General features: G+C 55.0%; 1 protein-coding gene across 5 annotated transcripts; it reads left to right on the forward strand.

Moving 5' to 3' along the window:
• The first annotated feature begins 24,114 nt into the window (after positions 1–24,114).
• On the forward strand, positions 24,115–95,299 carry SPSB1 (splA/ryanodine receptor domain and SOCS box containing 1). 5 transcript variants are annotated; one of them, XM_059912284.1, is made up of 4 exons: positions 24,115–24,268; positions 83,016–83,153; positions 84,246–85,090; positions 93,274–93,484. In XM_059912284.1, the coding sequence occupies exons 3-4, from the start codon at positions 84,397–84,399 to the stop codon at positions 93,399–93,401; spliced, it is 822 nt and encodes a 273-aa protein (XP_059768267.1). In that variant the 5' UTR covers positions 24,115–24,268; positions 83,016–83,153; positions 84,246–84,396; the 3' UTR covers positions 93,402–93,484. The 5 variants fall into 5 exon arrangements, with proteins under 5 accessions (XP_059768267.1, XP_059768257.1, XP_059768281.1 ...); XM_059912274.1 differs by lacking the exon at positions 83,016–83,153; XM_059912298.1 differs by lacking the exons at positions 24,115–24,268; positions 83,016–83,153 and adding an exon at positions 42,196–42,216.
• Positions 95,300–140,912: the final 45,613 nt, after the last annotated feature.

The following is a 140,912-nucleotide window of genomic DNA, read 5'->3' on the forward strand; positions in this document are numbered from 1 at the left end:
TTGTGGGAGCGATGACGATGTGCCCTTTACAGAAGGGTGATACGTACCAGGCTCACTACTAAACGCTTTGCACTGTGTGGCCTTGTTTAATCTTTACAACAATCCTGTGAGGAGGTGGAGGGATCCTGATTTACCAATGATTTTGAAACTGAAACTGGAGTTGTCTAATGACAACAGGCCAGTTGTTCTAAGCCAGACGTGGACCCCAGGCCTTCAGGGTTCTAGACGTGTGCTCCCAGCCACGCTGTGCTGCCACCACCTCCCCAGGGAGCTCGGTGCAGCCGTGGTTCCCAGAACCCAGGCTCTCGGAGCAGACCCCACGTCAGAGGCCCTGTGGGCCTGTGAAAGGCAGCAGGGCCCCTCCTCCCGGAAGCCGCGTCAAATCCCCGTCTCTAGAGCAGGCATTACTACCATTAGCTGTAGGGAAAGAATTTGGGACTTTCCAGGTTGCTGTAAGTTAGATTCTGATTTTGCTCCGGGAGCAAAGTTTTCTGTTAACCACAAGTTTGAAGAGTCCTGTTGACCTGCCTGGCTTCTCACTTCTCTGCAGGCAGTGCTTTCTTCCCAGTCCGGGGCCTCCCGCGGAGCAGCACAACCCAAGCTCTCTGCCAGCGGCCGCTGTTTCAGAATACTCCCTGGAGGGCTGCTGTTCCAGAGCACAGGGCTTGGTCTCCCTGGTCTGGGAGCCTCCTCCTCCCCACTTGTACAGAGAGCTGGGGACGGTGTGACTGAGAAAGGGAGGGAGACGCTTCTGCAGAACTTCAAGGGGCAGTTTCCTACAAGTTAGTTTTCAGAAACGAGTTTTTTTTTTCCCTCGACAAAAATGCATGCAACCTCGCAAGAGCAGCTTCTGCATCAGCTTTACCAGCTCTATTTTTATCCTTAGGAGACGGGCCCTGCGGACCTCAGTCCATTGGTAGAGAAGCTGCCTGGCAGCGTGTCCGTGTCAGAGAATGAGCAAGTCACAGGAAAGGCCAGTGGTGACATGAGGGGGAGTTGGCCGTGGTGGCAGGCCCACGTGATCAGCGCCTGCCTGCCCCACAAACAGACTCCGGGGAGCAGGGAGGCCTTGGGAGGCTGCCCGCGTGGCCCACCAGGGGCTGTGCCCTCCCCCTCTGCCCCACCTGCTGAGCTGAAGAGCAGCCCCCTGCCCTCAGCCCTTGCACAGCGCTGCTCTGGGCGCCGCAGACCTCGGGGCTGCAGCTGAGCACGTGGCACTCGAGGTGCTCGCTTTGTTCAGGGAGATTTCCATGAGGAGGAGGGTGGTTCCTCCACCCTCATCCGCATTTGGCAGCTGGTCAGAGCCTGGGACGAAGAGCTCTCGGAGGCCCCGAGCATTTTGGTCGCAGTCATGGATTCGATCCTCTGATAACCCACCCCTCTGCTCCCGATGACCGACCAGTGTCGGCCCAGGTGTCAGCCTGCCGTCCGAGGTCCATCTTCCATTGGTCACTTGAAGTTTGGGGTTGGGCGCCAGTGTGTGCTTTGTGGTCCTTTGCTGTGTAGTGTCCACGTGAGATGAAAATCCCGCTTCCCACCCTTCCTGCTCTAGAGCAGGCTGCCGCCTCCTGTGTAGATCAGCCTTCGCCAGAGGAAGCCAGCCACACACGCCAGCCTGTGTTCCTGGAGGACATGCATCTTCCAGGACATCCCGGGACCCTCCTCTAGAGCAGCTCGAGGTGGGGCCGGAGTGAGAAACTCCCAGGATTCCGAGGCTCATTGCGAAGCAAGGCGCAGACTTAACTAAAGCTGTCAGCACCAGAGAGGAGTAACCGGAGATTTGAGGAGGCACTTCTGATAGCACAGCAAGCCAGGGAAAATGATCCCTTTGATGAAACTTCCTCTCCAGCCAACTTTCGGGAGCCCATCTGTTTGCAGAGCAGGTCCCCAGGGCTGTGTCTGTGTGTGTGTGACCCATAGAAGGGGAAGGGCGGAGATCTAGATGAAGTATGCTGCTTTTATTCTTGATTCCCAGGCTGGTCTTTGTTTAAAACTCTTACCTTCCTCTCAGGTGTTTTAAAGGAAGTCTCTGCATCTTTTGTGTCCCTCCAGCGTGGGAAGGGATAAACACGTTTTCATTCACTGAAAGCTGCGTGGAGTCAGTTTGAATGGCTAGTAGCTTTGAAAGTGGAAGTGTAAACAGAACTACATACATTTGTCAGTTTGGGTCTTTAGCTGTACCCCACAAAAGTCTGGAAGGGTTGGTTATAAACGGTATGAGGTACTTGAGTATAAGAGGAAAGGACCCTGGAGTAGCTGGTAATCACGGGCCCAGCTGCATCCACTTCTCTGAGACGTGGCCTGTACAGTCTTCTCCTCCTGGTCCTTCATTTGGGAGAACGGGGTGAGAACAGACACCATGGGCCCTCTGCTGGGTCCAAGAGCCGTGGCTGCCTGTGGCTGAGTGAAGGGCCTCGTTTCCAGCACGTTGGCGCCGTGCTTAGCAGCGGGTGCCAGAATGAGACCTAGATTAGGGCGGGGGGGTGGGGTGGGCGTGTGGGCACTGAAATCAGGGCATGTTGCAATCTGGGTCGTGTCCGCGCGTTCTGTCCCGAGCTGGGAAAGCCAGCACAGCACGGACTTCTGTCGGGAGAGAAGAGAGACAGGAAGACTTTTCTCAGAGGACCCGTCTGTTCCCTCGTGTGCTGGGAGACCGCGGATGTGAACACCTCCACCCCCGCCCGCCGCCAATGGCAAGAACGTGCCATGCCTTTCTGCAGAGACAGAAACCGCCCCTGGTTTTTATGGAAATACTGCACACTTTTAACCATGCCTCTGACAGTGAGACATATTCAGAACAGAGTTTTTAAAATGCCTTTTTGTATGTCAAATGTACCGTTTATTTTTTTAAACAATGAAATAGTTTTGCCAAAATTCATGCTTTCATTTTCTCTGGGAGATGGAGTGTGACGGCTGTGTGTGTGCTTGGAGCAGGGGGTGGGGAGGGAGACCCAGTTACCCCCGTGCCTGTCACAGGTGGGACGTCTGAGCAACCAGCTGGTGTCCACTTGCTGGGCTCCTGGGGGAGACAGTGGGGGGCAAGACGACTGGGTCTCATAGGTTCCCAAGCAGTCTGAGGAAAGCTGTCCCCCCACCCCTGTCAACCTAGCTGGCAGCCCACCGATGGACAGGGCCTCACCCAGAGGGTGCTTACTGTGGTGTCTGAGGGAGAGGTCGGGACGGAGCACGTTTGGAAGCAGCAGCGCCTGATGCCATCATTTGTCTTCTCTTGCGTTCTCTGCCTCCACTCCAGCCTGTGTCATGATCCCAGGAACGCAGGGTTCTGGGGGAGTCGAATAAAACTGCAGGACCCCTGGGGGTGCACGAGCCAGGGATCTGTTGGTGGTTGTCCACGGTGTGTGGGACCCAAGCAGACCTGGAGGCCTCACGAGGCGGGGACAGGAGCAGCGTGCACTTCCAGAGGGGGTGGGATCCCGAGGGACCGAGAGGCAGAGGTGACAGACACACCCAGAGCCCCCCCCACCCCCGCCCCCCGGGAAGAAGGGAAGGCCCGTGGGCAGTAATGAAGGCTGGAAACTGAAGGCTGCAGTCACATCCTTGATGGAGCCTTGGCCTGGGAACACACAGAGCACGCACGCCCTCGGGGGTGCTTGTTGGCGCCCAGAGCTGGGGAGCATTCCCGGTTCTCTGCTGATGGCCTCTGGCTGTGCCTTCCTCACTGCCTCTTGAGACAAGACTGGGTCGCAGCTGGTGTCCGTGAAGGCAGAACTGGAGGGTCACTGGTACCTGTTCCTCCTCTGGGGAGCCTCTCTGTACTTGTGTTCTGGGGGGGGGGGGTCCTGGTGGGTCAGGACATCTGATGCTCACAGCTGTCGTGATTGGCTCAAGGCGAGCCCGTGGCCCAAGTTGGTCAAATCTGAGTGAATCCAAGGACATGACTGAAGCTACCCCATTTCTCTGGTTGCCTTGGAGCTGCTGGCAGCTGACATCTCAGCCCCACTGGGAGCCTGTGACCTAGTGATGAAGCAGAGCAGACCCAAAGATACCACATTCTGGACCATCCCCAGGCCCAGACCGCAGTCACGCCGGGCGTGTGCCGGCCAACTGTTCATTTATAGGTGCCGAAACCAGTTAAAAAGGGGCTGTAACTTGTGATAGAAAACCTCGCGGGTATTGGAGCTGGGAGCTTGGTGAGGTATTTCAGGAAGCCCAGCAGAAACCCTCCACCACCTGAAAGAAGGTGATTCTGGCCAATCAGGAGGATAGATCTCTGTCTGGGGGCTGGATTTCATCAGTCCAGTGTGGACCAGCTCTGGTTGGCCCAGTGCTATAGAGCTTTGGCTGTTTCCTTATTGCTTGATTTGGACCATTTTCCTGATAGACCAAAGTTTTGGAAAAGCAGGGTCAGAGAGAAGGGCCAAAGGAGAGAGGATGTGAAAGTAACAAAAGGAGACGTTGGTGGGCAAGCCTGGGAACTGCTGGCCTCAGTGGTCTTCTCCAGAGCCTCCCGGCAGCTCTGTGGACCCACAGCCCGAGCCCTAGAGGGTGTCAGCCCACCTGCCGCAGCTCCCAACACAAGGGGACGGCGTGGCTCCAGCTCCCCTCTACTCCACGCCATCCACCCCTCACCTGTCCGACTGAGGACCAAGCCTGCAGACTCCAGTGTCTCTTGCATTTCGGGTACTTAGTGCCCTGCGGTAAATGTGTGAGTGAATGAAGGGCAATCATGAAAGCAGGAGAGGAAGCATCAGCTGCAGCTGGTAGAGCTCTTGGATGGCCCAGGTGTCGTGGTCCAGGCCGCCTGGACACTTGCTGTGCCCCCTTCTCCTGAAGGACATGCTGAGCAGGACCGTCTGCCTGGAAACGCAGAGAGGTGGCCCCAGCAGCCAGGGCTCGGGACCTGGGGTGAGTCACCAAGAGAGGCTCAGGAGGGTCCACCGGCAGGACCCAAGATGGGCGTGCAGGCCCCAGGCCCGGTGTCCATGGCTAAGGAGAGGAGAATGGGAGCCGGCACCTTGGAGCAGGAGCTTCTCAGAGCCGGAGCGGCCAGCGGAGAGGCGGGACAGGGAGGGCGGAGGACAAGGCAGGGGTGGCAGCCAGAGGGGAGCCCGGCCTTGGGTGGTCATCTCTAGGGGAGACTGGATATCCTGCCTTCACAGGGGGCTGGGGCAGAGGGGGCAATGAAAGGTGGTCCATCCATGTTGGGGGCCAGCGCTTGTCGGCACTAGAGGGATGGGGTGGGAGGCATGACAAAAGCAAGGCAAGGTCTGAGCCCCACGCGTGGCGATTTTCCCACTTGCTGCAGGTGGAGAGCAGGGCTGGGAGGTCGGGGCCAGCTGCCGGGCACTGGAGGTGAGGGCCTCGAAGCCCCGGCCCTGCTCGTCTGTCCGCCCCCCTGCCTCACCCTCTGCTCTGCCGTCATCTTTTCTGTCCCAACCCCCTGGCTTGTGGGAACCCATCATCACATCTTTTGCTTGAACAAGCATTCTTGGAAATAAAAACCATAAAACTAAGCTCATGCTATCAGTGCCCCCCCGCCCACACACACCTGTTCCATAAACCTTTATTTTTCAATTACGAAAAAAAAAAAAAAAAAGGAAAACTACAGAAAAGTGCAAAGACAAGACTACGAACCCATGCAGATTACTTCCACTCAGCATTAACCACTGTAAGATCTTTGCCTGCTGTCTTTTTGTAAGGAAAAACGTCACAAATATTTTGGTAAAATAAGGCTTACTTATTATAAGTGAATTCATAGAGTGCCAAGACGTACACAAATGAATGTTCAAAAAAAAAAAAAATCACTGCAGTCCAGTCCCCTCCACTGCAGAAATTAGCAATATTAGCAAAAGGTGAACCAAAACTCATGTCCTCCTGGAGCCTCATCTGCCCTTTATTTTGGGTGGTCCGTCCGTCCATCCCTCTTCGAGTTCCTCTTTCTCCTCCGTGCCCTCTTCACTAGCAGATTTCTCAGTGGCCTCCACAGCGGGGGCCAACGCAGCCCAGGCGAGAGACCCCGTTTCGCTGATGGTCGTCAAGAGGTGACCATCGTCAAGACCTGCCGGCTGACACTGAATCTGGGGGACCAGGGTAGTGTCCGCCGACCCTGAAAGTGAAGCCCTGGTCGGGGGCGGGGGACTCCTGCTTTCACTGCTGTCTTGTCCTCTTCCTTGATTCTCTTTGTGAATTTCATTACGTGGCCCCCAAAGCTGAGGTCTGTCCCCCTTCTCACTTCCAATCAAGAGGGGAGGCAGTTTGGAAAAGGTGAATTTTCTCCAGTCTGGATTTCTATTTACATATAAAAAAGATACCACTAAAAACATGAAATAGAGGAAAGTTGTCCACAGCGCCTGCCACCCTGCCTAGTAATCGTTGTCGTGTCCGGCCACCTCCCTCGCCCACGAGACTCTCATCTCAGCGGTCTCTGTCGTCACAGTTCTGTGTCCTGCTTTATTTCATGCTTATCTCATCGTGAGCATTCTCCACGCGTCCTCATGGTCTTTGTTTCCACGCAAGCATGAGATCCATCAACTGATAGCATCCTGTTAACAAGTCCTGTCCTCTGTGGTTGAACACTTAGGTTATGTCTGGCTTTTATCTGTTGGAAGACAATGCTGCAACAAAGCGTACTTAGAAGGCAAAAACCCTTTTTATTCTTTTAAAATTACAGAAATGTGAGGTTTAAAAGGACCCGGTACACGTGAACTACTTTGTAATCGATACGACAATAATTATAACCACAAGAATAATCAATGGCCTAGGAAGGAAAGGAGGGGAGAATCTGAAGACACAGGAGGAGGCTGGAAACCTCTAGGTCAGAAGAGAGACGAGGGAACCATGGGGCTGGCACGGTCACAGGCTGTGTGGGGAGCCCGACCCCTGAAAGAGAAGTGAGAAGAGGCTGCAGGCCAGGGTGCCAGGCCCAAAAATCCTCCTTCAAGAGTTCTTGAGCCCCTGGTGCTACACTTTGGGTTTCCAAGCCCCTGGATTCCCAGGCCACGTGATACTTTGTTGCTGAACGGTGGCCATCACTTGCTATTTTAACCCAGACTCCTTTGGTCGCAAATGACAGAAACCCATCTCAAACTAGATCTGAAAGAAGAAGGAAGTGGCCGGCTCCTCTCCTTGGAAAGCCCAGGGTGGGAGCAGCTTCAGCCGGGCTGGACTCAGGGAAGTCAGCCCGTGTCGCCAGGAAGCTGTTAGGCTCTCCTTTCATTAGGGCTGCCAGATTTAGCAAATAAATCTACAAGACGCCCAGTTAAGTTTGAGTTTCAGGTAAAGAACAAATACGATCTTAGTAGCGGTATGTCCGAGGCAATATTTGGGACAGACTTAGACTAAAACATTATTTGTTGTTCATTCGAAATGCAAATTTACCTGGGTGGCCTGTGTTTAATCTGGCGATCCTACTGTGCATGTTGGCTTCAGTCCTGCCTCGTGTACCTGGCCTTTCCTGGGAGGGACGTGGTTGCTGGCAGCTCACAGCATCTCGATGGCCCCGGGATGCCCAAGGGAGAGAGGGCCTCGGGCTCACGGCTCTGCCTGGGACACCCTGGGGAGGACTTGGTTGGGTCCAGCAAGGGTCACTGTGGTGGCGGCACCAGGAGGTGCCTGGAGAGCCCTCTCACTTCCCTCCCCACCCCAACAGAGCACCCCGAAAATTCTTGGATAGGAACAGTTGAGGTTTTCTCAATGTTTGTCAAGTTCTGGGCAATCAGTGCAGCCCGAAGGCAAGTACTGGGCTTCCCTTTTTCATCAGATTCCTGCCCCAAAGCCCCTCCTCATGGGAATTCGGGTGGCACCCGTCTCTGAATTGATCACTGGATGGGGATGGGGGGCAGTTGTCCATCCCTGGGGTGTTGCGATCATCAGGTGGGTCGCTCCCTGAGGAGAAGCAGATGCGCCCAGACCCACGTGGACCCACCACTCGGGCCGAACGCACGCTGGAGAGCTTCAAACTTTTCACTTGGTGCCTTCCGGTCCTTAGAAATCGGGGTCGTCTAGTGAATAGAAATAACCATTTTAGCAGTTGTTATTCCGTGTTCCGGAGAACGGAACATCCACCCAAAAGTTTTTCTAATCAAAAAGCTGTTTCAGAAGCAAGTCATCCCCCAAGAAACCCAAGCTGAGGATAGTGTTTACAACGAGTTTTCAGGCCATCTGCTCGGACGCCCACCCGTGTTAGGGAGCAAAGTTAGAAGGTGAGGCGGGAGGGAGTGTCCACGGGCGCCCCCGTGCTCTTGGAGTTCAGCACAACAATGGTACTTTCCTTGCCTTCTCCTCAGCAAATGCTAAAATTCTCCCAGTGCCTCAGAAAGTCCAGGACCACAGCGACCTCTCCCATTGCAACCGTGGTTTGATTCTTTGCAAATATTATGACTTCTTCTGTTTCTGTGGAGGGTTGTCACAAAATCCTAAAAGGCGGGGTAGACGGCCAGGGACGGCAGAGGTGCAGTTACCCGTGTCTTGAATTTGAGCGACGTTCCAAGCTGGTTGAACCCAACAGACGGGCTGCGAGTGGCTGCAGGTGCCGTGCGCTGGTCACCTGAAGCGGGAAGGTCCCTGGGCTGGACCTCAGGTGATCCGGAAGCAGTTTGGGGCCGGGGTCCCGCTGCAGCCGCCCCTGTGAGGGTTGTGTCCATGTGTCCCCATCCTGGGATGGCCACCCTGGCGACTCCATCACAAACAGGCTCGGTTTTTCCTAGAAAGGGACTCTCGTGGCCCGTTCTCTCCCCCTCGCTCTCCAGGCCTCCCTGCCCCCACACCCCAGCGCCCCAGAATCCACCCAGCAGCTCCGCTCCGGGACGCCTGCTGTACCCGCTCAGCCTGGCCCGGCAGGGAGGCCGCTCCTCTGGGCCTCTTCCCAGGCCTGATCTTGAGGACCCCCGGCCTGCCTGCCATGCCCTGGAGAAGCCATTTGTGTGGTGTGAGCGTGGCAGGGAAGGAGCCCAAAGCCCGTCCTCCCGCTGTCCCTGCAGCCTGAGCTCCAGGCTGGAACCTGGGGCCTCGCGCGCTGCCCAGGAGGCGGCTGAACACATCTGTGCCAGCAGCCCCTGAGCACCAGGCTTTGGGACAGCCGCTTTCATCCGTTTTGACATTTATTGCTTGGTGTTGAGCCCCGGAGAGAGGACGAGGCCCATCACAGGCCCTGACCCCTGCGGCCCGGTGTGCTGAGTGGGTGTCAAGACCGTGGGGTTCACCTTCCCACACGCTTTCCTCCCTCCGGGCCCCCCCCCCCCACCCCGAGGAGGGCAGATGCCCGAGGCTGGACTGGCCAGGCTCCCTCCCCGGCCGCAGAGAGGTCCACGGAGAGAGGGGGATGCGCAGGTGTCCTCCGTGTGCCCCACTCCGCATCCTGCCGCCCCCCTCGCCCCCGTCTGGGTCCCAGCAGGTTGGTCTGCATGGCCCCCGGTTCCAGTCACATCCATCGATGGGACAAGAGTGAGGAGGGTAATTTATTACCCCAGCTGTGAAGGGTCCCCTGGGCTGGCCGTGTCCTTGAAGGAAGGTCACAGCGCTTGTGCAGCCAGACGCCCTGTGTGTCTCTCCCTTGGGGTTCCAGTGCTTGTTCCCTCGCACGGGCCCTTCAGACCTGGGGGTGGGAATAGCCCTCCCACCCCATCCCGAGGGCTGTGCTGTGCCCCCTGGTTTCCCTAATGGGCCCAGGCCTCTGTAGAGAGCCCCCTTTGCAGCTCTCCTCAAATTAGCCTAATTTGTGTGAGCCAGCAGGCTGGGGTCCGGACTGATACAGCTTCCCTGGAATTTTCTACCTGGAACTGGTGGAAAAGAGTGTTTTTTCTGTGACTCAGACCTGTTTGTGTGTTTGCCTGGGGAGCAGGCAGCCAGGCCTCCTGTCCCAGAGAAAGAAGCCACTTAGACAAGAGGCACAGAGGGTTCCAACCATCCCCGTCACTCCCAGGTTTGCCCTGCCCATGCCTTCCCAGTTTTGTGAATCAATCCATCCCACCTCTTTTTCCAACTTAAAATAATTTGGATTGGATTTTTGTCATCCGCTGGATTGTACAGTGGACACATGTGGAGCATTATTCTAACACTACATTGGAAATGTGATAAACAAGGGGGTGACGGAGGACACGGCAGAGCACTGAGCTCCATCTGGGGGCCAGGAGGTCTTCCTGGAGGAGAAGGTGCTGAGTCAAGTCCTGAAGGGTGAGTAGACATCAGCCAGAAGAGGAGGGTGGGGGCCTGAAGCAGCCTGTATTGGTTGGGGGGGGGCCCACACACAGTCCTGTGCTGCTGGGGGCGGGGGACAGTCCAAGTGGCCGTTGTGGGCAGCAGAGGCGACAGAGGCCAGACCTCAGGGCCTTGAAGGCCAGCCAAGGAGTGTGGACGTTAACCCGGGTCAGTCCCAGCTTCTCAAACTTCTCAAAAACTTCACTACACAGAGCTGGGGGGACTTGAAGCCACAGGACAAACAAAGCACCACATCCTAGGACAAAATCTGTGCTCCAAGAGTTGAAGGCAAACATTTTTATGCTAAAACAAAGCTGGAGCAGAAAGTAAAATTCTATCCCTTTCCAATATAAAACACAAGATACCAGAGATATTCCCACTTGTGTTGGGTTAGGATGGTTGGTAGGGAAAGCTGGAACATCACTTCCTGGGATGGTGGGGCTGTCAAGGGGGCTGCTCACTGGGGAGGGGTCCAGCCAGGTCTGGCTGCGGTGTGAGGGCTCAGCAAGATGGAGATCAGCCAAACTGCCCGTCCCTGCAGTCATCCATCCATCCATCCATCCATCCATCCATCCATCCATTCCACAAATAACTCAGCACTGTGGCAAGTGCTGGGGACACAGCCATGAACAAGGCAGGCAGGGTCCCCCCTTCCATAGCAACCTGTGATTTGTCTGGCGACATACCCTCCCCACTAGCCCGGCCGACTGCTTGTCTCCGGGGCCCTGCTGTCTGGTACACAGTCGGCCCCCAGTTAGTGCTCGTTGACAGAGTCAGCGACAGCTTCAGGACTGGCTTGTCAGGTTGTGCGGCCGTGTGTTTTGGATCCGCAGAGAGGCCGCGTTTGCTGCCTCCACGACGTCCCCGCTCCGGCTCTGTCCACGCAGTGGCTCCCGCTCCAGAAGGGCTCCTGCCAAGAGCCATTTCCTTTGGGGCCTGAGGGCTGTCCAAAGAGCGAGGGTGCTCGACTAGCCTGTGGCACAGTTTCCGCCCCTCGGTAGGATGTTGGGAGCAAAGACGCGGATCCTGCCACTCTGGGCCTCTCCAGGATCCCTGGGAGAAGACAGCGCTTTGTGGGGTTAAGAGTTAGGCCCTGGAGTCAGTCATATCTGGCTTTAAATCCCGGCCCTGCTGCTTAGTTGCAGAGTGATGGCCCAGTTTCACCACTGTGAACTTTGGTCTCCTCCTCTGCTAACCGGGAAGATGAACCCGGCTTTGTGGGAAGGAGGCACAGAGCCAGGGGTTCAGCATGGCCCTCATCAGGAGAGGCCCACGGCCCGGAGGCACAGGTCCCAGCGAGAGCAGGTCGTGTATTCCCCGCCATGCCCGCTCTTCCGACAGTTGGGGTCTCTTAGGTGCCAGGGCCTCTGTCTTACACAGAGCAGGCTCTCAGGTGCTGAACTCGGCCTGGAGCAGCAAGGCTCTGGGAAAGATGGCAGTTCTGGGGTTCCGGGAGCAGGCCAGGGAGTCAGGAAACAGCTCCACAAGTTGGGGTCACAAATTACGTCTTCAGGAAATGCCGACAACTGGTGTCACAGTCACCCACCCACATTTGTTGAGCACCTACTGTGTGCCAGGCACTGTGCGTGGCGTTGGATAAACGGGGCACAGGGCGAGGCGGACCCTCCCCAGGACTCCCTGTCTGGTGGAGGGAGAGAGACAAGGCCCAGGCGACAGCAGCCTGGCTGGGAACTGTGGGAGCGCATGGCGGGGCGCTTACCCACCCCAGGGGGGTCTCACAGGCACTGGGACTCAGGAGAGGAAAGGCTGCTGTGGGACGCAGGCTCAGCCCCTTGCCGTCTCTGGGCCTCGGTCTCATGATCCACAAGCCAAGGGTGTTGGAGCTGCCAGAACCCCAGAGAATGGTTCTCTCTCGGGCCCTGGCAGCCCTGATGGGATATAACTCCCAGGCCTCCCCAGGGTCCCGGAGGACCTACTCCTACTTATGACTGAAAGCCCTTGGAAAGCACAGGGCCTTCACAGGGTGTGGCTATGGAGGCCGATTTACCAGCAAATCTGTCCATCCAGCAGCCCAGCCCAGGCGGGGGCCGCCCAGCCCAGGCGGGGGCCACCCAGCCCCCCCTCAGCACTTGCCTTGCCCATGTGCCCAGGCCTTCACCTCCCCGGGGGCACCCAGAGGCCGGAAGCCCCTAAGGGGAGACGGATCTTCTCTCTTGGGCCTTGGCTGTAGTCCCTGTGTCCTTCCCAGCCACCCCGGGGGACAGAGGAGACCTCCACACGTGCACAAGCTACAGAGTCATTGGAGAAGCTTCTTGCAACTGGCCCTGCTGGGCGCAGAGAAACGCAGGTTGACAATCCCGCAGACGGCCCTGGCTTCAGGCGTCCGCAGCAGAGTGTCTCCCAGATGTGGCTTCCACACAGCTCAGCTCACTCTTGGTACGTGCCAGCCGCCTGGGTGGTCTGGTATCAGAATGAAATCCAGAGGCCAGAAGGAGCCTGGGTTCAAATTGCCACTAATTTCCTGAAAGTTCCTTCTGGAGCTCCAGACAAACCCACTGGCTGAGTGGGGAAAAAAAGAGACCCTTCACTTAAAACCAGATGTCAGCATGTGTCCTGAACCAGCCCAGGAAGCCGGACACCACCCTGCCTTCCTCTCCCCGTCCCAACTCCGCAGGCTGGGTCAGCCACCTCCCCGCCACACAGCAGACGAAGACCCTGTTCAGAGGAAGCAGCTTCTTAGCCGGCACCTAAAAATATTGACTTGGGTTTTTTTCTTTAAATAGAGAGGAAACTCAGCTCACTCCACCCCAGTCCTCCTCCTTCTGGGTAGTGAGTGGGCACCCTGGGGACCTCACCCAGACTCAGCTTCCCCAACACTGAGCGGTCAGGGGGATGGAACAAGGACAGGGTGGGGGACAGCGAGGGGCCCGCCCACTCCTGAGGGCAGATTCCTGGGGCAGGGCGGACCCAATGTCCCAGAGTGCCATCCGTCCTGAGAGGCACTGGGCATCTCTGTGGCACCTACAAGTCAGAGGACAAAGGCAACCAGGCGACCCATAAAATGCGAAGGGGGCTCTGATGCCCCGGGCCGCCTGGCTCACTGACCTCACCTCCCCTAGATCCTCCATGGGCCTGGAGGCCGGGCAGGAGCTCTCCTTCTGTGTCAGACACCGGGGCTCTGAGCTCTGCCTGGACCTGACAGCCCTGCTCCCATGTCTGGGTGGCTGGCTTCATGTGGATCCTCAGGCACTTGGGGAAGAGCTCTCCTGGGGCCCCCTCCAGCCGGGACACCTGTCTTGATTCCGAGCCACAGTGGAACACGATGGAGAGATGCTAGTGCCTGGACTGGACCATCTCCGAGAGAGAAGCAAAGGGAGAGAGCCGTGTGTGGTATGCAGCCCCCAGGTGAGAGCACAGACAGGTCTGGATGACACACAGGAAGCTGGCCAGAGGGTTGCCTTGGGGGAGGAGACTGGGGATCCCTTTTGTACTGTTTGAAGCTCCTTTTTTGGGCTTGATTTGTATTTTAATCAAAATAATGCATGCAAATAGTTTTTAAAATATCAGAGTAAAGTAAAACAAGTAAAACAAAAAAACCCCAGCAATTTCCTGTCCCGCCCCTCCCCAGGCGCAGTTGCTACACCCAAGAGGTGGCTACTTGCAATTATTTTTAGTTGTTTCTTCTGAAATTTAGAACTGTATTTCTCAACAGCTTGCTAATACTATTGTTTCATTTCTTTTTTCACTTATAACATCATCCAAATGTCTAAAATCTAAGAAACTACATAGAATAATGGTTAAGGTGCTGACTTTTGAGCCAGATTACCTGGGTTCAAATCCAGGCTCTGCACTTACTAGTAGAACAACCATGAACAAGTTATTTATCTCATCATGCCTCAGTTTCCTTATCTATAATGTGGGATACTAGTACCTACCCCATGGGGCTCATGTGAGGAGGAAATGGACCAACACATGTACTTTGGACCTGGCACGTAAAAGTCTCTCAATAAGTGTTGGCCATCAACATCATCATGATTTTTACTGTTATTATTATCTTCCATCTATGAGAGATGAGAATCCACATTCTTTTCCTTCCAACTTCATAATTTAGTTATATCACCATTTTGATTAAATAAACATTTATTGTATCTATGGTAATGAGTATCCAAATATCATTTACAGCTGAGCCACATTGTATACTATAATTAAATTTCCTTTCTGGTATGGATTTTGTTGTGTTTTTCCTGTAGTTAATTATTGCCTTGTCTTTTAATTTCCTGTCACTAATTCTTCCCTTCAAATCCGTGAGAAAACTGTGATTCTCCTCTCAATACGGTCATCCACCAGCTCCACTTCTGGAGCCTTCCAGCCTCCTGCTTCAAGCCAGCACGGTTGCTCCCTGAGCAGGGGTCCAGCATGGGTAAGGGCCCGGGAGAATGAACACCCAGATCCTGGGTTCTAAATATCCCTCTCCTGCAAAAGGAATCAGGGCTCCTTGGAGAAATGGCTGATTGCAGGGTAAGCATAAAATGAGCCTGGAACATCTCGCTGCGTAGGAAAGGAAATGTTCAGAGAATGGTGGAGATTTGTCAAAAGGACATTACAGAAGACAGCTTGATGGGGGTCCCACTGGCCAAATAGGCACAATTTGAGCATTAAAATAAATCATGATAGTAATGGATTGTAATCCTCTGAAGTAGGAATCCATGAGTTCATACCAATATAAACAGAGAAATAAAATGAAAGTTTGACCAGAAATGGAATCTTTACATTGTCTCAAAGCACCTACCCACAAAATATGTGTTAATTCCAAAGGGGAAAAGAGTAACTTTACAATAGAAAAGTCTGGCAGACACTACCTTAATTACATGGTCAAAGTTAATGTCACCAGTAATAGGACAAATAAAAACCAAGTGCCACCTGACGGGAGGCCACGAGAGGAAGCCAGCATCATTTCTGTGATCTTCCTGGCAAAGAGGCCCAACTTGAATTTAGCCGTGAGGAGACTGACAAACCCAGATGGAGGGACATCCGCAAAATAACTGGCCTGTCGTCTTCCAAAGGGGCCAGGTCATGAGACTCAAGGAGAGATAGAAGGGAGCCAAAGAGATGCAACCACTAAAGGTGACACGTAATTGTGAACTGGGATTTCTGCTCTGAAGGCCATCATTGAGACAACTGGCAGAACTCGTAGGGTCTGAGGATGAGATGGGCTCACATCCCAAAGTGAGGTTCCTGATTCGGATGGATGTCTTGTGGTTAGGCAGGGGAGAAGCCTTGTTTTGGGAGTGATGAGGCATCATGCCAGAACTCTCAAGTGGTTCAAGAAAAAAAATTCTTTACACTGTCCCTGCAACTTTTCTGTAAGTTTCAGGTCATTGAAAAACAACAACCAAGGCGCAGTGGTTGAGAATCTGCCTGCCAATGCAGGGGACACGGGTTCGAGCCCTGGTCTGGGAAGATCCCACATGCCGCAGAGCAACTGGGCCCGTGAGCCACAACTACTGAGCCTGCGCGTCTGGAGCCTGTGCTCCGCAACAAGAGAGGCCGCGATAGTGAGAGGCCCGCGCACCGCGATGAAGAGTGGCCCCCGCTTGCCGCAACTAGAGAGAGCCCTCACACAGAAACGAAGACCCAACGCAGCCATAAATAAATAAATAAATAAATAAATCCTCCTCTGGGTTAAAAAAAAAAAAGAAAAACAACAACCAAAATTATTGATAAGGGTAGAGAGTCATTACGGAAGTGATTGTGCCTTCTCTTTGCTACAGCAGCCCACAGATGATGGAGGCCCCACTGGTCTGGGTCCCTTAGTGAGGGCAACATGGAGCAGAGCTTCCCTACAGTGAGATGAACAGGGAGTGTGGACGAGAAATCAATGCTCTGAGCTGTGGGGTGCTGGGTACCATCATAACCTCGCCTCTCCTGACCGACTCAGAGACTCTGCTCAGATGTCTGTCATCCTTGGCTCCCCTTCCTGTTTGAAAGTGAGGCTTAGAAAGCTAATGGAAACTCAGAGTATGTGTGGGGTGGGGGGATGGGACGGTGGAGGTGGTGCTCATCGACTGTGGAGTGCCCTTGTTTGTCGAGGACCCTCAAATGTGAGGATCTGCAGGTCTTTGCTCTTGGACAGGTTAGCTTCCCCAAAAAAGCTCCCTCTAGTCTCTTGTCTGTGGGGAAAAACCTTGGTCACCAGTGCCCTGGGAGCTGGTGAAGGGGGCAGGGGTCCCACTGTTACCAAACCAAACCTGGCTTCGCTCGCCTGCCTGCTCGCAGTAAAGCCCGTCTACTGACACCAGGTTGTGGTGAAGGAAAGCACAATGTTTATTGCAGGTGTCAAGCAAGGAGTCCAGGCAGCTGGCGCTTAAAAGGCCTGAACTCCCCAAAAGCTTTCAGGGAAAGGTTTTTAAAGACAAGGTGAGGGAGCGGGGTTGTGGGGTGTGTGATCAGCTTGTGGACATTGTTCTGATTGGTTGGTGGTGAGGTAATCAGGAGTCAGAATCATCAACCTTCTGGTTCCAACTGGTCTGGGGTCTACATGCCTGTGGGCAGCATGCACTTAATTTCTTCCACTTGGTGGGGGCTTCAGTACCTGCAAAACAGCTCAAAGAACATGGCTTAGAATATTATGTAGAGTCCTTGAGGAGCAACTAAAGGTCCTTGACTTTGTTTAATGGCTAAACTATTATTATTTTGTCTTGCTTGACTGTTTTCCTCCCATCTGATTCCCACTCAGCAGTGGAAGTGATATTTGCAAAATGTGTATCAGAATTCTTAATGTGCCCACAAAGCTCTAGGCAGTCTGCCTTCTGCCTGTCTCTTCAGCCTGCATGGACCACCCCCCTCCCCCCCACCACACCTCTCCTGGCTCCTTCCTTCTACAGCTCCTCCAAGTGCCATGCTCCCTCCTGCCATGAAGTGTTGCCCCAAGGCCTCTCTGACTGGATTTCCCTTCCTTGCCTTCTTCTCATAGTCATCCCCTGCTTCTCCTCCAGCTCCCAGCTCCCATCCTATCCAGCCTGATCCTATTTTCCCATTGCACACTATCCCATGTACCCCTTCCTCTGTACATTTGTCACAGGAGTTAGTTTCACTCTTACTTATCTCAGAACTTGGTACACCATAGGCTCTTGTATCAGTCAGCTGTTGCTGCATAATAAACCACCCCAAAACACAGTGGCTTCAAGCCACAACCATTTCTTCTCACTCACATGTCTGCAGGGTGGCTGGGGGCCAGCTGGTCCCACCAGGCTTGACTGGGTGACTCTGCTTTGGGCTCTAGGGCTCCCTGATGTGGCTCACAGCTGTGTTCTATGCACTCATCCCAGGGAAGAAGGGGAAGCGGAAACCCCTGGGAAGCTCTTCTCCTGGTTGTCACAGAGGTGCCAAGAAGGAAAGCCCAATGGTGCAAGCTCATTTCAGTGTCTGTTTGAGTTGCACATCTGCTCACTTCCCATTGGCCACACCAAGTCTGAGCTCCAGGTCACAGGGTGGGGAAGGACTGTCTCCAGTGGCTGGGGTGGAGGACAATAAGTATTTCTCTCCTGCAGTTTTCAAGCAATATTTGCTTGAGCAAGAGTAGTCACGGGGAAATAAAGGGATGCAGAATTCCAGGAGGGCCCTGAATGCTTTGCAAGTTTGATATACCCAGTGCTGGCCCTCAGGAGAGTGTTTCTGGGAGACCTTGCAAAGGTCAGAGTTAAGATCCCGTGGAAGAGCGTAGAGATGCCGGTCCAACTTCATCACCGTGTGGCCACAGAGGGAGACCCTGGGGGTGGACTCGCCCTTCTCTTTCCTCACTGCTCCGGTGGTCTCTCCCCTCATTACACTGGCCCTGCTGATGTCTCACAGCTCACAGCTGGCCGGCGGTCAGCCCTGCCCCGCCGGCCACACCCAGCAGTGCCCTGCTCTCCCCTGCCTCCTTGTGATGACAGACGGCATGTTCCCGTGTCTGGGAGTTAACCTCGCAGACCCCGTCCCCAGAGGCAGGCAGGAGGCCTACTGATGCTTCCCTGCTCAGCCTGGAACTTCGGCTGGGCAGACTTCCACTCTCAGAATCCTCGTCTGTGATCATGCTATAGGTTTGGATGCCTTAATTCTTTCTTCTTCCAACCTGATCCCTCCTGGAGAGGAAAACGCAGAGCATCCCCAATGAGGAAATAGGCCACCCAGAACGAGCATCACCAATTCCCAGCCAGAAAGTGCCGGGCTTTGTGCAGAAGGGTGGTAGGCCTGATGCTCTAAGCTCTTGGAGGTATTTTCCAGGAGTGAGGCAGAATGGGAGCTGATTCATCTCATTCTCCAAACTGGTCCCTGTGGGATCAATGCTAACCTTAGAAGCTCCCAGCACAGAATGGGAGCTCACTCCCACTAAACGTTTGCTTAATGAATGTGGCAGCTGACCCCCTGGCTGGAAGATGGGGCATCCTGTGACGAGGATGGAGTAGAGAGGCCAGACCTGTGAGTTTGGACTCATTTTCAAGGTGTCTACCAAACACGGTAAACTGCTGTGGGGGACAGGAAGGAGATATGAGTCCCTGACTATCGGAGGTCTCTGATCTGTCATTTGGGACAGAAGGGTTACCTTTCTAGAATCTTTACATAGAGTCTTTTTTTAAAAAAAAAAATAATTAATTAATTAATTTTTGGCTGCGCTGGGTCTTCATTGCTGCGCATGGGCTTTCTCTAGTTGCGGTGAGTGGGGGCTACTCTTCGCTGCGGTGCACGGGCTTCTCATTGCGGTGCCTTCTCTTGCTGCGGAGCACGGGCTCTAGGTGTGCAGGCTTCAATAGTCATGGCACGCGGGCTCAGTAGTTGTGGCTCACGGGCTCTAGAGCGCAGGCTCAGTAGTTGGGGCACACGGGCTTAGTTGCTCCATGGCATGTGGGATCTTCCTGGACCAGGGCTCGAACCCATGTCCCCTGCATTGGCAGGCGGATTCTTAATCACTGCACCACCAGGGAAGCCCATAAAATGATTCTTTATTATCACTTGTTACTCTCTGAAATGATCTCATTTACTGTTTATTGTCTGTCTCCCTCACTTAACATGGAAATGGCCAGGAGTCTGGTCCATTTTGTTTACTACTTTCTCTTCAGCCTGCAGAAGAGTGCTGTTCGATATTTATTCATTCAGTTCCTCAATATTTAGTAAAAAATAAAATAAAACAAATACTTGGAGGGGTGCTTCACTTGTACTGTAGTTTTACTATAATATTGAAGATGTTCCCATGGGAAAAATAATACACTGAAGGACTATTGAAAACATCCAGGGAAGAGTCAAGACAGGCATTGAGGTCTCAGCTGGCTCACTTTTAAGTCACTGAAAGTGTTTTTGAATAACTTTACAATAATTATTGTCACAAGTCCAAGGTCATCTCTTTATTAATTTCTTCTCAAGGCCATAGGAAGTTTTTCTCAAGCTTGGTTGCCACCCAGTGTCTCATTTAAAGCGTCTGGAACTTTGCTCAGCATCATCCCTTTGTTCTGATGACCGGCAATGTCTGATAGAGCTACGCTGCAATATCACACTCTGCCAGCAGGTGTCCCTGTCTACTAATTGTGTGATCAAGAGTGAAACCCACAGACCTTTAAGGCCGAAGAGTCTAAGAATCCGTGTACTAATTCATGAAGATCAGAGTTCTTTAAGATCAGAGTTCTGAAAGACAAGGTCTACTCTACTTCAGTTTCACTTCATGAGCTAAGTATATGTCGCGTTAGGGATGCAAAATGGGCTTAAATTTTTAAAAATATGCCTCAGCGTTCTTTCTGTTTTGGTGGATCTTGCCACACTTTTGTGTTACGGATCCCATGCTTTTTTAGGAAACCTCTTTTTCTTGTTGTCAACAATAATATCTAAAATGTGTCTATTATCCTGACATTCCTCCAAACCCTCTGGATTTCATTTTAGCACGATACCTTGCACATGTTGTACTCAATGAATATTTGTGCAATGACTGCTACTCTTCCTTCCCCCGCCACCAAATCCTGGAAAACTTGTAGAGCCATTCTACAGGTGAGAAAACTGAGTCCCAGAAAGATTAAGTAACTTGCCCAAGCTCACACAGCTGGTGAATGGCAGCACCGGGGTTTGCCCTAGGCTTGTCTAATCCCAAATCCCTTGCCCATTCACTCCAATCAACAAAAGGGGCTCAAAGACAATGGGAGCCCCCAGGAGGCAGGAGCTTGTGAGGGCAGCAGGATTCTGCTCTCAAGGCTCGAAGTGTGTCTGAGACATCATCTCTGGACAGACTTTTCATCATCAGAAAAAGCAGCTGATAGCCAATTTGCTGTCTAATAATTTCTCCCCATCATTTTCCCGAAACAGATTAGAGAGGTGAGCAAACAGTGCTGATGTAAGTGATGAAATGTTGAGTGGAGGTGGAGGTGGAGTTGTGGGGGGAGAAGACACCACCAGGAGCCAGAGCCGCCCCTCTCCCTACTCACCCCTGTGGAACACAGATACTTGGTTTAAGACTTGAGTCAGTCTTCAAACTCCTGGATGGTGTTTATCAGCTGAGGTCACAATATGACAAGTTTATGTATCTTTTTAACAACAGTATCAGTGCTGATAGCATGAGTATACACCCCTTTCACACAATCTGGTCTCCACAATTGCTCAACGCTGTTCCAGGTCACTGCTGGATGACCAGCTTCCCAGCATCGATAGGCTTACCTGCCCATGCCCTGGTGGAGAGGAAGGCTCACTCCCCAGGGATTGCTCTGAGAAATTTAGGTCAGCAGGAGCTAATTAGCCAACTGGATCAGAGCTGAGAGGTCCAGATTAATGCTGAAGGAGGGTGGGGTGGGAGCGCTGCGGACTTCTGATTGGGAACGGTCTGTTTCAGGGCCCTCACATCAGAAGTGGGGCTCTGGTCCCAGATGGACGGACTCTGCCACTTGAATTACACTTGGTCTGCCCTGGAAGGTCAATAATAACATCTAAATATCGTCCAGGCTAAGGGCGAGGCCTGGAGGAGCTGCCCTCAGGAAGGCTGACAGCCTCACGGTCCCAGGCTGTGTGGCTGAAGCACCAGCCTCCCCCCACCCCCTGTCCCGGCCAGGAAAGCTCCTAGCGAGAGGTGCCCACTTCCCACATAACACACTGACTATGGTCATTCTTTAGAGGGAGAGGAATGAAGCACAGAGGCCATAGAGGCAGCTGTACTTTCCACGGATTAGGCTACTCTGCGGTACACCAGGAACTCGGAAAGACTTCCTGCCACCCTGGATGTTTTTGAAACAGGGGGGAAGGGGGCAGGGCACAACCTTTAAAAGAATGACATAGCCATAGGACACAGTATAAATTGGTTAGAACCAACTAGGTCCAAGATGGTGGACGAGTCCACTTTCACTTGACCTTGAGCCTATACACTCACTGTAACACATACACTCACTGTACATACACTCACTGTAACACATCATACACTCACTGTAACACATCAGCAAGCTAAATGACACACCCACAGACGCCATGACAGTTCCAAGGCTGACCATAAAGGTCAAAAAGTGGGCAGTGGCCCAATTTCTGGAAATCCCCACTCCTTCCCCCAAATAGCTGGAACACTCCTCCCACTCATTAGCCTATGAAATTACCCACCCCTATAAAAACTGACAACCCCATACCCTGGGGCGGCTCTCGCCTTCTGAGATGGCCCACACTCTGTCCGTGAAGTGTGCTTCTCTCTAAATAAATCCACTTCTTACCCATCATTTTGTCTCTCACTGAATTCTTTCTGTGATGAGACATCAAGAACCTGAGCGTCATTCATTAAGTCCTGAGACCAGGTGTGATCTCAGTTAAAAGACTGTGGGTTCAAGTCCCAACCTGAATTACAAGGTTTCATTTTCATGGTTCTCCCAAGTCCCATTTCATCTTCGGACAACTAACAGTTCTCAAATTGCAAGCGGCTAAAGGGAGTCCGGTGCTCTTTTTAAATGCAAAGCACCCCTGGGGTGCTGGCAGTGGCTCCCTGCCTGCCAGGCCTGGGTTCAAGATACTAGACAACTCAGACCCAGAGTGTTAACCGAGGCCAGAACACAGGCCCCCCCCCCCCCGCCGCCCGTGACTGCTACTTGAGCCTCAGTATTTTTTAAATTCAAAACAAAACAAAACTGACTTTCAGCACCAGTGAGGTGAGAAGACAACAAACTCTGGGATCTCACAGAGTCCAGCTGGGCCCCAAGCGCTGCTACAGCAGGGCCTTTCACCAGTTACTGCTGATGCCGAAAGCTCGGCCTCTGTACACTGGTGCCGAATTGAATCTCCGAGACAGAGTTTTGGGTGAAGTAGAAAAGAATAGCTTTATTGCTTTGCCAGGCAAAGGAGGCCACAGCAGGCTCCTGCCCTCGAAAAATATGTGTCCCGACCCGGGAGGATTTGGTGAGGAGTTTTATAGCAATAGTTCAAAGGGTGGGGTTGCTGATAAGATTAGGGTGTGTGCAGGACCTGCACTCCTTTAATCTGGTCTCAGGTAATCTTTTATTTATTTTTAAATTTTTCGGCCGCATCAGCAAGGCATGTGGGATCTCAGTTGCCTGACCAGGGATCGAATCCACACCCCCTGCGGTGGAAGAGCGAGTCTTAACCACTGGACCGCCAGGGAAGCCCCTCAGGTAACCTTCTTGATGAGCTTCTCTGGTTCCTTTAGTCTGGCCTCAGGTGGTCTTCTCTGCTATGGAGAATGCTGGCATCTTCCATTTGTTGGGTTTTAATTCCATAAAAAGGGTTTAAAGATATTATTCTGTGTGTCCCTTGAGGTGGAACCAGGACCCTGCCCCAAGGCTGTACGACTATTTCTTGGCTGTTCCTCCCTTGACTCTGCATGCCTTCTCTTCCCGGATTAGCAACTGTTCAAATCTGCCCTTTGGAACTCAGAGAAGGTCATGGAGGCTGCACAGAAAGGCTCCCTACGCCCCGGAGCCCCTACAGGGTCCTGCTCGGTTTCACTGCTTCATCTCTGCAATCGGTGTAACAGTCCCGCCCTTATAGTTACGGTAGCGATGAAATAACTGTGGAGTCATGTTCTTCCCAACAGCTTCTCCAATTATGTTAATTCTCCATTCCCTTCCAGGGACACTACACACAACGAGGGGTGGAGGAATGTAGAGAGATTCTGGTCTTTGAAACCTTCTTTCCTTACAATCTTCCCAGTTCTAGGGTACAACTGACTGCTCTGTTGAGGGCAAGGGAGGAATTTCTTTGGTGACCTAGAGAAGTCTTGGCGGAGTTGGGGGTGGTGGGTACCTTCCTTCCTTCATTCATTCAACAAACACTCATGCGAAGCCGCCTGCTGTATGCCCAGAGCCATCAAGGAGCTGGGGATGCCAAGGTGCCGGGCCCCCAAGGTCTGGGAGTCCCAAGACCCCTGTCCTTGTGGGTACCGAGACGGAAATGCGTCCGGGGACTCCGGCACGGCGGGGAGTCCCTGGGTTATCGGCCGGCCCAGGAACTCCTCTCCTATGCCCTAGAATTACGGAACTTTAAGCTGCTGGGAATTTGAAATGAGGCAAGCAAGGCCTTGCTCCCGAGGTTATTGAAACAACACTGATCCTCCCAAGAGATTACAAAAATTATTATTAGTAAGCCCCCCGCCCCCACTCCGGGCCCAGCGCCGCCGCGGCCCTCCGGGTGTTGCAACTCCGGCCTCTTGCCCAGCGGAGGCTGCCCGGCGTTTCCCAAAGACGCCTCCGGAGGGACCACAGCTTCGGCGCCGCCCCGCGCGGCAGCTCGGCCGCAGCCCCGCGCGCCCCGAGGGCCTCCGGGTGGGGCGGCGGCTGGGGCGGCCGAGCGAGCGCCGGGCACGTGACACACCGCCCGTCCCGCGCCCCCGCCGCCGCCCCCGCTGCCGCGCTCAGCGCCCCGCGAGCCGTAGCCCGAGCCGGAGCCGGAGCCGGAGCCGGGGGGCGGGGCGGGGCGGGGGCGGGGCGGCCCCGCCGGCCCCGCCCCCCGGCGCTTTCCTTTTTTTTCACTTTAAAGGCTACGGGCGCTTTTCCTTATTCGCACAGAAGTCGCGCTCGGCAGCCCGCGCGCTTGCAGGAACCAGGCTCCAGGCGCTGGCGCCGGGGCCGCGGGGAGGAGGCGGCTTCTCTCCCGGCGGCGGGAGCCTCCTCGGCCCCGGAGAGCGGGCGGCGGCGGCGGCCTCCCCGGAACGGTAGGCAGGGCCAGGCACGGGGACTGGGTGGGTGGATGGGGGGCCGGGCCGGGTGCGCGCGGGGATCGCACTGGGGGACCGAGTGGGCACCCGGGCGCGGGGCCGGGCAGTGGGGACCGGGTGGGGTCCCGGCTGGGGACCCGGTAGGGGTGCGCGGGCAGCCCTTCTCTCGCCGCGGGTCCCAGGAGAGGGGGCCGGGGCGCCGCCCAGCGCCGCTGCCGCCGCTGTCGCCGCAGGCGCGGGCAGGTCGCGCGGCCCCGGGTCCCACCTGGGGGGACGAGACGGGGCGGGAGTCCCGGCGGCCCCGGCGACCGTCGCACCCGGGATTGAGCCTCGGCGGCTGGAGGCCCAGGAAGGGGCTCGGGACGCGCGGCGGCCCCCGCCGACTTGTAGGTGCCGGCACTCGCGGGGGCCTCCGTTCCCGGGACCATCCCTGCGGCCGAGGCGGGGGGCAGCGCGACCCCGCTCCGCGAAGTTACTTTCGCTTTTCCCGCCATCCGGGGTCGCAGCGCAGCCCGACCAGCCCCCTCGGGGCTCCCCAGCTCTGCCCGCAGCGCCTACCCCGGGGAGCCCACCGGGCAACACCCCGGGCGGTGCCGCCCTCCCCGCCGCCCCGGAGCCGCCGCGGCTTCTCCCGGCCACCAAGGGAGAGCCGAAGAGTTCGGTCAGGAAATCGATTAAAACGGAAAAACCGGAGCAGCCTGGGGCCGTCGGCGGTAATTGTCCTGTTCAAGTTCAAGGCAAAGGCTCCTCGGAATGCTCACGGCCCTGGCGGCGCGGTGGCTTGGTCTGCGGGGAGAGACTGCGAGTTGTATGTGTGAGTGTGTGGTGTGTGCTGAGTGTACGTGTGTGTGTGAGAGGGCTGTGTGAGAGTGTGTCTGTGTGAGCCCGTCTCTGTGTGTGTGTGCGCGTGAATACGTGTATGAATGCATATGTGCTAGAGTGTGCCTGTGTGTCTGAGTGCATGTGTGAGTGTGTCCCTGTGTGAGTTGGTGTGCCCCTCTGAGTGCCTCTGTGTGTGTGTCTGTGTGTGGTGAGTGTGTCTCTGAGTGTGTGTGTGCGTGTGTGCCATCCATGGTAATCTGGCAGGAGGGCTGCTGGCTCCTGAGATCTGCTTACCTTGACTTTCCCTGCTTGGTTCTCAAAAGAGCGCTGCGCTGGACCCGGGTACAGGGGCCTCGGGCAGTTCTGCTGGTACCAGCTGAGGAGGGCTCAGGCTCCTCCCTCCCTCTCTCTTTTTCTCTGAAAATGAACTGTACGGTTTGGAGGTGAGTTGGCAGGGGCTGCTTCCTGGGTGAGTAATATTTAATTAAATACTCCAGCCAGTATCAGAAACTGGTCATGAGTTGAGTTTTGACAGGTGTTGATGGTAAAAATGCCATCTCTGCTGACTAAAGGTTGGTATCCTTGGAAGAATTCTCTCCTGGGCAGAACATTCTGGGGGGAGGCAGACCTGTAACCTTGGTCTGGGTGTGTGGATAGCGAGCAAGGGAGGGGGCGGGGCTGCCCCTACCTTCTCTGCTGCGCCCCCTCCCGACACTTCCCCCACTCCCGCCGCCGTGGGAAGCGTGCTGGATTAAGTGTCAGCGGTATAGGCAGACTTCTCCCCCACTGAGGGGTCATGGGGCTAGGGAAGCCCTATGTTACTTATAGGGCATCCATCCGGGCCAACCCTTCCTTTCCCTGCAGAGGCGCAGAGAGGGTGGCTGGCTTACCCATACTGTACAGCCAGGGGCTGTGGACCAAAGTCTCCAGAGCCCTAAGCTGTTGCCTTTGGTTACTGTCACCAGTGCTGAGGTCATGGGCCAGGCACTTCTTATCTCCCCAGCTGTAAAGTGATGGGCTGGATTAGATCATTTTAAACACTTCTCTTGTTCCCTTACTGCTTTGTTTTCTAGTAGACGGAGAGAGAGAGAAAGTTCTCTCCAGTAGATGGAGAGAGAGAGAAAGAAAGAGAGATAGATGGGGAGGTGTGGAGTGGCCTAATGCAATAACTTTACAAACTTCCTTTTCTTTCCCGGTCTGGCTACCACCAGGGAAGCAGAGAGAATAAAAGCAGTGGCACGTTGACCACAGTGGCTCTGACAGCCGAGAGCAGGGGCAGGCCTGGCTTCAGGGAGGTCGGGGCTCTAGGAAGAATCAGTGGGTTCCGGAGGTTCCAGGCCTCTTAGGGAGAAGTGGTCCTGCCCGGGGTCCCGGGTGATGTCACTTTGGAGCTGGGCGAGGCTGCGTTCCTTGGGCTGCTCCAGTAAGGCTGAAACCACCCGTCAGTGGGCTCCCTTGGGTTGCCTGGTAAAACTCTGACACCCCCTGGGGAATCATCTTCCTATGGGTCGGGGGAGCGTGGTGGGTGTCCAGCTGGTGGAGGCCCGCGCTGCCCACTGCTCGCTGAGGATGAAGGATGCCGCGCTCCCCCGTGCTGCGCCTGTCCTTTCTCGCACCTTCCTCCTCCTCCTGGGTGAGCAGAGACTTGCCTGCTCATGCGTTTTCACACTTAGCAAAACCTGTGATTCTTACGGTGTTCAAGAGCTTAGTCTGGGAATTTTGCAACAGTTCTTCCCAAGAACTAGGTGGTGGCTGTTTTTCATGACCGATCTATCTTTTAGTTCCTGAAAAGTTTGAGAATGAGCATCTTTATCAGACAGAAGCGCAGAGCAGGTATAGGTGCGCCTCGGTCCACCTAGAGGTGGACCTCATCCTTCCCCCACGAGCCTGACCGATGAAATCCAGGCTTACAAGGACCTTTATTTTGGACTTTCAGCCGAGTGCTCTCCCATTTCCCTGTTATCTGATAGCATCCCTCTCAATCTAAGAGTGAAAATTCTGCTTTAGTAAGTGCCAGGCACTGTGCTGTAAGTGCTTTGTGGGTACCACCTTGTTTGGTGATGATGATGATGGTGATAACAATAATGATAATAACGACAGAGGGAAACAGTGTTACAGCCCTGCGCCAGTAGCAGACTCTGAGCTGAGTCCTTAACCCTTGTCCTCTTCCTAAGAACCCAGGGCAGTGAGTGGGTTTCCCCATCGTCCACCTTCTACTGAGGCTGGAACAGCCACGTGACTTGGCCAAGGTTAGAGTTTTGCTAAACCTGATTTTGGCACCCAGACCCTTAACCAGTAGTCTCCCACCTCCATCACCTTAGCCTTTTCTTCAGGAAGCATTTGTTAATTTTTTAATGAAAAATTGTTATTATTACGGAAAATTTCAAACATATACCAAAGTTGCGAGAAATATAAGGTTCCCTCGCCAGCTTCAAGCGTCAGCACACATACGCACATACGTATGTGCATGCACACATGCCCACGCCCGCACATGCACACACATGCACACACGCATCCTGGGTCATTTGGAAGCAAATCTCAGACGTGATGTCAGTCACCTGTAAGTACTTTCTAAAAAGCATTTAGGGGAAGCATTAAGTCTCCAAGAGGTAGACTTTGGAGGGCAAGTCGGGGTAAGGGTACTCTTCCGGACTTGGAGCTCAGGGTCCTTCCTGGCAGTGCCGAGGGGAGGATGGCTCACGACAGGGGATCTGTCTTGTTGCCACCAAAGCTCCCACCCGCCAAAGCCTTTGGGAAGCTTCCTGCTGTTTTGTGTTTTAAAAATTCTCTTCGTTGCCCAACATAACAAATAAATGAGTCTGCTGGTCAGAAGACAGAGCACGCAGGCTCCCTGGGCCTCCCTTGGAGAAGCCACCAAGGCTGTGTGTCGTCCGTGTCCCCCCACTGAGGCTGGGCCCTTGCAAGGCAGGCATGGGCTTCAAGGCAGGCTGGGCGTCAGGGATGCGGGAATCGTCGGTCCACAAGCGCTGCCCCCAGCGTAAACCCAAGCTGAACCGTCTTGAACTCCCCCTGTGGATGATGGTGGGTGGGGGGCATGTGGGAGCATTGGCCGCCCTCGGGGTGCCTCTGGGGAAATGAAAGAGGCGGTGGGCGTTATGCGCCCAAGGCCGAGGGCGTAGCGCCACGCTGAGTAGGAATCTAGGGTCGACCTGGTGACACGGTCTCAACAGCTGCTCCAGCTGTGAACAGCCCTCGCCAGACAGGCTGCTTGTGGCCACACACAGCTGCCGGCTCTGATCTCCGGGCCTCTGACTGTTAAAAATGTTTCCTTGGGTTACGCTGTGTCTGTTTTCCTGCCAGGCGGGGTGGAGGTGGCGTTTTCAGGGTGGAGTTGGAAGGTTTGGTAACTAGTTGGACGTGGGGTGTTAAAGAAGGGGGAAGAATTGTGGATGTCTGTTGGGGGGTCAGAGTGGACGGTGACCCTATAGCGGGGGCTGGGGGCTAAGGACACAGATGTGCCTTGAACCTGTCCCAGGTGGAAATGGTCTATGCCGATGTGTCCAGAGGGCAGCTAGGCCTGGGGCTCGAGAGAGAGGCCTGAGCTGGAGATAGAAACTTTGGAACCTTCTTTTAAAGGAGGTTAATGCCATCAGCAAGAGAGCATTTGGCATGAGATGAGGCACGCAGAGGGCATGGAACCCTCATTCCTGGCATTTCCACCTAGAACCAGGGAAGAGACCCTGGCACTAGAGCCCTCGGCCTAGTGCTCCTGTCTGGGCCTGCATGTCCTGGGAGGGTCCACCTCTGACAAAGAGGGTGTGTGCTGGGGTCTCCACAGTGGGCGTCAGGGTGCCCAAAGGCCATCTGGGGAGCTTTCTCTTGGCTTAGGGGTTTGATGCTTCTCTCTCTCTTTTCTTAATCATGGTAAAATACACATGACATCAAAATTACATCTTAACCATTTTTAAGTGTGTAGTTCAGTGGGATTAAGTACATTCACTTTGTTCTGCAGCGATCACCACCTCCACCTCCAGAACTCTTTTCATCTTGCAAAACTAAAACTCTGTCCCCATTAAACACTAACACCCCATCTCCCCCCTCTCTCTCCAGCCCCTGGCAATAACCCTTCTACCTTCTGTCTCTGTGAAGTTGACTACTTCAGGTCCATCATATAACTGGAATCGTACAGGATTGTCCTTCTGTGACTGGCTTATTTCACTTAGCATGATGTCTTCAAGGTTCATCCGTGCTGTAGCCCGTGTCAGAATCTCCTGCCTTTTTAAGGCTGAATAACATTCCACTGTATGCATGGACCACATGTTGCTTATCCATTCATCTGCCGTGGACACTTGGTCTCTGGTGTTTCATTGCTCTCCCTGAGAGTTACAGGCTCCAGGGAGGGGCCTCATCGTGGGCCTTTGGGGTCCCTGTGGGGATGAGGAAGGAGGGGGCTCTGATGGTGGGCTTTGGGGCTCTTGAGCCGCCATGATGTGACTGGCCCAGCCTCACAGCCTGCTGCCCCCTCCAGCTGGTCAGAGGTAAAGTGAGGCCCCTTGTGGGGACTTGCAGGGACCGGCGAGCCAGGGTTGCAGCAGGGAGGGGCCCCAGGGCTCAGGCTTCACTTGGCCGCGAGCCCCCAGAGGTGCTATCAGGGTGGGAGATGCGGCCCCTCCAGCCGCCATCCAGCCTCTCGTTCCCAGGGCAACACACACCTGGCTTCCACTTCCTCACTTCCCTGACACGTCTAGGTCTTCCCAGCAGCCCCTGGAGGTCACCATCCTAACTGCCCTGGCTCGCGAGGACATTTCAGTTCACGTCCACTCGCCATCCCTGCTGCTTTGGTTGCCCCTCTTTCCTGCGTAGGGAGAGAGCTCTTCCCCCCGCCCCGGCCACTGCTGCGCCTCTCCTGCTTCTGCTGCTGCCTCCTGGCCCTTCCTGCCATGCCTCCCCCAAAGACCCCTCCCACCCGTGCGCATGCCCCCTCCTCACATCTCCTCACTCAGGTCCCGCTCGCCCCTCCCAGCTTCAGTCACCTGCATCTGTATCCTGTTGACCCCTCCTGGACTCTCGTCACGGGGCCTGACTGCCAAGTTTTCAATTCACAGACCAGAATTTGCCCCATGGCTCTGTGGAAGGTCAGGAACTCCAAAACAGGTCTCTTCTCGTGAGCTGTTGTTGGACCGCTGGTGTTCATTCTTTCATTCAGACATTTTCTGAGCACCTACAGTATGCAGCCAGTCTGCTGGGGCTGAGGATACAAAGGATGGAGGGGGGGAATCTCACTCTCAGAGACCTGTCTGTCTAGTGGGAGATGTAGGCCTGTCTCCCGTGATGACCTAACACCAGGACGTAGGGAGACACTGACAGGGAGAAGGTGGCTGGGAGGCAGGTGGGTATTTCAGGTGGAAGGATGGCAGGTGTGGAAGGTGAGCATGGACCAGTGTGTGGCTGGAGTGGGGCTGAATGCGGGCAGAGAGGCTGGAGAACACCAGGAGATGGGCCTCTGGGGAGAGGGGCCAGCACATTGGGGGATGCTCCCATGGGGAGGGGGAGGACATGGGGGATGCTCTTATGGGGAGGGCGAGGACATTGGGGGATGCTCCCATGGGGAGGGCGAGGACATGGGGCGATGCTCCCATTGGGAGGGGGAGGACATGGGGGGATGCTCCCATGGGGAGGGCGAGGACATGGGGCGATGCTCCCATGGGGAGGGCGAGGACATGGGGGGATGCTCCCATGGGGAGGGGGAGGACATGGGGGGATGCTCCCATGGGGAGGGCGAGGACATGGGGCGATGCTCCCATTGGGAGGGGGAGGACATGGGGGGATGCTCCCATGGGGAGGGGGAGGACATGGGGGGATGCTCCCATGGGGAGGGGGAGGACATTGGGGGATGCTCCCATGGGGAGGGGGAGGACATTGGGGGATGCTCCCATGGGGAGGGGGAGGACATGGGGGGATGCTCCCATGGGGAGGGGGAGGACATTGGGGGATGCTCCCATGGGGAGGGCGAGGACATGGGGCGATGCTCCCATGGGGAGGGCGAGGACATGGGGGGATGCTCCCATGGGGAGGGCGAGGACATGGGGGGATGCTCCCATGGGGAGGGGGAGGACATGGGGGGATGCTCCCATGGGGAGGGGGAGGACATGGGGGGATGCTCCCATGGGGAGGGCGAGGACATGGGGGGATGCTCCCATGGGGAGGGGGAGGACATGGGGGGATGCTCCCATGGGGAGGGGGAGGACATGGGGGGATGCTCCCATGGGGAGGGCGAGGACATGGGGGGATGCTCCCATGGGGAGGGGGAGGACATGGGGGGATGCTCCCATGGGGAGGGCGAGGACATTGGGGGGATGCTCCCATGGGGAGGGGGAGGACATGGGGGGATGCTCCCATGGGGAGGGGGAGGACATGGGGGGATGCTCCCATGGGGAGGGGGAGGACATGGGGGGATGCTCCCATGGGGAGGGGGAGGACATTGGGGGATGCTCCCATGGGGAGGGGGAGGACATGGGGGGATGCTCCCATGGGGAGGGGGAGGACATGGGGGGATGCTCCCATGGGGAGGGGGAGGACATTGGGGGATGCTCCCATGGGGAGGGGGAGGACATGGGGGGATGCTCCCATGGGGAGGGGGAGGACATGGGGCGATGCGCCCATGGGGAGGGGGAGGACATGGGGGGATGCTCCCATGGGGAGGGGGAGGACATGGGGGGATGCTCCCATGGGGAGGGGGAGGACATGGGGGGATGCGCCCATGGGGAGGGGGAGGACATGGGGGGATGCTCCCATGGGGAGGGGGAGGACATGGGGCGATGCTCCCATGGGGAGGGGGAGGACATGGGGGGATGCTCCCATGGGGAGGGCGAGGACATGGGGGGATGCTCCCATGGGGAGGGGGAGGACATGGGGCGATGCTCCCATGGGGAGGGGGAGGACATGGGGGGATGCGCCCATGGGGAGGGCGAGGACATGGGGGGATGCTCCCATGGGGAGGGGGAGGACATGGGGCGATGCTCCCATGGGGAGGGGGAGGACATGGGGGGATGCGCCCATGGGGAGGGCGAGGACATGGGGGGATGCTCCCATGGGGAGGGGGAGGACATGGGGGGATGCTCCCATGGGGAGGGGGAGGACATGGGGGGATGCGCCCATGGGGAGGGCGAGGACATGGGGGGATGCTCCCATGGGGAGGGGGAGGACATGGGGGGATGCTCCCATGGGGAGGGCGAGGACATGGGGGGATGCGCCCATGGGGAGGGCGAGGACATGGGGGGATGCGCCCATGGGGAGGGCGAGGACATGGGGGGATGCTCCCATGGGGAGGGGGAGGACATGGGGTGATGCTCCCATGGGGAGGGCGAGGACATGGGGGGATGCTCCCATGGGGAGGGGGAGGACATGGGGGGATGCTCCCATGGGGAGGGGGAGGACATGGGGGGATGCTCCCATGGGGAGGGGGAGGACATGGGGGGATGCTCCCATGGGGAGGGGGAGGACATGGGGGGATGCTCCCATCGAGGGGCTGGGACCCAGGGGAGGCACCTGGAGGGTGTGCTCTGACTTGAATCCCTCAGGGCACTGGCTGAGCACCTCAGGGCAATGCCTGGTTCCTGTTGGCTGTCTTCACCTTCTTGGCCTTGGGTCCCTGCAGCGGGATGGCTGACTCTCATGGCAGATGCTACTTCCTGCTGCAGGTTGCTCATTAGGTCTTCACTATAAGTAGGCAAACTTTGACCGTGGAGAGGACTCTGGGCACAGCAGAACTGGTGTGTGTGTCGGAAGAGAACCCGTTTTCCTGCAGGATGCCTCCTATCCTGTAGCCCAGATGCGGGAGGGAGTGTGGGAGATGTGAGGGTAGGTGGATGGGCAGGATGGGCTTAGGGGCACTTGAACACCAAGCTGGACACTTTGGACGGGTTGGAGTCACCAATGTAGGAAGAAGAGCCACACACAAGAGATCAGGTAGAGAAGGGGCAGCGTGAATGCAGGCATAGGCTGGGCTCGGAGCACGGTCACAACAGCCACCTAACGGAGGCTGGCTTGTGCGGGCGCACTCCCAGGGGCCGTGTGTGCGTGAAGTCACTCAGTCTTCATAATGTCAGTGAGGCCTGTAGGGCAGGTAGATGCTGCCGCATTTTACAGATGAGGAAACTGAGATGAGTTCAGGGCTGCCCAGTAGCTGGGAGCTGAACCCTGCAGCTTGGCTCTCCTGGGTCTACACCCTTCATCACCAAGCTCTGCCACAAAGAAGGAAAGCAGCAGAAACGAGTGAGCTGAGAGACAGGCCAGAGGGTCAGATGTCTCCTGTGGCCTGATACATAGGGTGTAGGGGGCTGATGTGACTCAGAAGTGGCTCCAGGTTTGAGGGGAAATGGTGACACCCCCCCCAGCAGAAAAGGGATTGGTGGCTCCAGACTTCAGGAGGTCTCCATATGCTGATGTGCTCTGTGATATTGGCTGACTGTGGGGTTTGTTTTGTTTTGTTTTGTTTTTGTTTTTTTAATTAATTAATTTATTTTCGGCTGCGTTGGGTCTTTGTTGCTGTGCGTGGGCTTTAGTTGCAGCGAGCGGGGGCTACTCTTCGTTGCGGTGCGCGGGCTTCTCATTTCGGTGGTTTCTCTTGTTGCGGAGCACGGGCTCTAGGCACGCAGGCTTCGGTAGTTGTGGCTCACGGGCTTCGGTAGTTGTGGCTCGCGGGCTCTAGAGCGCAGGCTCAGCAGTTGTGGTGCATGGGCTTAGTTGCTGCACGGCATGTGGGATCTTCCCGGACCAGGGCTCAAACCCATGTCCCCTGCATCGGCAGGCGGATTCTTAACCACTGCGCCCACAGAGAAGCCCCTATGGGTTTTTTTTTTTAATTGAGGTGAAGTCCACATAACATAAAATTAGCCGTTTTAAAGCAAGCAATTCAGTGGCGTTTAGTACATTCACCATGCTGTGCACCCACCTCCATCTGGTTCCAGAACGTTTTTCTCACTCCAACCGGAAACCTTGTACCCATTAAGCAGTCACTTCCCGTGCCCCTCCCCCAGTCCCTGGCAAGCCCCAGTCTGCGTTCTGTCTCTGTGGATTTGCCGATTCCGTACATTTCCTATAAATGGAATCATCCACTCTGGGACCTTTTGTGTCTGGCTTCTGGCTAATTATGCTGGGCACAGCACATTGAAGTGTTCCCTAGAAGGAAGCTGGATTTCCCCTCCTGGCTCACTTGGGGGCTACTCGAAAGTGGAAGTAAGAGCTTGTCTTAAAACATTCACCGGGAAAAAGCAGGAAACTGCAGATACCTGCCTTTCCCCCTGTATCCATAGCCACCAAAGACCCAGCCACTGCCCTCTTGCAGGCAGCGAACTTTTTCATTGTTCCTCATTTTTTCCATTTTTTTAAAACCAGGTATTTATTTATTTATTTATTTTAATTTATTTATTTGGCTGCATTGGGTCTTCGTTGCTGCGTGCGGCCTTTCTGTAGTTGTGGCGAGCGGGCTTCTCATTGTGGTGGCTTCTCTTGTTGCAGAGCACGGGCTCTAGGCGCGCGGGCTTCAGTAGTTGCAGCACATGGGTCAGTAGTTGCGGCACACAGGCTCAGTAGTTGTGGCACATGGGCTTAGTTGCTCTGCGGCACGTGGGATCTTCCTGGACCAGGGATCGAACCCGTGTCCCTTGCATTGGCAGGTGGATTCTTAACCACTGCACCACCAGGGAAGTCCCTCCACTGATCTTTTAAAAGTGAGCACCTGACAATGTCAACTTCCTTCTTAAAGCCCATCAACAGCATCCGTTGCTCTTAGGGTGAATTCCCAAGCCCGTGACATGGCCTGCAGGGAGTGACCTGGTCTCAAGCTCACTTTGTGCACCTCCCCCTCCCCACCCCCGCCCCATCTCAGGCAGCGATGCCACATGTGTCTTTGTGGACCAGCTCAGAGGCTGGGGGTCGTGGCGCGCCTTCTCCCCCAGCTGCCCCAGGTGGAAGCTGTTTCCAGGATTGGTCTCCGACAGCGTTGCAATTTGGTGCCACTTTCAAATCCTGTTGGCCTGTCTGGGAGCAGAGCTTCAGCTTTAGCCAGGCACTTTCTCTTCCCCTTTCCTCCCAGTTTTCTGAGACCTGACTGTCTCTGTCTCATCTGCGGTGTGACCGAGAGCTTCCTGCCCTGCTTTGGGGCAGTGATGCCCTGACCGGTGTCCACGAACAGTGGGGCCATTTGCTCTATGTCCATCCTTGACTAGGTCCTCGGCCATGGTGCCATGACTGTGGGTGAGGAGACACTTTGTAGACAGGCACAGAGGCCAGGCCGGGGGCGGGGGGAGGGAAACTTGCGCTGTCACTGCCCGAGAGCGCACTGGCCCTGTAGTTGTAGGAGCCCTCTGACAACATTTTCCTGCCTTTTCCTCCCATTCTTGTGCCAACACCTAGTTGAGGGTATCTTGACTCCCGTCTGTTCTGTGTGTGACTCTACCAGAAATGGTCTCAGTTTATATCGAATGCCTCCCATGTGCCAGGCACTGTACTTTCTGCCATAGATGGATTTCTCATCCTTCAAACAACCCGTGAGCAGGTATGACCTCCCCATTCACAGATGAGAAAAGTGAGCGTCAGAGACATTTTCTGTGCCGCCGGAGGTGACACGGCTCTGTGGATGATAGAAGGTTGGCCTGATCCACAGCTGTGTTCTTTCTACTGTGACTGCTGAACACATCGCGTCGTTTATTGGGCGCTTAATCTTTGCCAGACATCACACTGGAGGTGTGGGACGCAGCCCCGGGCTCTCAAGAGTCTGGGGTCGAGCAGGTAGAGGTGACAAGTGTGTGCAGGAAGCACTGGCTTGTCGCCGGGTGTGCTGAGTGGGCGCAGAGGGCCTCCTGTGGCTGTCCACAAGGGTTTGCTCTAGGCTGGGGGGTTTTCACAGAGTGACCCCCAGGAGGACGTACTGGCTGGCACGAGGAGGATCATGGGAACGCTGCTGTGTGGGAGGGAGCCCTGAATGCCAGGTCCAGGGGTTGTCAGTGGGTACGGGGTGACCTTGCAGCCCCGCCCCCATTTGCCCCAAACATTGCTCCTGTGAAGTGTGCATGAACAAGACACTTTGTCTCAATTTGCTGTGGGGTCAGCGCTCTGACCAGTGCCTCTTAAGAGCGTCAGTTCAGTGCCCCAGTCCTTTTGCCCGGATGTGCTGGGCGCCCACCGGGCAGATCATCAACCGTCTGCTTGGCGATTTGGCTGCAGGTCTGACTGAGGTTGGGGCTTCTGGCTGGGGTGCTGCTCCTCTGTGGCCCTGCACCTTCCCTCGGGAGTGGGGGCTGATGGGGAGACCCCGTGAGCTCCCACACCCATGTGGGAAGGCCACACGGGAAACGGGCCTTGATGGTGGATCTGCCTGTTGGGTTGATGGCAGGGAGCCTCATGCAACCCCGAGATTAAACCGAGGATTCAGAGGAAGGCAGATTTTCAGAGGGGAGGGGCCCTGCCAAGTGCTGGGGGCACCTCTGTGGATTTCTGGAGGAGGGAGGGGTTTTGCTTGTCTGAGGGTCTCAGTTTGGAGCTTTTAAGAAACTGTAATGAGACCGGTCACCCTGCCTTTGTGAAGCTTGGCAGGATCATCCTTAGGGGCGACACCAATGTGAAATCTGTTCTAATTACGTATAAATTATATATAAATGTCAGGGTCCCCTTAAAAAATCTTCCTCATCTTTGGAGAAGTGTGAGGTTCAAAAGATAGGGCTTTCCCCCACCCCCCGCCCCCCGCCCGTTCCTTGCAGTTCCAGCGTATTCGGCCAATTTTGAGCCGTTTTGTATATTTTATATCTTTGTCTCTTTGCCCCGCACCCCCTGCCTTGTGCCCTCCAAGGCCCGAGAAAGCCCATCTTCCTCACCATTGTGTCACTCTCAGGGGTGTCTAGACAGCTCGGGATAAAGGGTTTTTAAATCCCTTCCTCATTCACCAGTCTTCCCTGAATGCCCCCTCTGTCTCGGCTGCCACGGTGCCTGCCCTGGAAGGGGTCCAGACAGCGCCGACCCGGAAGCCGTGTCTGAGCCGCGTCCCGAGCCGTGACCGGGGTGTCTCCCCCTCCTCACCCCCAGGGCGTCTCACTCTGCTGAGGTTCTGCTTTGCAGTCAGTGTTTACATGTATTTTTTAATGGAAAAAAATTTTTTTTAATAAATTTATTTATTTATTTATTTTTGGCTGCGTTGGGTCTTCGTTGCTGCGCGCGGGCTTTCTCTAGTTGCAGCGAGCGGGGGCTACTCTTGGTTGTGGTGCGCGGGCTTCTCATTGCGGTGGCTTCTCTTGCTGCGGAGCACGGGCTCTAGGCGCGCGGGCTTCAGTAGTTGTGGCACGCGGGCTCAGTAGTTGTGGCGCACGGGCTTAGTTGCTCCGCGGCATGTGGGATCTTCCCAGACCAGGGCTCGAACCCGTGTCCCCTGCCTTGGCAGGCGGATTCTTAACCACTGCGCCGCCAGGGAAGTCCTAATGGAAAAAGGTGAACACAGGCAAGGGCAGAGGCCAGTGTCTGGAGCCCCGCTTCCGCATCACACTGGCAGTGGGCACCACCCAATCATTCGGCTCAGCTGCGCGCAGGAAGACATCCTCCTTTCTGGACAGATTGGGCTGAGGGATGACAACGAAGCCCCAGGAGGGTCAGATGGGGCTCTTGTGCTTTGGGGGGTTAAAACTGTGCTCTTGTTTCCTCGGCGGCTCTGACAAGGGGCACTGGGCGTCCCGGGACCCCCTGCTCGGGAGGTTGTGCAGGGCTCCGTCCCACGCCTGTGTGGACACCGCCTCCCCAGCCCCTGATTTCCCGCAGAGCCTCAGGAACGCCACACAGAGCAGGAAGGCCGTTTGAACAGAGCACTTCAACTTTTCTCTTTTCTTTTTTTCTTGAGCGGGGTAGTTTTGTACAAGGCTTAATTTGGGGGGAAAGTCATTGGAGCTGCTGAAAATAATTTTGGGAGCCACTCTCCTAGAGGCAGATTAGGGGTGGTCTTCTCCCACCCACTCCTGCCTCTGCCCTCCCTGCAACATGCGTCAGTAGACCTGTAGGAATAGATAAAGGTCGGGACCAGGGTGAGCTGCAGCACCCAAGATGGTTCTGCCCGAGTTACCGCGTGTTGGGCACAAGATGTGGTTTTATCCACCATGTTATGGGTTTGAGGATGGGATCTCTGTTTTCTTCCCAGGAAGGTAGGTTTGGAGCCTCCATGGGGACTTCTCTCCTTGGATTGAACCACACTTCAATCCTAGCCAGATAAAATAGCTGTGTTCAGACAAAGTCGAAAAGTGGGGCTGGCTTTCCCTTCTTCAGTCACGGGAAACCCTTGAGGACCACATGTTGTGTTGGTGTAACTGCTTCCCCTGAATTCTTTATAAGACAAAGCAGGTAGTACCCAGCCTTTCTGGATATTGTAGCAGTGGGAGGCTGTCTCTTCGAGGCTCAGAGTGTAAACCGTAGGAGCTAATGCAGGATTCATTTCTCTGCAGGTAGGAACCGAGGTAGGGGGATTGCAGTTTTCCTGATTCTGTAAGTGCTGGTAGCGATGTAGGCAGGTACGATCATGGAGGTTTCTTGGGCAAGCAGCTCATGAGCTGAGTTTTTTTTTAATTTATTTATTTTATTTATTTAGTTTTGGCTGCGTTGGGTCTTCGTTGCTGCGCGTGGGCTTTCTTTTGTTGCGGTGCGCGGGCTTCTCACTGCGGTGGCTTCTCTTGTTGTGGCTCACAGGCTCTAGGCGCATGGGCTTTAGTAGTTGTGGTGCACGGGCTTAGTTGCTCCGTAGCATGTGGGATCTTCCCGGATCAGGGCTCGAACCCGCGTCCCCTGCATTGGCAGGCAGATTTTTAACCACTGTGCCCCCAGGGAAGCCCATGAGCTGAGTTTTGAGGACTGGACGACCTCACGTCTCGTCATCTCACGGAAGCAGTGCGGTTTTGGAAAGAACCTATTGAAGGCTGCTCAGGTGGAGTTTTGGGCTGTGTGGAGGATGCCAAGGTGAGGTGACCAGGGACAGTGAGTGCCAGTTGCTCAAACTGGGCTCGAGGCTGTGCGTATCCCCAGCAGACGTGCGCACATGGACCACTCTTTCCTCCTGTGTTTAGACCAGTTTGCTTAATGTTTACTGAGCATCTGCTATGTTCCAGGCATCGTTCTCGGCACTTTCCGAGCATTAACTTATACTGCTCCCAAGAACCCCGTTGAGTGGGGGTTATTATGCCCGTTTTACAGATGGGAAAACTGAAGCACACACAAGAAATCAAATCATTTGCCTGGGATCACACAGAGCCAAGAAGTCAAGCTGGACGCAGACCCAGTCTGTGCTCTGCTCTGAATCACTGCCCCACATGGCCTCAGGGCGTAAGGAGGCTCATGATCTGGCGGGGATGGGGAGTGGGTCAGGAGGCAGCAGTCACTGGGAGACCGCACAGTGGAAGTTCTGTAATACGGGTGTGCCTGGGGTGCTCCAGGGGGATGGTGGGGGAGAAACCTTTCTGGAGGAGAGAAGCCTTAGCCAAGCAAAGGAGAGGGCCCATGAAGGGTGCCCCAGGTGGAGGAGGCACGAGGGCCAAGGCAAGGAGGGGAGAACGGGTTCACGTGATGCTGCAGTGCGGGGTCGAGGCAGGTCCAGCCTCGCCCTGCTGTGTCGCCATGGCTGGCCCTTTGCAGTGGACGCTGAATTTGCCAAGTGTCATTGGTGAGGCAGGGAAACGGGAGATCCCGAGTCTTGACTTCTCCCTTCAGGAGGGACCCAGACAACTTGAAAATATCCTCAAACGTCCACTAGACAGTTTCAGCATCTCTGCTGAGCTGTGAGTAGGCTCAGCCGTGTCTGCTGAATCCTCTCTCTCCTGCCCCCTTAAATAAACGAAATAGCCACCCAGCTCGGAAAGCTGGGGGCTCCCCGTCCTGTGAGCAGCTGTGCTGGAACCCTCCTAAAGGGTCCTTGTCAGCGTCTTGACCCACTGCCCACCTTCTGCACATCCAGAGGGGCGAGATCCGACGAGTGAGCCCTCTTTGGCTTCAGAAGCCAAAGGAGAGGGAGGGAAGTTCAGGCAGTGAAGGACAGGACCCTGGACACATGCTTCTGCTCTTTTTCTAGTAAATCCCGTAAAGAATTTCAGCAAACTACTGCCCCCTGCCTGGGTTTCCCCTGGCCACAGTGGGGCATAAGTCTTCTTACATTGTCATGTCTTGCTCTGAGAAAAATCAGTCTTAAGCATCAGACTTTAATTACCTTCCCCAGGGACACTTCCTGTGGATATTTCCAGTGACAAGTGGCTGAGGTTGTGCTCCTAAATAAAATTAGGGTTTTAAACCGGGTCACAAACTCAGATGGCCCCAGGGACCAGGAAGGAGGTGCAAATGAAGCAGCCAGTGGAAGGCTATAGGGCGGAATGAGGACTGTGGCACAGAGCATGCGTGTGTCCTGTAGAGGCGGGGGCCTCTCCCACCCAGAGATGTGGAGTCCAGGGCACTATAGCGTCCACTTCTTTCTCCCCTAAGAGAAGCCAGGAATCCAGAATTTTTTTTTTTTTAAAGTAGGCAAATAACTTAAATAACTTAGTGGGTTTTTTGTTTGTTTGTTCTTAAAGAAACAACACAGAATAGAATGTTTGTGCCCCTTCTGTACAGATGAGAGAGGCAGGGCCAAGGAACCCAGTGGAATCACACAGCTTGGGGCTTATTTATTTACTTATTTTTGGCTGTGTTGGGTCTTCGTTGCTGAGCGCGGGCTTTCTCTAGTTGCAGCGAGCGGGGGCTACTCTTCGTTGCGGTACGTGGGCTTCTCATTGCGGTGGCTTCTCTTGCTGCAGAGCACAGGCTCTAGGCGCGCGGGCTTCAGTAGTTGCAGCACGTGGGCTCAGTAGTTGTGGCTCGTGGGCTCTAGAGTGCAGGCTCAGTAGTTGTGGCTCACAGGCTCTAGAGCGCAGGCTCAGTAGTTGTGGCTCACGGGCTTAGTTGCTCCATGGCATGTGGGATCTTCCCGGACCAGGACTCGAACCCGTGTCCCCTGCATTGGCAGGCGGATTCTTAACCACTGCGCCACCAGGGAAGTCCCCAGCTTGGGGCTTAGGGCGCTGGGACTAGACCTGTACCTCCTGGCATCTGGCCTGTCCCAGTTCCCACTTGACTGTGCCACAGCCTGGATAAAGCAACAGGGCTGGGAACCAGCTCAGCAAATTCCACTGCACCAAGAGGGACAGAGCTCCAAGGAACAGAACCCTAAGACAGTCATGTCGGTGCCCTCCTTAACTCCCCAACGAAAGGCACCTTCTCAAGAGTCAGCATTTATGGCTGCCTCTCTAGCACCAGGCACAAAGAACTTCCCCTAGATTGTCTCTGGTGATCTGACAACGCACCTGGCACATTCTGTAATCCTCATTTTACAGATGAGGAAACTGAGACCTGGAGGTTCAACTCACTGCAGGGGGTGGGATTTGGAAGTGAGCCTGACCCTGAGCCTGGGCTTATCACCATTGCCCGTGTACAGTAGTGAGAAGTGCATTTCACCCTCCACCCGGTGCCAGTGGACTCACCCTCGGATGGCGAGGCATTCTCATGCTGACCCACCCCCAGGGCATCACCTGGACTTTGGAAAACCTGGCATGGAGGTCAGTGCTGCCCTGCTCCCCTTCTGGACAGGAACCTGGAGAGCACAGGCAGTTCCACCCACAGAGGGACCGCTCCTCTGCTCACAAGGTTGCTGACTAATTCTCTTTGCAAACGGTTCAGTTTCACATGCTTCAGTTTCCAGTAACTACGTGGGTGGATTTGTTTCATTTAAGGGGAAAACAAAACAAAACAAAACATGGAGGGGGTTTTCTTTCCCAAGAAGAGGACTCGCCAATTATGGGTTTACTGCGTGTGGCTCCGGGCATCCTGGTGCCGATCCGCGGCCAGCGGGGCCTCTTGCCAGGCGGGCTCCGAGGTGGAAATCGCTTAGTCATTTACCAGTGGGGACCAGGTGCGGGAGGTCAGGGAGGTGCAGCGGCCACCGGGTCCTGCAGGCTCTTCCCCGTTCAGCCCTGTCCCGCAGGGTTGGGGAGGGGGACCTGGGGAAGGTGCCAGGTGAGACAGCCGTCCTCGCCTGCCCTGGGGCTGGCTGCATCTCCCAAGGGACTGGGCCTGGGAAAGAGACACTGCCCAGATGGCCAGGCCACCTGCTTCAGGTGAGTTGGAGGTGGTGGTGTGCCCAGTCACGGTAGATTCTGCTGGGGAAGGGGTGAGAGGCAGCCCCCAGGGGCAAGGTGTGTGTGTGTGTGTGTGTGTGTGTGTGTGTCTCTGCCCACACAGGCTCCACCGTGTGATGTCTGCATGCCGGTTTGGCGTGGGCACTGGCCAAGCAGAGCAGACTTGGCATTGAGGTTGAGTCCTGGGGCTCCTGCCATGCCAGATGGTGAGGGGGCACGGGCTGTGGCAAAGGGGCTGATCAATGGAGGGGGCATCCAGGGCCTCAGAGAAGTCGCTGCTTCCCAACAGGTCTGGGAGTGTTTGGGGATCACAGAGCCCCCACGTGTCCCTGTGCCTCAGAGCACAAACGCAGGTGCTCTGCTGGCTGGTGTCTCTGGCCCACGGTTTCTTCTCTGGAGGATGCCGCCCCAGAAGCCGCGTCTAGTCTGGATGCAGGGGCTGGAGCAGTTATGAACCTGGCTTCGGAGTCAGATGGAGGTGGCGGGAGTCCTCCTGTGGTACTTCCTGCCTCTCTGACCTGGGCCTCAGTTTCCCATCTGTGAAAGGGGGGTGTCAGAGGACCCCATGGATGGAATGGGTTGACGTGGGTGAACTGCCAGGTGCTGTCCTTTCTATAACTGGGCTCCAAGGCCTGAGGTGGGGTGGGGGCCTTACCACCCATGCGCTTTCCTGCTCCGAGGAGGGAACATGCCTTGGAATTTACAATCCTTAATCCTGGCCTTTGAGAGCTTGCTTCGTGTGCTTTCTGGAAGGGAAAAAGGGCAAATATACTGATAACTCTCAAACAATATCATGTTAGGCAGCGGGTAATAAAGGCAATGAGAGGTGAGTGGAGTTCTGGAGGATTTTGATGAGGTCAGAAGGTGAATCCAGGAAGGCTTCCTGGAGGAGGTGACACTGAAGCTGGCCGTTCAGATGTGTAAGAACTGGAGAGAGAGGAGGAAGGGAAGAAGGGAAGTGATCTTTCACTGGTGGCAGGGGATGTGCATATGCTTAGGAGCTTAGATGGTCCCCAGTGTGCAGTAAGCGCTTAATAAATACCATCATCAAAATCAACAGGACTCCAGGGTTTTCACTTTAGGTGTCTGGTATTTGGTGTCTGGTATTAGGTGTCTGGTATTTCAGTTTAGGTATTTTTATAGATGTGGGAACTGAGGCTCAAAGAAGCTGAGTAATTTGTCCAGGATCCAGGGTGGAAGGCAGAATACAAACTCATTGCCTTCGCAAGTCAAGAGGTGAAGGGGTGAAGTGTGTGTGTGTGTGTGTGTGTGTGTGTGCGCACGTGCGCGCGTGCACGTGCGCAGGTGTGGGGTAGAGATTTTCAGGCCACCGTGTGGGAAAAGACGGTTTAGAAGCCGCACGCAGCTGATTTCCTGTGGCCAAAGGGGACCGATGTTTTTTTGAGCCCTCACGGATCCGTGGGCTTCTTGGGTGGATGCTTTTTATTCTCCATTGACCTTCCGGCCTCTGTCCGTGTGCCGGGCTCCGTCCTGCCCTGGTCGCACAGACAGGAAGCGGGGGACACAGGCGAAGGCCTGAGGGGAGTCCCAACCGTTGTTGGGTTTTTGCGCCCAGGCTCTTCTGGGGCCTCCCCGTGCCCCGGGCCTGCCCTGGAGCGTCCGGGGCGGGCGGGAGGGTCTGACCAAGCGTCCCCCGGGAGCCAGCGGGGAGCCAGGGGATGCCGTGGACGGTCGCACCCCTGACAGCCAGGTGGGGACCACAGGAAGCCTCTGCTCTCCCGCTTCCTTTCCGGGAAGATGCTGCGTGTGTGTATGGTGGGCAGGGGGGAGCCGGCGCTTCCTGTGGCCTGGTGAGGGCGGGGCCAGGGGGTCTGGGTTGATGCGGTGAGGGGCGAAGATGGACGTGGGAACCCAGAGGCCCTTGATGGCCCTGGGTCCTTGGCCGGGGAGGTGGCCGCGCGTGCCTCCCCCAGTCTGGCCCCCTGGGTCTGCGCTGCCCGTGCGGTCCATCCCCTCTGGCCCCTGCCTCCTCTCTGTGCGCCCTCCCCAGCTGTGTAGGCCCTGCCTGAGGCAAGGCATCGCCCTCCCCAGCTGTGTAGGCCCTGCCTGAGGCAAGGCATCTCCAGGCAGCGGTGGGACAGGAGGTAGGAGGCGAGGCCCTCCGGCCATGTTCCTCTTTGTCCCCAAGGCCGCCCCCGCCTCTACTGTCAGGCTTCCAGCAGCCTGGGAAGACCATGAGTTTTGATTCTGGCTTTCATCCTGGATCCTGGGTAGGTGACTTAGCCTCTTTGAGCCTCAGTTTCCACGTGTGTAAGAATGGGCGTGAGGATCACCGAGAGGACAAAAGGAAGGACTTAATTACCTGCGGCTGGTGCCTCGGAGGCCGTTGTTTCCTTCATTCAGAGAATTGATCTTTGGTCGTCTGGCAATTCGGGCGGCTCGCCCAGGTCAGTGTCTCTGCCGGGCTCTGACACAGCAGGGACCCCTGAGGATTTTCCATCCGTGGTGGGGACAGTCATGTGAGCTGTAATCATAACACAGCATGACTGGTGCAGGGCCAGCTCCAAGGAGGGACCAGCTGTTGTTGGGTTTTTGCGCCCAGGCTCTTCTGGGGCCTCCCGGTGCCCCGGGCCTGCCCTGGAGCGTCTGGGTGGGTGGGAGGGTCCGGCCGCCCCCGGCAGGGTGGGCTGCAGCGCGTCCCGGAGGGTAGGTGGGGACTGGGAGGTGGGAGCCGAGCGGACAGTGCAGAGAAGACACCAAGCAGCAGCGGCACGTGGGCTGCAGGCAGAGGGTGGACCCGGCAGGCTGGCGAGAGAGACGGACGGGGCCACCACGGCCAGGTGCCGTTCACCCTGCCCGTGGGACACGCCGCACCTCCCTCAGGGCAGGGCTTCACCCCCAGTGGCTACTCCTCATCTGGGGCCTTGGACTGCAGGAGAGGAGGCCGTCTGGGAGGACGAGGACAGTGCACCCCCCTCCCCCCTCGGGACCCCGGGCTGACGCTGTCCCCCTCTGAAGCTGGGGAGGAGGTGGGGGCCGCCCGGGGTTAGGAGCTTGGTGAAGTCCTGGCCTGCGAGGCTGATTGTGAGTGGGGAGAAGGGCTCAGGTGTCCACCCGGCTCAGAGAGAGGGGCTCGCAGGGGCTGGGAAGGGGCAGAGCACAGCTGGATTTCAGCGGCAGCGGGTGATGGATTTTCTGGGGCTTTGAAGTGCAGGCTCCCCCCAGGCCCAGGCGTGTCTGGTGTGGTTAGGGTCAGGGGTGATGTTGGTAGGGCCACTTCTCGAAGGGCGGGGCTTCAAAGCACTGTCCAGCCTGGTGGGCGGAGACAGGACAGCCCAGTTGGAGCGAGCTCCTGAGTCCACACCCGCTAGTGTGGCCACCCGAGCTGCTGCCTCCCCGCCTTTCCTGTCCCCGAGCATCCACCCCCAGACCTGCTGGGAGGACCCTGGCTGGGCCTGGCCCCGGGCTGGCCACCTGCCTGCTTGGTGCTGGAGTCGGAGGTAGGACTCTCAGAAGGGTGGAGAGGAGTCCGTACTTCATGCCCGTTGGGTCAGGTGACTTCTTTTGCACAGCCAGACTTACCTGCTCAGGACAGGGCCAGAGGTCTCTGCCAAGGCCTCCAGACGTCCAGGTGGGTGTCTGATTCTCACTGTTTCTGGGCACCCCCCCACCCATCTTTGGTTTCTGTTTGCCTCCCTCTTAAATTTACATGGCAGAAACCTCCTTCTATAAATATTTACTGAGCACCCACTATGTCCTGGCCATTGTTCTAGGCAGGGAGGTTATAGCAGCAATAAGATAGATTGGAGGGTGATAATTAACCATTATTGTTTCTCCGCCAGGACTGCCCTCTGTATGTTGGGTGCATCTCTATCTTCAGGGTCGACCCGTAACACCTCCTCCCTCCCTCCCTCCCTCCCTCCCCCAGCCAGGTGGATTCACCCCACGTCACCCTGGGAACTGGTGATACAGGGGTTTGCCTTGGGGTTTGTAAGGAATCCAGGAGGGGCCGTGGGAGTCTTGGGGGATGTGGTGGGAGCCCCTGAAACACCCTCCAGGGCGAGATCTCGGTTATCATGGTCAGGTCCTCGTGCCTGCCTAGCGCACTGGCTGGGACCTGGTGGGGCCTCAGTGGGAACTTGTTGGAGGAATGAATGAATGAATGAGCTAGCCAGCCTCTTCACTGACCATGGGAAAGTTAGCATCTTTGATCTAATCAGCTCATATTGGCTCAGATTCTGTGGACTGTCTGTCTCCACGAGGGCGGGGGCTCCATCTACCTAGTTAGGCAGCCCGGCACCTAAGACAGTGCCTGGAACACGATGGGGCTGAATCAGCTGATTCGTTTTCAGCCATCACTTTATCCCGGCCGCAGGGTCTGACTGCACCCCTGTGTGTCTGCCCCCCACTCCCACTGATCACGTCCTTCCTTTTGACGTTGCCCTGGATGGTGGGCTCCGTGTCTCTTGTTTCCTTGTGGGGACTTTTCGTTTATATCACTGGTGTTTTTGAAGCCACACCTTCCACCGTGGCCGGTTTTCGTGGAACGGAATTACAGGAAGCTCTGCTCATGAAAGGCTGGCATGACCGGGAGGGCTCAGGCTCCAGTGGAAGACCGTCCTCACCTTTAAAAATAGTCATCTTGCTTCTCCTCTGCTCTGTTCACGTCTCAGTTCCTGAGTCCCGGACCCCCTCCCCAGGCCGAGGCAGTGGGACAGGTAGCAGTGTAATTGCAGGTACTGGAAATAGTCCTATTTTCTTTTGAACCTTCTTCTACACACACACACACACACACACACACACACACACACACACACACACAGAGCTGAAAAAGGCTCTTAAACCTCCTCAGTTTAGTCTGCAGAGACATCACAGGCGGTGGGCCTTAAACATTTGCATTCCTTGGGCTTAGCCGATTCTTCAGAGTGTCGAGTTTCTGGGTTAGTGGTACATGAAGGGTGAAGCCAGAAGTCTTGACAAAGAAAGCACGTGTGTGTGTGGTGGAATTCCAAATATCCTGGATGGCACAGAATGGCCTCCAAGTACCTGGGGCCTTTCTCGGGGGGGCGGCAACAGGCCCTGCACTTGATCTAAACTCCCCCTGACCTGTCAGGCATCACCTTGGTACCCGAGAGGGAGGTGTTTCAGCAGTTCGGTTCTCAGACCTTTAGTGAACACTGACTATTCAGCCAAAAATGGGTAAGAGAGCTGTTCCAGAAGCTCACGAACCAGTGCGGGAGACAGACACGGGCCGCTCGTTGATGCTGTATTTCATCACATCTATGACCCATTGAGAGGAAGGTTCACCATTCCGTAGCGAGCTTCTGATTGTCGCTGTAACGAGCCATGGACTTCCACACCAGCCTGATTTCAGCGATGTTACGACGTGAATCATGCTGAGTCGTGAGAGACGGGATGGGGGCATTGGCCTGGCCAGGGGCATTGCCGAGTTCACGGGAGAGGTTTGTTCAGCTGCAGCGGGTACCTTGGGGGACAGTCCCTGGGCAGAGTGGGGCTGGGGATGTGGCAGCAGCAAGATAAGTGCCAGTGGGCACTGCTGACCAAGTGCTCGCTGTGTGGCCCTGTTCTGGGCCCTCACTCTTCATTTGTTCACTGCAGCAGCCACGATGAGTCTTGTCTCACAGGTGGGCAAAGGCCATCCCCGGTAACTCACACCTAGGAACGGCATCAGGCAGGGGGTTTCAGTGCCTGCTCTTCCTGAGCTCCCATCCCGTGAGGGTCCTGAGTGGCTCTTTACTAACGACCCAGACCCCTGGGGCTTAGTCCCTGGTGCCTGGGCTCCTTCTTCTTTGTCTTGGCCCCATCTCTGTAGCTTGTCGTTAGCGAGCGCTCGGCGTGTACCAGGCACTGGGATGCATGTGGTCCCGGCATCGTCCAAACCCTCAGACCCTCCCTGTGAGACAGGTGGTTACGTCCTTGCTTTGCAGCTGGGGAAGCTGAGGCCCAGAACATCTCAGGTCATAGCTGGGGACGGGTCAGAGCTGGGATTTGCACTCCGGGCTGTCAACTCCAAAGCCCACGCCCGTCTCTCACTTTCACAAGTTGTCGACAGATTCTCGTTTGTTATTCTTCCCCAGTTTGTATCGTGATGTGACCTCTTGGCAAAGTGGGATTTCAAAGTCCTGACTTGATGGTTGATTGAGAAGGGGTTTCTGTGAATAAGACCCAGGGTGACGCGTGTTTCTCAAAGCCTTGTGAGAGGTGGCATAATTGCTGGGGGGAGATGTACTTATGAGGTCCTGGGCTGAATTCTGGAGAGGTCTGGACCACCTCTGGTTCCACGGAGTATAAAAAGTGGCAGAATAATCCAGAGGGTCAGGAGAGCTAATGCAGGCGGGGGTGTACATCCGGTCCGGCCGCTCCGATGGTCAGCAGGAGGCCGAGCTGCAGCGGTGGGGGGGGGGGGGCCCGTGATGGAGGGGCGTGCCGCGTTGGACCATCAGACACCTCCAGCCCTCCCCGCCAGCCCCCTGTCCTTTGTTGTCTGGCTGCGTCAGACGTCTGGGTTTGCAGGGAGGTTCCTGAATGGGCCTTGGAAATAGGTCACTCCCTTCCCGTGCTGCCGGCACTGACCCCCGTGTGACCTTCCCCACGGTGACAGTGCCTGGCCGTCATTCTTTGATGCTGTCTGCGGAGGGGCAGCGCATGTGCGGGGGCAGGCGGGCGGCCCCTCCCCTCGCTGGCCTTCGAGGACTCTGTCGCCCCTGCAGCAGCGCCTGCCGGATGCGCCTGCCGGTGGCCCTCCTTCCCCTGGCCGCATCAGAGAGAGGAAATCCACACTCCCGACCCTCGGTCTGAGCATCCGACCTTTTCCGCTCCCTGAAGTGTCCTAGCTGGGCTGGCAGCTTTGACTGTCTAGATGGAACAGACTGATTCCTGCTGGGCTGAAGCCGAGGGCATGCTCCTTCCGCAGAATCGCTGGGGTTTTTCTGTTTCTCCCACTGGCTGGCCTGGGGGGCCATCCCTCAGGGCCTGCTGGCAGAGATCATGGTGGGTCTTGGAAGAGGCTTGCTGTGTGGCCCGGGCGCAAGGCTGACCCGGAAGGTCCATGCTTCGACCTCGCCTGGTGCCCAGAGTCAGTGCTGGGCGGCATTGCCCCTCCCCCGGGCCTGGAACCCTGTCTGCCACAGAGGGCTTAACTTGGGCTTAATTTTCAGGCTTCATGGAACCCAGATGCGCACAGAGCAGAGAAGGGAGAACGCCAGGCCCATCTCCCTCCAAGGAGGTGGTTTCTTTCTCGCACCTGGCCGCCCCTGGGTCTTTGGGCACCAGGAGCCCAAGCTGGGCAGATTCTGGGGAAGTGGCCTTTGCAGATCCTTAAAGCACCCTGGGCCTCAGCAAGACAATTGATGATGTCCACACCATCGACATCCCGCTGCTGGGCCCCCTGGTGATGAGCAGTACCTTTCCGCTGCAGGGCTCGCAGACGGCAGGGGCCGAGCGCCGGACCTCGGAACCGGGGGACTGTGGACCTCTTGCCTCCCTCCTCTCGGATCCTTCCTCCCTGTGGCCAGTGGGAAGTTCGGGGGGAGACTTTTCCTGCAAGAAGGAGAACCAGGATACAGACCCCAGAGAGGGGTTCGCGTGCAGGCTTGACGTGTACCAGCTCCCCTCGGCCGCCTGAGTTCTTCCCCGGGGCATCCTGGTTGCTCCATTCGGTCACAATTCCTAGGGTTTTTTCCATTTCTTTTTTCCTAGGTTTTTTAGGCCATATCTTTTTTGTGTACCGAAGTAGGGGGCTGAAGCCCTGCTGGGTAATCACACGTTCATGCTTTTCTTAACTAGCTGGTGTGTCGGAGGCAGTTGAAAGGGGCTCCAGGTGGACGGCGCTTTGCAGGTACAGCACCAGCACATAGTGGGGCTCTCAGCAATTCCCAGCATCAGTGAATTGGCCTAATTAGCTTTGTCACATCTGCCACCCTCCTCTGTAGCAGGTTCCACTGCGATTCCGTTGCTCAGTGCGTAGTAGGTCCTCGGTGAGGTTTTGGTGGGGGAACATCCCTTGTGCTGTCTTCGGTGGTGTGTGTTGGTGCCCAGCCTCGGAAGGGTCAGCTTGGAAGGGCTTGAGTCCTGGACGCCGTGTACCCAGCAAGGAGGCCAGCCCCGGTGGGGATGGGCAAAGTCAAGACAAAGGCCCGGTTGTGCCCTCGGAGAAAACCCAAACCTGAGTTTCCCTGAGGCCGAAACTGCCAGTGCCTGGGCCCGCCTTGTTCCCATAAAGGGAACTTTGTGTGTGGTTCCCGGCGGTGGAGAGGCAGCCGGCATCGTGCCCGGCGCCCAGACGCTCCCTGGGAACGGGCGTGACCGCCTCGGAGCCACAACTCTCTGGGACGATAACTCCTGTGACCCCTGACCTCTTAGAGCCGACATGGGGCCAGACAACGTCCAGACAGTCGCGTTTGGGACAAGTCTGTTCTCCGTGTCTCGGGGCCGGCATTGTCGGGGCCAGACCAGACACATTCTTTCTTGGAAAACCGAGTGGGTGAGGGCGGCAGGGATGGGGCTGTGATGGGAGGCATCTCGTGAGCCGGTCTGTGCCAGCGGGCAGTGGGGGGCCGCGGGAGCCCCGTCTGGGAGCCAGCGCCCCGCCTCGCCGGCTGCTGCCCCCTGAATGGAGGGCTTATGTGGACACTGGGAGCTGGGGCGCCGGGGCTCGGGATGTATAGCTGGCGGAGCTGCTTCTGCCCCGGGTTTCCAGCAGAGAGGACCCGGTGCGGGAGGAGGGAAGGGACCGAGGCTGCCCCTGTCTCTGGGTACCAGCCGGCCGGGCACACTGAGGATGGTTTGGGCTGTGAAGGAATGAGCTCTTGCCGTGTTTGGGGACTGAGTTCTCAAGGAATAAGGGGTCTGCAGGTCAGTTGGGGGAAGGTTCCAGAGCAGGTCAGGGGCAGATATATGGGTGCCTGACCACCCCATTTAGGAAAGTGGTGTAGGAGGGGACCCTAGACCCTGCTTCTGCGGAGCATGGTGGTGAGGGCAAGTGGCTTCTCAGAACGGAAAGAGCCACTCTCATTCAACAGGTATTCCCTGAGCACCTACTATGTGCCAGGCGCTGCTCCAGGCCCTGGGACACAGCAGTGAACAAGACACCTGTCCTCATGAGGCAGGTGTTCTTATAGGGGGACAGGTCCTAAGCAGACAACCAAGTGGATGTCATTGGAAAGTGTGGAGGCAGGAGTTCTGGGGGCAAAGAACGGTGGCCATTTAAAGTAGCGTGGCTGGAAAAGGTCTCTGTGATGAGGCATCCTGAGCAGAGGCCTGATGGAAGTGAGGGAATAGCCATCTGGGTACCCAGGCTCAGTGTACCAGGCAGAGGGCTTGGGAAGTGCAAAGGCCCTGAGGTAGGAGCTTGGCGTGTGGCAGGAACAGCCAGAAGGCCAGTGAGGCAGGACACAGCGTGGGAGGGTCAGGGGGGAGGAACAAGGAGGTGCAGGAGGCGGGGCTGTGAGGCACCTCCTCCCCCCTGCCCTCCCCCCAGCAAAACCACAGGGCAGTCAGGGCAGAGGAAGCTGGTGCTGGGGCCAGGGAGGGAGCAGCGAGGTGGTGAGGGTGGCCGGGTTCTGGATAGATGGATGGTCCGAGGTTTGCTCCTGGATGGGCTTGGATTTCTGCCCCTTCATCGCACACGATGCGGCCGTGGATAAGGTACACTACCGAGAGGCAGGGTTGCTCCCTCCTTCTGCAGACATTATCCTGCTGTGTGCCCGGTGAGAGCAGCCTGGTCCCTGCCTGCAAGGAGGGCGGGACAGGTGAGAAAATCAGTAGTCACAGCATCTCACCACCTGGACCGAGCTGACTGAGGGCCAGGGCTTGGCTGTCCAGCACATATTTGAGGAACGCGTGAACAGACGGAAAGAGCACATGGGTACAAGAGCGTAAGACACAGCATAGGGGCATCGAAATGACACCGGGGAGAGGTTGGGAAGGCTTTCCAGAGGGAATCTGAGTCCAATCTCAAAGTCCACACGGGAAAAAGCCTGATAAGAAAGCCTGGACGTTGCAAGTGGAAGAAACAGCATGAGCAAAAAAGTGGAGTCTTTAAAAAGCTTGGCTTTTTGGGTCGGTTAGAACTTTCCAGTTGCAAGAGATAAAAAAACTCAATCCACACAGCCTAAGCAAAAGGCAAGTGGTTTGCTGAACTGTAAGCGGCTAAAAAGTCAAGGGATTTCAGGCACAGCTGGATCCAGAAGCTCAAACCCTGGCATCAGTAATTACCTCTCTCTGTTTAAGCATCTGTTTTCTTTCTTCCTGGCCTCATTCTCAGAAGGTCATTTGAGCAAAAAAAGTTTCAGGACTGGCTCTGACTGGCCTGCATACTCACTGTCACAAGGGTGGGTGATGTCCCCATGCGGCAGACCGAGGCTGTGTACCCACCCCTAGAGCCCGGGGCCAGGAGTGGGGTCAGGGAGTCCAAGACAGAATCGAGCTGCATCACCAGAACAAGAGAAGCCCGGTGCTGGGCAGACGGCTCAGCTGCCCACCCCAACTTGTTAGGGACAGCGTGCATATTTTCTTCTGGTGGGTGTTTGGGAAGGGCAGGGGCAGGGAAGGGGGCCGGGATGAGGCCAGGAAGGCAGTCAGAACCGGGTCATAAAACGCCTTCATATGTGAGAGTTTGACCATCATCCTTGAGGTGGCCCCGTGCCTGGTGCATAGCAGGCACTTGGTAAACTTGCCTAGGTGACCTGTGTGTCTCGTGGATGCCCTCCAGATGGTTTTAATCAGGGAAGCAGTGCAATCAGATGAGCGTTTGGGAAGACCCCTAGCGAAGCCTGGGCCGGGCTGGGCTGGAGGCCGGCTGGGAAGGGGCCTGGGGCCAGGACCTCAGGTGGGCCCAGCGCAGAGCCTGGCCCCGGGCCCCGGGCGTGGGGTGGGGGGAGCCCCTTCCCCCTCCCACTTCGTCCTGTGACAGCCTGGCACGCTCAGCCCCGCGGCCCTCTCCATATGAGGCTGTCTGGACACATTTGGGTGGCGGAGTTGGATCCTATCATTAGCTTTGCCCCCAGCATCCTCTCAGCCCTCGTCTTATCCGGAGAGCTGTTTCGTTCACTTCCCTCTTTTAGCTGCCGACTAATGTTTGTGGCGGACGAGCAGGGTGTGTTTCTAAAAGCAGCTGGCTGCCCGGTGAGGCCGCCTTTTCACTTGGGTGGCCCTGCTTCCTGGGCTGGCACAAAACTCCCTGCGGTTGAATTTTTTTTCTCCATAAAAACTCGAGGGAAGAGGTATCCGGATCCCCTCGTCTGCCCTGGCTCCTCCCAGGAGCAGAGAAGATGCTACAAGGAGTCTGAGGTCTGTGAAGTCATAGTAACCCGCCCGCCACCCCCCGCACCTCCTGTGTCCCGTCTGTCGCCAGGAGCGCGGCTGGGCTGGCGGCTGGCATTGGAGCGGTCCAGCAGAATATTCTCTGTGGGGCTGAATTTGCTCTGCCTGCCTTTGGTTGCTTGTGGGGGACCTTTGGTGCTCATGAGATTTCTTGGGTAAGGAAGCATCACCCCTCGGAGCCGCCCGATGTGCCGGCAGAAAGTCAGTGGGTGGGGTCTGAATGGTGGCCCCAATGGCCCCCTGAGCAGTGGCTAAGAAGGTGAGATGGGACCTCCCTCCTCTAGGGTCACTGCCTGCCTCTGGCCCAGTGTTTTCCTGGTGGACGGGCTGGCCTGGAATGATGGGAGTGAGGGGTGGGGGCCCCAGCCCAGGAACTGGGGGGGCGAGTCTGAGGACCCTCAAAGCTGCCGTGCCCACTGGCTCTCTTGCAGCTGCGGTGCCCACCTTCCAGAAAGGAGCCGCTGGGCAAGGTCACCCTTGCTCCCCTGCCCCCGGCTCCCCAGCCCCGCCGGCAGCCGTCTCCCCTCCCACTCGCCTGGCGGTGGTAACCCCCCGCCGACGGTTTGGAAGGGGCTTTCCTCATTACTGCAGTTTAGTCTGCGTTGGTTTAATTTGAAAGACTTATTGCCTCTGAGTCAAAACATAAAAATCCCCCTGGATGCGCCGTGGTGTTCACTGCCTTGGGAGCTGCTGGCGCCTTCTCTGGGGGGGGTCCTTAATCCTTCCCTTCCTGCTGCAGCCAGGTGGGCGAGGCTCCTGGGTGCTGAGATCCCAGGCCTCCCCCACCCGGGTCTTCTGGGGCAGACGCTCAGGGCTGGGTGTCAGGATGAGTCCTTATCCTTATCTGCTGCCGCTGGTTGGGGAAGAGCGTAGCCCCCTTGTCTGAGTGCTGAGTGCCTGGGGGCGCCGAGTGACACCGTGAGCCAGCCGCCTCCAGAGTGGCCGCTTCTAAGATGGTCTGCCAGGGTGTGGGTAGAAATTTGTAGCTTTATTTTTACTTTTATTTCCTCCTGTTTAATTTCTGTCTTTTTGGGTGTGTGTTTCATAATGCATGTCATCTATCGATACAGAAGCATGTGAGTATAATGCATGCACAATATATGTCTTTCAGAGGATACGTGCTTAAAAGTTGGCAAATGGGGTGCATAACCAAGAAAAGGCTGATATATTGTGCTGTAAATGAGCTCTGGTTTGTGAAGGGAGGGGCATCACTGGGGTCCAGGGGAGGTTGTGGCGGAGGACATGCGGGTGCAGGGGACGGATGGCGTGGGCGTGGGGTGGGCAGACGACAGGATCCTGGCTCTTCTTTCCCGTGCTTTGATCACTGTGTGTCATCCAGGTACACGTGGACACGAGGGCCTGGGGATGGTAGAACAGGCTCTTGGAGGAGTTTGGGGGAGAGGTTTGGCCCCTGTAGACACCATGGTAGACACCATTTCTTAAGGTCTAGATCAAGGGTTCGCAAACTCTAAGGGCCAGATAGTAAATATTTAGGCCTGTTGCAACTACTTGACTCTGCTGGTATAGCGGGCGAGAAGGAATGCCAGAGGCAACCTGTAAACCAAAGGGAGTGGCTGTGTGCCAATAAAACTTTATTTACAAAAACAGGCCGTGGGCCAGATTGGCCCATGGCATCATCGTTTGCCAAACCCTGGGCTAGATTAAGAGGACAGGCCCAGCGAGGCTCAGAGCCAGCCAAGATGACCCGCCAGAAAAGCAAGCCCCTTACCTTGGTCCACTACCCTCGGGGGTCTTGGGGGCAGGGGCGGCCCCACAGAGAGTTGGCAGAGCAGGAAGCAGCCCCTTGTATCACCCTGTAGAACATGCAGCTCGGCAGCACGCTTCCACGCCTCCTTTAGAGCCAGAGAAACATGGCTATGGGAGGAGGCGGGGCCCTGCTCATTGTAGAATCGAGAAGCAGCAGAGCCAAGAGAGATTCAGAGGCCCTCCAAACTGCTGTCCCTCAGGATGTGGCAGGGAAATGTGTGGGAAGAACGTCCCCTTCTCTAACAGGGTGGGAACGACTAGAGTTGAAATCTGCCAAGCTCCTCGCCTGCAAGACTTCTCAGAGCCTTTAAGACGCGGGTGGGCCCTGGGAATCTCTAGGAGGGGGTATAATATTTCCCCAAACTCAGAAACAGTTTTTCAGGTGCTTAAGGATCTGTCCAGACCACTTTGGGGAAGAGCTGATCTCCTTCGACTCTTTGTTTTATAGACGTGGAAACCTCATGCCCGAATGCGAGAGGCCGAATGTCTTGCCCAGGATGACAGGGGAGGCTGGTGACAGTGTGGGATGTGTACTGAGTTCCTACTCAGCCGCCTCCCTCCAGGTGTGGCCTTGCCCTGACACAGAGTCACAGACACGGTGTCCGGGGTTGTGCTTCTGGCCACACGAAGGCGGTTTTGTCCCAGAGATGCACTGCATTCTTTCATCCGAAGCCCACTCTGTCTCTGGCTTTCTCAACCTTGCACTGTTGACCTTACGGGCAGGATAATTTTTTTTGCAGCATCCCAGGCCTCCACCCACTGGATGTCACCCCGGTTGTGACCACCAAAAATGTCCCCAGACCTGGCCAAATATCCCCTGGGGGTAAAATCACCCCTGTTAAGAACCACTGTTCTATCTTAAGCCAGCACGTGTGGAGCCTGCATTTCCTGGAGTTGTCGGTAAATGGTAGAAAGATTTGCCCAAGCACTGATGGAGTGCAGGAGAGTTCTCGGGGCGGTGGAGGAGGCGTCCCAGGCAGGTTGCTGGAAGAGTTCCGAGGGTGTGAAGCAGGACAGGGGGAACCAGACGTGGTTCAGTTCTGCATTAGGGTCGGGTGGCCCCAGCTGAGGGGTTCCCAGGGCGAGGGGGGCGTGCAGGTGGAGAGGAAGGCAAAGGTGAGATCCCGAGTGGATGGAGGGTGTGTGCCCCGCGGTCAGAGGACTTCATGCCAGACCAGGAGGGGAACGACCCTGTGGGTGGGGAGTGTTCTGGAAAGGCGATGGGGGTGGTGGAGGGGACAGGTGAGAGGGTGCAGAAGGCAGTGGGGTGGAGATTGTCTTGGGAGGTGAGCCTGACAGCCAACCAGAAGTCAGGGCGGAGTCCAGGAGACCTCCGAGATCTCGGCCTTGGAGGATGGTGGGCTTGAGTGCGGACGTGTGCAGTGGGAGGGGTGTGGAGAACATTCTGCAGCTGGTGTCATCTACAGACATTTTCTTCTCGAAACGTTGATGCTCTGGAGGTTTTAGGGTGTTTTCTGGGCCTGCTGCCTTAGAGTCCAGGGAGGAGAATTGCCCTGGATGATGGACAGCTGGTTCAGAGTAGCCCAGGAGCAGGCGGCCACACATCTGTGCAGAGAAAAAGAGAAACCTGATGGGCTGCGTGGGTCTCGGGCCACCGTTTGGGGGTACACGGGGTGCCCTTTCTCACCAAAGTTTTTAATCGGTCGCTAGGTGTCTGCATTAGGGCGCCAGGCACATGGGGAGGGTTTGTTTCAAAGTCTAACACGAGCTCACGGAAAGGTGAGGGACTGCGCCCTGTGGTTGCTTAGTTAGGTGTTTAAGGTGATGGAGAACGTGCAGAGGGCTCCGGAGGGTCTGCCTGGTTCTGTAGTGATGGTCTTCCAAGCGGGTGGATGGCGTGGAGTAGCACGGACATGTGTGTGAGCCAAACTGGGGGGCAGGAGCAGCTGCAGGAGCACGTGAACCGTTTGAGAAAGCCGCTCTGTGACAAAGCGGGCTGAGGTCAGTGTGGGAACAGTCTTTGGTGCTTGTCTCAGAAGTTTGTCTTCGTGATCTTGGGCTGAGAAAACAGAATACTCTAGACAAGGCTGCTTCAACAGCAGACATTTCTTACAGTTCTGGAGGCTGGGAAGTCCAAGATCAGGGAGCTGGTAGAGCTGGTGTCCGATGAGAGCCTTCTTCCTGGTTTGCAGACAGCTGTCTTATTGTGTAGTCACATGGCAGCAAAAGAGAGATCATCCCTCTCGTGTTTCTTCTATAACGGCACTTATTATATTCGTGAGGGCTCCACCCTCATGATCTAATTACCTCTCAAAGACCCACCTCCTAAAACCATCACTTTGGGGGTTAGCATTTCAATATATGAGTTTTGGGGGGACACATTCAGTCCATCTTTTTTTTTCTTTTTTCTTTAAATTGAATTATAGTTGATTTACATTGTTCTGTTTCAGGTGTACAGCAAAGTGATTCAGATATATATATATATTTTTATATATATATATATATATATAATGTATATATATATTCTTTCTTAGATTCTTTTCCATTATAGGTTATTGCAAGATGTTGAATATAGTTCCGTATGCTATACAGTAGGTCCTTGTTGCTTATCTATTTTATATATAGTAGTGTGTATATGTTAATCCCAAACTCCTAATTTATCCCTCCTCCCCACCTTTCCCCTTTAGTAACCATGTTTGTTTTCTATGTCTGTGAATCTGTTTCTGTTTTGTAAATAAGTTCATTTGTATCGTTTTTTAAGATTCCACATATAAGTGATATCATATGATATTTGTCTGACTTACTTCACTTAGTATGATAATCTCTAGATCCATCCATGTTGCTGCAAATGGCATTATTTCATTCTTTTTTATGGCTGAGTAATATTCCATTGTGTGTGTGTGTGTGTGTGTGTGTGTGTGTGTGTGTGTGTGTGTGTATCTCACATCTTCTTTATCCATTCATCTGTCAATGGACATTTAGGTTGCTTCCATGTCCTGGCTATTGTGCATAGTGCTGCTGTGAACATTGGGGTGCATGTATCTTTTCGAGTTAGAACGTAACAACATCTTAACCATTTTTAAGTGTACACTAGTGTTAAGTACATTCATGATGTTGTGCAATTATCACCACCATCCAGCTCCCTCTTTTCCTCTTGCAAAATTGGAACTCTGTCCCCATTAAACAGCAACTCCATTTCCCCCTCCCCCAGCCTTTGGCATCCACCATTCTACTTCCTGTTTCTATGAATTTGAGGTACTCTTGGTACCTCATATAAGTGGAATCACACAGTATTTGTCTTCTTGTGACTGACTTATTTCACTTAGCATAATGTTCTCAAGGTTCATCCATGTTGTAGCCTATGACAGGATTTCCTTCCTTTTTAAGGTCAATTAATATTTAAGGTCAAATGGATTTACACATTTTGCTTATCCGGTCATCGGTTGGTGGACATTTGTGTTGCTTCCACCTTTTGCCTATTGTGAATAATGCTGCTGTGAACACAGGTGTACAAATATCTGTTCGAGACCCTGCTTTCAATTCTTTTGGGTCTTTACCCAGAAATGAAATATGGTCATTCTATTTTTAGATTTTTGAGGAACTGCCGTACTGTTTTCCACAGTGGCTGCACCGTTTTACATTCCCACCAACAGTGCACAAGGGTTCCAGTTTCTCCACATCCTCGCCAACATCTGTTCTTTTCTAGGTCTTTTTTTTTTTAATTTATTTATTTATTTATTTATTTATGGCTGTGTTGGGTCTTCATTTCTGTGCGAGGGCTTTCTCTAGTTGTGGCAAGCGGGGGCCACTCTTCATCGCGGTGCGCAGACCTCTCACTATTGTGGCCTCTCTTGTTGCGGAGCACAGGCTCCAGACGCGCAGGCTCAGTAACTGTGGCTCACAGGCCCAGTTGCTCCGCGGCATGTGGGATCTTCCCAGACCAGGGCTCGAACCCGTGTCCCCTGCATTGACAGGCAGATTCTCAACCACTGCGCCACCAGGGAAGCCCTTCTAGGTCTTTTTAAACTCAACCTTTTATTGAGGGGTAAGACATCCCGAGTAGCTCCATACCTTCCTGCCTGCCCAGGCATATATGTGTAGGTATCTCTGGGGACACCGCTATTTGATTAAAATGGGCTTGCCTTTCATATTCTACCCTGCTCTTCTCACTGAATGCGTGTGGAAATACCCCCAGGCTCCAGTGTGGTTCTACCTTGTTTTTTCATTGCTGTGTGATGAATGGTTCATGGTACAGATGCACCAGAGTTGTCCACCTGATGAGTCAGATATGATGGAAACACTTAATTTGGACTGGCAGAAAATGGCAGTGCCTCTGTAATAAACACATGTACAGATATCCTCAGTACAAGTGCTTTTATTCTTTTTTTTTTAAATTTATTTATTTTTGGCTGCATTGGGCCTTCGTTGCTGCGCATGGGCTTTCTCTAATTGCAGTGAGCGGGGGCTACTCTTCGTTGCGGTGCGCGGGCTCTAGGTGCGTGGGCTTCAGTAGTTGCAGCATGTGGGCTCAGTAGTTGTGGCTCGCGAGTACAGGCTCAGTAGTTGTGGTGCACGGGCTCGGTAGTTGCGGTACATGGGCTCAGTAGTTGTGGTGCACGGGCTTAGTTGCTCCGTGGCATGTGGGATCTTCCCAGACCAGGGCTCGAACCCGCGTCCCCTTCATTGGCAGGTGGATTCTTAACCACTGCGCCACCAGGGAAGTCCCCGGGTGCTTTTATTCTTGTGACCCAAGCCCCAGGAGTGGAATTGCTGGGTCAATCCCCAGTTTGTTTCCCCAAAGCTGCAAGATTTCAGATCCCACCAGCCACGTGGGTGCACACTTCCTCCCCTGCCCGCCAGCAGTAGGCGCCATCTGTCTACTGACTGTGTAGTAATCTGGGGGGCGCAAGGCGATAGATAGCTCGTTAGTACTTAATTTTTTTGTTTCCCTGTTTGCTAGACAGATTGGGCATCTTTTGGTACAAGTTTATCTGCCATTTGCATTTACTTTTTTCCTCTGAGTTGCCTCTTCAAGTCCTCTGACCATTTGACTAATGTGCAATAAAAGGACCAGAAGCAAATGCGACAAACTGTTGACAGCGGTTCATTTTAGGTGCTGAAAATGTGTGTCTCTTTTGTACATGTTTGAATTACAAATTTTCAAAATGAAAAAAAGACCAATACCTAAATGAGAGTGTTTTAGGAAGATCGGTCGGGGTCAGAGAGGTGCTGTGGGCAGGGAGACCAATTTGGAGACTCTTGCAATAACTTTGCGGGTGGTGATGACTTGAACTGTGAGAGTGGGGACAGATTTGGGCAATTATAGGGGAATTTATACCAACTGGTGATGATGTAGGGAGCCAAGAAGAGAAGAAATCCAGGAAGATGAGGGGTTTGAATCTGGGTGACCGACCAGGAGAACGAGGACAGAACTTGGCAGAGATGCAGAGGCTGGGAGGGGGCTGTGTTTGAGTATGGAGAAGAACTGAGTGGGAGCGAGGGGCAGGGTTGCCATAAGAGTGATGCCGTTCAATGATGCAGTTGCCATAAGGGTGATGTGTCAAGTTCAAGGAGAGATGCTCCCTGGAGCCACGAGAGCAGAGGAGCCCGTGGAAAGAGGGCCCCTCAAGAACATCTGTGTTTAAGGGGAGGAGGAAAAACTGGCGAAGGAGCTGGATGGGAGCCTTGCAGAACAGGGAGTACACCATCACGGAAACCAGTGTTTCAAGGTCAAGGTCACAGTCAGGGTTTTCAAATGTATTTGTGAGGCAGAGAAGATGCTTTTTTTAGGCCGTTCAATTTATCGATTAGCAGGTCGTAACTTGGAAGAGCACGTTTCCTAAAGTGGCTGGGGCCTGAAGTCAGCCTACTGGGTTCTGCAGCCTGAGTGCAGGGAGGGTGACCGAGGCCACAGGAAGTGAGGCTGGCTGCAGGAGAGTGCCCTGTCACTGGGCTCTGTGGCATTCTGGCTTGGTTTCAATGCTCTTCACCCGTGACTGTGGATTGAGCTGCCCTTGGGGGCCATGCTAGGCACCTGCCACTACAGGTGTCCAAGACGGGCTTGACAGGCTCAGGGTCTGTGGGGGAATCCACCAGAAGCCGCCTTCCTCTTGAGAACCTCAAGAACCTTGATCTACGCTGTTCAGTGTCTGTTCCCAGAGCAGCCCCGAGGGAACAGGGGAGACATGAGTCATTTCCTGGACAGCAACCTGTCCCAGCTTCTTAGCCATTTTGGGCTTGGCCTTTCATAAATTTATCTTCCTTTTGAAGTCCACCTCCATTTCCTGCCAGTTCTGTCTCCTGGTCGGGTCTGTGAAGCACCTGCAGTGAGAAACAGCATGTGAGCACGCCTGCGAGTATTCACGTCCTTCTTTTTCTTATTCCAAATGAAAAGAAGAGAGATTGGCCAGGAGGTCTAAGGAACGCATTAGCCAAGTAAATGGTGACATTCTATCTCTGCCAATTTTCCTCTCCAGCATGACTCCTGGGAAAACAGCTCCTTGTCTGGACCGTCTTGGCCATTGGCTTAAAGATGCAGATGGGGTGGGACCAGGGATGGCTGCCAAATGCCTTAGCTTTGTTCAGCGTTTGTTCCCGTAGCGTCAGGATAGAGGGACCCCCCTTTCATCACTTTCTGTGCCTCAGGGTTTTTTTCCTTATTTTCATATAAAATGAAGCATTTTTTATTGTGGTAGAATATACATAAAATTTACCACTTAAACCATTTTTGAGAGTAGAGTCCAGTGGCATTAAGTATATTGTTGTGCAACTGTCACCACCATCCATTTCCAGAACTTCTTCATCCTCCCAAAGTGAAACTCTGTCCCCATTAAATACTAACTCCCCATTCCCTTTCCCCATGGCACCCAGCCTTCTACTTTCTGTCTATGAATTTGACTACTCTCAGTGCCTCGTAGGAGTGGAATCACACAGTATTTGTCTTTTTGTGATTGGCTTATTTCACTTAGCCTCAGGGTGCATCCATGTTGCAGCGTGTGTCGCAATTACCTTCCTTTTTAAGGCTGAATGACAGTCCAGTGTGTGTGTCCACACTGCTTATCCGTTCATCTGTTGGTGGACACTTGGGCTCCTTCCTCCTTTTGGCTATTGTGAATAACGCTGCTGTGAACACAGGTATACAAATATCTGTTCGGGACCCTGCTCCCAAATCTTTTGGTTCTATACCCAGAAGTGGAATTGCTGGATCATATGGGAATGGTAATTCTATGTTTAACTTTTTGAGGATTTGCCTTACTACCTGCCACAGCAGCTGCACCATTTTATAAAATGAAGCATTTTTATTGGGTGATCTTTAAGATATCTTTGTGCTTTAAAAGCAGGTTGTGGTTGTACGGTTCCGTGGTCAGTGGTTGGAAGATGACCTTTGGAGTTAAGATTTGCTCCCCGGAATGTCATGTGGCGGTAATAATTACAGCCACCACGTAACCCATTAATACATATGAAAGGCAAGGTGCCAAAAATGCCTCACATGTCGTGAGGGCCATGTAAGCATCCAGTATTGTCTGAGGACCTACTGTGTGCTGGGAACTTTTTGGCCTCTTTGAGTATATTCATTATCTTTGCAGAATAGGTATTTATTATCTTTCTCATTCGTTTTTTTTTTTTTGGCCATGCCTCACGGCACGCGGGATCTTAGTTCCCCAGCCAGGGATCGAACCCCTGCCCCTGGCAGTGGAAGCCTGGAGTCTTAACTACTGGACCGCCAGGAAAGTCCCTCTCTCTCATTCTCGCAGGTGAAAAATCAGTGATGCTTTCTCATGATGTTGGTTTGAAGTGGTATTTCTTGGGCTGTTAACACACTTCAAATTTTCTGTTTACCTAAAAGAAATGTTCTAATTCTTTCTTGCTGGTTCTTAGCCTGCCTCCCCCAAAGTATTTATGGAACTGCTCCCCTCACAGCACTTTTTGTTAAGCCGTGCAAGGGTAGCTGCTCTGTGGAAGGAGGGGACGTCATCTCTCCGTTTCGGGTGCTTTCTGCTTCCATCCGGCAACCCGGCGGCGGAGCGGGGCGGGGTGTGGGATGAACTTTAGGAGCAGGCTTTCTGATCTGTCGCCTCCCCACCTGGCCCCAGTGCCTGAGTCCTGAATCCCCGTCATGACGTTCAAGGCCCTTGCCGTCCACACCATGTTCCTCTCTCTCCCTCTCTCCAGTTACTGCTCAAATCTTCCAAATGGCATTCTCATCACTTGATTACCCTTCGGGTCCCAAAGACAGCTGCCCACCTCTGATGGGGGGCAGGGTTCTCTCACCAGGGGGTGGAGGGGTCTGCGTGCTTCTTCCCTCAGCTCATCTCTGTTACTGAAACCCCAGCCTTGGTCAGGACCCCTCAAAGGGGACTTCCCTGAGGGTCCCACCCTTCCTCCACCCTTCCTCCACCGCCACCCGTCTCAGCAGCCCCCCAGGTGGTGCATCCTGCTTCTACTGTAGCTCTCTGAAGACATCATCTCTCCTGTGAGGCTGTGGGCATCAGGCGGCTTGCTGGCCTCAGTCTCTGCACGTGCCCCCCCCCCCCCACCCCAGGCTCTGCCTCGCGGGACAGGCCGTCGAATTTCCCCAACGGATCATTAGTGGTTAGAGAAGAGCAAGGCTATGTCGAGACTCTTTTTACTTTTTCCTGATGGTTTAAATTTTTCTTCACTGTGTGAGAAGAAAGACTACAAGGAGAAAGTCGGTCTGTGGGGGCTTCCCCAGTGGTCCAGTGGTTAAGACTTTGCATGTCCACTGCAGGGGGCACGGGTTCGATCCCTGGTCCGGGAACTAAGATCCCGCGTGCCGCGAGGCATGGCCAAAAAAAAAAGAGAGAGAGAAAGCCAGTTTATGGATGTTCAAACATAAAATAACACTAAGGGGCTTCTTCCCTAGCTGGGCTCCTGGTGGGTAAAGCAGCAACGGTTGCCTTAGCCCACGTCCCCAAAGGGAGGCAGAGGTGTGGAGGGGGGCACACCAAGGAGGGTCTGGCGTCTCAGTCCAGTGATTCTGGGCTCCTGTCTTCCCCCTCCAAGATCAAAGTCAACACCTGAAGGTCTGGAAGAAACTTCTCCATCAACTCAAGTGAGAGGTGGAGGGGGCCTTTCTGGTAGCTTCTGTCCAGTTGTCCTAGAAATGCCCCACTTCAGTTCCCAGCGCACCAGAGCCAGGTCTGAGACTCTAACCCCGGTATGACTCCCGCTGCTTGGCGCCCCCTAAAGAATAGCTCTATGCGTCTGGGGCGGGGGCGGCCGGGGCTGGCCCCCAGGTGCCTCTGAGACGGGCAGGGACTCGGCTGGGTGGGCCGGGGGACCTGATACTCAGGTGAGCCAGGCCTTCACCGCCCAAGGTACTGGTTTGATTTTTTTTATGAAGGGGGCCCCTCAAGGTGACTGGCCCACCCAGGGGAGCTGCCACTGCCGCTGTGGCCACTGTTGGTTCCCCTCCCCGTTCCAGAGCACAGCCCAGGCAGGTCCTCGCACCCACAGGGGCCCAGGTTCTCACCCCGGAGCCGCTGGCCTGCCTGGCCAGGGAGGTCGTTGACTTGTTTTAATTTCAAGACCTTCCTGGTTTGGGGACAGGACACCCTCTCTGGGGGGACGGGGGAGCAGGGCGAGGCTGGAGGGGGGGCAGAGGTGCACCCCAGCCCCCCCCATCCCTGCCCACAGCCCTGGCACCGCGGGAGGCAGCTCCCACTCAGAGCCTCAGCCCCGCCCTCCTGATGGCGACGCTGGGCCAGCGGCGGCACGGAGCCCAGGTCTGTTGAGGCTGCAGGGTCTCCACCCTCCTGCTTCCCACTCCCTTGCTTCCTTTCCACTTCTTTCTCTGTGTCTCTCTGTCTCTGTCTCTCTGTCTCTGCTTCTCTCTGCCTTTCTGTCTCTGTGTGTGGGTCTCTCTGTCTCTGTCTCTCTGTCTTTGTGTGTCATTGTCTTGTATCTCTGTATCTCTTTCTCTCTGTCTCTTTGTGTGTGTCTGTCTCTCTATATCCATGTCCCTCTGTATCTCTACCTCTGTCTCTGTCTCTCTCTGCTTCTGTGTCTCTGTCTCTCTGTGTCTCTGTCTCTCTGTGTCTCTGTCTTTCTCTGTCTCTGTCTCTCTTTCTGTCTCAGTCTCTCTCTCTGTCTCTGTCTCTCTGTCTTTCTGTGTCTTTATCTTTCTCTGTATCTCTGTATCTCTTTCTCTCTGTCTCTTTGTGTGTGTCTCTGTCTCTCTATATCCATGTCCCTCTGTATCTCTACCTCTGTCTCTCTCTGCTTCTCTGTCTCTGTCTCTCTATCTCTGTGTCTCTGTCTCTGTCTTTGTCTGTGTCTCTCTTTCTGTCTCAGTCTCTCTCTCTCTTTCTCTCTGTCTCTGTCTGTCTGTCTCCCTCTGTCTCTGCCTGTCTGTCTCTGTCTGTCCCCTGGGAGGCCAGTGAAGCCAGGGTGGACCCTTCTCACCGAGACCGGTGTGACTTCAGCAGGATGGGAAAACTGAGCAGTGTGCCCTGTGGGGTGGGGTGAGGGAATTCAAGAGGGTGAGACGGGTCCTGTTTGTCCGGGGTTTGGAACTGCTGCCACATTCCCCATCCAAGGTCAGCAGTCTGGCCCCCCAGAAGGTGCCCCACCTTCCCAGTGAGGGAGCGGGGAAGAGAGGGAGGCTTGAAACTGGTGCCTGGAGGACCTTGAGCCTCAGGGGGTGGGGGGAAGGAAACCTCTTCCTGCCTGTGCCCCCACCTGGGGGAGACCTGGGGATGGGGCTGGGGTGTCACTCAGCTCTCCCCCTCCCCCATTTCCACTGGGGCCTCCCCACGGTGTCTGCTCCTGGGTCTGGACACAGCCAAGGCCCTGGGCGCAGGGGGCGTCCTCTGTTCCCAGCAGGAGGTGTGAGACCGGCTGGGGGGTCTCAGGTCTGCTGACCGGCGTCAGTTGGGGATCAGAGCCCAGGCTGTACCTGAAGCCCCCTCCCTGGGGACAGCCGGTGGCCACGGCCCGGGGGCAGTCCTGGCAGATGGCCCACCAGCCCCGGGCTGCAGCCTGCTAGGCAGGCGCTTGATTCTTCGCTGGTGAGTTTCTGTTCGTTTCATGACAAGTTGCTTGGGAACAAGACAGCTGGTCGTTGCTGGGAGGGGATGTGGGAAGGGGGAAGTGGTGAGTGCTGTCGTGAATCTGCCCCTGCATGCCGGCTGGGGTCCACACCTGCCAGGCTGGGCCCACCTGTTGTTCTGGAACGTGCCTTGGGCACTGAAAGGGCGCACTGCCTGCCCGTGACTGTTTGCTTCGGTGCCTCTGTGACTCCAGCCTTGCTTTGCTGGGCGTCCCTGAGTGGGGTGGAGGGAGAGTCCCTGGGTCTCGGGGAGGATGCAGCAGCAGCAGGAAGGGAACGGGTTACAAACCAGCCTCCCATTGGGCCTGCAGCCTCCCTTCTGGAGGGCTTTTAAAAACTGGCCGGTTACCTTGTAATTGTTCCCAGCAGTGAGGAGCGAGTCCAGTGTTTGTTTTGCCTTCTGTGTTCTCCTGGCCAGCGGTAACCAAGGGCCGCTTCCCCTTGGTGACGGCGGAGCTCGCTCAGGCCAGGGCTGATCCAGCCCGGGCGAGGGAGGCCTGGGGACCCGCAGGGCCCGGCCACTGGCAGGGAGACACCCTGCTCCCGGGGCACCAGTGAGCCGCCTGCACTCCGCTTCCTTCTCCCTGGCCTGAGGACCAAGGGCTTCCCTCCTGCGGTTCCCCACCGACGCTGCCTGGGCACTGGCCCGAAACATTCCAGAACTCCGATCCTCCGGTAGGTGTCTGGGAGACCGTGAGGCCACTTGCTGGCAGGCCATGTGGGGCTGGGTCGAGGGCAGGGTCGTGGACCTCAGCCGGGATGCTGCTTGGGCCCGGGGGTGACCTTCATTCTAGATTCTGGCAGAACCCAGGATCCTGAGCTAGTTTTGGGGGAGACTTTGCAGGGAAATGGAGACCTGCTGTGAAACAGCCCAGGTCGTGGAGGCCGGCCAGGGAGGGCTCCGTGGCCAAGAGGGACCGATCCTGGATGGCCGGGATTCTGGTCGGGTGGGGTTGTTTGAAGTGAAAGGAACGGCGTTGTAACAGGTGTGGCAAGGAAGCGTGAGGCTCCTGGATGCTGCTGGACTGGCTTGGCTGGTCGGGAATCGGGGATATTTGGAGGAGCGGAGAGAGCTGAGGAGGGCTCAGAAGGAGCTTGGGGAGGGGGGAGGGGGCCCCGGAAGTGGTGTTGCCCCCACCTTGGTCTTCCCAGACCCCGAGTGACCGGGGGCTTCCAGAACGTCTGGGCCAGGGAACCACAGTCTGTTTTGTGCGCCCGACGGGGCCCTGACAGGCTCTGCCCGTGACTTCTGTTAAACTCGTCGGCTTCTAGATTTGGTTTGTTGGGAGTCAGAGACGTTTCAGGACTGGCTTCCTGAAGAGGGATGGACGGGCCTCCATTTCTCTTTCTTGCTGATGTGTTTCCTCCTGGCCTCTGCCTTGGGGAGGGCCCACAGCACGTCCCCCATCCACCTGGGCACACAGAGCACCTGTGTTAGGGCCGTCCGGAGGCAGTCTGCATTTCCAGCGGGCTCCCAGGTGATGCCCCTGCTGCGGGCCCACGGGCTCCCCAGGGCGTGACCGGATGCAGGGCACGTGGGGTGACGGGGTGACTGGCTCCCTGGCTCCCAAAGGGATCACTTCCCCAGGAGGGACTCGTACTGCTCCGCGCGCAGGATCTCAGGCGCGTCTGCTTTTCCGTTTGGGGGCCTGGAGGGAGGGTGCTGTCAATCAAGAGCGGGGCTATCTGGGCGGGGGAGGGGCTGGGACACGGCGCAGGGGGAGGGGCCTGAGCGCCTCTGTCCGACTTTCACACGGATTCCTTCCACCAGTCCAGCTGTCGATACTGTTTAACCTCAGTGATTCATTGAAGTGTGTTTCAAGGGAAGGCGTTGTGTTACAGAAACGCGGGTCCCAGCGGCTTGTTTTGTTGGCAGGTCTTGCCGCCTCAGCAGAAAAGAGGCGCTTTTGATATGGGAACGGAAACTTGGGACAGCGTTAGAAGCACTCAGTGTGCTGGGCGGGAGGGGACCGTGGTCTTCCTGCAGTTCTGGGACCGCACTGCCAGGCTGCCCACCTGGGGGTGGGGAGGGCTCCCCACACCTGGGTCTGGGGCCTGTGCCCCCCGCGGCTGTGACGAGGCTGGCCTTCCTTGACACTGAGGGGTGGGGGACACGTCCTCTGCTCCCCATGTCGCCTGTGAAGGTGATGCGCTGCTGTCGTGATTTTATGGAAAGTCCAGCTTGCAGAGGAAATACCTTTCTGAGCGCGGTCTGTATGGCGTCGCAGAGCAGCCCTGCCGAGGCGCGTGCACGACTCCTACTGGGTACCGGGGCCCTGGTCCAGCTCGAATGGCCCATCCTGGGCTTGCTTGGTTCCAAAGTGGGGCTGACAGGTTTGCCAGACAGGCAAGTGCCTCCGTCTGGCTTCTTCCTCCCTCTGCCCTGATTGTCACCCCGGACTAGCCCATTAAATGGATATTGGACCAATTTCCCTTTTTCCACTTCCCCTTTCTTCCTTTTATGTTCTCAAATGTGATAAGTGGACCAGGCTCACCCCAGATCCAAGTTGCTTTCCCAAGAAACTTCTCCAGATGTGTCTGTCCCGGCTGCCTGGCCCCAGAGAGCACAGAGGCATGGCACCTCACCTCCACGGCTGCCACCCCCATCACCCCCTTCCCGGAGCAGGCACAGCGGGGAATGAGGAGGAGGCATCGGGAGAGCTCTGCAGAGGCAGACAAAACCACTGCCAGCCTCCGGCTTCCTGTGGAGACCTCTGTGTCGCCATTAGTGAGCCTGAGACGGCGAGAGGCAGACACAGAGCTGGGTCACGGACACCCCGAGGTGGCCGTTCTCTGGGAGATTGCTGAGTTTGCAGTGGGGAATGGGTGTCAGGATTTGCATGGCTACTTTCTACCGTTGGGGAGCTACCGGAGACGCCTTCTCAAGAAGCCCTCCCTCCCTTCCTTCCTTCCTTCTCCTCAGACCACTAAACTACAAATACATGGCCAGTGCTGGCTCTTTTATTAAGTGCTAAGCTTTTCATGGGATCCTCACTTAATCCTTAAAGCAAACCAGTAGGGTTGAACAGTCATCGTCCCCATTTCAATGGATGAGGAACCTGAGGCTCAGAGAGGTTGGTGTACTTGCCCAAGGTCGCCCAGCTTGTGGAGCTGAAGGTTAAGCCCAGGCAGCCCAACCCCAGACTGCAGTCTTCTCCATCTTCTCCTTGATCCACCGTGTTTCAGTTCCAAGAAGTCTTGGATCGGGGCCTCAGGGCTACTCAGATGAGGATCCCAAAGGGATGGACTGGGCCCTTGGGGTCATGATGGCACATCTCCATTTTGCAGGTTCAAGAACTGGACTTCTTCCCCCAGTGTATCCAATATTGATACAGTTTAGAGATATCTACCAAACTCACAAGAGACTGATGTATAAACCTGAGGTGGGACACTCGGTGTACTGAAGATTTGCGTTTGCCTCTGAAAGGGGCAAATGGGAGGCACTGAACCGGAGCTCAGGGGAACGGGCAAGAGGCCCTCAGGATTTACGCCTCAAGCTTTGTGGCCCGATATCCCTGTTGTCACAGGAGTAGATGGAACAAGAGCTGGAGTCCTTGGTCCATGGATCAGGCCGCCATCTTCCCGGGTTCTGTGTCTGTGTCCTCACTCACCGCCACCTTTTAAGCTTAAGCAGTCCTTTGCTTAGGCAAGGTATGATCTCACCTATGGGATTATAGCTAGTTCGGGTTACATGCTGGATCCTACCACTTCCCAGGATCCCACCCCCTGGTCCAAGCTGCATCCTTGCATTGACTCCCTAGCTGGTCTCCAGCTGTCAACAGCCTCTTCTCAGCACAGCAGCTAAGAGGGATTCTGTTAGAAGGGAAGCATTGCGCCCTCTGCCTGCACAAAGCCCTCTGCCGGTTTCTTGTCACACTGAAGACAAAATCCAAAGTCCTTCTTTGTGGCCCTCAAGGCCTGGTGTGCCTGCCCTCTGCACACCTTGCACTGTCTCCTCAGTCTCTTCCTCCCTCTGCTCTGGCCATACCGCATCTCTGTTTTTCCCCTGCCATGCCACGCATGCTCAGACCTCAGGGCCTTTGCACGTCCTGTTCCCTCTGCCCAGAACACACTTCCCTTTGAATAGTCACATGCTTTTCTCCTCCCCTTCCCCCAGGTCTCTGTCCATGTATCACTGTATCAGAGAAACCTCCCCTCACCACCTTCTGCCATCCCTTGCTCTGTCCTCACTACTCTGCTTCATTTTTCTTTAACACTTATTACCTGGCCCTATGTTAGATATTCATTCAGTCAACGCTTGTTTCTTGAGCACCTGCTTTGTTCCAGGCAACATTCTAGGCGTGGGGGCTCCCACCGTGAACACACAGATAAGAATCTCTGCCCTGAAGCTTGCATTGATTGTTCAAGTGATTGTTAGGATGGCTGTTATGTCTCCCCCACTAGACTGTAAGCTCCATGGGGGGCAATGATTTCTACCTATAGAGTATGTATGTGCATAAGGTATATAGTAGGTGCCTAATAAATATTTTTGGAATGAATTCCAGCCCTAAATCACCTTATTTGGACTTGGCTGTTTTCCAAACACTCATCAGCTGAACATTTACAGACCACCTCTCAGATTGGATCACTTCTGCAGGTGTCTATCTTGTAGGTTTTGTCAGTTTTTGCTGGTTTCCACCTGGGGAAGATGCTTTCTGGGAGCGTAGGTAGAACATTCTCCTACTTTCCCAGACACCGACCATCTGTGGCCCACAGTTTTGAATCATCCACTTTATTGAGGTTCTCGGGGACTAAGGAACAAAGAAAGGATCTCAGGAAGCCCATGCTCCCCGACTGGGGTTTAGCAGGTGCTTGTGGGACGGGTAAGTAAACAACTCAGGTATTTATGAGCACCTACTGTATACACATAGGCCTTGAGCATGGCCCTTTGAGGCCCACTTTCTGTGTTTTCCACGAGCAAGTCTGGCCAGAAGGGGTCTGTGGGAGATGGTAGTACCTGGCATGAGAAGCTGGGGTCTCTCCAGGTCTTGAGCGACGATCCTCACGAGAACACAGAAACTCCACCCGTTAGAACAGGTTTGCATATGGCAGCAGGTCCGGTCACACTGTGCGTTAGCCTGGGGCCCAGCTGGCCTGAGCCAGAGCCCTGTGGTGTGGCGTCTTAGCTGGCAGACAGGCACCGACAGAGGGAGTGAGCAGGGGCTGAGTGGCTGGGATGGTTTCCTGATAACACACAGAGTGCGCCGCCTTTGCCAGTTTGGCCTCGGGGTGTTGACCTGCTCTGTGAAAAAGCTGGGACCTGGGAATCCTAGCGCTGCCTTGTACCCAGAGTCAGGTGTGTGTGGACGAGGGGTCCCCAGCGGCAGCTGTGCATGTGTTGGTCAGTCTCTGCCTGCACCACGTTTCGGGTGCAGACACGAGGATGCAGGCCCGCATTCCGGATTCCTCCAGAGAAACTCGATCTACAGGTGCTGTCTCAAGGCAGCGGGGTTGCCAAACCACAGCTCTGCGCTTTTTCTTTCGGAAGAAAGACAAGGGGGGCGGGGGGGGAGCAGAGAACTCAGCTCTAGAAGGCTCCACGCTCCCCACATATGAATATCGTTAGCTGTGTACCCGTGCGTAACCCTGGCTGACGGGCCTGGCTCTGCCCGCCAGGTCTCTGCAAGCTCTGAGCTCCTCTCTGCTCTGCACCCCTTTCCACACTTGCCTCCTGCCGTGTGGATTTTGGAGAAGTGCATGATTTTCATCCATTTATGTTTTTTTTATTTGTTGCGAAATTCACATAACAGTGACCGTTTTAAAGAGGACGGTTCTGTGGCATATAGTACATTCACGATGTCATGCGGCCACCACCTCCATCCAGTTCTAAAATGTTTTCATCCCCTGCAAGAGACACCCTGACCCATTAGCCGTCACTCCCCATTCCCCCTTCCCTGGCAACCACCAATCTGCTTTCTGTCTCTATGGGTTTACGTATTCTGGCTATTTCATAGAAGCGGGAGCGTCACTATGTGACCTTTTGTATCTGCCTTCTTTCACCAGCATAAAGGGCTGGAGGTTCATCCATGTTATGGCAGGTGTCAGTCCCTTATTCTTGTTTATGGCTGAATGATATTCCATTGAATATATATTCCACAATTGGTTCATCCAATCGTGCATTGATCGACATTTGGATTCGTCCATTTATGGTTTTGTAACAACAATAAGACAACAGTAAGGAAATGTGAAAGAAAGGGAATCCCATAAGTTCATCACTCTAAACAGAGAAACATCATGTTTCCACCTTCCTTTTCATCTCTTTTCCTGCATGTGCCTGTATAATTTTTTCTAGATTTTACTCTTAGGCCAGATACAGCTGTGTCCTTCCTTTTACTTAAGATAGCAAACCTTTTTCCGTGCCTCTCAAAGAGTGATCCTTTCAGCTAGCATCTTGGATGACTGTGTCCATCTCCATAGATGTAGCTGGGGAGCCCCCTTCCTGCCTCCTCGCATCACCCCCACGTGACCAGCCGGTGCCGTGGGAATCTAGCACCCGGACCCTTCCACTTGCCTGGAGGTTCAGGGTGAATTTATCCGCCACCTGTGGGCTTGCTGAGCCCCCTCCTCCCCGCCTTGTTGAGTTATCAGCCCCGGTGTTCAGGACTTCCCAGGTTGACGGGATTGGAGGAGGAAGACCAGCAACCTAAAAGAGGAAGTTCCTGCAGGCTACTGTGGCTTTAAAGGATATATAAGTCCTTTTTTCACCAACCGGCCTGTGAGGCCCAGGGATTTACCTCTCCCTTGGCATCCTGTTGAGTTCCGTGAAATCCCACCCAGGATATGGTGATTAGGTTGCACTAGGAGACACGCTGCCCCATTCCTTTTAGAATCCTGTCCAAGTTCATTGGCTGTGGTCCATTCAAGGTCCAGTTGACAAACCTTCAGCCCAACTAGTTGCGCAGAAACTCCTGAGCGCCTTCAGACCCCACGGTCAGTTCCAAGATCGGGAAGCCTTTTGGTAGGTTACTTTCACATTTGATTTTCTTCTTCGAAAAATGGACAGTGGGATGGGGGGTTCTGAGAGCCCAAGATTTTGAGGGTGTTGAGAGGAGAGGTGGCTGTGAAAATGAAAAGAAACACAGGACTTCCCTGGTGGTCCAGTGGTTGGGACCATGCTTCCCTTGCAGGGGACATGCGTTCAATCCTTGGTCGGGGAACTAAGATCCCGCAAGCCACACGGCGTGGCCAAAAATAAGAAAAAGAAAAGAAAAGAAACGGCTCTAAGGCCAGCCTGTTAGGGAGAAATTCTTAACCTCCCACACACGACCATCATTATAGTCAAACAACCCAGATGTCCTTCTATAAGGGAAAGTTACCAAAATTGTGATAATGGAATATTATGCAGCTACTAACGCATAAAATTGATGTAGGAGCTAATATATTATGGCTTGGAAAAAGTGTGTGTGGTGTGATCCTTTGCTATAAGTGGACGGTCCCTGTATCTGCACTTGATTGGGAGGGGGACACTTTTAATTTATACTGTATACATTTCTTTGAGATTTCTTATGAGCACGTATAACATTTGAAATATTTCAAATCAAGATAGAACAAGAAATTTTTTTAAATTGTGGTCATCAATCCAAGCCTGTCAGTTCTCACTTAATGTGGATTTGAGATTCCAAAATGGTGAGCTATAATTCCTTTAAACCAGCAGTGTCCTAATGCCCTGGAGGGCTCATTAGTATGCAGAGGGCTGGACCCCACCCTCAGCGTCCCTGATTCAGGAGGTGAGGGCTGGGGCCCAAGCCTTTGCGTCTCTAACGGGTGATGCTGATCTGCTGATCCGGGGACCCCACTTTGAGAACCACTCCTGTGAACCTGTTTGCAAGAGAGCATCCCTACGGCCTCTCCCCACTGTAGACGTTTTACGGGACTTCTGCCCCTGCTCTTGACCTAAAGGGTTTACGTTATTTAATGGGGTTTGAGAGGTTGTACAACCACAGGTGGCTGTGCTGGAGCGGTGGTCTTACACGAGGGGACTGGGCTCCTTGGGCCACCCTGTGAGGCCTTAACTCGCACCTGTCTTGGTGTTCCCTGGCTGAGTGCTCTCTTGCACTTGGCATTCAAGATTCCATCCTTTTTTTTTTTATTTTATTAATTAATTAATTAATTAATTAATTAATTAATTTATGGCTGTGTTGGGTCTTCGTTTCTGTGCAAGGGCTTTCCCCAGTTGCGGCGAGCGGGGGCCACTCTTCATCGCGGTGCGTGGGCCTCTCACTATCGCGGCCTCTCCCGTTGCGGAGCACAGGCTCCAGACGCACAGGCTCAGTAGTTGTGGCTCACGGGCCCAGTTGCTCCGCAGCATGTGGGATCTTCCCAGACTGGGGCTCGAACCCGTGTCCCCTGCATTGGCAGGCGGATTCTTAACCACTGCGCCACCAGGGAAGCCCCATCCTTTTTTCATCTCCTCATGTTAAAAGGAGGCAGGAGGGGGCAGGGAGCGGCATGTATTAAGCACCTACTGTGTACGCCCGATGCTGTGTTGAGTGCTTTAGCTACCCTGAATGCTGCCCTTGCCCCTCTTTTACACCCCCGCGTGGTTTGAGAGCATCACCTGGGTCTGCCGGGTGGGATAAGGGGACCCGAGCCCCTCTGCCTCTCTGTGAGCTGATTCCTCTCGCGGCCTTACGTCTCTCCCTGGCCTCCCTCCTGCTCATTCTTCCTGAAGGGATGTGGGGTGACCCACATGACCACTCTCAGAGGTGACCTTTCCCAGTTGGCACATCCCGCTGAAAGAGGCCAGAGTGTCACCTGCTCCCACTCAGGCCTCCGGGCCCTAAAGCCTGGGCGTGGCCAGGCTTTGTTCCAGGGACCCCTGATGGAGGCCAGCGGCCGGTGGATTGAGCGGGTGAGCGAGCATCCTGCGGGAGGCCAGGGCCTCCAGAGAGGACCCTTGTTTCCCTGTGGAGGCTTCTCCAGGCGCCCACCTCGGGGAAGGTGAGCCCCACTTTTCTCGGGACCGGAGTGAGCTCACTGGGGCCACCAGGCCACCGGGGATTGTAGGCTTCTGCCACCAGCCCAGTGGGGTGAGGAAGCACCTGCATCCCCGAGCCTTTCCCCTTGGGCACCCATGGGCTCTCCCTCGGAGGTGGCCATGGCACTGTCCTCCGTGCTGCCTTCCTGCCCCTTTTCCACGGGGCCCCCTCAGCTCCTGCGTGGACCAGGCAGGCCCAGTGTGATGGACCACCCAGCCTGAGCAAGGTTGGGGGTCACCATCTAGACTTCGTTCCCACTGCCACTCCAAGGCACATCTGCTGCTGTCTCAGAAAACTTTCAGGAAGGTCTGTGTGTGTCATTGTGTGTCACTCAGCTCCCTCCAAAGAGCAGAGCTTCTCATCTGAACAAAGCACAGGCCGTTGCCGTTATAACCTTGACTCGGCTGCAGCCGTGACTTTTTTTTTTTTAATTTTTAGTCTCTGAATGAATGTTGATGCTATTTCCCAGGGACAAGGCTCAACTGATTCGAGCCCTTTCTGAAAGTGCCATGAGTAATCTGGGTCCTTCCGTAGGTGTTTACGGCAGGTGCATTTTTTGGTCTTTTGAAGTCAGAGGCTAGAGCTCCGGCCCGTGTGGGATTTTCTCTCCAGAATCACTCGTCAGAACTTTCCAGAAAGGTCCAGTACTTTTGGTTGATTCTAGGGGCAGACACTGACTTTTACTTCCCTGCTTGAGCAAGAAGACAGCTTTCCTGGGTCTTCCTGGGCATCCCTCCTCAAGGGATGGGGTAGGGTTAGGGTAACCACATGGCTCTTGTCCTCTGGTTGGTGGCACCTTGGCCGGGGCTCCGTGGCCAGGCGGCACAGAGCACGCCCACCCTGGGCGCTCCCACCACCGAAATGTGTTCTGGAGCCCCGGCTGATGAAGCACAGAACCCTAATATGCAGGCTGCAGAAGTGGCACCCTGATCTAATAACCGATCGCTCAGGCCTGCTTCTCTTGCAAAACCCTGGGCTGCAACCAGCGATGTGTGAGGTGGGGAGGCGGAGGGAGGGAGCTCATTTGATCTGCAGGTGAAAGGAGGCTTTATAAATAGGTCACCTTGTTCCACATCCTGAATTTTATTCTTTCCCCATCTTGGGTCGAAACAATGGTTTTACTGTTCTGGGGTCAGTCAGACGCACTGAGGGGGAACTGAGCTGAAAGGGGGTGAGTGTACGTCTGCCGCTCCTCAGTGGCCGCCTCTGTGTGTCCCCTGCCCCCCACCCCTGTTCCATCCATTTGTCACCGGTCACCTTGGACCGTGTCTCCAACAGAGGGTATTGCTCGTTCAACAAACCTTTTTTTTTTAACAACAAAACAAAAGGATAATTTTTAGTAGTTCCAGGGCCAATTGATCCGAACGTGCTTTTTTGGAAGGCGGAACTGCGGAGCTGTGGCTTTAATTGAAGGGACAGCGTCAAGTTACGGGCAGGTGCTGAGTGAGCTGTCCCAGCTGAGCCAAGGTTGGCATTCTTGCCCCCTCCAGCCTCTGCTCCCCCCGCCCCACCCCTGCCGAGGTCCTCTGTCCTCACCTCCCCTTCTGGCCTTGGCGGGGCACAGAACCACATACAGCTGCCAAGGCTGGGTTTCCCGTCTGAGCATGGAGCAGTTCTTTTCTTGCTTGGGGCCCACGGAGACAGATAGCTACCCCATTTTTGCTGGGAAAATTAAAATTTGTGTTGTGGAAACAGTGTAATTGGAAGTCTTAGGAGAAGTCGTTATAGAAATACTGTCCCCTTTGGGGATGGCCCCAGAGCTGTAGCTGGGAATTCTTGTCCTTTTATTTTAAATGCCCTACTGTCTCCATGTGTATCTTCCTGGGTAAATTAATCATTTATCCTGTGCTTGCTTTATAAGAAGTGACACACGTGGAGAGCCTGTAGGAACAATTGCTCTGGGGACAACTTGTGCTTGTGACTGTAGTGCGTTCAATCAGTATTTTGCAGCCTTTTATTCTTTTTTCTTTGCTTAAACATTATTTTCATTGCAAAAGGGAATACATGCATTAAAAATTTTTTTTCATTTCAAAAAGTCCTTAAAATGAACGCATCTTTCCTTCCGCCCCACCCTCCAGGACTAACCGTTGTGGAAGGTTTGGTGTTTATCCTTCTAAACCTTTCTCTATGCCTACAGACAAACGTTCACAGATAGCATCTTTTAAAAATTCTGTTCTTACAGACATGGGATCGTGCTCTGCATGGTGTTCTCTGATTTGCTTTTTAAAATCTAACAGCGTGGTGTTACATTTTGTGTAACAAAATGTGTTACATTTTTTGTGTTACATTTAAATCAGCACATCTGAGAGGCTACCTCCCTGTCTCCAAGGCTGCTGGAGTTCGTGGTGCAGGGAGCATCTTTGCCCACATGCCCCTGGGCAGGGCTGTAGGGTTTTGTAGACCAGACCCCTGGAAAGCTGGTCGGTGGGTGATTGCGGCGTATTTTACACCCGGGTGGGGACTGCCACATGGCACCTGCACGCCGAGAAGCATGTCCCAGTTGGGGTCTCTCTGGGATACACGCCCACACCTGTACACAAATGGCCTTTTCCCAACATCCTTTCCAGTTCCCCTGAACCTTTGTTAACCCTGTGCATCCCATAAGGCTCACTGGTCCCCCGTCACCCATAGAACTCTGCCAGCATCACTTTTCTCTGTGACTTGCATAGTGAAAGCCGTGGGTGTATCCAACAGGCGTTCTCCACCACATGTGCCCAGGAGACATGGATATGAGCATACCCTTCCCTCCCCCTTCAGAGAGAATCACTGCCTTAGGTCATTAAAGGCTGGGTGCCCTTCACCCAGCCCACTGTTCAGACCCGCAAACAGTGCGCTTCGGGGGTGTTTCTTACTCCTCGCCACCCTCTGGGGTTCACTCTCCAATCCTGGGCTTCCTTCCCTGCACGTCTACTAATTCTGGATCTGGTTATCCCTCCCTCCAAGGGCACAGAGAGACCACCTGGAGGAGCCCAAGAAACTAGAGGGAAGGTGGTTTGTGAGGCTTTGGTCTTCCTTCCTGTGGAGAGCTGTGGTCCCCAGCAAACCCTCTCTGAAGCAGGGCTTTGGGGTAGGAGCACAGGTCCCCGGACCCTGAGCAGAAGCACTTAACTGGCTGCCGGTGGCAGCAGCGGAAGGAGGTTCATCTGCTTAGAATTCCGTTATGGACGGGTGGCTCTGGTGGATTCTTGGGGACACTGCATGGAAGGCTTTTGCCCGTTAGAGGGTCCAAGTGGCATCCCTTCTCACAGTGAACCATGAACTGACCTCTGACCCAGTGAGGATGATGTGTGTGGCGTTGGGGGAGAAGGGGGTTCTCAGTAGGCGGAAAGTGTCCAGCCAAGTCAAGCCATAGGGCTTCGCAGACGTTCCTCCCCCTCTGTCCCAGAGCTTTTGATCTCATTCACTCTATTGAAAGTAAATGCAAAATCCGAGAAGCCTTGCCAAGCTTCTAGGGGGGGTGTGTGTGTGTGTGTGTTTGTGTGTGTGTGTGTGTGTGTGTTACTCATTTGTACACACGTATTCTTGGTTCTGGTTGAGATACTCATGCTGCTGTATTTGACGAGGGTAACGACCCGCCCACCAAGCACGAGAGCCCCCTGTCCCGCCGGAGCCCGGGGCATGCTGGGTCTCTTCTCACCCCTTTCTGGGTATGGCATCGGTCTTTGGGAAACACCGGGCGCTGGAACCTTGTTTGCAGCAACCTGTCCCTGCAGCCTCAGGGACTGAGGACAGTGAGAACAGTGTCTTATTGGGGCGATCAGAGGTTGGGGGGCAGGACTTTGTTGTCTGAGGGTTGGCTTGAGGCAGCCGCGAGGAGGAACGGGCGGATGTGATCTTAGGAACACGTAGCTAATGTGCAATGCTTTCTGGGAAAGAGCACTGCCATCAAGGCACTGAAGGGGAGTGGGGACCGCTGGCCATGGCGCTGCCTGGACCTCCTCGCCTCCCTCCTGCTCCTTAGCGCTGATGCCACCACAGCTGCTGGAGCTCTGAGTGTGCACACACACACGTGTGTATGTGTGTGTATGTGTGTCTGCGTGTGACGGGCGGGGAGTGGTGGCAGCAACAAGGCCACCTCTGTCCCCCACTTCTCTCTTCCAGCCCCGCAGGGCAATACACGGCCACCCCCTCCGCCCCCTCTGTGGCTTTGCTTCTCCCGGGTGGGGATGAGGGCTGGGTCCTCCCACCTCCTGGGGACTCACCAAGGACCTGCTGAGCCAGCCCAGGCCCTGACACTCCTGTAGCAACTCTAGGCCCTGCAAAGCCTGGACATCTGCATTTATGTCAGACACAGGAAAGGGGGCTGGTCCCGGAACTGGGGACTGTACTGCTTCTCCCACTTCCTACCTAAAGTTTGGTGCCCACCGGGGACTCCCGCCTTGGCCCGGCATTAACAGGATCTGCACAGGCCAAAACAGCATCTCCATCACTCGGCACTTTTGGGTGATGTAACCTACTTCCCCTCCCCCCTGCCCCCCCCACCGACCTTCATGTCCAGGTATTTTAGTGAGAGTGTCAGCAGTTTTGCTTGGGTTTAGAACAGGGATCAGTAAGCTATGGCCCCTGGGCCAAATCCGGTCCCACTGTCTGTTTTTATAAATCAAGTTTTATTGGAACATAGCCATGCCCATTCACTTAAATATTGTCTAGAAAGCCTAGAATATTTACCATCTGGCCCCTTATTTGCTGGCCCCGGCTTAGAAGGGACCTTAAACTTGATCTGCTCTAGCTCAGCATTCTAAGCACTTGGGTCTGGCCCAAAGACAGCGTCCATCTGTAGGACCAGGTATGGTGACCAGGAAGATGGCTAACAGTGATCTTCGTTCAGTGTATGGAGCACGGTCTAAAAATAAAAACAAAAAAGTGAAAATGCCAGTTTTCCAGGTCCTCTCGGGAACATTGTCTCAGCTGAGTCTTAGGTATGCGTGGGACACCCATCTTACAGAGGAGCAAACTGAGGCTCAGAAAAGCTCAGGACGAATCCTAGGCAGAGAAGGCCGAGGATCGGAAGCTGGGGGCGCAGGGCTGTTGGAGGAATGATGCAGAGTCAGGTGGTGAAGTTGGAGCGGAGCCTGGAGGGGAGCGCCCTGCCAGGCTACAGTCCCCAAAAAGAGGGCTAGTGGATCTCCGCGGCCACATTTGGAAGTAGACGGAAAGTGAAGGGCAACTGGATGGCTTTAGTGGCCTTGCGTGGCAAGGAGGTGGCTGTGTGTGGACAGCAGGAGGTGTTGGCCTGGACACAGAGTGGGGTTGGGCAGGTGACAGGTGAGTCAAGAGTGACCCTAGGGTTGCCACAGTGATTGACCACCTAGGAGGTGACTCAGATGGCAGGATGGCCCAGGAACAGCAGAAGGGGTGGCTCACGTCCCTGGCTAGGCCCCAGGGTGCCCTCGTGCGGGAGTGGTCCCGAGATGCTGCGGGCATCTTTGCCTGCCCTCTTCGCCCCCTCTCCCCAGCCTCTTCCTCCCAGGGACCCCCCCTCTGCTCAAGGTCACATGGTCCAGGGGCCAGAAGGGCTCCCCGCCTTGGATGGTTCCCAACATGGGGGACCAGGAGGGTAGGAGCTTAACACAAGGGCCATGTAAGTAAACCTGCTTGGCAACCAGGAGGTAGAATCTCAGAAAGGGAAGAAGCTGGTGGAGCTCACCTGGACAGACAGCCGACAAGTCACTGTGAGGTTACGTTGTCTTTTCTGACCCCGTGTTCTGAGGCTGGACTGACCTTGCTGCCACGAGATTCCTTTTCACCTCCGTCTTGTGCTTTCCTACTGCAGTGATCCCTGTGTAGGGCCCTTAGTCTGGCTCAGGAGTTGGCCGACTACCTGCTGGTCTGTTCTTGTAAATAAAGTTTTGTTGGAACTCAGCCAGGTTCACTTATTTATGCATTGTCTGTGGCTGATCTCGTGCTACAGGCAGAGTTGAGTAGTTGCACAGAGACTGTTGGGCCCACAAAGCCTAAAACATCTACTAGCTAGCCCTTGACAGAGAGAGTTTACTGCCTGGTCCAGCTGAAGTAGGAGTTATATGTGTGCACAGGCCCAGATTTACTGGCCCATGAGCCCCTCTCTCCCTCTCTTCCCTGCTCGTCCGCCACCCCTTCAACCCTCCACCCCCCCAACCTCTGACTTGTCCCCAACCTCCTTGTTGTGGTCTTTCTCCGTTCCCACCCATTTCTCTCCAAGTATTTTAAATTTATTTATTTATTTATTTTTGGCTGTGTTGGGTCTTCGTTTCTGTGCGAGGGCTTTCTCTCGTTGCGGCGAGTGGGGGCCACTCTTCATCGCGGTGCGCGGGCCTCTCACTATCGCGGCCTCTCCTGTTGCGGAGCACAGGCTCCAGACACGCAGGCTCAGTAGTTGTGGCTCACGGGCCTAGTTGCTCCGCGGCACGTGGGATCTTCCCAGACCAGGGCTTGAACCCGTGTCCCCTGCATTGGCAGGCAGATTCTCAACCACTGCGCCACCAGGGAAGCCCTCCAAGTATTTTAAATTAACGTGTTGGCAGGACTTTTCCCCACCACCTTCCCTTCGCACACAGCCCACCTGCCCCGGGTCTCCTCTCCCCCGACCCCCAGCCTCCCCGTCACTTTTCCCACCTGTTCCCAGGGGTCGTGGGTGGAGTGGGATCTTCAGTGCCATGAGATTCTGGGAGAGAGGTCCTTCCTGCCGTGAGGCCAGAGCCAGCCGACAGGACGGCGACCGACTGCTTCACTTCAGGAAGCGGTAAAATGAACTCTCTTCAGATATTAATTCCCTCCTTGTCCTCCCAGAGAGCTGACCTGTGTCCCCACGGGGTCCTGCACAGAGAGGTTGCTGGGCACCAGCCAGAGTGGGTATCCAGACAGAGATGGGTGTGGGTGCTTCTGACTTTGAGATCTGCCTTGGACCAGCTTTCCCCCAGCTCAGAAAGATGCCGTTGGGGAGGCGTGGAAGAGGGGGGTCAGGGAAGCAAGCAGCCAGTCTCTGCAGTTACCAGGACCGCGTTGCCACACCAAAACCCAGGCTCTCCGCATCCTGGTAATCAGGCCCCATAGCCATGGATGCCCGCTCAGCAGGGCCCTGGGGGGAGTCCTGGAGGTTTCGATGGCTCTTGAGAGTTGATGGGACTGAAAGCTTGAAATTGGGATTGTCCTGGGAGTTCTAGATCATGAGGTCATCATATCCACAGAACTTTCCAGAACCAGGGTGGTCTCCCGGCCGCCGAGGGACCCCTCAGCTCTGTACAGCTTTGCAAACATTTGACACGAGGGGTCCCAGCCCCTCTCTGAAGCAGTGCCCATGAGGGAGCCTCTTGTTCCACACCACAGAGGGGAGGGCGAGAAGGGTGACCCGTCCACTGAGGTAAGGAGGTCCGGGCCAAGGGCTCCCACTCGGGTGTCTGCCGAGAGCCAGTCTCCAGGGGCCCTGGCCACCCTGAGGACGGTGTCTCACGGGGTCTCTTCCCAGCTCAGAGGAAGGCATCTCCAGGGCAGCCAGAGACCAGACCAGCGTCCGGCCTGGCGCAGGTCCCGCCCCTCCTCCTGGCCCTGCTGGCGCCTGGGCGCCCGACAGGGAGGCCAGTGGTCCCAGGTTCGCAGATCTCCTGCAGCCGGTGCCTGCCCTCGTCCCCCGGCAGGCGCTCTGTCTGCTGCCGCAGTGGGACAGCGACACGCCCGCTGCAGCCCCTACACTGGGCTCCTTTGTTTCCTCCTTGTCCCAGGCACCATCGTGCTCCTTGGAACAAGTGACCCTGTGATGCTTCTCCAGCAGCCAGGCACCGATGGCCTCTCGCCCAGCTCCTCTGTGTCCCCGTTTGGTTGTGTTTATGTAGCCAGGAGCCGGCCTGCTCCCTTGTCTGGTCAGTCCTGGGAGCCCATCCCCCCCACACCAGGCAGCCAAGAGTCCCTTCTGCGGGCCGGGGGCGGGGGTGGGGTTCTGATGGCGGGAACCACCTTCTCTCTTGAGTGAGGCTCAGGAAACCCAAGTAGCTCGTGATTTTCCCTTCTCCAAGGCGGACACCGGGGACAGGCGTGGCAGGGATGGCCAGAGTCCTGTCCATCGCACATTTCAGCCCCTCCTCCTGGGGCTGCCGGCACAGAGGACGACGGACGGATGCACTGAGATCTCTCCTCCAACCCAAGGCTCCGATTTCCCTTAAAGGAGCCAAGGGATGGTGTAGCCAGGGCGGGAGTGAGGCATCTTGGAGTGGCACTTCCTCCCCAGATGGGCTGTGGGGACCTGAGGAGCCGACCATTAGCTGCAAGTTGAAGAGTGTGGGCGGGAAGGGGTGGCCGTCTACGAGTTGGTCCAGAGCTACCGGGGGTGAAAGCCTCTGTGCCCACCCGACTCGGGGCCAGCTGGGGGGGTTGCTGCGGCCTCAGGGACTGCTGATCAGGGGCTTTATGCGCACTGGGGTTCCCTTCCCTAGTGGGAACCGGTGGTGCGTCTTCGGAGGCGGCTGTGCCGGAAGAGAGAGGGACTGGGAGGTGGCATCTCAAACGGCTTCTGCTGCCACTCGGGGATTCACCTTCCTTCCAAACAGCAGGCACAGGGAGTAAACTTCCCCTTCGACCAGGAGAGAGGCCCCACTGCGCTGGGCTGATGTCGGCACCGGGCCAGCTTGGCCTTCTGCCCTGAGAAACCGTGATGAGGTATTTGGTGAGCCTCGGGCTGGGCACCCGACACAGTTACGAGCAGTGCCCGTCCCAAGTCCGCCTGTCCACGCAGACCGTCAGGTGGACGGCCTCCCTCCTTTATGCCAACCTAGCCGCGGGCACAGAAGGGAATTTCACTCTGTGCCGAGGCTCTGGCCTGCCCGGAATCCGGTGTGACAGGAGCCCGGAAGGCAGACTGCTGGGGCGTGCCGGCGTGATACGAACCGAGTTAATTTCTCCCCTTCTGTCCGCACCTCCTGCTCACTTGGCCTCCTGTTTCTCCTTCCATCCACTAGGCAGTACCAGATGCTCCACACCGGGCAGAGGCCGCCTAGCAAACTCCCTTAGGAGGTGCCGTCCAGGCCTGATTGGAAAACTGGAGAAGAGGCCCCGTGATTTGATGAGTTTGCCTTGGGCGTCGGTGACCAGGTGAAACGGGAGGCCGACATGGGTCAGAAGGTCACTGGAGGTATCAAGACGGTGGACATGAGGGACCCCACGTACCGGCCCTTGAAGCAGGAGCTCCAGGGTCTGGACTACTGCAAGCCCACCCGCCTGGACCTGCTGCTGGACATGCCCCCCGTGTCCTACGACGTCCAGCTGCTCCACTCTTGGAACAACAATGACCGCTCGCTCAACGTCTTTGTGAAGGAGGACGACAAGCTGATCTTTCACCGGCATCCGGTGGCCCAGAGCACGGACGCCATCAGGGGCAAAGTCGGGTACACGCGCGGGCTGCATGTGTGGCAGATCACGTGGGCCATGAGGCAGCGCGGCACCCACGCCGTGGTGGGGGTGGCGACGGCAGACGCCCCCCTGCACTCCGTGGGGTACACGACACTCGTGGGGAATAACCACGAGTCCTGGGGCTGGGACTTGGGGCGCAACCGGCTCTACCATGACGGCAAAAACCAGCCAAGCAAAACGTACCCAGCCTTTCTGGAGCCGGACGAGACGTTCATTGTCCCTGACTCCTTCCTGGTGGCCCTGGATATGGACGACGGGACCCTGAGCTTCATTGTGGATGGACAGTACATGGGAGTAGCTTTTCGGGGACTCAAGGGCAAAAAACTTTATCCCGTAGTGAGTGCCGTCTGGGGCCACTGTGAGATCCGCATGCGCTACTTGAATGGACTTGACCGTAAGTGTCCTTTGCTCTGTCTGAGGTGGCAGTGTCCCTGGACTCCCTGTGTCCCCTTTGGTCCTCGCTGGGCCCAGCTAGAAGTTTACAGTTGTTGAAATTTAAATGTCTTTAAGTAGACATCCCAGCATTCAGATCCTCAGAGGCGACTCTTGCCTATCTCTGGTTAAGTGAGGATTTCTAGCCAGAGTCTGCAGATTACATGGCAGCATCTTGTGGACAAATGGATGGATGGGTGGATACGTGGGTGGGTGGATGGATGGATGGATGGATAGGTGGGTGGATGGGTGGCTGGCTGGCTGGCTGGCTGGATGGATGGATAGGTGAATGGATGGATAGGTGGGTGGATGGGTGGATAGATGGATGGATGAGTGGATGGATGACTAAAGGAGTGAATGGATGGGTGGATGGATGGATAGGAGGATGGATGGATGGATGGATGGATAGATGGATGGATGGATGGATAGATGGATGGATGGATGGATGGATGGATGGATGGATGGATGGGTGGATGGATGACTAAAGGAGTGAATGGATGGGTGGGTGGATGGATAGAAGGGTGGATGGATGGATGGATGGGTGGATGGGTGGGTAGGTGGGTGGATGGATGGATAGGTGGGTGGATGGATGGATAGATGGATGGATGGATGGGTGGATGGATGACTAAAGGAGTGAGTGGATGGGTGGGTGGATGGATAGAAGGCTGGATGGATGGATGGATGGATGGATGGATGGATGGGTGGATGGATGGATAGGTGGGTGGATGGATGGATAGATGGATGGATGGATGGGTGGATGGATGACTAAAGGAGTGAGTGGATGGGTGGGTGGATGGATAGAAGGCTGGATGGATGGATGGATGGATGGATGGATGGATGGGTGGATGGATGACTAAAGGAGTGAATGGATGGGTGGGTGGATGGATAGAAGGCTGGATGGATGGATGGATGGATGGATGGATGGATGGGTGGATGGATGACTAAAGGAGTGAATGGATGGGTGGGTGGATGGATGGATGGATGGGTGGATGGGTGGGTAGGTGGGTGGATGGATGGATAGGTGGGTGGATGGATGGATAGATGGATGGATGGATGGGTGGATGGATGACTAAAGGAGTGAATGGATGGGTGGGTGGATGGATAGAAGGGTGGATGGATGGATGGATGGATGGATGGGTGGGTAGGTGGGTGGATGGATGGATAGGTGGGTGGATGGATGACTAAAGGAGTGAGTGGATGGGTGGGTGGATGGATAGAAGGGTGGATGGATGGATGGGTGGATGGGTGGATGGATGGTCTTTGATAAACATGGTTTGTTTCTGGTTGACCTGCCTCCAGGTTTGATCTGCAGTTGACCACATTCTAGCACAGTAACCAGCATATTATTGAGCTGGGTTTTGCAGCTTTGGGGGTACTAGGGCCTCTCACATAAATGAAAGCCAATGGGCTCTCATTCATTAGACAGGTTTAGGGTCTTTCCTGGTGCTGGAGGCTTCTGAATGGGCTCCTTTGGGACACAGTGCCCTGCGGGGGGTTTGTTCAGTTATGATGTCAGGAGGCCTTTGGAGAGGAGAACATGGATTAGAAACAGGCTGAATCAATGGCAATTTCCACCTGTCCCTTTGGAAAAGAGAGTGGCCTTCCTCAGACCACGTGTGAAAATAGCCTACCTGTGGCAGCACTGCCCTGGTTTGGGAAGCGGAGGGCTCTGTGGCTTTGTCCCAGCCAGGCGGGGCGTTTCCTCACCTGTGCAGCCGGCACCCGAGGTCCTGGGGCTCCTGGCAGGGGCGGCTAGGTGTGCATCCAGCACGTAACCTCTCTGAGGAAGTAACCTCAGACCTGGTCTAGGGAACCGGCAGGGCGAGTGCTGTGGGTCTTGTCTCTCCAGGTGACAGGGTAGAAGGTCCAGAGCCACATCTGCCCTGTGTGGGGATGGGCAGGGATTGGAAGCCCCAGGACCTAGGGTCTCAGGGGACCCTGCCTGCAGCTCTGTCTCCCTCTTCCCAACAGAGAGTGACCACAGCCCCAGGGAGTTTAATGCCCATTGTGTGCCGACAGATGCGTGAATTGTTGGGTCCGCTGCCTTATTGCCAGGCCTCTGAGACTGTTGGCCTCTACAAGAACAGGGCAACCCTGTCCCCTCCGGAAACAAGTCCATCAGTGCTGGGGGTTCACACGGCTTCACTGTTTACATGCCCAGCTCCAAGGCAGAGCACAGAGCCCGGAGCGGCTGGGATGGGGCTGGGGCCTGTTCCCCCCGTGGCAAGTCAGGGCATGAGCAAGCAGAACTGTTCCCCTGCCGAGTCAGGACAAGGCTCAGCCGCAGTTCTGTGGAAACAGTCCTGGAGGCCCAGATGGGCGTGATCAGTAGATGCCCTGTCAGCTCTGCATAAGATGGGAGGTCAGATGCTTTCGCAATTTTTCTTGTTTGGGAAACTTAAAAGGGGGTTGAGGGGGAGAGGAGTAGCATGGGCGTGCACTACGAGAGGCTACCCCTGAGCTGGACCCGGGACGGGGGGGACCTGGAAGTGCCCAGAGGCTTGGGCCCCCTCGACACTCTTGGTTACTGATGAGGACGCCCCTCTCTCCCCACCATAATGCCAGGCAGTGCCGGGGCCCCCTTGGCTTCTCGCCTCCCCGCTCCTGGTCAGACATGAAAGAGCCCCAGTCTGCACTGCTGGCTGACTTTGGAGGATCCGGATGGGAAACCCCATGAGGGTGGGGCAGGATCCCCAGCCACTCAGGATGTTAGATCTCATGTCCTAGAAGGGTCACTCTGGCTCCTGTGTAGAAATGGACAGTGGAGGCAAGAGTGGCCGCCAGGAGGTCAGGGAGGAACCATGACGGTTGTCCAGGGGGAGAGGTGATGGGGGTGAGGGCCAGGGTGGGTGCCGTGGATGTGTCACTTCCCCGTGGATGCGGGGAAGTGACACATCCTGGTGGCTCTGCAGGTCTGGAGACAGGGTCCAGGACACTGGTCAGTGGGGATAGAGCTGAAACCTGCAACCCCTGGATGAGGTCACCAAGGAAAGGAAGGAGGAGGGGGCCGTGGCCGAGCCCTGGGGCGCGTCACCGGGTGGACGATGAGGAAGGAGAGGTGTAATAGCCGTGGGGCTGGAGGGGAGAGTAGTGCCCTGAGCACGCAGTGAGGAAAGGATACTTCAAGAAGGACACAGTGATGCCAGGGCAAGTACACTCACGGCTGAGACTTGTCCATCAGCTTTGGCAATGAGGTGATCACTGGTGACCTTGACGAGGGTCATCAGGATGGGGTGGGTTCAAAAGCCTGAGGGAGGGGCTGGTGTAGAGAGGAGAGGAGGGTGGTGTGGTCATTTCCTGGGGCCCCAGGAACAGATGACCGCCAGCTGGGCAGCTTAAAGCAACAGAAATGTGTTCTGTGCCAGTTCAGGTGTCCGGAACCAAGGCGTGGGCAGGGTCGGTTCCTTCTGAGGGCTCGGAGGAGAGTCCGTCCCACGCCAGGACGCCTTGGCTTGTAGGTGCATCGCTCAGTCTCTGCCTCTGTCATCCCGTGACCTCCTCTGTATCTGTCCTCTTCTTATAAGGGCAGGGCCCATCCTGCTCCAGTATGACCTCTGCTTAACCAATTACATCTGCAAGGACCCTGTTTCAAATAAGATCACATTCTGAGGTTCCAGATGGTCCTGAGTTTGGTGTGGCGGGGGGGGGGGGGGGGGCGGTGCTACTCCACCCACAGCACCTCCCCCTCCCTGTGCTACCACCTGCAGGGGAGACGAGACAGTGACAGACAGAGCCCAGCGCTCAGATGGTGGAGTGTCTGTGGAGTGAAGTCAAGGACGCCCAAGTCCTCTGCCCAGGAGGGTTTGCTTGGCTTTCCACTGCAGCTGAGGAAGGAGGAACGTCAGGGTCCACCCAGGGGGAGCAGCCCGTGACAGGCAGAAGGCCTGGCCAGATACATCTTCTTGGTGTCAGGCCTGGGCCAGGCTTTGCTCTCACAGTCTTGGAGGTGATTCTGACCTGTTAGTGCTCCCTGGGTTGTCTGGAAAGTCTGCTCCCTCCTTCCCCGCCCAGCCCCACCCCACCCCAGCCGCCAGGTCCTGACCTCAGCAGGGAGCAGCTGTTTGCAGAGCGGGTCAGCCGGAGTCACCGGAGGCCTGTGCCCGGCCCCCTCCCCTCCACCCCGGGTGCTGCGCTGGGCATTTTGTCCTCCCAGCCCGCCTTCCCCGGGACGCCAGGTGTACCCTCCCCCGCAGAGTCTCTGCCCCAGTGCTGGGGCCATGGGCTGAGCTGGCCGAGGCCAGAGCAAAGGCAGCGTGTCCCTGTGTGACCTCCACCGCTGTCCAACCACCTCTGATCACAGGCTACTTGTTCTGACTCTTTCTAGGGGCTCAAGACTTCCAGGGCTAAGGCTGCAACCAGAGGGGTTGCTGTGTCATCTTGCTCTTTTCTGGGGTGAAGGGGCAGCGCTGGTCATTGTAGGCGGGGGACAGGGCCCAACTTGACCCCTAGGCCTGCCCACCACGCTCCCTGGAGATGCAGGAGGGAAAGGCCTATTTGCAAGCAACAGACTGGCCGTCACCCAAGGAAGAGTCCCTGACCCGTGGGTCCTCCCTCCCTGCTCCCTCCTGCTTTTAATGGTGCCTCCCACTAAGGAAGCATTGCCCTGCAGTTCAGCATTTTCAAATTCTCCCCTTTTTTGGCTCCCAGATACATTTGGTGTGGTTTGTCATGATTGCGGGTTCAGGGAAGGCCCACCTCTTTTCCTGCTTTTTGCCTTGGTGACCTCCTCCTGGTGTCCTCCCAGCCTCCTGGGATGCCCACACCTGACGCTGGCTCCTTCCTTCCCCCATTGCAGCTGGGCTCTGGGCGAGCTCCTCGTCGGGGGGACTGATCACCCTGCCCTGCAGGGGCTTCCTTCTGGGGTGGGGGGAGGTCACATGAGGGCAGCACGTTCTCAGAACTGGGGGGCAGAGAACCAAGCGTGCCCACGTTACCTGACCGGGTGTCAGGCATCCTTCCCCAGTTGGCAAAGACAAGGGGTTGGTGTTTTCTTTTGCTTCTTTTTTGTAAAAACGCCTTGAGGTAAAGGGAAAATACACACGGGTCCCGGGATGGTCATCCTCCACCCACGACTTTCTAGAAAACACTTCTGGAGCGTTTTCACAGCAAGCTGCTTGCAGGAGGGAGCGTAGGGCCAGTCCCGGCAGCTGTGAAGGCGGCGGGCGGGAACGTCGCTGAACCGGGCACTTCCGGACTTGAGACGTTCATCCTTGACCTCACAGACCCGAAGTTCATTCACAGCCTGTGAACTGGACCCAGCCCCGGGCTCTGGGGCTCCGGCTGGGTTGCAGTCTTTCCCAGAACTGGGAGGTGGCCCCGGCCGTGCGTGTTCAAACAGGCCACCAGGTGGCCGCTTCTCCTGGAGATATGGACGTGGGCGCGTGGCCTCGTCCAGTTGCTCGACCTTCCGCTCCCAGGTATAGCGCCGGCCTCGCTTTCTGGTCCCTGAGCCACACCCCTTCTCATTCATATAAACCATGCACAGGAGCGGGCACCTGGGCTCCCCAGAGGTGGGCGTGGCGGCCAGAGGCCCCTCGCGCCTCCGCGGAAGAGCGGTGGGCACCGGCCACGTGGATGGAGCCGGATGCACAACCTGCAGCCCCCCCAGGCGAAAGGACTGAGGTCGTTGGGGAGGCCTTCTGGGTCCTGTGAGCGACCAACCAAAATCTGTGGGACAGACGTTTTCCCTGGCACCGTGCCCATGTCCGTTTCTGTAGCCTCACGCGCGGTCTCTGCGATCAGACCATGACCCTGGCCATCGCTGTTTTGCCTCCTGCAAGATCAGTGGGGGTGGGGTGGCAATGACCTGCTGTTTAGAAACGTTTCTTCCTGAGGGTGTTGGTGAGTTGACCCGAAACCCATTTAGCCAAGAGGTGGTGATGGGACCTCCCTCTCGGCCCTCCCTCCCCGAGCCCGGCAGGGCTCTCGGGCCACAGGCAGTGGCTCTTGAAGCTTTCTCAAGTGCCTTCGGCCGCCAGGGGAAGCCCCTCTGCCTCCCCGTGGGGCCTGAGCCACATCCTCATGGGAGGAGGTGCCGGAGGAGAATGGAGGAGAGCTTCTGAGTGGAGGAGAGGAGCTGAATTCCCCCCCTCGATTGCTCAGAGGACCACTCGCTCCTCAACCACGGGTCCGGCCGAGAGCTGCTGTGAGGCGTCGCTGGCCTCCAGGAGCTCAGCCCATAGGACTTTGGGGAGCCTTTGGTCCACATCCTTCATCTTCCAGCTGGGGAAACTGAGGCCTGAGTGGAGGGAGCCATCTGCTGGAGGTCAGGCTGCTGTGCAGGGTGAAAGTGAGGGGCCAGATCTGGGGCCACCGAGGCAGGTCGAGGTCCAGTGAAGGAGACCCAAGTCTCTGCGGGCTGGCAGGTGGGAGGATCCCAGCCCAACCCACCAGGTCTGTGGAATCCTTGACCCACAAAGATGGAAGGTCATTTAGTTCATCCTCTTGCCTCCAGGGAAGGCCCCGTTTCAAAGCTTTCCATGAAAAACATTTACTACTTCCATCCCATCTCCTGTGACTGCCCATGGGAGATGAAGAGCCATTGTTTGTCTTCTTTTAAAGCCTGGAATTTAGTAAATGCACTATCAAGCCTAAGATGTAATGTGTTTTTTTTTTTAATGACAGCTTTATTGCGATATAATTCACATGCCGTGCATTTCACCCATTAAAGCGCATGATGCAGCGGTCTCCCACATGCTCACAGCTGTGTAGCCCTCGCTGCGGGCCATCTTAGAATGCTTTCATCACCCCAAAGGGAACCCCTACTCAGTCGCTCCTCATTTCCCCCAATGCCCCCAGCCTTAGGATATGGTCTTCAATCACCGAATTTTAATTATTTTATTTTATTTTATTTTATTATTTTATTTATTTATTTATGGCTGAGCCATGTGGCTTGTGGGATCTTAGTTCCCCAACCAGGGGTTGAACCCAAGCCCTCGGCGGTGAAAGCGCCAAGTCCTAACCACTGGACTGCCAGGGAATTCCCAATAACTGAATTTTTAAATGTTATTTTTAATATTCTGAGACACACTGGTGAATATTACAGAACTTTCGTCCACTTTTTATTGGTGGAATGGGATCTCAAGGGAAATGGTGGGGAGTGTCTCAGTTTTTTGGCCTGACCTTTATTTTGTTCACAAAGGAGTTGGGGGAGACCGTGGATGAGGCCACAGATGCCCTCATTTCGCCTCTCTGCCTGTTCAGGGCACCGTGGGGGGGACCCCAGGCTGTTTCGGTGGGCTCACCTGTACGAGAGCTAGGAGGAGTCAGCTCCAGGAGGTCCTGGTGAGCAGGGCCCACCATGCTCCCAGCAGCCTCCAGGGCCCTGGAGGGCATGACTTTCCAGTTCCTTCTGGAGCTGAGAATTTATCTGAGGTGCGAGCTGCACGGAGCCTCTCTTGCAGGAAGCTAGGCCCCAGGCCCTCCGGGACACAAGGACAGAGGTGCCCTTACAGGCTGCAGCTAGAAGCCCTTCTCGAATCCAGATTCCTGAGGCAGCTCTGCCGTGAGCTGGGCCCAGACTGCCGGGATTTGGATCCCAGCCTGTAGCCCTGGCAATTCGGTCTCCTCTGCGCCTGAGCGCCCTCAGCTGTAAGAGGGACTGGAGAACAGTCCCCGTGAGCAGTTGGGTTAACACGACACAATTCCCCTCCTAAAGGTCCGCGTGGGGTCTGGTGCTGGGGGTACGTGCAGGGGAGAGTCCATCCTGTGTGCCCCGGATGGACGTGCACTGAGGAGGCCTCTAGTTTGATGGGTTAGAGCAGGGATGGCCTGGCTTGGAATGCTTGCTCCGTGTCCTACCAGCGGTGTGGCCCTGGGCAAGTTATTTGGATTCTGTCCCTCAGTTTCCTCATCGGTAAAATGGGGCTGATGGTCATGGTATATCTCCCTGTGATTATCAAATCATTCATAATAAACCACTGTGAGGATTAAATGAGGGCTTACAAAGGGGCCTGGTCCAGTGAGTTCTCCGTGCTAGCAACTAATAATTCATATAAAATGTAAAATGAGTTAATCTGGAGTCATCTAATCTGGGCGTTAAAAACTAGTATTAATGATGCTATTGCTGTTGTCAGTGTTGTTTGTTCTAGAAGCACCTAGAGCTGTGCTAACCCAGTGTCCTCTGTCTCTCCTCGGTCTCTGCAGCGGAACCCCTGCCGCTCATGGATCTCTGCCGCCGCTCGGTGCGCCTGGCCCTGGGGAAGGAGCGCCTGGGTGAGATCCACGCGCTGCCGCTGCCCGCCTCCCTCAAGGCCTACCTCCACTACCAGTGATGCTACAGCTGGGACCACCAGCACGACCGCCCCCACCCACCCCGGTGCCAACTCACTGAGCCACCGCCGCGCCCCGCGCCCCGGACCGGCGTCTGCGGCATGGAAGTCCTGCTCTTCCCCCCCAGCCTCCCCGGCTGCCCCGCCGGACACAGACTGCTCTGGACACGGGCCCCTCTGTCCCCCTTCCGGACACTGGCAGAAGTTCCCCGCATGCCGCATCACCGCCCCTTCTGGGAAGAGGACCCAGAGGATAAACTCCTACACTGAGCTCCGATCTGCTCTCGGGGTGGCCTGGGTACTCCCGCACCTGCCGGGCCCCACGGCGCCGAGAGTAGATCCCGGGGGTGCTAAGAGGTGCTTAGATGAGGGCCGGTGCCCGCCCAGCGGGGCAGCCGCGCCGGACGAAGCTCAGGACGTCAGAAGCTCACCGTGGCCACCGAGGCAGAAACCAAACCTGGACCTTCCCCAGGCACGTGAGCACCCAGCATCAGTCCTGGCTGTCGGTGCCCCTGTACCCCGTATTTATTCTTTTAACAATAACAAAAGCCATTTATTTATTCCATTTAGAAAGGACACCTTGTTCGGGTCACCTCTCTCTGGAGTGTTCTGTTGCTTTTCTTCCGCCTGCCCCTCCCTGGGGTGTGTGTGCCTCACCTGGCCTTTTCGCTGGGTCGTGTCTGTCGTGTGTCCCCACGTGGGCACAGGGGTGTCTTTGTTTGGGTCCCTTGACCTACAGTTTCCAAGGGGCTCTGCTCCGAGTGCCCGCGTGGGCCCCTGAGGGGGCATCAGCCTCACGTGCAATATGAGTGCCTTGGGGGACCCGTCTGCACGGGCAGTGGCGGCTCCCCGTATCTCCCCAGGCAGCCACCCATCGCTAGGGCTCACCCGTCTTTGCACGTGGTTTCATTTCTTTAGTCTTCTGTGGGGTTTTTCGGTGTGGGTTGGGTTTTGTTTTTGCTTTCCTACCTGAGATTTGCCATGTGCATCCTCGGAAGCTCTAGCGTCCCTGAAGACCACCCGAACCGAGACGGGAGGATGAATGAGTCTTCATTCCCTGAGAGGCCGGGGGCAGGGCGGGGTGGGGGAGACCAGAGCGGAGTTGCGTGTCCTAGAAGCCAGTGCAGGTCTCCGCTTGGTGCCCCTGTCCGGGTTCATCACGGTGCCCCAGAGCCGTGAGGTGGGGCAGGGGGGTCGGGGCGGGCAGCCAGCAGGAGAGGGACGCACCCTCCCGTGCACAACTCCCCCATGTAGCAGACCCCAGCACCTGCCACCACAGTCACCGTTTCTTATGTCTTGAAGTCGACTCTCTTAGAATCTGCCTTCTGTTCATTTCTGTACAGGTACAGTAGATGACTTTATTTGTTTAAAATGTTTAATATATATGCATATATATTTGTCTGTAAGAATTATGTTTTAAACAGCTGCTGTAGGGTACCTTTAAAAAAAAAAAAAAAGTCTTCCAGTGGAGTATATTTTTTAAAGCACAAAATTGGTGCCAAGACTGGGTGAGGAATGTAAATTACCCCCTTATTATTTGGAGGTTTTATGTCCCCCAGCGGGTGGGGGGAACCTAACCTGTAAGACTTTTAAAGATTTTCCTCACTCCTGTTTCGGGGTGGGTCATGTTCTGATGAATGTTACACATGAGAGGGTCTCACTTATACAGATCCCAGCCTTATCGCCTTGACCCAGCCATCTCCCACAGACGCTGGACAAATCACCGGGCTCCTTGTCATCTCTCTGCACCTCCCGCCCCCCAGCTCCCTGAACCTCGACCCCACCCTTCTTTCCTCTCAGCCCAGAGCCTTGTGGCCTGTACAGTTTTGAAACTCCCGTTGATATTTTATGATGGTTGATAATAGTCAGTAACCTAATAAAGGAAAGTTTATTAAAATACACAGCCACTTTGGAGTCCCTCTTTGTGCTTTGGGGGAAGGGAAAAGGGCAGGTCCATGGTTTTCAACAGATAATTGGGTGGTTCCCCCCCGACCCCTTAGCAGAGGGTGGGATGCCAGCTGGAGCCCCAGATGGAGGAGGAGGAGAATCCCAGAGGGGTGATCCTAGACCATCCCCATCCTTTTTCAGAAGTTTGTGAGCCTGCAGCTCAGAGTAAGGGAACTGGTGACCTAGTAGAAAGGATTCTGCCCATCAGCAAGCACCTCTGGCTTGTCGTTGAGTTGACTGGGCTTTTTGGAGCCCAGATGTGGGCTCGGAGCCCAAGTGCTGGGCACTCAGTGGAAGGAGCTGGTCCTTCATTCGTCTTTGTGCCCCCAGAGCCAAGTGCACAAGGATGCTGAGTGAACCCGTTCTGCCAGCTGCTGTGGGCAGAGTCCCCCCCACTCTACACCCCAGCAGAGAAGACAGGAAATTCTGGCTTAGAGGGTTGGCGAGTGATACAGTGAAGAGTCAAGAGATTTACTAGATATGATCCGTGACTGGTTTCCAAAGAATTAACGAGTGCATTCAGCTCCCTGTGGGCACTTTAAATTCTAAAGGCATGTCAGGATCTGGTGGTGCTAGGAAAAGTACCCTGGTGTGAGGGCCCAAGACCCCTGGCACCAAGGTCCCGTGTCCCTTTCTCTGAGAGCCTCCTGGCCAGCTTTCCTCAGGCCACCTGCATCAGCACCAGCTGGGAGGTGTTTGTTAAGATGCTCGTCTCAGTGCCCTGCCTGAGATGGACTGAATCAACATTTCTGGGGCCAGGCCCAGGAATGTGCAGTTTTCTCCAGCTCCCCAAGTGACCTTGTCTAAGAGAGTTTGGAGACCACTGTTGGCGACTGTGTCAGCTCTGTCTCTGGAAAAGTTGCAGGGTAAAGGGAAATCCTTTGGGTGTATGGCTGGGTTGAGGCCTGCGAGGGGCACGTGGCCTCCTGAGTCAGACCTGGGTCCCAGTGTTGCTTTGACCCTCACGAGCTGTGTGATCTGGGATGAGCGTCTGCAAAATGGCAGTCACCGTAGTGCCCACCTCGGAGGAGGGTAGCAAGAGCGGAATAAAGCTTTAGAACAGGGCCGGGCCTATTAGCAAGCATGCGAACAAATGCCTTCCTAGCTCCTGCACTTCTGGAAAATGGCAGCTCCCTGATTGGAATGGGTCTCTGAGAATGAACCAAACATTCCTCAACCAACTTCCTGACAAATACTCTTTCTTCCCAGGTAAAGTCTCCGAAGATCAAGATGCGTATTGAGAAAAGGGACCCCTAGATGCCTTCCCCAGATGCAGTTGGAGGAAAACGGGGGGCTGAAATTATTTTTAGGTTGGAGTTCATGTCTGGATTGGAACTCTAGCTTGCTTACAAGGGGATGACAGGGGGAGGAGAAGGGTGAGGTGGGGGGGGGGGCGGGGCGTGGGGCGGCAGTAGAAGCACAGGGAAAATAAGGACCTTTGTGCTGCCAGGAGACTTCTAGGGGAGCAGGGTTTTGTGTTGAAGGGAGTGGTCTTAATAAAACCATCGTGCAGACTGGCCCATGTGGTTGTAATTAATACCCTGCCCTCGAGCAGGTAGCAGGCTCTCGGCTTTGCCATAGATGGGAAGAGCCCCCTCCTTCTACACACGTCCATCTCCTGCACACGGCTTCCCACCCGCCCTCCCTCCTGCTCCTCCTCAGCGGCGAGATGAGGAATGTGGATTTACTGAACCATAAAGTATGCAGGGGGAGCTGGGGAGGGGGCCGAAGACAGAGCAATTAGTTCATGCTCCAGTCCAGACACCCAAACATGGTTGGAGGCCAGCTGCAAGGAATATTTGAAATAAATGAGCTGCCTGGGGCCAGGAGTTTGCTGTGTTTTCTGTGCGGGGCCATGGCAACCAGGGAGGAAATCATGAGCTAGGGATTGGGCTCTAGAATCAACAAATGATGTCCTGGCTTAGCAAGCTTGGAGGAAGCCGCTCAGGACACTCGGAGGGTTTCTTGGGGTTCAGCTGCCGCCGGGCAGGGCTGCCCGAGCCTCCTCCTGGGGTACTCAGCAGAATCCTGTCCCAGCTTCGGCCCTCCGAGCCCTCCATGGGGCTCTGACTTTTTCTTTTTCCTTCCTTCCTTTCTTTCTTTCTTTCTTTCTTTCTTTTTCTTTCTCTTTCTTTCTTTTCTTTCTTTCTTTCTTTCTTTCTTCCTTCCTTCCTACCTTTCTTTTTCTTTCTTTCTCTTTCTTTCTTTCTCTGTCTTTCTTTTCTTTCTTTCTTTCTTCCTCTCTTTCTTTCTCTTCTTTCTTTCTTCCTTCCTTCCTTTCTTTCTTTTCTTTCTTTCTTTCTTCCTTCCTCCTCTCTCTTTCTTTTCTTTCTTTCTTTCTTTCTTCCTTCCTTTCTTTCTTTCTTTCTTCCTTTCTTTCTTTCTTTCTTTCTTCCTCTCTTTCTTTCTCTTCTTTCTTTCTTTCTTCCTTCCTTTCTTTCTTTTCTTTCTTTCTTTCTTCCTTCCTCCTCTCTCTTTCTTTTCTTTCTTTCTTTCTTTCTTCCTTCCTTTCTTTCTTCCTTTCTTTCTTTCTTTCTTTCTTCCTCTCTTTCTTTCTCTTCTTTCTTTCTTTCTTTCTTTTCTTTCTTTCTTTCTTTCTTCCTTCTCTCTCTTTCTTTTCTTTCTTTCTTTCTTTCTTCCTTCTCTCTCTTTCTTTCTTTCTTTCTAAAAAAGAAAGCTAACACTTCTCTGGGACTTTTCTTCCTGGTCCAGAGAACAGCGGCTGGTCTGATAATGCTATTCCTGGGCAGAGGTGATGTTCCTGCCAGAAAAGCCCAGGCCGAGGGCAGCTGGCTAGATGGAAGGTGGCACTGACATTGCCCTGGGTCTGTCTTCCCACCCAGCCCAGCGGCAGCCTGTTTGGGTCTACTTTGTAAGCAGAAAAGGCAAAGGCCTCACGAATCCCTTCCCTGGCTCTTCTGAGGGTGGACCTTCCAGCCGCCCCTAAGAATGTGTTTTAGAGAAGCACAGGAGTAAGAAGACCTAGTCTGGGGACCTTAACTTGAAGTTCAAGTACCTCCTGCATCTGAATCACCAGGTGACCTTGGGGAGAAAGCAAAATCTCAGAAACTTTGATGCAGTAGGTGGAGCCTGGGAATCTGCATCTTGAAACACCCTGTAGCTGATTTTGAGACGTTGTCCCCTGGGGCCCCAGAGTTTCCCGCAGAGCTGGACCCATACAGAACCCCCTGCTGGTCCTCATTTCCTTCAGAGACCTGCAAGGGGCTGTGACCCAGAGAAGCTTGGCAAGCACTGGTGTGGAAGGTTCCATGGGAATCAGCTCCACCCATTGTTTCAGCCCCAGAGAGCTCACCCAGGCGCAGAGGCCCTTGTCTTGGAGGAGTGAATGGAGTGGGTCCAAGGGGAAGCACCGGAGTGGGGGCGGGGAAACCTCAGGCCCGGGCTCTTCCCCTGAGCCTCGGTTTCTCCATGGAAATCAGCCCCTGGACAGCTGAACCAGGATCTGAGAGGCACCATTGCCCTCGTGCCTTCCATCAGGGCCGCGGACACCCCGGAGATGCTCTCGGCTCCTTCCCACAAGCTCAGCGCCCACCCAGACCGGCGACCCCGCAACCCGCCCCCGTCTCTTCATGGCATGGGGAGCAGACGTTCCATTCCCCCTCCCACCTGCATCCCTAGGCCCCATCTTTTGAAAAATTTTCAACCAGAGCCCGTTTATGAAGTACCTTCCCAATGATTTCAGTTAAGCAAAGCCACTGTTGGGCTGCTGATGACCACGGGTAGAGGGAACTTCAGCCAAAAAGCAAAGAACCTCACCTTCCTGCTGGTTCGCGTGTTGACAGGGGAAAGGCCTGGACTCCGGAGCCAGGACAGCCCGGGATTCATGCCCGGTTACCCTCCTTACTGCCCGGAAGGGAACAGGAACCCCAGGAGCCTTGTCCCCATCCGTGAAGTGAGAACAATACTTTCCTCCCGGGGGGCCCACTGAGACACGGTGTGCTTAGGGCAGGGCACATCAGGGCACCTGGTACAAGGCACCCCTGCCTCTCCGCTTTCCAGCTGGCTCCTTTTAGAAATTGAGGTGAAATACACATAACATCAAATTCACCATTTTAAAGTGCGTCTGTAAAAAACTTAGAGCACTGCCCGGCCCATAGTCAGTGGTCAGTAAAAGCAGCTGATGTGATTATTCGCACACGGCCTGGGGCGCCCAGAGACTCTTGTCTGTGCTACAAAATCTCCTGAAGCCGCTGTCAGAAACGAGACTTTCCCAGGAAGGCATCTTGCAGGGAAATTGCTTGGGCCTGGGAGCTTCTGTCCTTCTGGATAGAAATGAGGTCACTTTTCTAAAAATCAGCCTCATAATCAGGGCGGCAGACTACCCAGCAGTTAAGAGCTGTGAGGTCTTGCTCTCTCTCTCTGACCCCCAATCTCCACATTGTATTAGTTTTTGGAGGCTGCCACAGTGAGTTACCAGACACTAGGTGGTTTAAAACAACACACGTTTATTCTTTTACAGTTCTGGAAGCCAGAAGTCTAAAATCAAGGTGTGGACAGAGCCGTGTTCCCGCTGAAGGCTCTCGGGGAGAATCCTTCCTGCCTCTCCCAGCTTCTGGTGGCTTCAGGCTTTCCCTGGCTTGGGGCTGCATCCCTCCAATGTCTGTCCCCATTGTCACACGCCCTTCTCCCATCTGTGTCTCCCTATCTATCTGATAAGGACAACTGTCACTGGAGTTAGAGCCCATCTGGATCATCCAGGATGAAATCATCTTCAGATCCTTAACTCGATGGCATCTAAGACTCTTTTTCCAAATAAAGTCACATTCACAGGTTCCAGGGTTGGGACACAGACCTATCTTTCTAAGGGCCACCATTCAACCGTCTACACACATCTCTAGAACAGAGTTCATAATAATACCCACTCATAGGACGACCATGAGGATTTATGAAATGATGAAGGTGGAAAACAGCCCAGTGCCAGACCTGTGATGGGTGCTTCCAAAAAGGCAAGAATTCCCAGAGTTATTAGCTACGGTACCATGGCCCTTCTGTCCCAGCCTCTGACGGCCGGTCCCACAAGAGCAGATCTGCTCTGGAATTGATGGATGTCTTCTTTGAGGTGGGTGCCCAGGCTGTGTGTGGAAACCACAGAGGATGTGGAGAGAACTTGAAGCTTGACCACAGACAGAGGATGTGGCCCCTCTCTCTGAGTCTCCCTCTGACCAGCTATAGTGAGCGGGTCGCAAGGTCTGGAAAGGTGTGGACATTGCTCAGGGGTCATCGGAAACCGAGCCAGGGATGGGAGGCCCAAGTGCCAAGTTCCCCGTGGGGCCTTACTGCCCACTTTCCTCCATCTTTCTCTGGGAAGCTGGGGGGGGGGGGGTCAGCTCGCATCCCTGCAGCCTCTCCAGACAGGCCCCGCTTGTGCTGATCGTACAAGGAAATGGAATGCGAACCCCGGGCTATTTAAAGAGCAAGAGAGACGGGGGCGAGGCTGGGACCGGGCCAAGCAGGGTGTCTCAGGTCGGCCCAGGGCTCCTCTTTGCACATGGTTTGATTTACTGGAGGGCTGCGAGCAACTCCAACTTCAGACAGAGAACTATTTGAAGCAGCTGCCAGATGTTGTGTCTGAGTTGGGTTTTTACAACTTGCTTACTGGTTAGCAGTCGGCCTCCCGCTGGAGCTCAGCTTGCCCCAGCGGGCTCGGGGGCCCTGGCACTGGCCCACGGGCCTTTGTTCAGCGGCTCTGCCACTTCCCCCCGCACAGCCCAGGCCCGCTCTTCCTTGAGTGGAGAGGGAGTGGGAGTCCGATTTCCAAAGCATTCAACCCACCTGGGGTGGCAGCGTGGCCCTGACTTCAGGGCACCTTGCAGGCACCCGAAGCTTGTGGAATGTTCCCCTGGCATAGGCAGGGTCTAAAACCAACCTCGACACCCCAAGGACAGCTTGGCAGTGAGCGCCCCTTGGAGCAGGCCCTAGTTCCAGGGCTGTCCCCTGGGAGGCGTGGATACAGACCTCACCCTTTCTTCCCTGCTTTTGCATCCTGATCCCACTTTGGGCACCTGATGCCAGCCTCTTCAAATGGAGCACAGAAGGCCACAGGGGACCGGGGCTGAGACCACAGTTCATTTTAGGGGGGTGGTTCTGGAAGGTTCCCAAACCTCTGGAAATCCCAGTGAACCAGGGAAGTTCCAGGGAGGCACCAGTAAGACCAACCTTTGGATGGAGGCCACCGTGTCAGGCCAGAGGCCAACCCCATCAAGCAGGCCAAGATGTCCCAGCATGAGACTGTTGGGGTCCACAGGACTCAGGGCTAGGGGGTGTTTCTCATCCCCTCTCCCCACCAAGGAGGCCTGTGGTGAGAGTCACATGATCCAAGTGTTCACTTCCTGAGGCCACTTGGAATGATTTCTCAGAAGTTTGCTCTGGAGCAGAGCAGGCGACCAAGGAAAAGGGAGGGGATGAGAGGTGGGGCGCGGAGGAGCCGGGAGGGAGGGGGGCAGGGAGGGAGGTTGTGCAATTAATCTTGGTGCATGTGAAAGCACACTTGTGTCCGTCCAGGAATCCCGAAGGCCGCCAAAGTGGACAGAGTGTTCAGTCCCCTACTGAACGCGCCAGAAATGTTTTGTCCACTGGGCAAGAAAACATCCTCTGCTAGCGCGCCCGTGTCTGGCTCGCCCTCGAATGAAACGCCTCTGAGGGCTGTGCTGGGAGGGGCGGGGCGGGGGTGGGTGGGTGATGGGACGCGGGGAAGGGGAAGCAGCTCGCCGGCCTGCCACCCTGGGGTACAAGGGGAGACGCCCCAGCCTGCCCGCCAGCCCTAAGGCACCCACCTCTGCACCACCCATTTGCAGCCCTGCTTCCTTGGAACTTCTGAATCTTCCAGAGAACCAGAGGGAGGTGGCGACCAGCGTGCCCTCTCCCAAGAGCCCGTGTTCCCAGTCCAGAAATGGTGACAGAATTTAGGAAGTCCCCAGGCCTGCCCACCACAGGGTAAAGCCCACAACAGTCTACAGACGCACAGAGAGACCCAGGCAAGGGGGCGGAAGGGCTGGCGTTTGGGATTTAGATTCAGAATATCAGTTGCCAATCCCGCGTCTCTTGGACACTCCTATGGAGCCTCAGTTTCCTCTCCTGTAAAGTGGGAATAATGATACCTTCTAGCCAAGCTCATGGTGTCGCAAAAATCAAACGAGGCCTGGGTGTGAGGCAAAGCCTGGAGACGTTGCAAAGCCCAAGCATGCCTGAGGTCTGATTGTTGTAATATCTGTTGACAAGAAAGTGGGAAAAATAAGCATCTTAGATAAGACTGCCCCTCCCAGAAAGCACCCGTCCTTCTGGTCCTATGGCTTCTCCTCGTGCACCCTGCAGCCATCCCTGGAAGCTGGAGATCCCCTCTGAGTATACCCCACCCGTAGCTTCCTGGAAGGGTGAGCTGGGGATGAACTGAAGCAGCAGCCTGCCCAGACTCACCTCTGGAGGACAGGCCCCTGAAGTCATCCTGGCCACCTAGGAGGGAGAAAAGCAACCTCTTCCTGCAGGAGGCCCTGTGGGAATGAGGAGAAGAGGTGCCACAGCCTTTGTTATCCCATTGGGCAAGCCCATCTTGACCCCTTGTCTGTGCCAGACACGTGGGGACACCAGGGATTCAGACAGAAAAACTTGGGAGATGGGGCTCTGCATCCAAGTGAGGCAGAGTGAGGAGCAATGGACTCCACCAGGTGATCAGGCCAGGGGTGACCTAGCAGGGTTTTGAAGGATGAATAGGAGTTTTCTGAGGGGAAGGGGAGTGAGTTCATTTGTGTAGGTTCCTCTGTAAAATAGGGATGGTGATAGGACCTGCCTCATTGAGTGGCTCTTTGTAAGGTACAGGATTCAGTTTCTGGCACATAGTGAGTGCCATTTAAGGGCTGGGTAGAAACAGTAATACTACTACTCCTAATAATAATAATGCTGTCTAAGCTCACAGCCTCTCTGCCTCCCACGGGCAGCCCCTTGAAGGAACCTTAAACCCAGAAATTCAGGAATCCAGGGTCTTTTATTCTGCTTGCATACAGAAGTTCTTCCAGCTTTGGGCAGCTCCTGGTCTAGGCTCTGGCTCTGAATTCCCCTGGGTGCTCCATTCTCAAAACCCACCGGAGTCTATACTCCTGAGAAGAGCCCAGGCCTATCTGTGTGGCTCCTTGGGCCCCGTTCTTGGTGTCTGGTTTGTCTGGGAGCATCACGGTGGCTGCGTGGAGCCCACTCAGCTCAGTACAGAGTGTCCCGGGAAGGGGGTCCTGTGCTCCCAGACCTCTTCTCAGCGCAGTGACCGTTCCCTTGGGCACCGGGGCTGTCAGTGGGTCAGCCCCCAGCGATGTTGCTGCTGTACCTTGGGGTGTGGTCGGGGGAACAGGGCCCAGCATCCCCAGGTAAATCGAGGCTGCCTTCCCCCTAGAGTCGTTCCTGAGCAGGAGTCCAGGAGGATCTGGGGTCTGCCTCTCCTGAGGGATGTGGGTTCAAAAAAGGACTTAGAGTGGAGACCTGGGCTGCAGCCCCAGCTCTGCTACTGGTTGGTGATTCTAGGGAAATGACCCACTTCTCTGAGCCTCTGCAGCCACCCTCCAAAGCAGGTGTGATCACAACGTCTACGTCTAAGCAAAAACGCAACCCTGAGAACTCGCCCTGTGCCAGCAGACTCTCTTTGCACACATTAACACGTGCGATCCCGTCAGCAGCCCTCTGTGGCAGGAGCTGCCGTGACCTCAGATGCTCAGAGAGGCTCCTTCACTTGCCCAAGGTCACACAGCTGAAGTGGTGAGGCCAGAATTCAAAACCAGGCCTCCCCGACACCAAACCCTGGACTCGTCACCCCAGGCTCTACCGCCTCTCTCAAGAAGTCGAGAGCTTTCTGCCACCCCTGCAGCCATGCTCCCATTCATTCAGCAGGTGTCCCCCGAGCCCTTACTCTGTGCAGGACACTGTGTCGGGCCCTGAGTGTGGTCCCTGGGCACGGAGCGGACTTGACCTGCCACAGGAATCGGAGGGCGGGCATTGTCTCTGTCTGGCTTCCTCCTTGAATTTGGCACGTAGTAGATGTTCAGCAAATACACATGGAGTAAACAAGAGGGCTTGAAGGCCTGGAGGGCCAGCAGGAGAAACCCCTGGGCTTTCTGAAAGTGAAGGAGAGGCAGCCAAGTGTTCTCTGACCACAAAGGCCCCAGGCCCGGGGGATGAGGCACGGGGCCACGTTAGGATGAGGACTGGACACTGAGAAGCCAGGGCAGCCTTTAAGACAATGACAAAGAGGGAACTTGTACCTTCAGCTGGCACTGGGTGGGGGCCAGGGTGGGAGGGCCAGTCTGCCTGAAGGGTTTATCTGTCATGGGCTGTCACGCCCTGGCCTTCTGTTCGTGGGAGAAGCTGGGACCCAGGTGCCCAAGCAGCATCCTGCGCTCCCAAGCCCCGGCTGCTCCGTCCCCGGCAAGCCTGAGGGGGAGCCACTAGAGTCCCCATTCCTCAGAAGCAGAAACCGAGGCTCTGAGGGGTGCCAGGATTTTGGGGCCGAGCTGGTCCTGCCGTGCTTAACCCCACGGGAGCTCTCTCCTGCCCCAGGTGGCCCCTCAGCTCTGCCCCGCTCTGTCCACACCGCAGCCTTGACAGCAGCTGCCCTGCCCCTTGGGGAGGCCTGGGTCAAGTCCACTCTTGCTGCCTTCTCTTCCTTCCCTTTTCCCAGAACTGACATTTCTGTGTTTGGAGCTTAGAAATTGATCCCGGAGCTGCTCACAGAGAGGGAGACTTCCCAGCAATCCTCCCCCTGTCACTTGGTTCGTGCCATCAGCAAACACCCAGCTTGCAACTCTGTGCAGGCCCCGAAGGTAGAAATTGGATCAAGTGACAACACAGAGCAATAGTAGTGCTAACACTGGGACGTCCTCAAGTCATGCCAGCCCTCTCTTATCCACGCGGTCCTCTCCCCGAGGTGGAGGGTCCAAGTCATCCCCATTTTACAGATGGGGACACTGAGGCACAGGGCAGCTGGCTGCACCGCCCACACAGGACTAGGAGGTTCAGGCCCCAGCCTGTCGGGCTCACACGCACATGTGCTCAGCTCCCAGGCTCCCCCCCAGGATCTCAGAGGGCGAGGGAGACAGTGAGCCTTCACAGCCCACAGAGGTGGCAGTGAGGACCCTTGCCTGGGGTGGGAGCTGCCAGGGCTTCGAGGTGGGCACGTCTGGGATGGGTGCCCCAGGTGGGATCTGGGGAAACACCATCCAGAACAGAGTGAGCAGCCCGTGGACAGGCTCCGAGGAGGGGAAGGGGGGCCCTGGGGAGGGTGGGACGCCAGCATCGGGCTGAAGGGTGCAGAGAGGCAGGCAGGGGGTGAGGACTGAGGAGAGATGAGGCTGGTGGTGAGGAAGGCTGGGCTGATGTGCCCGCCTCTCCCTCATGGGTACCAGGTAGCCCTTTAACTAAGGGAGCAGTAAGGTCAGATCACTCCAACATTTCTCTCCAGGACACGAACCTGTGTTTTCACGTCTGTTTCCCCTCATGTCCCTCTGGAAGCATCTTGAAGACAAGACCTGAACTGCTGCCTGGCCTGTGGGAAATGCTCAGTACATATTTGTGAATTGATTGAATGAATGAACAAATGAATGGATAAGTGAATGAATGAATGAACATAGGAGGTATGCCCCGGACACGTGTCTCCTTGATCAGTCACCCAGAGCCTGGCTCTCTCTTGAAGCCCAGGTAACTGGGATGATGGGCAAAGGCCTCTGCACTGAGGGTGGGAGCCCCAGGAGACAGCAGCTGGGAGTTTGGCAGCCCCGGGGAGGCAAAGGTTTCTGCAGAGAGAGTCCTGGCTTCTCCAGAGGCCTGTCCTGGCCAGGTGGCAGTCCTTTGTCTCCTCCTGCCCCTGAGGGGGAGACTCTGCAGCTTCCCCCCGCCCCACCCCCCATGGATCTCTGCCGAGGGGCACCAGCAGAGCTGCTGGCTTCGCCAGGGCCACATCACTCCTTGTTTTCTCTCAAAGCATCCCCATGTCCAAAACAAATGAGGAACATTGACCTAGCTGGGTTACCTTGGTCTTCCTGGCCCAGTGCTGTTCCCAGCTTATTTTTATGAGCTGTTTAATCTGCACACTGTCTTCTGTTCTCAATAAACGGGGTTGTGCATTCCAGGATGGCCTCGAATGATAACACCAGCTGTCTAGACGGAGGCCAGCCCACTGACACTGTCATAAATAAAAATAGCTTTGTCTTCCAGCCTCTTGCCAGAGCCTGGGGAGGGGAGAGCAGACGCCCTGCGGGCTGGCTGGGGTGCAGCTCCCCGTCGCCCTACCTGCCTCTGCCCCTGCCTCCAAACCCCAGCCCCGCACCTGGGGGGCCGAGGAGTCCACACTGCCTGGCGGGGGGAGGACAGAGGCCAGGCGCCCCTGGAGGGGCCCACTGGGACCCCGGTACTCCCTTCTCCACGTGGCCTGTGGCAGCTGCTGGAACAGTGGACACCCAGGTGGCCATTGGAGGCTTTAACTTCGGGCTCCAAGGTCAGTGCTCCACCCACTGGTCCCTGGGCCCAGGTCTGGGCTGGGAGAGGCTACAGACCCAAGCCCAGAACCACCTGGGGTTAAACCAAAAGAAAGGGCGCTCCGTCCACCCAGCCCACACCCCAAATAACCGAGCAGGGTCCAGAGATCTGCTCAGTCCAGGAAGTCAAGGCACAAGGTCAGGATTTTCAGCCGCTTGCCCGCTCCTTTTGTCATCATTTGCCCCAACTGTCACTTGCCCCCTCCTTCATTCATTCATTCGCTTATTTGATCTCTGCTTGTCCCTCAGACTGTGACTCAGGTCTGCCCTCGGGGAGCCCTGGGAGCAGCAGGCAGGTGGAGGAAACTCGGGGTATCCCCCAAGCTCAGTGGGGGATGGCACAGCTGTATGTGTGTGTGTGTGTGTGTGTGCCAGGAGTGTGCAGGCACCTCTCTGAGGGCGTCCAGGCCATTGTGGGGCTCCCCACAAGCACAGGCCTGGATTCTCACACTTGCCCACATGGTCTCATGTAGGTCAGTTTATATCTACACTGACAACTGTCCTCACAGGCCAGGTACCCTTGTGCAGTACACAACCTGAACATCTGTACAAGGCAGGCCTGTGCCACTTTCTCTCTCTTGCCCCAGGCCCAGCCAGATTGAGTCTCTGTAACAGAAAATCTAGCTCCTCCATGGTCAGAGTGGCCTCTGGTGTGGGCTAGGGGAGTCCTGAGGGTCATTGGGTGAGCAGAAGAAAGATTTACACAGAACCAAAAGGCAGATGCTTTGACATGGACCCTGGCCTCAGGGAGTTGTGAGCTGTTCACCGTGTGCCCAGCCAGGCCCATAGAGGCTGGGCTGCTGGTCCTCTGCTGTCCCTGCCACCCCAGCGTCTTCAGTGAGTGCTTATTGGGAGGCTCCATCCACACCGGGCAGGGGCTCTGGGATCCAAGTCAGAGGAAAATGGGGGCCGCAGGTAGAACGGGAGGGGTCAGTGCCATGAGACTCGTGCACCTGGGCCGTTCCCCAGCTCCCCAGAGAAATAGCCGGGCGGGTGCAGGGGTGTCTTCCGCGGGGGCTCTCTGGCCTATCGGAACTAAATGGCATCTTTAGGCCAGAATGTTCAGTGGGCAATTCCCCAAGCCATGCCAAGCAGCTCTGCCATGAGGGGGGACCATCCCACTCGCCCCTCTGGCTGCAGACAGGTCTCTGCCAGGACCGCCTCAGACAAGGGGGCAGTCCTGGCAGAGGCCTTTTTCTCTTCGGGAAAGAGACTGCACACTCCTGAGAGTTTTTTCTCTCCTCCCCTTCTCTCTCCCTTCACACCGACAGACAGCGTGCACAAAACAAGGGGATTTCTGGCCCGAGCATTCGGTAGTAACACCATGTTATAAGGGGAGAGTGAGTGAGACGCTTCCTGTTGCCCCAGATTACACCCGCCCCCAGTCATACAGACAGACTCCGACCACCAGGGCCAGAGTGCCCTCACCTTACTGGGGGGCCAGCCCCCCCAGGCATCTTCCTTCCCTGGCTGCAAGGAAGGAGGTCCGGGGAAATTCTGGGGAGGGAAACAAAGAAGGGGAGACCGGCCACTCGTCCCCCCATTGGATGATTCTCACGCCTCCAACCTGTTGATGCCGGGTAAGCAGAAGGGGGAGAGCAAACGAGGAGACCGAAGAATGAGCACGCAGAGGCCTCCGCTTTGTAAAACTGAAAGTGATTGAAAATCTGTGAGTCAAGGGCCAGGAAGGAGCGGTTTGACAGTGCACAGCTGGGAGGCAAGTGACGGGAGCAAAGTCCAGGCCAACCTCACCAGGCTGTTTGATGAGCCAGCCGCGAAGCCTGCGGCTCGGCGACCCGGCCCCTGCAAGGCACTGGAACATTCTGCCTCACTTACAAGCTGCCGCACTTCCAGGAGCTTGGCTGCCTGTCCTTGTTTTACAGAGGAGGAAACTGAGGCCCAGGGGGGAAAGGCTGGCCCAGAGCGAGACTCGCAGCCGGGAGGAGGTGGGGGGGGGCCTGGGTTCAGACAGAGGCGGCTCTGATTCCAGGCTGCCCGGCCCCTGCGCCTCCCCGTGTCCCCCGCCGCCTGGCACCGGGTCGGAATAAGACGTGTTGCTTCAACGTCCGACCCGGAGAAAACAGAGCCGTCCCCGCCCCGCTCCCACACGTCAGCCTCCCGACAAGCACTCATCGAAGACGCCGGGGTGGCAGGGACAGCAGAGGACCAGCAGCCGAGCCTCTATGGGCTTGGCTGGGCACACGGTGAAGAGAAGGACACGGAGAGGACCGGAAACACAGACCTCAGCTGCAGAGCACCAGCCCGTCGCAGGCCTGGAGGTGGAGCTCAGAGGTCAGGATCTCAGGCTCGGACAGCGACAGGGTGCTTGTGAATGTCCGCTGAGGCCCCCGGCAACCTTTTCTCATCCAAAGTGTCCTACTTAGTTGTCCCGACAAAGGCAGCGGGCCTCCTTTTTACAGCAAAGGAAACGGAGGCCCAGAGGGCAGAGGGGCCAACCCCAGGTCACGCAGCGAGGATGCGGCAGACAGGGGCCCGGCCTGCTCTCTCACTGCCTCAGAGCCCTTGTGCGGCGCAGCTGGGGAGCTCTAGGGGCCCGCGGTGTCTGGCGCTGCAAGGGCAGCCCGTGAAGAAGCAGCCCTGTCCCTCGGGAGGGTTTATGGTGTTGAAGTCCTGTCCACCTGCACCCAGCACCCGGGAGCTTGCACCTACCCCCGCCCCCGACAGACTGCCCACCTCCTGCTTCCCGGATCTCTGGCCAGGCAGGACCCCGGCACGAAGGAGGAAGAAGCCGCAGGCCCACGTCTGCCCGCCCCGCCCCCACTGCTTGCAGGTGACTGATAAAACCTCCGCCCACCTACCTCACCAAGCTGGAGGACACTGCACCTGACCTTTCCAGAAGTCTGCATGGTACCCTGACTTCCCCTCGGTTGGGGGAGGTGCCTGCCCGGCATGGGATCCAATCCACCACTGTCTTCCCTGGGACTCCTGCAGGCTCTGGTGGGAAAGCAACTCTCTGCTGAGAGGCTGACGCTGGGAGGATGAGAGCCACCTTGGCCCTCCCCGGGCAGAGCTGCTGGAGGATGGAGCCAGCACAGGGGGACGCAGAGCTGAGAGAGGGGAGGGAAACACACCTATTCCAGGCCATCATTTGCACACCTGAATCCAGAGGCGCCTCAGCCCAGGCCACCCCCGGGGCTTCTAAGGCACATGAGCCAGTAAATTCTCTTCTTGCCGAAGCCTGTGAGAGCTGGGCTTCTATCACCTGCAGCGACAAGAGTCTGGAGCAGTCCAGGTGGTCAGACCCCACTCTCCCTGCATCTCCACACCCTGAAGGACCCCTCTTGGAGGCAGAACTGGCTTTTTTGGGACCCTGAGAGAAGGAGGGCACTGCCCGTGACTGTGAAGCCCAGAGAAGTCCTACAGCCCCGCACCTCAGCCGCACGGCTTTGGGCGACTAATCTAGCCTCGTGGAGCCTGTTTCTTCTTTCAAGTGGGGATGATCCTAATTGTGGGGACGGGAGGAGACGGAGTAGGGGCTCAGTGCCCATCATCGGCATCCCAGCGAGAAGCAGATGGCTTCTTTGAATCCTTCAGGGAGGGCTTATTCACAAGCTGGGGAACCTCAAGGGAGAAAAGGAGAACGTGGGAACCAGGGTTGGCACCAGGAGAGCCGTTACCACTCGAGGTCCAAGCGGACAATGATGAGAGAGAGGCGTGCAGGGCAGGGCACCTTAACGGGCAGTGACCTTCGGGCAGGGGACACAACCAGTCAAAGAGGGCTTATCCCCCAAAACTCATGTCCCCCCGAACCTCAGAATGTGACCTGATTTGGAAGTAGGATCTTGGTGGCTGTAATCTGTTAAGGATCCCGAGATGAGATCACCCTGGATCTCGGGTGATCCTAAATCTCTACCTGGCGTCCTAATGAGAAGAGGAGAGGACACACAGAGGAGAGGCCGTGCGGAGATGGAGGCAGAGATTGGATGATGTGCCACAGCCAAGGAAGAGCTGGAGCCACCAGAAGCTGGGAGACGCCAGGATGGATTGTCCCCTAGAGCCCTGAGAGACCGTGGCCCGGAGGACATCTTGATTTCAAACATAATGACCTCCTGAACTGCGAGAGAATAAACGTCTGACGTTTTCAGCCACCCAATCTGTGGTGCCCGTAGTGACCGCTCCAGGAAACTAACACAGGCCTTGAAGGGAGGGGCCCGGGAGAATGAACACCTTGTCTCAGCCTCTCCCTCCCTCTAGCCTGCGGTGGGGCTCCCCAACCAGAAGGTGGAGGGCACAGACCCGCTGTGGTTCATACAGGCAGCCTCTGAGTCAGGAATGCTGAGGCCAGGATCTGGAGGGGCAAGTGGAAGATACTAGATAACAGTTATTATTACAGGACATCCCACCCCGATCCCAAAGGGAGAGCTGTGGTTCTTCTATCCCCAAGGAGGTGGAAACCGAAGCCCCGGGGACCTCGGTGGACCCTGGCCTGCCCGAGGGCGTGGGGAGTCCTGCCATCCATGTCTGTGCTGATGTCGATAATGTTGGTATCTGTGCACATCACTCTCTGCCTGTTATCACCTGGGCATCCACGAGATTTGCCAGCGAGACACCATGTGCTTTCTTGCCCCAAGCCCAAGCCCTCGGTTCCAGATCATCATGGATTAAAACATCAGCAAAGAGGGCCTCCCTCGCCAGGAGGGGGTCCGGGAGGACTGAGGTGGGGACCACCTGGGGAGGGGTAGTTCCCTGTTTCCTTCCAGGCAATGCAGTGACGGGTGGGGACATCCAAGCAGGGAGCACTCAGGTTATCGCAGAAGCTCCCGAGTCAAACGGTCCAAGGAATAGGGCAATACTTCCCGATTACCCACAACAAGCACTGAAGTGGCCGCCGTCGGGATGAGGCAGGATGAGGTTGGGGAGGACTTCCTGCGCTGCGGCTGTGACTCCATCCCTTTCTCTCCCACCTGAGAAAACGGACCTCAATACAAATGGCAGGGGGTGACATCGTTATTGCAAGTGACAGAATCCCACCTCAAACTGGGTTAAGCCAGTCGGGGGCTCTAGTGGTTCACGTGTCAGCAAGTTCAGGATCGGGTTGCTCGGGGCTTGACCAGGAGCTCAGGAGGCACCTGGACCCCCTCTCAGTTCTGGGTTCCTGATTTCTTGCGTGGGCTCCATCTCGAGGAGGCCCCTCCCCCTGCAGTGGCAGATGGCCACCAGCCCTCCCAGCTCCCGTTCATCCTCAGTGATTCTCCTCCACGGTTTCTGCAAAAGTCCCAGGACAGAGCCTTTTTGATTCAGGTCACCTGCCCTGGGGCCGGGGAGATGTGATGTTGTGATGTTTTCATTTTCTGGTCACCTGCTCCACTCAGGGGCTGGGGGCTGGGGTCAGTTCCACACAACACAGGGAGGGAGTAACAGCAGGGATGGGAGGTTCCCAGAAGAAGGTCCAGGAGCTGCCACCAGGGAATGGGGAAGGACGGCCAGACAGGGCAGGGCAGACCTCGATGGCCCCTGTGTTAGTTTTCCGTGCTGTTATGACAAACTGCCACAAAATGACCTAAAGCAACACAAATGTATTATCTTACAGTCTGGAGGCCAGAAGTCCTAAAATCAAGGTGTCAGCAGGGTTGACTTCTGGGGTTCTAGGGAAGAACCTGTTTATTTGCCTTTTCCAATTTCTAGAGGCACCTGCATTCCTTGGTTCATGGCCTCTTCCTCCATCTCCTCTCTCCCTCTCTCCTTCTCTTTCTCTGTCTCTCTCTCTCTCTTCTCAGGCTGCCATATAAAATAACACTGACTGAATAACTTAAACAATAGAAATTTATGTCTCACAGTTCTGAAAGCTTTGAAGTCCAAGACCAAGGTGCTGGCCAATTTAATTCCTAGTGAGAACTTTCTTCCTGGCTTGTAGACAGTCACCTTCTCACTTTGTCCTCACGTGGGCTTTCCTTAGTGTATGCACACGACGAGGGGGGGGCGGGGGAGGGAAGAGAGAAGAAGAAGAAGGAGGAGGAGGAGGAGGGGAAGAAAAAGAATAAGAAGGAGGCGGAGGAGGAGAAGAAGAAGAAGAGGAGGAAGAAGAAGAAGAAGGAGAAGAAGAAGGAGAAGAAGAAGAAGAAGAAGAAGAAGAAGAAGAAGAAGAAGAAGAAGAAGAAGAAGAAGAAGAAGAAGAAGAAGAAGAAGAAGAAGAAGAAGAAGAAGAAGAAGAAGAAGAAGAAGAAGAAGAAGCTTCTCTGGTGGCACAGTGGTTAAGAATCTGCCTGCCAACGCAGGTGACACAGGTTGGAGCCCTGGTCAGGGAAGATCCCACATGCCGCGGAGCAACTAAGCCTGTGCGCCACAACTACTGAGCCTGCGCTCTAGAGCCCATGAGCCACAACTACTGAGCTCTCGTGCCACAGCTACTGAAGCCTGCGCACCTAAAGCCCGTGCTCTGCAACAAGAGGAGCCACTGCAATGAGAAGCCCGCGCAATGCAATGAAGCGTAGCCCCCGGTCTCGCTGCAACTAGAGAAAGCCCGCATGCAGCAGCGAAGACCCAACGCAGCCAAAAATAAATTAATCAAATAAATAAAATTTTAGAAAAAGCTTATAGAAAAAAGACTTAAAAAAAAAAAGAAGAAGAAGGAGAGGGGGAGAGGGGGAGGGAGAGGGGGAGGGGAAGCATGGGGGAGGGGGAGGGAGGGGAAAGAGTGCAACCTTTCCCATGTCTCATAAAGACACTAATCCTACCTGATCAGGGCCCCACCATTATGACCTCATTTAATCTCAGTTAGTTCCTTAGGTGCCCCATCTCCAAATATAGCCACACTGGAGTTGTTGGGGGTTGTTAGGCCTTCAACACGTGGATTTTAGGGAGACACAAACATTCAGTCCATAACTGTCTCTCTCTCTTTCTGATCCTCCTGCCTCTCCCTTGTAAGGACCCTTGTGATCACATGGGGCCCACCTGGATAATCCAGGTTAATCTCCCGTCTCTAGACCCTTAACTTAATCACATCTGTAAATCTCTTTTGCCAGGAAGATCTCATATTCACAGTTCTGGGGATTCGGAAGCAGACATCTCTGGGCAGCTCTTACTCTACCACATCCCCTGCGAGGATTAGCCTCATATCCATCTTAATGTTCAAGCCCTAACTCTTACTAGTGACAAATTATTCAGTCTTGCCTCAGAACCATCCTGCCTGTTAGATCCTGCCCCGACTTTTGACCTATGCAAACGGGGCCCAGCACTCAGTCCAGTGGCAGACAGAGAACCTTCTCAAAAAACACACCAGGGGTGGAGGAACAGAGGCCCAATGCTGCTGAAAGCCAAGAGGACACGGTGCCTGGTGCATCACTATCCCCCGCTCCCCAGGAAGTCACAGGAAGGTAAAGCCAGGGGAAGGACCCGCTGGAAGGAGGGAGGGAACCCAGTGGCTCCCTACACTTTCGCAGACCCACCTACGTGGACTCAGGTCAGAATTCCAGACTCAATAAAGAGATTTTTAAAAAGAAGAAAAAGTGAGTGATTTACAAGAGGAGAAGGGGGTGGATTCCGAAATGGTCACCCTTCCCTGAGCTGGCACGTCCAGGACAGACTTGCACACTCAGCAGGATCCTGGCGGCCTCTGCTCAACCATTGGGCTCCAGCAGTGGTGTTTGTGGACAAGGGGCTGGGCCCTGCTGAAAGGTCCTGGTCTCAGCTAACCCCAGGAAGGGGAAGGAAGGGAAAGGGCTCCCAGGAGAGCATCCCGGCCGTGACTGCTGCCCTGCTGCCTTCTGCCACCCTCGGGGCCACTCTGTAAAAGCCCAGCACCACCCATCCCGGGTCCTGTCAAGCTGGGCTCCAGGGGACTGAGGCCTCCACAGCTTAAGTCCCCAGGCTCGGGCTGGGCCCTGAGGTTTCTTTCCTGGGAAGGAATAGGTCCTGCGGGGCTGGGGGCTGGAGCTCTCCCAGACCCAGCAGGCTTATCCCTTGGGATGGACTCCAGAGCCCAGAATCCCCTGTTCAGCCCTCAGTGACCAGCAGCTGGAGAGACTTAAAAGGACTCTTCAGTGAAATCAGTGAGGTCGAGCAGCGCCCTTGTTTAGGGTGGACAAGCCCGGGCACCGCGGCGGCTGCTCAGCTGGCACGGGGCCTCTGGCCAAGGCCAGCCGGCCACACCCTTGGACAAGCCAGGTTTTTCCTGAGTGGAAGCAGGGTTCGTATCCCATGTGCTCTGCAGGACCCAAGAGCCAGGCAGGCCATCCGGGTCCCATAGGAAAGGTGGGGAATTCTGGCCGGCAGCCGGGGAGGGGATGGGAGAGGATGCTGAGATGCTTCCAGGCTGCTTCTCCACCCTCTTGAGTCACACGGGACCATTTGAGACCAGGAGGCAGGTGGCTGGGGGCAGGGGGGAGGGGGCCGGCAGCCAGCGAGTGAAGCTGGAAAAAAGCTGGGAGGAGGGTCCAGCTGTAGCTTCCTCCTATTCACCCCTCCCTCCTTTCCAGGGACGTGGCCCACCGAAGACCTCATTCTCTGGATACACTGGCGGGCCCCACCCACAAGGACAGGGGACAAGCCTCCCCATCCCCAGCGGATCCCAGGGCGTCCCATGGCCTGGACTCACATCCCGCCGCTCTCTGCCACCCCTGTGGGCTGGTCCTCCTTCATTCTACCCCCAGCATCCAACACCAGGCCAGGCAGGCAGTTGGGGGGCAATAAGTGCCAGTGTCCTCTCCTCCTTAATATCATGACACAGAGTCTTTCCAGTGTCCACTTTGCCCCAGTAGGGTCACTCACAAATTAGAAAGGAAATAATCAGCCAGAGCTGGCTTGCGTGCCCTTGGAGGAGGTGACTGAGGAGCTGCCTGGGCTCCCCCCGCCCCGGCCCTGCCCCAGGGAGACGCTGGTGGAGCCCCTGCCTGGGCCTGTAACCGGAGCCGCCCTCAAGCCCCACTCCCTGGGAGGAGCCCGCTGTCACTCCGATCCCCAGGCTGCCTCTGGGCACCGTCCTTGTTTGCAATTTGGCGCTTCGAGCAAGCAGAGCCCTGTTTTGCCAGCTGCTGGACCGGCAGCTCAGCCCATCCTGCAGCTGGGGGCCCAAGCCGGGAGCCCGGACGAGCCCTTTGAAGTCCCTGTCTCGGCTGACAGCCCTTCCCTCTGGCCTCCCACTAGGGGATCCCACTGCCTCTGGTGTGGACAAACACCCCCAGAGCTCGGAAAAGAGCAGCCGTCTTTCCAGAAAACACGCAGCCAGGCTGGGCCTGCTGGAAACCGCCGCATGCAGTTCTCGGGGCTGCGACCATGGGGGCCATGGCTCTCTGCAAACTGACGTGGGCTTTGGGGTGCAAAGGGGAACCACAAGACCTCAGGGTGTCGAGACCAGCCCGTCCCAGCCACCTCTCACACAGGCAGGGCTGAGGAGAACCTGGGGGGTGGGGGGGGACATTTAGTGCCAGCTGCTGCCTTGTACCCAGAACTAGAGGTCGGGCAGCTGGGATTAGTCAGAGATTCCGAGCTGGGTCCTTGGCCAGCCCAACCATGGGGATCTTCTCCAAGTGAAAACCTCGGCCCAGGCTTGGAAAGAAGTTGGCTTATGAGCTGGAATCAGACCGGCCCACCTGGCTGGAGACACCGATGGCCCAGACCACGTGAGCCTCCGGGGGTCTGTAGGGAGAAGGAGTTTGGCTTTGAGATCTCTGGCCCCTGGAGGAGAGGGGTGGGCTCCTTCCTGCCAGGACCCAAGAGGGGTTTGGGGACCAGCAGCTAAGCCTCCAATTCAACCAGCCAACAAATGTCCCTGAATTCTGCTCTGTGCCAAGCCCTGTGGTTGGTTTTGAGATGTGGAAATACACAAAACCAGTCCCTAGCTTAGAGGAATTCCCTGGAGACAGGTAAAATAACGGCATCGCAGTATGTCTGCACAGGTGCACAGAAGCCCAGAGAAGCCTCCAGCAAACAACCTGAGAAGTGCCCCCGAGCTGGGCCCTGCACGACGGGCAGACTGGGTCAGCAGGAAGGGGTGAGGATGCTGGAGAGAGGGCTCTGCAGGGGTGAGGGGGCCCGGGGCTCATTTGTTCAGCCATCCCTCCCTTCCCAGCACCCACAGTTCAGGCCCTAGGAGGCGTGAGCCAGTGCGCAGGCCCCCGCCCTGGAGCCTCTGCCGTCCAGGAGGCCGCAGCTGCACCTGCCCGGCCGGCGGCCAGGGGAAGTGACTCGCCTCCCAGGCTCCTGCCGGCCGTATCCCGGGGGAGACCACAGGAAGGAGTTTGCAAGTTTTACGGCCACTGAAGTCAGCTCGGGCCTGGGCCGGGTGCGGGCCAAGCCGGCCGGTTCTAATTAGGGGATTGGGCTCCTTGCAGCGGTCCTCGGGGCTGGGGGCCGCGCCAGGTTTGCAGAACGGCCAGCACTGTTTTGTACCGGTGTCTCCCAGCAACGGGGGGCACTCTGATGCAGGCTGGGGGTGGGGGGGGGGCGGCACCCCGGGAGCTGGTGAGAGCCGAGGCCAGCCTGCTGCACAGGCCTGTGAGCGGCCAGGCCTGGACACCCTGGGCTGGAGCTGGTACTCCCACTCCTGCAGCCCCCTTGAGGGCTGACCTTGGGGAGCAGAGGTCCCTGTTGGGCTGAGGGAAAACTGCTCTCCCTTGCCCAGGGCACCAGTGCCAGGACTCAAAGGGGTGTGGGCAGGGCCTGGTTCTGGGATTTACTTTATTGCCTTGGGTTGCCCTGAGCAAGCATTCTAGTACCACGCCTGGCACACACATTACAGTAGGTGTTCCAAAAAATGAAGGACAAATAGCTGGAACCTAGTATCCAGACAATGCCTAGCACACAGTAGGTGTCCAAGAAAGGTACACTGAAGAGCTAAATCCAGTGCTTAGAACTTTGCCTGGCACATAGTAGGAGCGCAATATAAATGTGTTGAACAAAGAAAAGAATGAGGTTTGTCTTCAGCAGGATGCAGTCGGCTAGAAGCAGGTACCCTGCTGTGCCCCCCGCCCAGGTTCCCACACCCAGAGTGCCCGAGCCTGGGCAGGATGGGCCCCAGCGAGGTTCCTGCCCCGCTGCTGGGGGTGGGGGAAGGGGAGACGCCGGCAGGCAGCTGGTCAGACAGTGTGAGTCTGGACTTCGAGTGCTATTCCCGGCAGTTCCTCTGATTCACAGCTGTCCCAGGAACAGTCATGGCTGTGTCAATAAATATTGGTGACTCTGAATGACCTCTCCATCTCGCAGGGCCGTTAGGGCCTTCCTGCCCCTCCAAAGATCAAGTCCAGGCCATTGTTATTCCAGCCAGCATGTCACTCTTCTTCTTGCTAGTGAGAGGGCCTTGGAGAATGAATGACCCGGCGAGCTGATAATCCAGGAAGCGTGTGCCGCGTCCCAGCTTTGCATTTTCACGTACCCAGAACTGCCCAGACCTTCTGGGAATTCATGAACCTGTGTGCAGAGGGATGGGTGACACTGTGAGGCCCAGCCTCAGAAAGACCCAGAAAGAAGCTCAACTTTGACCCTGCCCTTCCCCCCACACCCTTGCCTGGGTGTCCCTTGCTTCCCTCTGTGATCCAAAAGGACAATATCATGTCTCAGATGGACGCCACGCACCGGGCAGAGACAAGCTGCCCTTGCTGTTTTCAAGGTTCACACTTCCAACGGTTTAGACTGAGAGTTTGAATTCTCAGTATTTCCTCAACTGCTCTCCCTTTACAGGGTACAGATTTTATCATGAAAGGAACGGATAGTTGTGAGCACACAGAAGTAACTGTCGTCTCCAGATTCAACTTCAAAAAATACTGATTGCCTGCTTTCTATATGCCAGGAACTCCGGGGAACACAGTCAGACCCAAGACAGGCTCGGCCCTGCCCTCAGAGAGCGTGCAAAGCAGAGGGTTAAAGAAGCCGCTCCGCAGAGCCGCTCCATGTGTAATTCTTGGAGTGGCTTGGTCAGGTGGGGGCGGGCTGGGCTAGCCTCAGGGATCAGGCTGGGTGCCTGGGTCCTTCCCGGCTCCCTGGAGGCAAAGACCTTTCCCCCACTATATAGTCACTCAGCACGTAATTACTGAGCACCTACCGTGTTCCAGGCATCATTCTAGATGCTGGTAGAGGAGGATTAGGGCTTTGGTGGGCAACCTCTGGCAGCACGAAGATGAAAAGGACCTGCGACCAGACACCATGTGTAATTCTTGGTTGGATCCCGGATTGAAGCAAAATAAGGCCAATCGCTAATTTTAGGGACTATCGGAGAATTAGATCATGGATCGTATAGTAGATAATATTCCTGCATCAAAGTTAAATTCCTGGGCATGAAAATGGAATCTGGGTCATGCAGGAGACTGATCTCGATCTTAGAAGACACTTGTTTAAATATTCAGGAGTGAGGGTAATTGTGCCTGTGATCGGCTTGAATATCTAGGTGTTTTTTGAGGAGGCAGGCACCTGCAGGCTGAGAGGAATTAGCTGAGAAAAGCAGAGAGAAGGTGCCCAGGACAGAGGGCAGCCTGGCAGAGGCCAGCACTCAGGGGTGGCTGCACGGAGAACAGCTTGGGGCTGGGGATCTCAGGACGTGGCAGGCAGGATGCAGCAGGATGGAAGGACGGGGATGCTGGTGGTGGGTGTGGAGAGAAGCAGGGGCTATCTGGGACGTAGAATCGACAGGGCTTGGTGTTGGCTTGTATGTGGGGAGAGATAGGGTGTGGAAAGATCGAGGGACCTGGTTTCCGGCTTGAGATCCAGGACGACGGAGGTGCCACTGTCAGAGGCGGAGACCCGGGGAGAAGCAGATTCGGAGTGGGAGAAGGTCAGAGCTCGGTTCAGACCCGCCAAGTTTGGGGCTTGTAGGGCATCTCTGTTAGCGTCCCAGGAATTTGTAAGTGCCTCTGGCCAAATACCCGGGAAACCAGAACTCTGACCTCCGGCGTGGGCCGTGGGATGCTGTGTCCTTTGGCAACACCAGCCGGGCGGGCTGGACACTGCAGAGCCAGGGCCTGATGAGGACGGACAGAGGGACGTCTAGAACAGAAACTGTGTGGCTGCCCATCCCACATCTGTTTTCCCAGGTTCCTCTTCGTCTGCCGGGAGGGATGGGTTGGGCTGGGACCGCGCCATCCCTCATCCCCACAAGGCCCTCGACGGGGGCCAGGATTCTGAGATGCACCCAGAGGCCACCCACCTCCTGTCACGGGTCTGATTTCCCAGAACTCAGTGGAAACGAAGCCATGCGTTTCAGCCTGGATTTTCTACGTTCCCACGTGTCTTGTTTATTTATCACCAGGGCAATGCCGGGTGGCTTGGTCAGGTGGGGGCGGGCTGGGCCAGCCTCAGGGATCGGGCCGGGTGCCTGGGTCCTTCCCGGCTCCCTGGAGGCAAAGACCTTTCCCCCACTATATAGTCAGTCAGCACGTAATTACTGAGCACCTACCGTGTTCCAGGCATCATTCTAGATGCTGGCGATAGAACAGTAGGCAAAACAAGAGGCCAATCTACAGTAATAATCATTTGTTATTGTGGTAAATAATTAACATAATCTAGATAATAAGGGGTCAGCGTATGGTCATGGCTACTATTTATGGAGAACTCAGTATACGCCGGGCACTGTGCTCAGCGCCCTCCTTCCCCTGTGACCTTCACGACCACCTATTGTGTAGTGTTAGCGCTCTGATTTGACAGATGGGGCAACACGGGCTCAGAGAAGCTAGCTGCCAGCCCGCCCTTTGGCAGGTGGGACTTAAGAAGTTTGAGACCAGGGCTTCCCTGGTGGCGCAGTGGTTGAGAATCTGCCTGCCAATGCAGGGGACGCGGGTTCGAGCCCTGGTCTGGGAAGATCCCACGTGCCACGGAGCAACTGGGCCCGTGAGCCACAACTACTGAGCCTGCGCGTCTGGAGCCTGTGCTCCGCAACAAGAGAGGCCGCGACGGTGAGAGGCCCGCGCACCGCAATGAAGAGTGGCCCCCGCTTGCCGCAACTAGAGGAAGCCCTCGCACAGAAACGAGGATCCAGCACAGTCATAAATAAATAAATAATAAAAAAAAAAAAAAAAAAAGAAGAAGTTTGAGACCAGATCGTGTTTCAGGTAGGTCCAGGTCTGCCCCCAGAGGTCCAGTCTGACACATCACTTCTCTGCGTCCTCCAGCTCCTGGGCTCCTCCTGGAGCCTGGATCCCCACCCAGAGGGATGGCTGGAGAAGACGACCCAGGGGCCTGTTCAGGTAGGTGCGGGTGGCACAGGGTCGCCACACATCGCGAGGGATGTACTTAGACTAAAAAGTTATTTGTCGTGTATCTGAAATTCTAATTTAACTGGAAGTCTTCTTTTCACTTGCTAAATCTGGCACTCTTAGGGGCGGGACTGCAGAGCAACGTGGCAGTTCTAAGCAGGAGGGGGCAAGGGAAGGGGGTTTGGATGAAATATCCTGGGAAGATTCACCTTTGGGCCTGCTATTTATTTATCATTGAAGTCTAGTTGATGTACAATGTTGTGTTAGTTTCAGGTGTACAGCAAAGTGATTCAGTTATACATATATGTGTATATATCTATATTCTTTTTTCAGTTCTTTTCCATTATAGTTTATTACAAGGTATTGAATATAGTTCCCTGTGCTATACAGTTAAGCCTTGTCGTTTATCTATTTTATATACGGTAGTGTGCATCTGTTAATCCCATATTCCCAATTTATCCCTCCTCCCACCTTCAGGCCTTCACCAGCCCCCCCGGTGCCAGTCCTGCCAGGCAGGAGGTGCGTGATCTTAGTCGAGGACCCGCTGCACCAATCATCCTCCCGGGTGGACGGGTCCTGCCACCAGGGAGGTGCTTTTAGCTTGTGCTTGCTCAGCCGGGGGTCCTTGCAGGCTTTGAACCTCCTGCCTGGCTTACCCTCCCAGAATGAGGCTCATGCAGATTCTCAGACATCTGAGAACCTTTCCTTCCTGCCGCCTAGAAGTTCAGGTGTCAGCTTCCTGCCTCCTGATGGTTTCGTTCAACCAACATTCGCTTATGAGCTTTACTAGTAAAAGAGTGACATGTAAGCCTGGCTTAGAGCTTACTGTTTACAGTGGTCACTGTGACCCTTCTTCCCCATCTAGCCCTGCACGTGCTGCCACTCGCCCATCCTCCACCAATTCCAGCCACACTCTAGAGCTGCCGGGGCCTGTCCCTTCTGCCTGGAACACTGTCTCCCCAGGAGAAAGAAAGATAAATGAGCTGGGTGACTAGCACCCAGCCCAGAGCCGGCACAGACAGGATGTTTTTTGAATGGTGTTTGAATAAATGAATGACTCAGTGCAAAGGGCCTGGTGCCCAATATTTTGCCTGCTAGGCTGGACTCACCCTGAGTGTGCCCCTCGAGGTCACCCCCCATCCCCAAAGGTCTCCTAGGCCCACATCCTGCCCTTCCCACCAGCTCAGCCCAGGTTCACCTGGGGTCTCTGGGCCATCTCCCAGGATGGGTGGGCACTGGACCCGTCCAAACCAGGAGGCCCTCACCTTGGGTTCTCAGATGCCTCACCGGCGCCCAGGACACAGCCTGTGTGTGTGCCAGGAAGCCACAAGGATGCCCAGCCAAGGGGTCTTGATGGGCAGGGAGAGTGGACCCTGCAGGCCGTGGCTACAAGAACGAGTCCCCACCTCAGCTCAGATGCAGGTCCCCTTCCCACGGGGCTCCGGCTGCAGGGCCATCGGCTGAACTGACACTGCGGATGAAACACTGTCTCTGCGTTAAGAATTTTGACATCCACGCTCACGTTCCGCGCTGTGCTGATAAATGCTTAACAACCGGCTCTCTGGGGTGGGGGGGAGATGTGCCCATAAATATATGTACATAAGTTTAGTATAAATTCTACTACAAATAAGTGCTTGATTACCATCCACCTCAGCAAAAGAAATCATTCACGTCATTGAACAGAGAGTGCTGTTCTGACCTGAAGGTTGATTAGTATTTCCACTTATGTTAATTCATGAGGAAGAGTGAAACAGTGAAGATATACATTGGAACTTCACTTTTTTGCTGAATTGCATCACAGTGTTTGAACACAGGAAGAATACGTCCTTAATTTTTTGTGCTCTTCACGATGCAGCGACCCGAGACACAACTCACTTTCAAGTTTAACCTGCATTATTACCATTTTTTCCATCACTTTCTTAAACCTAGAAAATCAACAAAACAAGAAAGCAAGCCCTGACTAATAGTGTTTACCCACTTCCCTGGTGTAAAGCTGCCACCAAGGCTGATTCCAAGCCACCAAGGAGGTGTCACTGACCGTGGAGTTGAGAATAGACACATAGCAGCCGCCGTGGTACAATGTTTCCACCACGCAGATGCGACAGATGTAAATAACCTTCAGAGCATAGACAATAGTAAAATGTAGTAAAATAATGAGGAAGTGATGAGTTTTGAGTATTTGCTTTGCTTTTAACATAATTTATTGAATTGTAAGTTTGTAAAACTGAATTGTTCATGATGGCCATATTTAACCGCTGGCTCACGAAATTCCTGGAAACTGACGATTCCACCCTCATGAGCCGGTCCAAGCTGGCTCCAACCATCCAGTGAATGCACATCTCATCCCCCTACAACTCCGTAGGGTAGGATTTAGTCTCCCCGTTTCACAAATCAGGAAGCTGGGGCTCAGAGGCCACAGGACAAGGGCTTGTGCCCAGGACGGTCTGACGCCATGGTGACATTAGACATGCACCCGTCACTCAGTGGGGCTGACGTGAGCAGGGACTGAACACCAGGTGTGTCTGGGGAGTTGCTATTGTGTCAGGAATCCACGAGCACACTTCTCTCAGTCTGGTGTGGCCTGCAGACGTCACAGCCCCAGCACGTAGAATCCACTAGAACAAAGTTAACAACAGGAGACTTCAAAAGAAGATAACATGGTGGCAGATTTTTCCTTTCCATAACACAGTACAGGAGAGCTTCGCCCATCTAGTTCTAAAAAGAAGGGTCAAATCTCATAACCCAAATGCTGAAGAGCTTCAGCCAAAAATATTGAATAGTTCAAAAGCATGGAGTCAGGCCTCAGGGTTCCTCAAGCTCAGGACTACTGACATTTGGGGCTGGTCATTTCTTTGTTGTATTGAAGGGAGCTGTCCTGTGCATCAGAAGATATTGAGAGGTATCCCTGGCCTCTACCCACCAGATGCCCTAGCACCCCTCTGCACCCAGAGTTATGACAACGACCAAAAGTGTCTCCAGACATTGCCAGGAGAGGAGGGAAGAACCACCCCCATGTTGAGAACCGTCGGGCTTGGGAAAGGAGGGGCAGGGAGAACCCAGCTCAGAGAGGACACTTTGAGGGCACAGACTGATGAAGGGGCTACGTGTGCCCTGGGCCCCAGAGTTGGCCTTGGATGCTGGCTGAGCAACAGGAAGGCTTGGCAAGAGTGGGAGGACCCAGGGAGTGGGGGGAGCCAGCAAAACACACTCTGACATATCTGCCAGCCTTGAGTCTTGAAGTCTGGGCTTTTTCCAGAATGGCAGCCTTAAGGATTTGTGTGAGAGCGAGGCCTGGAACAGTGGACTTCTTTCAGACTCACCCACTGTGTCTCTGATTAATTTAAGGGCTATGGAGTCCACCGGGTGCCTGACACTGCCAGGTGCTGGGGATACACAGCTGAGAGGGGAAGAGACCCTGCCCTCTGTCCCCTGCTGGAACAAAAGTTCCACAGGACAAGAATGTTGGGTTTTGCAGAACCCATAGTAGGTGTTCAATATATACCTGCTGAATGGAGGAATGAGAGATGGGAGTTTTCAGCCTGGCTGGGGGATGGATACATAAACACATAGTTATACGGAGCCAAGGAAAACTTTGCGGACCCCTGAGGGGAATCAGGAAGCATTGGAAGAAGCCAGTCAGCTACGAGTGCCAGGCAGAAGGCACAGCATGTGGGAAGACATGAAGGTGAGAGAGAGAGAGAGAGAGAGAGAGAGAGAGAGCATTGCTGGCTGAGTGTATTAGTTTCTTACTGCTGCTGTAACAAATTACCACAAACTTAGGCACTTAAAACAACATAAGTTTATTCTCTTGTAGTCCTGGAGGTCAGAAGTCTAAAATCAGTCTTGCTGAGTGTTATAGACTAAATTGTGTTCCTCCTCCCAAATTCGTATATTGAAGCCCTAACCCCCAATGTGACTGTATCTGGAGAGAGGGTCTTTAAGGAGATAATTAAGGTTAAATGAGGTCATAAGGGTGGGGCCCTAATCCGATAGGACTGATGTCCTTTTTTTTGGCCATGCTGCACGGCTTGCAGCATCTTAGTTCCCCGAGCAGGGATTGAACCCTGGCCCTTGGCAGTGAAAGCGCAGAGTCTTATCCACTGGACCACCAGGGAATTCCCAGGACTGGTGTCCTTATAGGAAAAGGAAGAGATACCAGAGAGCTCTCTCATTTTTTCTCCATATGCACAGAGAAAAGGTCAGGTGAGGGCACAGCAAGAAGTCAGTCATCTCCAAGCCGGCAAGAGAGCCCTCACCAAAAATCAAATTTTCCGGCTCCTTGATCTTGGACTTCCAGCCACCAGAACTGTGAGAAAACAGATTTCTGCTGTTTAAACCACCTAGACTATGATATTTTGTTATGGCTTACCCAGTGCCCATACCTGGGGCTAAAAGCAAAGTGTCAGGGTTATGTTCCTTGTGGAGGCTCTAGGGGAGAATCCGTTGCCTGGCCTTTCCCAGCTTCTAGAGGCCACCTGCATTCCTTGGCTCATGGTTTCTTCCTCAATTCGCTCCAGCCTCTGTTCCTGTTGTCACCTCTCCTTCTCTGACAGTCCTGCTTCCCTCTGATAAGGATCCTTGAGATTACAGGGGCCCACCGGAATAATCCAGGATACTCTCCCCATCTCGAGGTCCTTAACTATAGTCACATCTGCAAAATTCCTTTTGCCATGTGAGGGCACACAGTCACGGGTTCTGGGGACTGAGATGTGGATGTCTTTGGAGGACCCTTATTCTGCCTACCACACTGAGGTCAGCCAAAGAGAAGCTTGTGCGGTGTGTGTGTTAGGGGCTGGGGGTGCCATGAGGACACAGAAAGGATCTGGGTCAAGACTTTGTGTACCAGGTCTAGTTGTTAAAAAAGTCAACTTGAATCGGTTCCTCCTGAGGACCCAAGCCATATCCAGCAGAGTGGAGAAGCAACAATAAGCCCTGTGGTCTTCTCTCTTACTTAATAGTACCAGAAACCCAATTCATTCTAGCTTAAAGGGGGAAAAAACCTATGAGCTTTGATCTGAAAACTTCACGATGGGCCAGTTCAGCTTCAGGTACATCAAGATCTATGAGGTCAAATGATGTCATCAGGTCTCCATCCTTCTCGAAGATAAAGTCTCTCTAGGAGCAAATTCGGGGGGCGGGGTCACCTGAAACCTAAAACTTGCCATTTTTCCAATTCACCTGCCCTCACCAGTAGGAAGGAGAGCTCCTGCCCAGCAGAAAATTCCTGGGAGGGCTCTGATTGGCCAGCTTGGGGCATGTGCTTATGCCTAAGCCAATCACTGCAGTCAGAGGTGTGAATGGGTACCCTGATTGGCAGGCTCTGAGTCATGGGCCCACCCCTGAGGAGAGGAGGGCCGGGTCTTGGAACCCGGGAACAGGGTGATAGTGGGCTGTTGCTACCAGGGGATGGGAGGGGTGCTGGTCCTGCAGAAACAGCAGTGCCCCCTGGTTGGGGTGGCCCTGTTGAGGCTCCTCCCAGCTTTAGCTGTGCAGTCATCCTTCCAGTGGACCCCCGCAGTCTCTGAGGACCTTTCTGTCCCTGAAACCAGAAGAGTCTGATCACAGCACATAGGGTGGTTCAGGCCTCCTTCCTCTGCCTTCTGGGTCACCACCTTGTCCTGGGTGAGCGGCCACCTTGTGGGTTCTGCCACTGATTCTGGGGCACCTTGGTGTCTGAGGCCCCCTCGTACCACCCACAAGGATGTTAGAAATACAATCTCAACCTAAAATAAATGTCTAATAGATTAAAGGGAATGTCGCTAAGAAGTTTTACTTAAATTCCAGCACACCAGGCCTAGACAGGAGGCCAGGTCTACAGAGCATCACTCCATCCCCTGAAGGGCCTAAGACGTAAGAGACAGCATCGCTCCAAGTCTGGGCGAGAGGTGAGCAGTGGGATGGCAGAGGTTTCCTTTGAAAACAAACCATATATTCTGCACCCAGTAGGTGATTAGCAGATGTTTTCTGATGGATGTAGGCTGTTAGAGAATGGAACCAAAATAATTCCCATCACTGAAAAATAAAAATATGGCCATATCCTGTGCCACATCCCCTTGGGCCTTGGGGAAGAGCATCTATTCTACAAAAGTACTCTGAAGTTCCTCTGTGTGCCAGGCTCTGGAGGGCAGTGCAGAAGGCAGTTCTTGGGTGCTGTGTCCCTCCCTCCCATGCCTGCTCTGGTCCCTGGTCCCTGGTCCCGAGCCCAGGCTCCCCACCCTGTCCTCATCCTGACCCAGCAAGCAGGGCTTGGCTAGCCTGACCTGTTTTGCCTCCTAAGTGGAAACAGTCTGCTGAAAAAGAAAGTCAGCTCAGGGCAGAACCCGGTAACTCTTGATTCATGTTCACCTCTGACCAAGACAGAAACCCAGCTGCGGTTATCAGAGAGCAACTGAGAGGCTGGGAGTGGGGGTGGGGGGCAGAAGGAGGAGGAGGGGTACGGGGAGGGAGGTTGGGGGGAATAGAGAGGTTCTGAATCACGGGATCTTATTCATGGGGCAGACGTGGCCACAGGATGGGATGGGGCGAGGGTAGGGAGTCGGAGTCCTATGCCGAGGGCAGGCTGCACGGAGCAGGGCTTCTGCATCCCCTGCCCCCCTCCTGCCCCCCCCCGCAGAGCGCACGGCATTGCCTAGGACGAGTGGAGGCAGCAACTCTCCCTGAGATCAAGGGCGTGGAGATGGTCCCAGGCCTGGGAGGAGTGAGCTGGCCTGGTCTATGGGGGTGAATGAGTCAACAGTCACCTGAATCCTGCTAGCAGATTACCAGGGGACCAGGGAGGTGGCCTTGGCAGAGCCCTGGAGCAAACGTCCCCACCTGAGCAGGGCGAGGCCGGGCAAGGCCCAGCAGGCCCGGGCCCCACTGAACCCCCAGGGCCAAACCTGCCTGATGGGCCAAACCTGCCTGATTGGCCAACCCGTGGAACTGAGATGGAAACCCCCAGCCTGTGGCCAACAACTGCCAAAGCCATTTGAAAGGGAAAGTCTCCCACTGGTTAGAAACTTCAGACTTTGCAAAAGTCAGGATTAATTAGCAAATCGGTTGCTTAGAGATCCTTAGAAAGGCAGTGGAGGGGGCAGGACCAGGACCTAGAGGCCAGAATGGAGAAGGTGGGCCTGGGGGCAGCCCGTCAGCAAGCTGGTTCCTGGGGGGCAGCTCTCAGGTTGGCAGTGGTGGCCTCACCCTGGCCCGAGACTCCACGCAGGGAACAGCTCTCGTCCCAGGAGCCTGAGCCAATGTCCTAACTCTTCCCATAGCCACAGGAAACTTCCAGGGAACTGGGACCTCCAAGCCCAGAGAGAACGCCTCCAAAATTCCTTGGGATTTTTCTTTTCTAGTCAACCGAGTGTCTATTTATAGATGTGGAAATATGCATGGAGAAAGGACTGGAAGGAAATACGTAAATGTTAACATGCTTGTTTTCTTCTTTTTGGTGCTGTTTTATAAATTTAAAAAAAGACTCTCAAGATAAGAAAAAAGATTTTTTTAATAAAATTAATCTTGATATAAGTATTCATACTTGTTATAGAAAAGTGGAAAGGAGAAATTAGAAATCACCCACGGCACTGTCAACCGTTAACATCTCACTGTGTTTTCTTTCACTATTTCTCCTATGCAGACATGTCTGATGTAAGGTTGTTGTTTGTTTCACATAGCCGTCATCACCTTACATTATTACAAACCTTTTTCATGTGACCACAAAATCATCAAAGCATCTTTTAAAATGTCTATCTAATATTTATGCAGTAGATAATACCATTACTCCTGTAGCCATTCTCCCATGTTAGCATACATAGGTAGTTTCCAGTTCTTTGCGGTTATAAATAACACCGCTGTGAACATCTTCATCTGGAAAAGTCTTTCATTTTTGGAGATTATTCTCTTCAGATTCTCACATTTCCAGATGTGGGATTACAGTGTGAAAGGTGGCCACACATGAAGCAACAGGGTGAACTTGAACCAAGTTAGTCTCCCTCCCAATTCCCCAGCCTTTAATCCTAACAAAGGGTGTTGAAAGAAAAATAGGAATGAGGCTCCTCTGGGGACAGGGCAGGGGTGGGATCTCTCCTGCCTCCCCCATGCCCCCTCCCCAACCCCATCCGCCCAACACGTGTGGTTTTTATCGTTAGCAGTGGTGTCGGCTGTGAGCCCAGCCCTGCCACATTTGACAGGATGCTGCGGGGGGTGAAGAGGACTGAAAGACTCCCCACAGAGTTGGGGAGCTAAGGTCTTAAGAATGGGCAGCTTGGACCACGAGGGAGAAACCCCTTGTGCCACGAGTGGGAAGGCTTCTCACACATGACGCGCCAGCCACATCTTCCAAGGTGGGTAGGGTTCCTGCTGACAGAGCCGAGGAAAGCGCACTCCCAGGGCTGGGGCCCCGGGGCCCCGGGTTGGCAGTTAGGGCTCATGCAGAGGAACCCAGGAGGTAAGAAAGCAGTGAGAGGCCAGGCTGACAGAGGGGCAAGTCAGTTCCAGGTGGGCACGTATGGAACTTGTCCCCCAGTACATCCCCAAGGACGTGAGGCAAAGCCCCGCCCCCCTTCTTCAGTGTCTTGGAGCATTTCCGAAGTTTCTTCACCTTGCAAGCATCCCAGCCCCTGGTCTCCCCCTCCCCACTCCGGGCCTATCTCCCACCCGACCCTCGCAGCCACTGCCTCCCTCAGGAACCCTCCTCAGGTTCCCGCTGTTCTGTGGAGACCACAGCATCCTGTCCTGGCCCAGGAGGTCTGCTGCATATGCCGAGGGTGAGAGACTTCCGGTCCCAGCCAGACTCCGCGGGGGGTCCTGTCTCCTGGCTGGCCCGGCCCCAGAACAGAGGGCAGGCTCCCGCTCACCCACACACACTCACTCCCACCTTCACACACCCTCTCCACCCTCCCCGTGGCTCAGAACACCTTGCCCTGCTGCCCCACGAGAGGAGAAGGGTCCTGGTCAACGGGACCCGCTGGCTGGTGGCCACTACCCCCAGCAGCTGCAGCCCCCGCCTCGGCTCCTGCCCCCTCCATGGACACAGGGGGACACGCCCAGAGGAAGGACCCAGGTCCCAACCCCGGTCCCACCACTTGGTAAGAGACTGGGCTCGGATCCTGTTTCCCTGCCTGCAGGAGGCTTGGGCAACTGAAGGACATAATGTGTGCTAAGGGCTGGGCATGGTGAGAGCTATGTGAGTCACACGGATTGTAAGTGGCAGACTTAAATATCACCACCATTAGAAGACCTCACATGTTAGGTACCAGGCTGGTGCCAGGGCCCCGGGGCTGAGCACCCTGCCACTGCTCTCTTGTGTCCCACGCTGAAGCCCAAACCCAGCGGCCTGGGCCCTGCCCAGCTTCCTGCCAGCCAGACACACCCAGACAGCACTCATTGCCAAACTGGGGCAGCTCTGCCCTCGATCTGAGGACCCCTCGGCCCCTCCCGCCCAAGGGCCTTGATCAATAAACATTTTATAACTATTTTTTTAAATTAATTAATTTATTTATTTTTGGCTGTGTTGGGTCTTCGTTGCTGCGCACGGGCCTTCTCTAGTTGTAGTGAGCAGGGGCTACTCTTCATTGCGGTGCGTGGGCTTCTCACTGTGGTGGCTTCTTTTGTTGCGGAGCACGGGCTCTAGGTGCACGGGCTTCAGTAGTTGCGGCGGGCGGGCTCAGTAGTTGTGGCTCGTGGGCTCTAGAGCGCAGGCTCAGTAGTTGTGGCGCACGGGCTTAGTTGCTCCATGGCATGAGGGATCTTCCCAGACCAGGGCTCAAACCCATGTCCCCTGCATTGGCAGGCGGACTCCCAACCACTGCGCCACCAGGGAAGCCCTATAACTTTTTTTTTTTTAATATATATGTTTACCTACTTTATTTTAAAATTAATTAATTTATTTATTTATTTATGGCTGTGTTGGGTCTTCGTTTCTGTGCGAGGGCTTTCTCTAGCTGTGGCAAGCGGGGGCCACTCTTCATCGCGGTGCACGGGCCTCTCACTGTCGCAGCCTCTCTCATTGCGGAGCACAGGCTCCAGACGCGCAGGCTCAGTAACTGTGGTGCACGGGCCCAGTTGCTCCGCGGCATGTGGGATCTTCCCAGACCAGGGCTCGAACCCGTGTCCCCTGCACTGGCAGGCGGACTCCCAGCCACTGCGCCACCAGGGAAGCCCTATAACTATTTTATAACTCCCCTCGGCTCTTCCTCTTTGATCACTGTGGTGCTTTTCTTCCCTCCAGCCCTGGGGTGCCCGCTGCCCCCTCCCCCTTTTCTGGCCTCAGAGCCCCTTTCTGCTCCATCTTTCCCCTGTCCTCTCCGTCCACGTCCCACCCCGAACCGCCTCGCCACTTCACACCCATCCCCTCCTCCCTCTCCCCTCCTCCCCCTTCCTCCACACCTGCAGCCTCTTCCCATGACCTCCTCCCCCTCCCCTCTAACGGCTGACCATCCTCACCACCTAATCACACCAAGCTAGCTCCCTGGAACCCGGCCAAAATTTCAGCCCAAGAGAGTCCTCTCCTTGGAGGACAGCCCAAGCAGTCTCTCCGCAGATGAGGGCTGCGGTGGGGAACGAGGTGATTCCAATGGGAGCGTCAGGAGACCAGAACCGGGCGTGACCAGTGTGAACCGGGCACAAGGGCCACACCTGTGTCCATCCTGCCGGGAGCCCCAGATGGCTGGGGAACTCTCGTTGGCTCTGCCCTCCCTCTCTCTGGGGCCAGGCGGTCATCCGAGAGGCACATGTTGGGGCAGACCAGGCTGAGGCCTCCTGCCTGTCCTGGAATAGCGCTCCTGCCACACTTGGAGAGATGCCCACAGCCAGGGACAGTGCAAGCACCCAGCCACTCCTGCAGAGCCGTGAGCCCATCCCAGGCTGATCTGGCCCATGGCAGCTGGGAGGTTCGGCTCTGCCCCCAGCAATCTCCCCAGGACCTTCCTGTGGGCTGCAGGTGGGGATCCGTACCTCGGCTGGGAAAATTCTACTCTGGCCATGGTGCCCAGGGCACACTCACATTGGTGGCAGGCATTTGAAATTCATCTGCCCAGGGTGGTTCACCTCGTGTGGGGCTGCTTATCATGAATTCGGTGCCACCAGTTGAGAAACACAAATGCAGTTCACTCTGCTTTGCACTCTGTGCAGCATGGAAGCCAGGTTTGGGACCAGACAGACGTGAGTTTGAGGCCCAGCAATGCCTCTTCTTAGCTGTGTGACCCCAGCGAGTTACTTAACCTCTCCAAGCATCAGCTTCCTCATCTGTAAAACGGCAATTGTCAGAGAACGTACCTCTAGGATTTGGAAAGTGAAATCAGCTCGTGCTTCTAAAGCCAGGCACAGGGTGTGCACTCAAATGTCTCCTCGGAAAGAAGTAGCAGTAGCTGCTGTCATTGATATTATTTCTCAGTTCGGAGTATAGGAAATGAGGCGTCGTCCCAGACGCCCAGGTGGGGACAGCAGCCTCAGAGCCCCAAGCCAGGACCGAATGGTGGGATTTGAGCACGGGGCCTGACCCAGGCTTTCCCCGTCTTTGCAATCTGGAGCCCACCCTCTCCCACAGCCCAGAGATAGAAAGGGAGAACGAGTCCATACCGGGTTTGTTTCCACTTGCCCTCAGAGGAACAGCAGGCCAAGCTCTGCGGGGCTGCCCATTTGCTTTGGTCAGCATTGCTGCTCTATAAGGCTGTTGTCACTGGATGAAGGGTCGCGGTAACCCTGATGGTTTCCAGGGCTTGCGGGGGAGATAACACCCGACTTCCGCTCTGCTTCTCCCGCTTCCACGAGGGCTGTTTCCTTCCATCCTTCCTTCATCCTTTTCTTCTCCAAGAGGTCCCAGGTGGTAAACGGGTGGGTGGGTAGACATCACAGTACAGGTGGAAGCAGGAACCGGTTGTTGTGAGAGAGAGAACCGTCCTTCTAGTTTCACCTTCTTTCCTATCTGAGCCTTCGCCCGGCAGAATTAGGTATGAGAAAACTACTCCCACCCACCACACACATACACCCCAATTTAAAAAAAATTTTTAACATCTTAATTGAGATATAATTTACTTACAATAAGCTGTACCCACTTAAAGTGTACAACTCAATGAGTTTTAGCAGATGAATACACCTGTGAAACTACCACCACAATCAAGATAAAAACCAAATCTATTTAATTGGCTATGGGTAGCCCATTTGTATTATTCACGGCGTTTTTATTGGCAGATGGCAGGAACTCAACTCACACTACCTAGGCAAAGAAAGGGGAATGCTGATTTGTGTAACTGGAACATTCAGGGATATATCAGCTTCGGGTATGACTGGATTCAGGAGTTCAAGTGACATCATGAGTGTCCCTTTGCTCACTCGCTTTCTCTCTAAGAAATTCTCTCCCTGTGGCTGACGAGATGACTGCTGAAAGCCCCAGAATAACATACTATCTCTTTATCAGTGCCAAGGGAAAGAAATGGTCTTCTCTGATAGCCCTAAGAACTCTGATACAGCCCCTCTGGGTCACGTGCCCATCCCCGGATGGGGCAGAATCAGCACCACTGATATGCTGTGAAGGTTCGGTGATGACATGTTTGTAGCTTGAAACTGGCCATGGTGGGAGCACAGGCAGACCTCAGAGATACTGCGGGTTCGGTTCCAGACCACTGCAATAAAGCAAATATCACACTAAAGCGGGTCACATGACTTTTTGGTTTCCCAGTGCATATAAAAATTATGTTTACACATAATTTTTATATAATTATGTAGTCTATTATAGACTACATAATTATGTAGTCTATTACGTGTGCAATAGCATTATGTCTTTAAAAACAATGTACAAAGCTTAATTTCAAAATATTTTATTCCCAAAAAATGTTAACCATCTTCTGACAACGCCAGGTTGCCACAAAACTTCAATTTGTAAAAAACACAGTATCTGTGGAGCGCAATAAAGCAAAGCACAATAAAACAAGGTGTGCCTGTATTTACACCATGGAAATTGGCAAACGCTAGAAATCAGGGCTTCCCCACTCCACCCCCCAGAGCCGGCTGTTGAACACAAACACACCACGGAGTCGGCCTACCTAAACCAATGAAACAGGTTCTCCTGAGGAAAGACACGTTCTGTTACCGAAAGAGGGGAAGTAGAGGGGGGTCAGACAGAAAGAACAGAATAACTCCACTTTGTTCATGCAGAGCTGCCTAGAGCAGATTTCAGAAAGGAATCTTCCAGGGTTTCCTCCCACCCAAAACCCTCATGAGAACACTGACCGGGCCAAGGCTGGACCCGCCACAGAAACAGTCCAGCCAACGTGCAGGAGAAGTGTCCAGGCTCTGTTCCCCAGCCTCCACCTCCCCCCACCACTGCCAGTCACGGAAAATTCAGGAACTTTCTGAGCCCACCACTTTCTGCAAAGCCATAGCAGCAACCAGACCCATGATTTTCAGCTTGTTCAGCTATTTTAAAACAACTCTTTCAAAGCAGCCCAGAAATGGGGGCTGTGGCTTGATTTGAGGTTAAACAAATAAGTGCCATTTATCCACCGACACTCTAGGAATGAGAGATTTCTTAAGGCAAATCCCCCAGCTATGTGCTCCAGAAAAACTGCTGCCCCAAATTGCTGGGTTCTAGTCTACTGTTCTCTATTTCTGAAGATATTTGGGTTGCTTTCGGCTGCGCTCTGCACAGAGCATTTGGACTGAGGGGTGGGGTTGGCAGCTGGGCACACCGCCTCTAGGCTGTGTCAGCCTCCCACCCGGTGCCCACAGGACCCTGGAGCTCCGGGGTATTTCTTGGCCCGCTGGCAGATGGCTCCCCTCCAGCCAAGGAAGCCAGGTCAGACTGCTGGCTATTTGAAGCAGACTGCGTTTCTTCCCATGTTTTGAGGGTAGGCAAGAATGAGAAAAAGGAAGAAGAGAAAAAAAAAAACAACCAACAACCACATTCTCAAACAAATAAAACTCAGCTCCACCAGACAGGAAAGCTGAGCTTCTCAGCACATAGGGTTGCAGGAGCAACTCAACAGAGAAATTTTCCTTTTCTCTCTGAGAGATAGCAGTCTTTGGGCCCCTGCTGGACATCTGGGCCAAGAGTTTTCAGCTCTCCCTACTCTACGCGCGAAGTACCCGGCAGCAGAAACAATGGTGCTCCCCAAGTATGCCGTTTGCTCCCCTGCCTTTCCCAGCTGTGCCGTGTGACTAGTTTTGGCCGATGAAATTGAGCAGAAGGGATGCATGTCATTGCAGGCTGAGACAGTAGAAAGCCCAGGCCGTGACCGCTAGTCTCTCTTTCCTGGCCACTCTGACCATGGAAGCCAAGTGCTCCAGATAGCGTGGCTATAAGATGATGGAGCTTCTGCCCGCCTGGGTCCCTGAGTGAGCCTGTGAAGCAGAACTGCCTGCTGATCTGCTGGGATGTACAGCGTGAGCAAAACCCTTGTTGTGTTCAGCCACTGAGACCCGGGGTTGGTTGGTTATTGCAGCATTACCTGGCACGCCCGGGCTGATTCAGGCTCTGGTGTACTTGGCCATGTTGTCACTGGGAGAGCCCAGCATGCAAGAGGTGGAAAACCATACTTCCTCCCTTTCTGGCCAACAGCCTTCACCCAAAGGATTGCTTATATTCAGGGGCCCATGGTTCCCTGTCTCACCAAAGATTTAAGGAACTTCTCTGAGGCTTGGGCCTGGGTCTGTGCCTTCCTTTGAATTTCTTTACAGCACTTGGTTGAACACAAGCATAGAAATGGTCATCTCTCACATTCTCTCATTGAACAGGAAATGAAGCACTGTCACTGGTGATCCCCCAGGAGGAGGGTGGGATTGCCTTAATTCCTATGTTAAAGATGAGAATATTGAAGCTCAGAGGGAGTTAATGTCCTCCTGAGGTCGCACAGCTAATTAAGGAACTTGAACCTGACTGTGCCTGTCATCACAACACCAGTATTTGTCAAAATGTAGCTCACAGACTCCGAGGTGGGGCCTGGGAATATGCATTCTCAGAGCCCAGCGTGCTAACCATTACACCATGGAACTGCACAGGAATCTGCATTTTCAAAGCTCCTCGGGCAATAATGACGCTCGCTAAGTCTGAGAACCTTTACACCACCTGCTTCTGTCAGACAAAGCCACCACCAGAGTGGTGGGGTTTGAGGGGCGCAGCAAAGGACCACCTCTCCAACATAATGTCTCCCCTGCCAGACAGCTCGTTGAAATTCTCCCCAAAGAGCCCTTTCTTTGGGTTCAAATACAAGTTGTCCTAGAAACACTTGAGGCTTTCTCGTGAATTAACTCAGATTATCCCCAGCTAGGAACAACCGTCTGTAAGACGTCACTCTGCAAGGGAAGTTTCTGCAGGGAAACAAGACCTTGCTCTGAAAGCATGCGTCCAGCTGGAGGCTGCAGACGGGGATGTCTTGGACTGCAGGAAGAGGCTGAGCCTCATGGGGTTGGGGGTGGGAGGAGGACTCCAAGGAGAAGAAAAAAATGCAACTGCGGGAGGTGGTTAAACCCTCACACACGAGAAAGAATCAGAAAGAACTGGAGTAAAGTCTCAGCCTTACTATTTACTACCTGGGTGAACTTGCAAAAGTTACTTCATCTCTCTGAGCTTCAGTTTTCTCATCTGTGAAATGGAACTACTCACAGAACCTACCCGTAGTTAGGCTGCTGTAAGAATCAAATGCATTTGCACATTCATAACAGTTATCGTTTATCCATCCCTTACCATCTGCCAGCAGCCGTTCTAAGTGGTTCACACATATTAACTCACTTAAACATCACAACTACCCCATGATGTGGTTATTGCTTTACCCATTTTATAAATGAGGCAACAGAGGCACAGAGAGGTGAAGTAACTTGCCCAAGCCTGCAGAGCTCATAAGTGTCAGAGTCAACATCTGAACCTAGTTGGTCAGACTTCAGAAGCAATGACCCTGGGGACTTCCCTGGTGGTTCAGTGGTTAAGACTCTGCGCTTTCAATGCAGGGGGCGAGGGTTCAATCCCTGGTCGGGGAACTAAGATCCCAAATGCTGTGCGGTGCGGCCAAAAAAAACCCAAAGAGGCAATGACCCTAATGGCTACATTCAGGGTGTAAGTGGGAGCCTTATCTCAAAGGGAAGGATACCGCTGGAGGAGGGCTGGAGTGGAGTCTGTTGAAGGCTGGAGTCCCTGTTGCCCACGTCCAAATGCAGTCTGAATGGCAGCCATAATTATCGACACAAATACCAGCACTCTTGCTCTGCCTCCAAACCAGGCAGTGTCCTGGGAACAATGTTTTGGTTGTTGTTTTATCTCGTTTGCCTTTTTTAGTGCATCCCCTTAAATAAACTGCAGTGTGGCAAGTAGAAAAGGGAACCAGCATCTCTTGAGCAGTTACTACAGGCAAGATTCCATATCAGGCAAATCCATGTGTCTCATTGGGCCTCACAATTTCATGAAACATATTATTGTCTCCATTTTACAGATGAGGAAAGTGGGCCTAGAGAGGTTAAATGACTTGCAGCAAATCAGTAGCACGGTGCTGCTTCAAACCCTTGTCTGTTGAATCCAGAGCCACTTATGAGAAGTGATGGCAAGCCAGGGCTTTTAGATCCAATCCCCGAAGATGAAGTTCCCTGTTCCTCATCCATTCCTCCATGTGCTGAGTGTTTTTGAATGGCTGCTCTATGCCAGGCACCGGCTTAGTGACCGTGGCAACCCGGCTTCGGCTTCATTCTATTCAGCAGGGATGCAGGTCTATCTTAATAGTATATTTGGAGAGATTTCTATTGTCCCCGGGATCTGTGAGGGCCGACCATCAGCCCAGGGGCTGCTTCGCGGGGCTAGGGGGGACTCAGCCTCCTCCTGGGAGAATCCAGGCTCTGGGTGTTTCAGGAAATGTCTGACCTGCCAGGTTTCCGTGTGACTGATCAGTTAGAGCTGAGGAAGGGGGGTTGGCGGCCGGGAGGGGAGGTTTCCCGTCAGCCCAGCTTTTGTCTCTCACATGAGCCCGAGACAGACAAACCACAACCACAGACTCGACCAGCTGTGGAAGCATCGAACAGGAAACCCAGACCATCTGGTGCTCCACTTCCTCTGAAGGCTGTGCAAGTCTGGGTGTGTGTGTGTGTGTGTGCGTCTGTGTGTGTGTCCCCGCCTGTGTGCACGTCTGTTTTCTCTCCCTCTGTTGTTTAGTGGGACGGGGATGCAGACAGGGTTGGAAACCACAGGCCTTGTGGTGACAAGGACGCCTGACACCCGCTCCCCAACCCTTACGGTGCCTCGTCCCTCCTCAGACAGTGACCCAGGATCCGACCCACCCTCACAGGCCACCCTCCAACACCTAGCCTCACGTCACCACGCACTTCAAGAAAAGGGTCTTTTTTCCTTTTGGATTTGGGTGGTTTTAGTGGAACTTGTTTGGGGATGAGGTGGGAGGGCTCTGCTTAAATCTAACTTGGCCTCAGCACACAGACTCACAAAAAGCAGTGTCTGGATGAAGGCTGTTTTTAAAACAATTTGAGGAGAATCTGTGGATGACCTCTGAGGCTGTGTGCCGGTCAGGGGGCTGTTTTCCCACTAGTCGTGTTGTCCTCTGTGTAAGGCCTGAGAAAGACAGGCACTGAGAAGGGAAGAAATGTAAGGAAGTGGAAAGAATACCCCCCCACCCCCCAACCACGGCACGAAGTTGAACTCTCACGTCTGTCATCTTTAGGAGGTAGGATTATGCTCATTTTTACAAATCATGAAATTGAGGTGCAGATGGAGTTCATAACTCACCCAAGATCATTCAGCAAGTAAGGAGCAGGCCCAAACATCAAGATCAAACCTGACTCCTGGCTGCACTGTATCTCCTAGATCTCACTTCATTCTTTCAATGAACAGTAATCATGCCCCGCACACAACTGGTGCTCAATGAATGTTTCTTGAATGAATCAATGAAATGAGCTGTCACGGATGGCAGGGGCTGGCCTCATCACTGTGTCCCCAGGGCTCAGCACCAGTGGGTGCTTCCTAAGTTCCAGAACAGTGACACTTCATTTACCTGGAGGTCATTTACTTAGCCAGGTCGACTGCTTGGATCCTGGCTAAAAGTCTGAAAGAAGGTAGAAGGAACCACAAGCTGTCCACAGAAGTCGCAAATCCTTAAAAGTTCAAATAGTTGTCTCGGAGACCTTCTCAGGCCCTCAGTCGGAGTCTGGTTACCCTTACTTTACAACTCGTGCTAAAAAGTTTGCTTGCTGACCTTACAAGCGTTGGCTGAAAAACTTCCTGCTAGAGGAAGCTTGCTGGCAACACAATCTGGGAATTCAACTAGCATTTTCAGACTAGTAGGTGGCATTATGGATGGAACAACGCACCAGGAGAGGTAACAGGAGAGACAAACTGTCCGATTCTCGGATATCTGCTAGCTTTGAGAAAGCCAGTTGGAACTATAGCATCTCTGACGATTCCTCTGGCCAAAATTAAAGGAACAGCAGCGAGAGCACGCAGACCTCAACTGTGCTCGCTCACGACTTGGTGTTTAAGAGCTACACATGCGCCAGCCTGAGATGACACACGTGCAGTGTCCGATGCCGTGCTCGTTTTCATACAGGCTGGTCGGCAGAGCCCACTTCTGAGCTGGGGCTGACGTCATGCAAGCGCCGCGGGGGCATGACGTCATCCGAGTGCGCCTCCCACGGTGCCGAAGCCCCCGGGCTCCTACTAAGGTGTTGCTGTGGAGACGGGGCGTCGAGCCCCACCCCCGAGACGGGATTGGAGGAGAGCTGGTCATCTGACGTTGGTGAGGTTTCGAAAGCGCGCGGGAGGCGCTGTGGGGCGCTATCTGCGCGGGTTCTCCTGGCAAGTCGGATACCTTCCCGAAGTTCAGCCTGGCAATTTCCGGGAACGCCGCGCCCCCCCCACCCCAAGTTAGAGTCAGAGCCCAAAATTCAGTTTGAGGGGCTTCTTGACTTACGGTAGTAAATTTCGGATGTACCTCTTGTCCAAGTAAAGTACAAATTCAAACTGCCCTAGATCCTGTTCTGCGTGGGGCAGGAGGCCCCGTTAAGGCTTAAGTTTATCACTTAAACAGCGTAGGGATGGGAAGGAGTCTGGACCAGAAGACTTAGTCCTAGGGGTAACCTAAACTTTTTTTTAAATAAATTTATTTATTTATTTACTTATTTTGGGCTGCGTTGGGTCTTCGTTGCTGCACGTGGGCCTTCTCTAGTTGCAACGAGCGTGGGCTACTCATTGCAGTGGCTTCTCGTTGTGGAGCACGGGCTCTAGGTGCGCGGGCTTCAGTGGTTGTGGCTTGCAGGCTCAGTAGTTGTGGTGCGTGGGCTCAGTAGTTGTGTCTCGCGGGCTCTAGAGCGCAGGCTCAGTAGTTGTGGCGCACAGGCTTAGTTGCTCTGCGGCATGTGGGATCTTCCCGGACCAGGGCTCGAATCCGTGTCCCCTGCATTGGCAGGCGGATTCTGAACCACTGCACCACCAGAGAAGTCCCAACCTAAACTGTTTGAGTCTCAATTTCTTCTCCGTGAGATCTTTCCCATAAGCATATAAATATATTATTTCTTCCTTCCTAAGAAATCCTTCCCTTGACTCCATTTCTCCCTCCAGCTCACACCTCATCTCTCTCTCCTTTCTCTGAATATCAGAGCTCCTTGAAAGAGCGCCTATAGTCACAGTCTCCAGCTCTCCCCAGTCTTTGTCGAACCCTCTTCCTGCATACGCAGTTTCTTCCCCATCTTCTTCTCACCTGCTCTGTCAGCAACGTTTGAAACAGTTTATCACCTCTCCTCTGAGAAACACTTTCTTCACTTGCCTTGCAGGACTGCACACTCTTGGTTTTCTTCCTTGTACTTCTCAGTCTCAATTTCTGGTTCCTCCTCACTCCCCTGACCTTTCAATGTAACAGTACCCCCAGGACTGGCTCCTTGGATTTCTCTGTCTTTTCACTTAATGTATCTTGGTGACCTCATGTAGTTTCATGACTTTAAAG

The sequence above is a fragment of the Balaenoptera ricei genome, chromosome 1 (genome assembly GCF_028023285.1).
Source record: "Balaenoptera ricei isolate mBalRic1 chromosome 1, mBalRic1.hap2, whole genome shotgun sequence".
NCBI classification, from domain to species: domain Eukaryota; kingdom Metazoa; phylum Chordata; class Mammalia; order Artiodactyla; family Balaenopteridae; genus Balaenoptera; species Balaenoptera ricei.